Below are 144,179 nucleotides of genomic sequence, written 5' to 3'. Positions count from 1 at the left end.
GGAGATTTTTTTTTCCTAGAAGTTTTCATAGATCCACTTGAAGCTTTTCCAAGATCTCAATTCCTTATCATTTAGAGCAGTGTTTTTCAACCAGTGTGCCGCGGCACACTAGTGTGCCGCGACACATGGTCGGGTGTGCCGCGGGGAACGGGAGTCAGCTGTTCTCTGTGCCGACTGTCAAGCTGACAGCCGGCACAGAGAAGCTGCAGCGCGCCGGCTCGCGGAGATCAATTGTACTCGCAGACATCTACCAGCTGCGAGTACAATTGAGGCTCTGACCGCTGGGTCAGAGCATAGTAACATAGTAACATAGTTAGTAAGGCCGAAAAAAGACATTTGTCCATCCAGTTCAGCCTATATTCCATCATAATAAATCCCCAGATCTACGTCCTTCTACAGAACCTAATAATTGTATGATACAATATTGTTCTGCTCCAGGAAGACATCCAGGCCTCTCTTGAACCCCTCGACTGAGTTCGCCATCACCACCTCCTCAGGCAAGCAATTCCAGATTCTCACTGCCCTAACAGTAAAGAATCCTCTTCTATGTTGGTGGAAAAACCTTCTCTCCTCCAGACGCAAAGAATGCCCCCTTGTGCCCGTCACCTTCCTTGGTATAAACAGATCCTCAGCGAGATATTTGTATTGTCCCCTTATATACTTATACATGGTTATTAGATCGCCCCTCAGTCGTCTTTTTTCTAGACTAAATAATCCTAATTTCGCTAATCTATCTGGGTATTGTAGTTCTCCCATCCCCTTTATTAATTTTGTTGCCCTCCTTTGTACTCTCTCTAGTTCCATTATATCCTTCCTGAGCACCGGTGCCCAAAACTGGACACAGTACTCCATGTGCGGTCTAACTAGGGATTTGTACAGAGGCAGTATAATGCTCTCATCATGTGTATCCAGACCTCTTTTAATGCACCCCATGATCCTGTTTGCCTTGGCAGCTGCTGCCTGGCACTGGCTGCTCCAGGTAAGTTTATCATTAACTAGGATCCCCAAGTCCTTCTCCCTGTCAGATTTACCCAGTGGTTTCCCGTTCAGTGTGTAATGGTGATATTGATTCCCTCTTCCCATGTGTATAACCTTACATTTATCATTGTTAAACCTCATCTGCCACCTTTCAGCCCAAGTTTCCAACTTATCCAGATCCATCTGTAGCAGAATACTATCTTCTCTTGTATTAACTGCTTTACATAGTTTTGTATCATCTGCAAATATCGATATTTTACTGTGTAAACCTTCTACCAGATCATTAATGAATATGTTGAAGAGAACAGGTCCCAATACTGACCCCTGCGGTACCCCACTGGTCACAGCGACCCAGTTAGAGACTATACCATTTATAACCACCCTCTGCTTTCTATCACTAAGCCAGTTACTAACCCATTTACACACATTTTCCCCCAGACCAAGCATTCTCATTTTGTGTACCAACCTCTTGTGCGGCACGGTATCAAACGCTTTGGAAAAATCGAGATATACCACGTCCAATGACTCACCGTGGTCCAGTCTATAGCTTACCTCTTCATAAAAACTGATTAGATTGGTTTGACAGGAGCGATTTCTCATAAACCCATGCTGATATGGAGTTAAACAGTTATTCTCATTGAGATAATCCAGAATAACATCCCTCAGAAACCCTTCAAATATTTTACCAACAATAGAGGTTAGACTTACTGGCCTATAATTTCCAGGTTCACTTTTAGAGCCCTTTTTGAATATTGGCACCACATTTGCTATGCGCCAGTCCTGCGGAACAGACCCTGTCGCTATAGAGTCCCTAAAAATAAGAAATAATGGTTTATCTATTACATTACTTAGTTCTCTTAGTACTCGTGGGTGTATGCCATCCGGACCCGGAGATTTATCTATTTTAATCTTATTTAGCCGGTTTCGCACCTCTTCTTGGGTTAGATTGGTGACCCTTAATATAGGGTTTTCATTGTTTCTTGGGATTTCACCTAGCATTTCATTTTCCACCGTGAATACCGTGGAGAAGAAGGTGTTTAATATGTTAGCTTTTTCCTCGTCATCTACAACCATTCTTTCCTCACTATTTTTTAACGGGCCTACATTTTCAGTTTTTATTCTTTTACTATTGATATAGTTGAAGAACAGTTTGGGATTAGTTTTACTCTCCTTAGCAATGTGCTTCTCTGTTTCCTTTTTGGCAGCTTTAATTAGTTTTTTAGATAAAGTATTTTTCTCCCTATAGTTTTTTAGAGCTTCAATGGTGCCATCCTGCTTTAGTAGTGCAAATGCTTTCTTTTTACTGTTAATTGCCTGTCTTACTTCTTCGTTTAGCCACATTGGGTTTTTCCTATTTCTAGTCCTTTTATTCCCACAAGGTATAAACCGCTTACACTGCCTATTTAGGATGTTCTTAAACATTTCCCATTTATTATCTGTATTCTCATTTCTGAGGATATTGTCCCAGTCTACCAGATTAAGGGCATCTCTAAGCTGTTCAAACTTTGCCTTCCTAAAGTTCAATGTTTTTGTGACTCCCTGACAAGTCCCCCTAGTGAAAGACAGGTGAAACTGCACAATATTGTGGTCGCTATTTCCTAAATGCCCAACCACCTGCAGATTTGTTATTCTGTCAGGTCTATTAGATAGTATTAGGTCTAAAAGTGCTGCTCCTCTGGTTGGATTCTGCACCAATTGTGAAAGATAATTTTTCTTGGTTATTAGCAGAAACCTGTTGCCTTTATGGGTTTCACAGGTTTCTGTTTCCCAGTTAATATCTGGGTAGTTAAAGTCCCCCATAACCAGGACCTCATTATGGGTTGCAGCTTCATCTATCTGCTTTAGAAGTAGACTTTCCATGCTTTCTGTTATATTTGGGGGTTTGTAACAGACCCCAATGAGAATTTTGTTACCATTTTTCCCTCCATGAATTTCAACCCATATGGACTCGACATCCTCATTCCCTTCGCTAATATCCTCCCTTAAAGTGGACTTTAGACAAGACTTTACATAGAGACAAACCCCTCCTCCTCTCCGATTTTTACGATCCTTTCTAAACAGACTGTAACCCTGTAAGTTAACTGCCCAGTCATAGCTTTCATCTAACCATGTCTCGGTTATTCCCACTATGTCAAAGTTACCTGTAGATATTTCTGCTTCTAGTTCTTCCATCTTGTTTGTCAGGCTTCTGGCGTTTGCGAGCATGCAGTTTAGAGGATTTTTTTTTGTTCCAATCTCCTCACTGTGGATTGTTTTAGAAATGTTCTTACCTCCCTTCTGAGTATGTTTTCCTGGGTTGTCTTTGTTCGAGTCTAATGTTTTTCTTCCCGTCCCCTCTTCTTCTAGTTTAACGCCCTCCTGATGAGTGTAGCGAGTCTTCTGGCGAATGTGTGTTTCCCAGGTTTGTTGAGGTGTAGTCCGTCTCTGGCGAGGAGTCCATCATACCAGAGCGACGCCAGCAGCGTGATCAAGTCATGTGATCACGCTGCTGACGTCACCATCCGGCGCGCAGGAGACAGAAGACACTTGGTGGTAAGTGCTCCTGTACTGTGGAGCTGAAGACACCGAAGATTCAGCGTGGGGTGGGTTTATGGGGAGTATGTGGGGGGATTTATTAAGTGTGTGGGGGGATTTATTAAGTGTGTGGGGGGATTTATTAAGTGTGTGGGGGGATTTATTAAGGGTGTGGGGGGATTTATTAAGTGTGGGGGGATTTATTCAGTGTGTGGGGGGATTTATTCAGTGTGGGGGGGGATTTATTCAGTGTGTGGGGGGATTTATTCAGTGTGTGGGGGGGATTTATTCAGTGCGTGGGGGGATTTATTCAGTGAGTGGGGGGATTTATTCAGTGTGTGGGGGGGATTTATTCAGTGTGTGGGGGGATTTATTCAGTGTGTGGGGGGATTTATTCAGTGTGTGGGGGGATTTATTCAGTGTGTGGAGGGATTTATTCAGTGCGTGGGGGGATTTATTCAGTGAGTGGGGGGATTTATTCAGTGTGTGGGGGGATTTATTCAGTGTGTGGGGGGGATTTATTCAGTGTACGTGGGGGGGGGGCTGGAATTTATTTAGCATGTGTGGGGCAGGGTGCATTTATTCTGTGGAAGGGGATGGATTTATTCTATCGGAAGGGCAGTGGATATATTCTGTGGGGGTGAGTGGGAAGATGGGGGTGGACACAGTAGCGAGGGGAAAAATGTGTGCTGACAGTACTGGGAGCAACGGTGATGGGATGTGTGAGGACAGTATGGGGAGTCGGGGGAATGTGTGAGAGGGGAATGTGTGAGGAGGAAATATGGAGAGAGCAAAGGGGTATGTTAGCAGGGGGGATGTACAGGAAGAGGCTATTAGAAATGTGTGCAGACAGTATGGGGGGATGAAAGTGTGAGTGGACACATAATACAGTGGGGCAAAAAAGTATTTAGTCAGTCAGCAATAGTGCAAGTTCCACCACTTAAAAAGATGAGAGGCGTCTGTAATTTACATCATAGGTAGACCTCAAATATGGGAGACAAACTGAGTAAAAAAAATCCAGAAAATCACATTGTCTGTTTTTTTAACATTTTATTTGCATATTATGGTGGAAAATAAGTATTTGGTCAGAAACAAACAATCAAGATTTCTGGCTCTCACAGACCTGTAACTTCTTCTTTAAGAGTCTCCTCTTTCCTCCACTCATTACCTGTAGTAATGGCACCTGTTTAAACTTGTTATCAGTATAAAAAGACACCTGTGCACACCCTCAAACAGTCTGACTCCAAACTCCACTATGGTGAAGACCAAAGAGCTGTCAAAGGACACCAGAAACAAAATTGTAGCCCTGCACCAAGCTGGGAAGACTGAATCTGCAATAGCCAACCAGCTTGGAGTGAAGAAATCAACAGTGGGAGCAATAATTAGAAAATGGAAGACATACAAGACCACTGATAATCTCCCTCGATCTGGGGCTCCATGCAAAATCCCACCCCGTGGGGTCAGAATGATCACAAGAACGGTGAGCAAAAATCCCAGAACCACGCGGGGGGACCTAGTGAATGAACTGCAGAGAGCTGGGACCAATGTAACAAGGCCTACCATAAGTAACACACTACGCCACCATGGACTCAGATCCTGCAGTGCCAGACATGTCCCACTGCTTAAGCCAGTACATGTCCGGGCCCGTCTGAAGTGTGCTAGAGAGCATTTGGATGATCCAGATGAGTTTTGGGAGAATGTCCTATGGTCTGATGAAACCAAACTGGAACTGTTTGGTAGAAACACAACTTGTCGTGTTTGGAGGAAAAAGAATACTGAGTTGCATCCATCAAACACCATACCTACTGTAAAGCATGGTGGTGGAAACATCATGCTTTGGGGCTGTTTCTCTGCAAAGGGGCCAGGACGACTGATCTGGGTACATGAAAGAATGAATGGGGCCATGTATCGTGAGATTTTGAGTGCAAACCTCCTTCCATCAGCAAGGGCATTGAAGATGAAACGTGGCTGGGTCTTTCAACATGACAATGATCCAAAGCACACCGCCAGGGCAACGAAGGAGTGGCTAAGAAGCATTTCAAGGTCCTGGAGTGGCCTAGCCAGTCTCCAGATCTCAACCCTATAGAAAACCTTTGGAGGGAGTTGAAAGTCCGTGTTGCCAAGCGAAAAGCCAAAAACATCACTGCTCTAGAGGAGATCTGCATGGAGGAATGGGCCAACATACCAACAACAGTGTGTGGCAACCTTGTGAAGACTTACAGAAAACGTTTGACCTCTGTCATTGCCAACAAAGGATATATTACAAGTATTGAGATGAAATTTTGTTTCTGACCAAATACTTATTTTCCACCATAATATGCAAATAAAATGTTAAAAAAACAGACAATGTGATTTTCTGGATTTTTTTTTCTCAGTTTGTCTCCCATAGTTGAGGTCTACCTATGATGTAAATTACAGACGCCTCTCATCTTTTTAAGTGGTGGAACTTGCACTATTGCTGACTGACTAAATACTTTTTTGCCCCACTGTAGATACTGAGTAGTGTGAGGGTAACAGCCAGGAGGAGACAGTATGCCAAGTAGGAGGAGTGTAATGAAGGGGCACAGTAGAGAGACTGGGCTCTCTATGAGGGACACCGTATGAGAAGGCAGTGTGAAGTATGGAAAAGAGAGAGAGAGGGTAGTGTGGATGGCATGTACCATAAGAGGGACAGTGAGGGTCATATTATGTGCTGGGAATAAAGTGAGGGGCAATTATTTACTCAGGGGCTCAGCCTAGGGCAGATATTGTTATTCCGGAGCATTATAATAACACTGCTATCTTTAAGGGTGTTGTGTCGGGATGTGCTGCAGAAGACAGGAGAAGATGGAAGTCTGCAGAAACGAGCTCTGCCAGTGGATGAGAAGAGTCATCATGGCATCTGGACAAGGTGAAGATGAAAAGAAAGAGCTGACTCCACAAACAACGTCATCTATCAGGTACCTGGATGTAAATGTGTTTTTTTTTGTGATACTAATTCTCATTTTTATTTGTTAGGAACATTAAAGGGGATGTCCAAGGTTGTGATGAGTCTGCAGTCATACTATGTGACTGCAGACTTCTGAATTCTCACAGTGCGCACTGCTATCATAATTCTCTGATGTTGGTGATTTACATACATACGGTCACGTGCTGACTAGACATGTGTGGCCTCATTCAATGAAAATGAATTGACTGAGGCCGGACACGTCTAGTTAGAATGTGGCCAGAAGTAGCCAAATCACATACTTGTGCTGTCATGACCATCCACTCTGGCCACCGGCAAGGGAGAATCCTGAAAGTGTGCAGTGCTTGCGCTGTGAGAATTCAGAAGCCTGCAGTCACATAGAATGACTGCAGACTTTCATCTCAAACCTGGACGCACCATTTTGTGCCATTTTGGTTGGTGGTGTGCCTCGGGATTTTTTAAGTATAAAAAGTGTGCCGCGGCTCAAAAAAGGTTGAAAATCACTGATTTAGAGTTCCTTCAAACACATCATCTCTCGTAATCTCTCTGATCTGAGGATCAACAAATACCCCTTCCTTCAGTTTTGCTAGTGAAATGCTGGAGAATGTCTGTGAAATATACTGGAACCCTTGTGAATTTGTCTTTGCCATGGCTTTCACAAAGTTTTTAATCAATCTCATCTTTATATGTAGTGGAGGAAGAAATATTTTTGTTGGAGCAAATAAAGGATTATGCTGATCATTGTCTCTACCTGGAGCATAGATGTTTCTCTGTCCCCAATCACGGTGAACATAATGCTCTACTGTATTTGTAATGTCCCATAAACACAAGAAGCAACAATATTTTGTGAAACCTCCTTGCATTCCCACTAGCAGTCCAATCACTTTCACATCTCCACAGATATTCCATTGATGATGATTATATTGTAGCACCCAAAGCAACTGACAGATTTTCATAACTTTACTTTAGATGACATGAGTGAGCAATAGGGATTGATGGTTTCATATTTCCATTGTGAAGCAACACTGCTTTCAAACTTCTCTAGGATGAGTCAATAAACAATCGCCAATCTGCATCAAAATACTCGTGATTCAGTTCTTCAAAGAGGCCATTCACATTGTTACAGTACACCATTGGTCCATCAACTGTGAAAAATTGTGTTAAAGGGAACCTGTCACCTGAATTTGGCGGGACTGGTTTTGGGTCATATGGGCGGAGTTTTCGGTTGTTTGATTCACCCTTTCCTTACCCGCTGGCTGCATGCTGGCCGCAATATTAGATTGAAGTTCATTCTCTGTCCTCCATAGTACACGCCTGCGCAAGGCAAGACATAGTTGTTCAGGGGAAGGATACAAAAAGCTGTCTCAGAGATTTAACCTGTCAATTTCCATTGTGAGGAACATAGTAAGGAAATGGAAGAACACAGGTTCAGTTCTTGTTAAGGCCAGAAGTGGCAGGCCAAAAAAAACATCAGAAAGGCAGAGAAGAAGAATGGTGAGATCAGTCAAAGACAATCCTCAGACCACCTCCAGGGAGCTGCAGCATCAACTTGCTGCAGATGGTGTCACTGTGCATCGGTCAGCTATACAACGCACTTTGCACAAGGATAAGCTGTATGGGAGAGTGATGCGAAAGAAGCCGTTTCTGCAAGCACGCTACACACAGAGTCGGCTGAGGTATGCAAAAGCACATTTGGAGAAGCCAATTTCTTTTTGGAAGAAGGTCCTGTGGACTGATGAAACCAAGATTGAGCTGTTTGGTCATACAAAACGGCGTTATGCATGGCGGCCAAAAAACTCAGCATTCCAAGAAAAACAGTTGCTACCCACAGTAAAATTTGGAGGAGGTTCCTTCATGCTTTGGGGCTGTGTGGCCAATGCCGGCACCAGGAATCTTGTTAAAGTTGAGGGACGCATCGATTCCTCTCAGTATCAGCAGATTCTTGACAATAATGTTCATGAATCAGTGACAAAGTTGAAGTTACGTAGGAGATGGATCTTTCAGCAAGACAATGATCCAAACACCGCTCCAAATCTACTCAGGCATTCATGCAGAGGAACAATTACACTGTTCTGGAATGGCCATCCCAGTCCCCAGTCCTGAATATCATTGAACATCTGTGGGATCATTTGAAGAGGGCTGTCCATGCTCGGTGACCATCAAACTTAACTAAACTGGAATTGTTTTGCAAAGAGGAATGGTCACAAATACCTTCATCCAGGATCCAGGAACTCATTAAAAGCTACAGGAAGCGACTAGAGGCAGTTATTTTTGCAAAAGGAGGATTTACTAAATATTAATGTCACTTTTCTGGTGGGGTGCCCATACTTATGCACCTGTCAAATTTTGTTTGAATGCAGATTGCACATTTTCTGCTAGTACAATAAACCTCATTTCAAGGCAGAAACATTACTGTGTCCAACAGTTATTAGATATATGAAACTGAAATAGCTGTTGCAAAAAAAAACAATTTTTATAAAACATTAAGCTTAAGAATAATAGGGGTGACCAAACTTTTTCATATAACTGTTACTAGTGCTCCATCCTGCAATAGTCTCACCGTGTAGCTAAGCAGTACTGTATAGCCACATATGGGGTATTGCCATGTTCAGCAGAAATTGTGCAGCCAATTTTGGTGTCATTTTTACTCCAATCCCTGTGTGCCTGAGTAAAAATGTTAAATTTGGGGCTCAAACTAAGTTTTTGTGGTAAGAATGTAATTAGTAATAATAATAATAATTGCATTTCTATAGTGCCAACATATTCCGCAGCACTTTACATTTTAGAGGGGACTTGTACAGATAATAAAAGACATTACAGCATAACAATAATCTCATAAATCAACAGATACCAAGAGGAGTGAGGGCCCTGCTCGCAAGCTTTCAATCTATGAGGAAATAGGGGAAACACGAAAGGTGGATGGTAACAATTGCTTTTGTTGTTCTGACCAGCCATAGTGTAAGAAATCGGGGTGTTTATATAATACTGCATGAACCTGTTATCAGCCAGAATATGCTAAAGTACAGATACCCTTAATCTGGTAGACTGGGACAATATCCTCAGAAATAAGAATACAGATAATAAATGGAAAATGTTTAAGAACATCCTAAATAGGCACTGTAAGCAGTTTATACCTTGTGGGAATAAAAGGACTAGAAATAGGAAAAACCCAATGTGGCTAAACAAAGAAGTAAGACAGGCAATTAACAGTAAAAAGAAAGCATTTGCACTACTAAAGCAGGATGGCACCATTGAAGCTCTAAAAAACTATAGGGAGAAAAATACTTTATCTAAAAAACTAATTAAAGCTGCCAAAAAGGAAACAGAGAAGCACATTGCTAAGGAGAGTAAAACTAATCCCAAACTGTTCTTCAACTATATCAATAGTAAAAGAATAAAAACTGAAAATGTAGGCCCCTTAAAAAATAGTGAGGAAAGAATGGTTGTAGATGACGAGGAAAAAGCTAATATATTAAACACCTTCTTCTCCACGGTATTCACGGTGGAAAATGAAATGCTAGGTGAAATCCCAAGAAACAATGAAAACCCTATATTAAGGGTCACCAATCTAACCCAAGAAGAGGTGCGAAACCGGCTAAATAAGATTAAAATAGATAAATCTCCGGGTCCGGATGGCATACACCCACGAGTACTAAGAGAACTAAGTAATGTAATAGATAAACCATTATTTCTTATTTTTAGGGACTCTATAGCGACGGGGTCTGTTCCGCAGGACTGGCGCATAGCAAATGTGGTGCCAATATTCAAAAAGGGCTCTAAAAGTGAACCTGGAAATTATAGGCCAGTAAGTCTAACCTCTATTGTTGGTAAAATATTTGAAGGGTTTCTGAGGGATGTTATTCTGGATTATCTCAATGAGAATAACTGTTTAACTCCATATCAGTATGGGTTTATGAGAAATCGCTCCTGTCAAACCAATCTAATCAGTTTTTATGAAGAGGTAAGCTATAGGCTAGACCACGGTGAGTCATTGGACGTGGTATATCTCGATGTTTCCAAAGCGTTTGATACCGTGCCGCACAAGAGGTTGGTACACAAAATGAGAATGCTTGGTCTGGGGGAAAATGTGTGTAAATGGGTTAGTAACTGGCTTAGTGATAGAAAGCAGAGGGTGGTTATAAATGGTATAGTCTCTAACTGGGTCGCTGTGACCAGTGGGGTACCGCAGGGGTCAGTATTGGGACCTGTTCTCTTCAACATATTCATTAATGATCTGGTAGAAGGTTTACACAGTAATATATTGATATTTGCAGATGATACAAAACTATGTAAAGCAGTTAATACAAGAGAAGATAGTATTCTGCTACAGATGGATCTGGATAAGTTGGAAACTTGAGCTGAAAGGTGGCAGATGAGGTTTAACAATGATAAATGTAAGGTTATACACATGGGAAGAAGGAATCAATATCACCATTACACACTGAACGGGAAACCACTGGGTAAATCTCACAGGGAGAAGGACTTGGGGATCCTAGTTAATGATAAACTTACCTGGAGCAGCCCGTGCCAGGCAGCAGCTGCCAAGGCAAACAGGATCATGGGGTGCATTAAAAAAGGTCTGGATACACATGGTGAGAGCATTATACTGCCTCTGTTCAAATCCCTAGTTAGACCGCACATGGAGTACTGTGTCCAGTTTTGGGCACCGGTGCTCAGGAAGGATATAATGGAACTAGAGAGAGTACAAAGGAGGGCAACAAAATTAATAGAGGGGATGGGAGAACTACAATACCCAGATAGATTAGCGAAATTAGGATTATTTAGTCTAGAAAAAAGACGACTGAGGGGCGATCTAAAAACCATGTATAAGTATATAAGGGGACAATACAAATATCTCGCTGAGGATCTGTTTATACCAAGGAAGGTGACGGGCACAAGGGGGCATTCTTTGCGTCTGGAGGAGAGAAGGTTTTTCCACCAACATAGAAAAGGATTCTTTACTGTTAGGGCAGTGAGAATCTGGAATTGCTTGCCTGAGGAGGTGGTGATGGCGAACTCAGTCGAGGGGTTCAAGAGAGGCCTGGATGTCTTCCTGGAGCAAAACAATATTGTATCATACAATTATTAGGTTCTGTAGAAGGACGTAGATCTGGGGATTTATTATGATGGAATATAGGCTGAACTGGATGGACAAATGTCTTTTTTCGGCCTTACTAACTATGTTACTATGTTACTATGATACAGAGGGCTGTTAAATGCATAAAGCGTGTGAGAACATGATGAGGAACCTGGTTATGGTGAAAATTTTGAATGGGAAACACAGGGATCTATATATATAATTGTCTAAGGGTCACTTCTGTCTGTCTGTCCTTCTGTCACGGTTATTCATTCGCTGATTGGTCTCGCCAGCTGCCTGTCATGGCTGCCGCGACCAATCAGCGACGGGCACAGTCCGGAAGAAAATGGCCGCTCCTTACTCCCCGCAGTCAGTGCCTGTCGCCCGCATACTCCCCTCCGGTCACCGCTAGCACAGGGTTAATGCCGGCGGTAACGGACCGCTTTATGCCACGGGTAACGCACTCCGTTACCGCCGCTATTAACCCTGTGTGTTCCCAACTTTTTACTATTGACGCTGCCTATGCGGCATCAATAGTAAAAATGTAATGTTAAAAATAATAATAAAAAAAAAACCTGCTATACTCACCCTCTGTTGCAGCTCGCGCCGGCTGCCATCTTCCGTTGCAGGTTCCGGTTGCAGAAGAACCTGCCATGACGTCACGGTCATGTGACCGCGACGTCATCACAGGCCCTGCGCGCCAAGGACCTGCCATGACGTCACGGTCATGTGACCACGACGTCATCACAGGCCCTGCGCTACAAAGACCTGCCATGAAGTCACGGTCATGTGACCGCGACGTCATCACAGGAACTGCGCTAATACCAACCCTGGGACTGGAACCTGCCGTGGACTACAAGGGCTCCCTCGGAAAGGTGAGTATACGTTTATTTTTTATTTTTTCACCTGTGACAAACCTGGCTGGGCAATTTACTACGTAGCTGGGCAATATACTACGTGACTGGCCAATATACTACGTGGCTCTGTGCTGTATACTACGTCACTGGGCAATATGCTACGTAACTGGGCAATATACTACGTGGCTGGGCAATATACTACGTGGCTGGGCAATATACTACGTGGCTCTGTGCTGTATACTACTTCGCTGTGCAATATACTACGTGGCTGGGCAATATACTATGTCACTGGGCAATATACTACGTGGCTCTGTGCTGTATACTACGTCACTGGGTAATATACTCCGTCACTGGGCTATATACTATGTGGCTGCCCAATATACTACGTAACTGGGCAATATACTATGTGGCTGGGCAATATACTACGTGGCTGCGCAATATACTACGTCACTAGGCAATATACTACATAACTGGGCAATATACTACGCCACTGGGCAATATACTACGTGGCTGAGCAATATACTACGTGGCTGGGCAATATACTACGTGGCTGGGCAATATACTACGTGGCTGGGCAATATACTACGTGGGCTGTGCAATATACTACCTGGCTGGGCAATATACTACGTGGGCTGTGCAATATACTACGTGGACATGCATATTCTAGAATACCCGATGCGTTAGAATTGGGCCACCATCTAGTAGTTACATAAATGTGTTGAGGCAGTAGGCCAGTCTGAAGAAATGCATTTTTAGGGCAAGCATAAAACTGTGGGTATTTTTGATTAATCGGATTTATCCTGGGTAATGCACTTCAAGGAATTGGCTCAGCAAGTGAGAAGTCTTGAAGACGGGATGGGAGGTTCTGATTATTGATGATGTTAACCCCAGGTCATTAGCAGAATGGAGGGCACGGGTAGGGTGGTAGACTGAGATGAGGGAGGAGATGTAGGGTGGTGCTGATCCGTGGAGTGCTTTGTGGGTGAGAGTGATCAGTGTTTATTGAATTCTGGAGTGGATGGGGAACCAGTGCAATGACTGGCACAAAGTAGAGGCATCGGTGTAACAGTTGGTGAGGAATATGATCCTGGCTGCAGCAAGACAAATTAGAGAAGGGAGAGTTTGGTAAGAGGAAGACCGATTAATAGAGAGCTCCAATAGTCCAGATGTGAATGAAAAAGAGCAACAGTAAAAGTTTTTGCAGAGTCAAAAGTAAGCAAAGGTCGAATTCTAGAAATGTTTTTGAGGTGAAGATAACAACAGCAAGCCAGAGATCGGTTAGTAGAAGGAGGAAACACAAGGAATTCAGTTTTTGACAGGTTCAGTTTCAGATAAAGGGAGGACATGATGTTGGAGACAGCGGTAAGATAATTACTGGTGTTTTGTAATAATGCAGGCGTGATGTCAAGAGTAGAGATGTATAATTGCACCCATCAGCATAGAGATGTTACTGGAAATCAAATCTACTGATTGTTTGTTCAATAGGGGCAGTATACAAGAAGAGGAGGGGGCCTGGGACTGATCCTTGAGGAACCCCAACAGTAAGGGGAAGATGAGAGGAGGAGGAGCCAGCAAAAGATACAGTGAAGGAGCAGTCAGAGAGGAAGGATGAGAACCAGGAGAGAACGGTGTCCTAGAGGCCGATGAAGCGGAGCATAGTGAGGAGGAGCTGATGATCAACAGTGTTGAATGCCGCAGAGAGATCCAGGAGAATTAGCATGGAACAGTGACCATTAGATTTAGCTATTAGTAAATCATTAGAGACTTTAGTGAGGGCAGTTTCAGTAGAGTGTAAAGAATGGAAACCAGATTGAAGAGGGTCGAGAAGAGAGTTATCTAAGATACAGCGGATTAGACGGGAGTGGACAAAGCTTTCCAGGAGTTGAGATGAAGGGAAGTTTAGAGACAGGTCTATAGTTAGCAGCACAGTTTTGGTTGAGGGATGTTTTTTTAAGTAAAGAATGTATGATGGCATGCTTAAATGAGGAGGGAAAGATACCGGGAGAGTTTGAATATTTTTGTTAGGTGAGTGGTGACAGCAGGGGAAAGTCACTGGAGATGTGTCAGAATAGAGTCACTGGTGCAAGTAGTAGGGCAAGAAGATGCAAGGAACCTGATGACTTCTTCTTCTGTGACTGGTTGAAAGTCAGATAGTGAGCTAGATGCAGTGGGGGAGGGAGGACAGTGCATAGTATGAGGGGATTGGGAGATAATTTTCTGTCGGATATGGTCAATTTTTTCTTTGAAATAATTGGCCAGATCGTCAGCGCGGAGATCCGTGGTTGGGGCATGTACTCTTGGATTGAGTAGGGAATGAAAAGCGTCAAAGAGATGTTTAGGATTATTGGATAGTGAGGTGATGAGAGTGTTGAAATAGGTTTGTTTGGAAAGGTGAAGGGCAGAGTTGTATGATTTAAGCATAAACTTATAATGGATGGAATCTTTTGGCAAATTGGATATTCTCCCCAGACGCTCAGCGCACTCAGGAGCACTGCTGTAGGAAATGTCTTTACAGCTTATGCCAGAGTTGCTGCCGTCTGTGCCGAATTGTTCTATGTATAGGAGGTGAAGCTTCATCCAGGGCACTTTGCAGTGTTGCATTATCATGTTTCAGTGCAGAGTCAGGACATGAGAGGGAGGAGTTTGGGGCCAATGTTGACTTCAAATTCTTTATAAGTTTCTGAGTGTTAATGTATATTTTTCTGGGTGATAATGTATATTTCTATAAGTGTGGAAAATGGGGGTGTCCTGAGCGGGATGACAGTTCATGACAGAGAATGAAAGAAGTTTGAGGTCATAGAGCGACAGAGAGAGGAATTGGTAAAATCATACACTGAGCAAAGCCGGGAAAATACCAGGTCGGTGGAGTTTCCGTCTTCATGAGCAGGAGAGTTAGTAAGCTGTGAAAGGCCGAAGGAGGAGGTTACAGATAAAAGGTGAGTGACAGATGGGAGAGGGGAAAAGCAATGGGGATGTTAAAGTCTCCCATGATGAGGGTGGGGATGTCACAGGAGAGAAAATTTGGAAGCCAGGTGGCAAAGTGATCCAGTAACTGACGGAAGGGGCCTGGAGGATGATACACAACCATCACTCCCATGGAGAAGGGGATGTAGAGTCTAACAATGGATCTCAAAAGAAGGGAAGATAAGTGAGGGTACTTGAGGGATAACCTGATAGGTACATTTGGGTGATAGGAGCAGACCAACGCCTCCATCTGGTATATAAGAGAATTGTAGTCCACCATATGAAAGAGCAGTAGCAGTGGTATCTGCCTGCTGGATCCAAGTTTCAGTAAGAGCCAGAAGGTTAAAGGTACCGTCATATTAAGCGACGCTGCAGCGATCTAGACAACGATGCCGATCGCGCAGGGCCGCGCTTAGTAACCCGATGTTTACCCTGGTTACCATTGTAAAAGTAAAAAAAAAAAACAGTACATACTTACATTCCTGTCGCGTCCCCCAGCCTCAGCTTCCCTGCTCTGTGTAAGCGCGCTTGCCGGAAAGCAGAGCGGTGTCGTCACCGCTGTGCTTTGCTTTACGGTCACTGACACTGGGGGACGCAGGGAAGCTGACGCTGAGGAACGTGACAGGAATGTAAGTATGTAGTGGTTTTTTTTTTACTTTTACATTGGTAACCAGGGTAAACATCAGGTTACTAAGCGCGGCCCTGCGCTTAGTAACCCGATGTTTACCCTGGTTACCAGTGAAGACATCGCTGAATCGGCGTCACACACGCCGATTCAGTGATGTCTGCGGGAGATCCAGCGACGAAATAAAGTCCTGGACTTTCCCCAGCGACCAATGATCTCCCAGCAGGGGCCTGATCGTTGGTCGCTGTCACACATAACGATTTCGTTAACGATATCGTTGCTACGTCACAAAAAGCAACGATATCGTTGACGATATCGTTATGTGTGACGGTACCTTAAGTGTTATGATACGGTGGTCTAGGAGCAACATAGAATGAGCTCTGAAGGAAGTGGTAACTGTACTGACCGCAGTCCCTAAGCTCAACACAACACTAGAAGCAGCCGTGGAATGCTCCTAACTCTCCCTAGGCATATCGTCACAGCCTAAGAGCTAACTACCCCTAAAGATAGAAGCAGGAAAGCTATCTTGCCTCAGAGAAAATCCCCAAAGGATAGATTAGCCCCCCCACAAATAATGACTGTGAGTGGAGAGGGAAAAGACATACACAGAATGAAACCAGGATGAGCACAGGAGGCCAGTCTAGCCAAATAGATAGGACAGGATGGAATACTGTTCGGTCAGTATAAAACACTACAAAAATCCACGCAGAGTTTACAAAAAATCTCCACACCTGACTAAAGGTGTGGAGGGTAAATCTGCTTCGCAGAGCTTCCAGCAAGACAGAATTAATTCATACTGATAAGCTGGACAAACATAGAAAGCACAGAATGGATAAGTCCACAATCTATGGACAGAAAAGAGCAAGCAAAAACTTAGCTTTGCTGAACTGGTCAGGATAACAGGGAAATCCAAAGAGATGTGAATCCAACCAGGAACCATTTACAAGTGGCACTGGCTGAAGAAAAGAGCCAGGCCTGAATAGCCGAGAAGAAGAGACGATAAGTGGAGGCAGCTGATGACAGCTAACTCCAAGGAGCAGCCATACCACTTGAAACCACAAGAGGGAGCCCAAGAGCAGAACTCACAAAAGTGCCACTTACAACCACCGGAGGGAGCCCAAGAGCGAAATTCACAACAGTACTCCCCCTTGAGGAGGGGTCACCGAACCCTCACCAGAGCCCCCAGGCCGATCAGGACGAGCCAAGTGAAAAGCACGAACCAAATCGGTGGCATGGACATCGGAGGCAACAACCCAAGAATTATCCTCCTGGCCATAACCCTTTCACTTGACAAGATACTGAAGCCTCCGCCTCGAAAAACGAGAATCCAAAATCTTCTCAACCTCATATTCCAACTCTCCCTCAACCAACACCGGGGCAGGAGGGTCAACCGAGGGAACAACGGGCACCACATATCTCTGCAACAAAGATCTATGGAAAACATTATGAATGGCAAAAGAGGCTGGAAGAGCCAAACGAAAAGACACTGGATTAATAATTTCAGAAATTTTATAAGGACCAATAAACCGAGGCTTAAACTTAGGGGAAGAAACCTTCATAGGAACATGACGAGAGGAAAACCAAACCAAATCCCCCACACGAAGCCGGGGACCAACACACCGACGGCGGTTAGCAAAACGTTGAGCCCTTTCCTGAGACAACGTCAAATTGTCCACCACATGAGTCCAAATCTGATGCAGCCTGTCCACCACAGAATCAACACCAGGACAATCAGAAGGCTCAACCTGCCCAGAAGAAAAACGAGGATGAAAACCAAAATTACAAAAGAAAGGTGAAACCAAAGTAGCCGAACTAGCCCGATTATTAAGGGCAAACTCGGCCAACGGCAAGAAAGCCACCCAATCATCCCGATCAGCAGACACAAAGCATCTCAAATAGGTCTCCAAGGTCTGATTAGTTCGCTCAGTTTGGCCATTAGTCTGAGGATGAAACGCCGAAGAAAAAGACAAATCAATGCCCATCCTAGCACAAAAGGCCCGCCAAAATCTAGAGACAAACTGACAACCTCTGTCAGACACAATATTCTCCGGAATGCCATGCAAACGAACCACATGCTGAAAAAACAATGGAACCAGATCTGAGGAGGAAGGCAACTTAGGCAAAGGTACCAGATGGACCATTTTAGAGAACTGGTCACAAACAACCCAGATAACAGACATCTTCTGGGAAACAGGAAGATCTGAAATAAAATCCATGGAAATATGCGTCCAGGGCCAAGGCACCAGTCCCACAGGACTGCACAAAAGCACGCACATCGCGTGACAAGGAAGGCCACCAAAAGGACCTAGCAACCAAATCTCTGGTACCAAAAATCCCAGGATGACCAGCCAACACTGAACAATGAACCTCAGAAATTACCTTACTAGTCCATCTATCAGGAACAAACAGCTTCCCCACTGGACAGCGGTCAGGCCTATCAGCCTGAAATTCCTGAAGCACCCGCCACAAATCAGGGGAGATAGCAGAAAGAATCACCCCCTCCTTAAGAATGCCAACCGGCTCAAGGACTCCAGGAGGATCAGGCGAAAAACTCCTAGAGAGGGCATCAGCCTTAACATTCTTAGATCCCGGAAGATACGAGACCACAAAATCAAAACGGGAGAAAAACAGGGACCATCGAGCCTGTCTAGGATTCAGCCGCTTGGCCGACTCGAGGTAAATCAGATTCTTATGATCGGTCAGGACCACAACGCGGTGTTTAGCTCCCTCAAGCCAATGTCGCCACTCCTCAAACGCCCACTTCATAGCCAACAACTCCCGATTGCCGACATCATAATTGCGTTCCGCAGGCGAAAACTTTCTGGAAAAAAAAGCACACGGTTTCATCAAAGAACCATCAGACTCCCTCTGAGACAAAACGGCCCCTGCCCCAATCTCAGAAGCGTCGACCTCAACCTGAAAAGGAAGAGAAACATCCGGCTGACGCAACACAGGGGCAGAAGTAAATCGGCGTTTAAGCTCCTGAAAGGCCTCAACAGCCTCAGAGGACCAATTAGTCACATCAGCGCCTTTCTTCGTCAAATCAGTAAAGGGCTTAACCACACTGGAAAAGTTGGCAATGAAACGGCGATAGAAATTAGCAAAGCCCAAAAATTTTTGAAGGCCCTTCACAGATGTGGGTTGGATCCAGTCATTAATAGCTTGGACCTTAACAGGATCCATTTCTATAGACGAGGGAGAAAAAATAAAACCCAACAAAGAGACCTTCTGAACTCCGAATAGGCACTTAGACCCCTTCACAAACAAAGCATTATCACGAAGGATCTGGAACACCATCCTGACCTGCTTCACATGAGACTCCCAATCATCGGAAAAAATCAAAATATCATCCAAATATACGACCATGAATTTATCAAGATAATTGCGGAAAATATCATGCATGAAAGTCTGGAACACAGATGGAGCATTAGAGAGCCCAAATGGCATCACAAGGTATTCAAAATGGCCTTCGGGCGTATTAAATGCAGTTTTCCATCCGTCACCCTGTTTAATACGAACAAGATTATATGCCCCTCGGAGGTCAATCTTAGTAAACCAACTAGCCCCCTTAATCTGAGCAAACAAATCAGTAAGCAAAGGCAAGGGGTATTGGAATTTGACCGTGATCTTATTAAGAAGACGATAATCAATACAGGGTCTCAAGGAGCCATCCTTCTTAGCAACAAAAAAGAAACCCGCTCCCAATGGTGATGAAGAGGGCCGAATATGCCCCTTCTCCAAAGACTCCTTAACATAACTCCGCATGGCGGCATGCTCTGGCACAGACAGATTGAAAAGTCGGCCCTTAGGGAACTTGCAACCAGGAATCAAGTTAATAGCACAATCACAGTCCCTGTGTGGAGGAAGGGAACTGGACTTGGGCTCATCAAATACATCCTGGAAATCCGACAAAAACTCAGGGACCTAAGAAGAGGGGGAAGAGGAAATTGACATCAAAGGAACGTCACTATGTACCCCTCGACAACCCCAACTAGTCACCGACATAGTTTTCCAAGCTAAGTTTTGATTTTCTTGTTCCACGTTTTGCTTTATTTTTGTCTTGTCCAGCTTGCATATAATTGTCTCTTTGCTGCTGGTTGCTCTAGTGGGCTGTAATTGCTCCTCATGTTCCATGAGTTGGAACATGAGTTCAAGTAATTACAGGATGGTTTTTTGAAGGGTTTTTTGCTGACCGCGCAGTTTACTTTTGTATCCTCTGCTATCTAGTTTTAGCGGGCCTCATTTTGCTGAATCTGTTTTCATACTGTGTATGTGCCTTCCTCTCATTTCACCATCATTATATGTGGGGGGCTGCTATTTCTGTGGGGTATTTCTCTGGAGGCAAGAGAGGTCTGTGTTTCTTCTAATAGGGGAAGTTAGATCTTCGGCTGGTGCGAGACGTCTAGGATCAACGTAGGCACGTTCCCCGGCTATTGTTATTTGTGTGTTCAGGTTTAGGGTCGCGGTCAGCTCAGGTTCCATCACCCTAGAGCTCGTTGGTGCTTGTCCTTTTGTGATTCCCTGCCATTGGAATCATGACAGTATAGCCGGCCAAAATGTTTGGGCTGAAGTAGGAGGAAAAGTAGTCTGAGGAAGTTTTTTTTTTTTTTCTCTCCTCTGAGGTTGCTGCCTAGCCTTAATTGCAGCCAGGCTGATTTTTTTTTTTTTTTCCTCCTCTTAATCCTTGAATGGCTCTGACCTTAGCTGTTTATCATGGACGTCCAGAGTTTAGCTTCCAGCTTGAATAATCTTGCTGCTAAGGTTCAAAATATACAAGATTTTGTTGTACATGCTCCTATGTCTGAACCTAGAATTCCTATTCCAGAGTTCTTTGCTGGAGATAGATCTAGTTTTCTGAATTTTAGGAACAATTGCAAGCTGTTCCTTTCTTTGAAATCTCGCTCTTCTGGAGACCCTGCTCAGCAGGTTAAGATTATTATATCTTTCCTGCGGGGTGACCCTCAAAATTGGGCATTTGCATTGGCACCAGGGGATCCTGCGTTGCTTAATGTGGATGCGTTTCTTCTGGCATTGGGTTTGCTCTATGAGGAACCTAACCAGGAGATTCAGGCTGAAAAAGCTTTATTAGCTCTCTCTCAGGGGCAAGATAAAGCAGAAATATATTGTCAAAAATTTCGGAAATGGTCAGTGCTTACTCAGTGGAATGAGTGCGCCCTGGCTGCAAAGTTCAGAGATGGCCTTTCTGAGGCCATTAAAGATGTTATGGTGGGGTTCCCTGCGCCTACGGGTCTGAATGAGTCTATGACTATGGCTATTCAGATTGATCGGCGTTTACGGGAGCGCAAACCTGTGCACCATTTGGCGGTGTCTTCTGAACAGGCACTTGAGACAATGCAATGTGATAGAGTTCAGTCTAGAAGTGAACGGCAAAACTATAGGCGGAAAAATGGGTTGTGCTTTTATTGTGGTGATTCAGCTCATGTTACATCAGCATGCTCTAAACGCACAAAAAAGGTTGATAAGTCTGTTGCCATTAGTACGTTACAGTCTAAGTTCATTCTGTCTGTGACTCTGATTTGCTCATTATCATCCATTTCCGTCGATGCCTATGTGGATTCAGGCGCTGCCCTGAGTCTTATGGATTGGTCATTTGCCAAGCGATGTGGGTTTAGTCTTGAGCCTCTGGAAGTCCCTATTCCTTTGAAGGGAATTGACTCTACACCTTTAGCTATGAATAAACCTCAGTACTGGACACAAGTGACCATGCGTATGACTCCCGTTCATCAGGAGGTGATTCGCTTCCTGGTATTGTATTATTTACATGATGTTCTAGTACTTGGTCTGCCATGGTTACAAACTCATAATCCAGTCCTTGACTGGAAAACAATGTCTGTGTTAAGCTGGGGATGTCAGGGGGTTCATGATGATGCACCTCCGATTTCTATCGCTTCATCTACTCCTTCTGAGGTTCCTGTATTTTTGTCTGATTATCGGGATGTTTTTGAGGAGCCTAAGCTCAGTTCGCTTCCTCCTCACAGGGATTGCGATTGTGCTATAGATTTAATTCCTGGTAGTAAATTTCCTAAAGGTCGTTTGTTCAATCTGTCAGTGTCAGAGCATACTGCTATGCGGGATTATGTTAAGGAGTCCTTGGAAAAGGGACATATCCGTCCATCTTCGTCCCCTTTGGGAGCAGGTTTTTTTTTCGTGGCCAAAAAAGATGGGTCCTTGTATAGATTATCGTCTTTTGAATAAGATTACCGTAAAATATCAGTATACTTTGCCTTTGTTGACTGATTTGTTTGCTCGCATTAAGGGGGCTAAATGGTTCACTAAGATTGATCTTCGGGGTGCGTATAATCGTATACGAATAAAGCAAGGTGATGAGTGGAAAACCGCATTTAATACGCCTGAGGGCCATTTTGAGTATTTGGTAATGCCTTTCGGACTTTCTAATGCTCCTTCAGTCTTCCAGTCCTTTATGCACGATATTTTCCGTGAATATCTGGATAAATTTATGATTGTGTATTTGGATGATATTTTGTTTTTTTCTGATGACTGGGAGTCTCATGTTCAGCAGGTCAGGAAGGTGTTTCAGGTCCTGCGGGCTAATTCCTTGTTTGTAAAGGGCTCAAAGTGTCTCTTTGGAGTCCAGAAGATTTCTTTCTTGGGGTATATTTTTTCCCCTTCTACTATTGAGATGGATCCCGTCAAGGTTCGGGCTATTTGTGACTGGACGCAGCCTGCATCTCTTAAGAGTCTGCAGAAGTTCTTAGGCTTTGCTAATTTCTATCGTCGTTTTATAACTAATTTTTCTAGTGTTGTTAAGCCTTTGACGGATTTGACTAAGAAGGGTGCTGATGTTGCTGATTGGTCTCCTGCGGCTGTGGAGGCCTTTCGGGAACTTAAACGCCGGTTTTCTTCTGCTCCTGTGTTGCGTTAGCCTGATGTTACGCTTCCTTTCCAAGTTGAGGTTGATGCTTCCGAGATTGGAGCGGGGGCGGTTTTGTCACAGAGAAGCTCCGATTGCTCGGTGATGAAGCCATGTGCGTTCTTTTCTAGAAAATTTTCGCCCGCTGAGCGGAATTATGATGTGGGTAATCGGGAACTTTTGGCCATGAAGTGGGCATTTGAGGAGTGGCGTCATTGGCTGGAGGGTGCTAGACATCGTGTGGTGGTCTTGACTGATCACAAAAATCTGATTTACCTTGAGTCTGCCAGGCGTCTGAATCCTAGACAGGCTCGTTGGTCACTGTTTTTCTCTCGTTTCAATTTTGTGGTTTCATACCTGCCAGGTTCAAAGAATGTGAAGGCGGATGCTCTTTCTAGGAGTTTTGTGCCTGACTCCCCTGGAAATTCTGAGCCCACTGGTATCCTTAGGTATGGGGTGATTTTGTCGGCCGTCTTCCCAGACTTGCGACGTGCTTTGCAGGAGTTTCAGGCGGGTAAACCTGATCGTTGTCCGCCTGAGAGACTGTTTGTTCCGGATAGTTGGACCAGTAGAGTCATCTCCGAGGTCCATTCTTCTGCGTTGGCAGGTCATCCTGGAATATTTGGTACTAGAGACTTGGTGGCCAGGTCTTTTTGGTGGCCTTCCTTGTCGAGGGATGTGCGTTCTTTTGTGCAGTCTTGTGAGGTTTGTGCTCGGGCTAAGCCTTGCTGTTCTCGAGCCAGTGGATTGTTGTCACCTTTGCCTATCCCGAAGAGGCCTTGGACGCACATTTCCATGGACTTTATTTCGGATCTCCCTGTCTCTCAAAAAATGTCTGTCATCTGGGTTGTGTGTGACCGCTTTTCTAAAATGGTTCATCTTGTACCCTTGCCTAAGTTGCCTTCCTCCTCTGAGTTGGTCCCTCTGTTTTTCCAGAACGTGGTTCGTTTGCATGGGATTCCGGAGAACATCGTTTCTGACAGGGGATCCCAGTTTGTGTCTAGATTTTGGCGGACGTTCTGTGCTAAGATGGGCATTGATTTGTCCTTTTCGTCTGCATTCCATCCTCAGACGAATGGCCAGACGGAGCGAACTAATCAGACCTTGGAAACTTATTTGAGGTGTTTTGTTTCTGCTGATCAGGATGACTGGGTTACCTTTTTGCCGCTGGCCGAGTTTGCCCTTAATAATCGGGCTAGTTCTGCTACCTTGGTTTCTCCTTTCTTTTGTAATTCGGGGTTTCATCCTCGTTTTTCCTCTGGTCAGGTGGAGCCTTCTGATTATCCTGGAGTGGACATGGTGGTGGATGGGTTGCATCGGATTTGGAGTCATGTGGTGGACAATTTGAAGTTGTCCCAGGAGAAGGCTCAGCAGTTTGCTAATCGCCATCGCCGCGTGGGTCCTCGACTTCGTGTTGGGGACTTGGTGTGGTTGTCTTCTCGTTTTGTTCCTATGAAGGTCTCTTCTCCTAAGTTCAAGCCTCGGTTCATCGGTCCTTATAGGATCTTGGAAATTCTTAACCCTGTGTCGTTTCGTTTGGATCTCCCGGCATCGTTTGCTATTCATAATGTGTTCCATCGGTCGTTGTTGCGGAGGTATGAGGTACCTGTTGTTCCTTCGCTTGAGCCTCCTGCTCCGGTGCTGGTGGAGGGAGAATTGGAGTATGTTGTGGAGAAGATCTTGGATTCTCGTGTTTCCAGACGGAAACTCCAATATTTGGTCAAGTGGAAGGGTTATGGTCAGGAGGATAATTCTTGGGTGGTTGCCTCTGATGTTCATGCTGATGATTTGGTCCGCGCTTTTCATAGGGCTCATCCTGGTCGCCCTGGTGGTTCTCGTGAGGGTTCGGTGACCCCTCCTCAAGGGGGGGGGGTACTGTTGTGAGTTCTGTTTTTGGGCTCCCTCTGGTGGTTACTGATGGTACTGGGTGATTTGTGTTCTGCTGTCTCTGGTGTCCACCTGTTCTATTAGGATTTGGGAGTTTCCTATTTAACCGGGCTTTCTTGTCATTTCCCCGCCGGCTATCAAGGTTATCAGAGTGTTTTGTTACCTCAGCTTCTGGCTTCAGTAATCTTCAGGACAAGCTAAGTTTTGATTTTCTTGTTCCACATTTTGCTTTATTTTTGTCTTGTCCAGCTTGCATATAATTGTCTCTTTGCTGCTGGTTGCTCTAGTGGGCTGTAATTGCTCCTCATGTTCCATGAGTTGGAACATGAGTTCAAGTAATTACAGGATGGTTTTTTGAAGGGTTTTTTGCTGACCGCGCAGTTTACTTTTGTATCCTCTGCTATCTAGTTTTAGCGGGCCTCATTTTGCTGAATCTGTTTTCATACTGTGTATGTGCCTTCCTCTCATTTCACCGTCATTATATGTGGGGGGCTGCTATTTCTGTGGGGTATTTCTCTGGAGGCAAGAGAGGTCTGTGTTTCTTCTAATAGGGGAAGTTAGATCTTCGGCTGGTGCGAGACGTCTAGGATCAACGTAGGCACGTTCCCCGGCTATTGTTATTTGTGTGTTCAGGTTTAGGGTCGCGGTCAGCTCAGGTTCCATCACCCTAGAGCTCGTTGGTGCTTGTCCTTTTGTGATTCCCTGCCATTGGAATCATGACACTAATGGTAACAGAGTCTCTTAGTACGCTTAGGGCAATCAGAGATAACATGAGCCGAATTACCACAGTAAAAACACAGCCTATTCTGACGTCTGAATTCCTGCCGTTCTGTTCTAGTCAAAATCCTATCACATTGCATAGGTTCAGGACTCTGCTCAGAGGATACTGCCATATGGTGCACAGCTTTGCGCTCGCGCAGACGCCGATCAATCTGAATGGCTAGAGACATAGATTCGCTCAATCCGGCAGGTGTAGGAAAGCCCACCATAACATCTTTAAGGGCTTCAGAAAGACCTTTTCTGAAAATAGCAGCCAGAGCCTCTTCATTCCATTTAGTGAGCACAGACCATTTTCTAAATTTCTGGCAGTACAACTCTGCCGCTTCCTGACCTTGACACAAGGCCAACAGGGTTTTTTCTGCATGATCCACAGAATTAGGTTCGTCATACAATAATCCGAGCGCTTGAAAAAATGCATCTACATTCAATAATGCCGGATCCCCTGTTTCAAGAGAAAAAGCCCAGACTTGAGGGTCACAACGCAGCAAGGATATGATGATTTTTACCTGCTGAATGGGATCACCAGAAGAACGGGGTTTCAAAGCAAAAAACAATTTGCAGTTATTTTTAAAGTTCAAAAACTTGGATCTGTCTCCAAAAAACAAATCAGGAGTAGGAATTCTAGGCTCTAAAGCCGGAGTCTGGACAACATAGTTCTGGATACTCTGTACTCTTGCAGCAAGTTGATCCACACGAGAAAACAAACCCTGAACATCCATGCCAAAGCATATATCCTGAACCACCCAGATATCAAGAGAAAAAAAAAGACAAACAAGAGCACAGAAAAAAAAATGGTTCAGAACTTTCTTTTCCTTCTTTTGAGATGCATTTAATTCATTTTTGGCCACTTGTACTGTTATGATACGGTGGTCTAGGAGCAACATAGAACGAGCTCTGAAGGAAGTGGTAACTGTACTGACCGCAGTCCCTAAGCTCAGCACAACACTAGAAGCAGCCGTGGAATGCTCCTAACTCTCCCTAGGCATCTCGTCACAGCCTAAGAGCTAACTACCCCTAAAGATAGAAGCAGGAAAGCTATCTTGCCTCAGAGAAAATCCCCAAAGGATAGATTAGCCCCCCCACAAATAATGACTGTGAGTGGAGAGGGAAAAGACATACACAGAATGAAACCAGGATGAGCACAGGAGGCCAGTCTAGCTAAATAGATAGGACAGGATGGAATACTGTGCGGTCAGTATAAAACACTACAAAAATCCACGCAGAGTTTACAAAAAATCTCCACACCTGACTAAAGGTGTGGAGGGTAAATCTGCTTCGCAGAGCTTCCAGCAAGACAGAATTAATTCATACTGATAAGCTGGACAAACATAGAAAGCACAGAATGGATAAGTCCACAATCTATGGACAGAAAAGAGCAAGCAAAAACTTAGCTTTGCTGAACTGGTCAGGATAACAGGTTAATCCAAAGAGATGTGAATCCAACCAGGAACCATTTACAAGTGGCACTGGCTGAAGAAAAGAGCCAGGCCTAAATAGCCGAGAAGAAGAGACGATAAGTGAAGGCAGCTGATGACAGCTAACTCCAAGGAGCAGCCATACCACTTGAAACCACAAGAGGGAGCCCAAGAGCAGAACTCACAAAAGTGCCACTTACAACCACCGGAGGGAGCCCAAGAGCGGAATTCACAACACTTAAGAGAATCAGAAAGGAAGAAGTCATGGATAAAAAAGAGCGAGAATTCCAGAGGGTACAATTAAAAGAGACAAAAGGCATGCAAGGGATATTAATGAGATTAGAGGGATTTCTGAGTGTAGTAGTTGCGGGGTTCGACTTACTATAACATGAGGGGCCAGGGTTGGGAGAGATATCTCCTGCGACTAGAAGGAGGATGGAAAGAGTGAGCAGATGATTAATTGATTTGTGAGTGCATCTCTTGTGTTGGATGGTGGGACTGAATGGATCTGTGCAGTTTAGCACTGTGAAAAGAGCGTGAGTGCTATACATAGGAGAGGACTGAGGGGCTTATAAAGATGCAGTGTAAAAAGTTAGTTCAAGGACGGTGGATGTAACATAGTAACATAGTTAGTAAGGCCGAAAAAAGACATTTGTCCATCCAGTTCAGCCTATATTCCATCATAATAAATCCCCAGATCTACGTCCTTCTACAGAACCTAATAATTGTATGATACAATATTGTGAGTAAATGCAGCAGCCAGGATATACAGTGGGGCAAAAAAGTATTTAGTCAGTCAGCAATAGTGCAAGTTCCACCACTTAAAAAGATGAGAGGCGTCTGTAATTTACATCATAGGTAGACCTCAAATATGGGAGACAAACTGAGTAAAAAAAATCCAGAAAATCACATTGTCTGTTTTTTTAACATTTTATTTGCATATTATGGTGGAAAATAAGTATTTGGTCAGAAACAAACAATCAAGATTTCTGGCTCTCACAGACCTGTAACTTCTTCTTTAAGAGTCTCCTCTTTCCTCCACTCATTACCTGTAGTAATGGCACCTGTTTAAACTTGTTATCAGTATAAAAAGACACCTGTGCACACCCTCAAACAGTCTGACTCCAAACTCCACTATGGTGAAGACCAAAGAGCTGTCAAAGGACACCAGAAACAAAATTGTAGCCCTGCACCAAGCTGGGAAGACTGAATCTGCAATAGCCAACCAGCTTGGAGTGAAGAAATCAACAGTGGGAGCAATAATTAGAAAATGGAAGACATACAAGACCACTGATAATCTCCCTCGATCTGGGGCTCCATGCAAAATCCCACCCCGTGGGGTCAGAATGATCACAAGAACGGTGAGCAAAAATCCCAGAACCACGCGGGGGGACCTAGTGAATGAACTGCAGAGAGCTGGGACCAATGTAACAAGGCCTACCATAAGTAACACACTACGCCACCATGGACTCAGATCCTGCAGTGCCAGACATGTCCCACTGCTTAAGCCAGTACATGTCCGGGCCCGTCTGAAGTGTGCTAGAGAGCATTTGGATGATCCAGATGAGTTTTGGGAGAATGTCCTATGGTCTGATGAAACCAAACTGGAACTGTTTGGTAGAAACACAACTTGTCGTGTTTGGAGGAAAAAGAATACTGAGTTGCATCCATCAAACACCATACCTACTGTAAAGCATGGTGGTGGAAACATCATGCTTTGGGGCTGTTTCTCTGCAAAGGGGCCAGGACGACTGATCCGGGTACATGAAAGAATGAATGGGGCCATGTATCGTGAGATTTTGAGTGCAAACCTCCTTCCATCAGCAAGGGCATTGAAGATGAAACGTGGCTGGGTCTTTCAACATGACAATGATCCAAAGCACACCGCCAGGGCAACGAAGGAGTGGCTAAGAAGCATTTCAAGGTCCTGGAGTGGCCTAGCCAGTCTCCAGATCTCAACCCTATAGAAAACCTTTGGAGGGAGTTGAAAGTCCGTGTTGCCAAGCGAAAAGCCAAAAACATCACTGCTCTAGAGGAGATCTGCATGGAGGAATGGGCCAACATACCAACAACAGTGTGTGGCAACCTTGTGAAGACTTACAGAAAACGTTTGACCTCTGTCATTGCCAACAAAGGATATATTACAAGTATTGAGATGAAATTTTGTTTCTGACCAAATACTTATTTTCCACCATAATATGCAAATAAAATGTTAAAAAAACAGACAATGTGATTTTCTGGATTTTTTTTTCTCAGTTTGTCTCCCATAGTTGAGGTCTACCTATGATGTAAATTACAGACGCCTCTCATCTTTTTAAGTGGTGGAACTTGCACTATTGCTGACTGACTAAATACTTTTTTGCCCCACTGTAAATGATAAAAATGCACATGGTGAATAGTTATTGCAATCCACATGTACTGGGAATAGGTTTCTTTAACCCCTTCCCGACCTGTGACACAGCGTATGCGTCATGAAAGTCGGTGCCAATCCGACCTGTGACGCATATGCTGTGTCACAGAAAGATCGCGTCCCTGCAGATCGGGTGAAAGGGTTAACTCCCATTTCACCCGATCTGCAGGGACAGGGGGAGTGGTAGTTTAGCCCAGGGGGGGTGGCTTCACCCCCTCGTGGCTACGATCGCTCTGATTGGCTGTTGAAAGTGAAACTGCCAATCAGAGCGATTTGTAATATTTCACCTAAAAAAATGGTGAAATATTACAATCCAGCCATGGCCGATGCTGCAATATCATCGGCCATGGCTGGAAATACTAATGTGCCCCCACCCCACCCCTCCGATCGCCCCCCCAGCCCCCCGATCTGTGGCCCGCTCCCCTCCGTCCTGTGCTCCGCTCCCCCGTCCTCCTGTCCGCTCCCCCGTGCTCCAATCACACCCCCCCGTGCTCCAATCAAACCCCCCCGCACTCCGATCCCCCCCCGTGCTCCGAACCACCCCCCCTGCACACCGATCCCCCCCCCCTGCACACCGATCCACCCGCCCGCACACCGATCACTCTCCCCCATGCTCCGATCCCTCCCCCCCCGTGCTCCGACGCCCCCCCGTGCCCTGATCTCCCCCCCTTATACTTACCGATCCTGGCGGGGTCCGTCAGTCTTCTTCCCCGAGCGCCGCCATGTTCCAAAATGGCGGGCGCATGCGCAGTGCGCCCGCCGAATCTGCCGGCCGGCAGATTCGTTCCAATGTGAATTTTGATCACTGTGATATAATCTATCACAGTGGTCAAAATAAAAAAACAGTAAATGACCCCCCCCATTTGTCCCCCATAGATAGGGACAATAATAAAATAAAGAATTTTTTTTTTTTTTCACTAAGGTTGGAGTTAGAACTAGGGTTAGGGTTAGGGTTAGGGGTAGGGTTAGGGGTAGGGTTAGGGTTAGGGTTAGGGTTAGGGGTAGGGTTAGGGGTAGGGGTAGGGGTAGGGTTAGGGGTAGGGTTAGGGGTAGGGGTAGGGGTAGGGTTAGGGGTAGGGTTAGGGTTAGGGTTAGGGTTTCGGTATGTGCACACGTATTCTGGTCCTCTGCGGATTTTTCTGCAGCGGATTTGATAAATCCGCAGTGCTAAACCGCTGCGGATTTATGGCAGATTTACCGCGGTTTTTCTGCGCATTTCACTGCGGTTTTACAACTGCGATTTTCTATTGGAGCAGTTGTAAAACCGCTGTGGAATCCGCAGAAAGAAGTGACATGCTGCGGAATGTAAACCGCTGCGTTTCCGTGCAGTTTTTCCGCAGCATGTGTACAGCGATTTTTGTTTCCCATAGGTTTACATTGAAATGTAAACTCATGGGAAACTGCTGCGGATCCGCAGCGTTTTCCAAAGCGTGTGCACATACCTTTAGAATTAGGCTATGTGCACACGGTGCGGATTTGGCTGCGGATCCGCAGCGGATTGGCCGCTGCGGATCCGCAGCAGTGTTCCATCAGGTTTACAGTACCATGTAAACCTATGGAAAACCAAATCCGCTGTGCCCATGGTGCGGAAAATACCGCACGGAAACGCTGCGTTGTATTTTCCGCAGCATGTCAATTCTTTGTGCGGATTCCGCAGCGTTTTACACCTATTCCTCAATAGGAATCCGCAGGTGAAATCCGCAGGTAAAACGCAGTGCCTTTTACCCGCGGATTTTTCAAAAATGGTGCGGAAAAATCTCACACGAATCCGCAACGTGGGTACATAGCCTTAGGGTTAGGGTTGGAATTAGGGTTGTGGTTAGGGTTAGGGGTGTGTTGGGGTTAGGGTTGTGGTTAGGGGTGTGTTGCGGTTAGGGTTGTGGTTAGGGTTACGGCTACAGTTGGGATAAGGGTTAGGGGTGTGTTGGCGTAAGAATTGAGGGGTTTCCACTGTTTAGGCACATCAGGGGGTCTCCAAACGCAACATGGCGCCACCATTGATTCCAGCCAATCTTTTATTCAAAAAGTCAAATGGTGCTCCTTCCCTTCCGAGCCCCGACGTGTGCCCAAACAGTGGTTTACCCCCACATATGGGGTATCAGTGTACTCAGGACAAACTGGGCAACAATTACTGGGGTCCAATTTCTCCTGTTACCCTTGAGAAAATAAAAAATTGCTTGCTAAAACATCATTTTTGAGGAAAGTAAAATGATTTTTTATTTTCACGGCTCTGCGTTGTAAACGTCTGTGAAGCACTTGGGGGTTCAAAGTGCTCACCACATATCTAGATAAGTTCCTTGGGGGGTCTAGTTTCCAAAATGGGGTCACTTGTGGGGGGTTTCTACTGTTTAGGCACACCAGGGGCTCTGCAAACGCAACGTGACGCCCGCAGACCATTCCATCAAAGTCTGCATTTCAAAACGTCACTACTTGACTTCCGAGCCCCGACATGTGCCCAAACAGTGGTTTACCCCCACATATGGGGTATCAGCGTACTCAGGACAAACTGGGCAACAATTACTGGGGTCCAATTTCTCCTGTTACCCTTGAGAAAATAAAAAATTGCTTGCTAAAACATCATTTTTGAGGAAAGAAAAATGATTTTTTATTTTCACGGCTCTGCGTTGTAAACGTCTGTGAAGCACTTGGGGGTTCAAAGTGCTCACCACATATCTAGATAAGTTCCTTGGGGGGTCTAGTTTCCAAAATGGGGTCACTTGTGGGGGGTTTCTACTGTTTAGGCACACCAGGGGCTCTGCAAACGCAACGTGACGCCCGCAGACCATTCCATCAAAGTCTGCATTTCAAAAGTCACTACTTCCCTTCTGAGCCCCGACGTGTGCCCAAACAGTGGTTTACCCCCACATATGGGGTATCAGCGTACTCAGGAGAAACTGGACAACAACTTTTGGGGTCCAATTTCTCCTGTAACCCTTGGGAAAATAAAAAATTCTGGGCTAAAAAATTATTTTTGAGGAAAGAAAACGTATTTATTATTTTCACTGCTCTGTGTTATAAACTTCTGTGAAGCACTTGGGGGTTCAAAGTGCTCACCTCACATCTAGATAAGTTCCTTTCGGGGTCTAGTTTCTAAAATGGGGTCACTTGTGGGGGGTTTCTACTGTTTAGCCACATCAGGGGCTTTGCAAACGCAACGTAACGCCCGCAGAGCATTCCATCAAAGTCTGCATTTCAAAATGTCACTACTTGACTTTCGAGCCCCGACATGTGCCCAAACTGTGGTTTACCCCCACATATGGGGTATCAGCGTACTCAGGAGAAACTGTACAACAACTTTTGGGGTCAAATTTCTCCTGTTACCCTTGGGAAAATAATAAATTGCAGGCTAAAAGATCATTTTAGAGAAAATAAAATTTTTATTTTATTTTCATGGCTCTGCGTTATAAACTTCTGTGAAGCACTTGGAAGTTCAAAGTCCTCACCACACATCTAGATTAGTTCCTTTGGGGGTCTAGTTTCCAAAATGGGGTCATATGTGGGGGATCTCCAATGTTTAGGCACACAGGGGCTCTCCAAACGTGACATGGTGTCCGCTAATGATTGGAGCTAATTTTCCATTTAAAAAGCCAATTGGCGTGCCTTCCCTTCCGAGCCCTGCCGTGCGCCCAAACAGTGGTTTACCCCCACATATGGGGTATCAGCGTACTCAGGACAAACTGGACAACAACATTTGCGGTCCAATTTCTCCTATTACCCTTGGCAAAATAGGAAATTCCAGGCTAAAAATCATTTTTGAGGAAAGAAAAATTATTTTTTATTTTCATGGCTCTGCATTATAAACTTCTGTGAAGCACCTGGGGGTTTAAAGTGCTCAATATGCATCTAGATAAGTTCCTTGGGGGGTCTAGTTTCCAAAATGGGGTCACTTGTGGGGGAGCTCCAATGCATAGGCACACAGGGGCTCTCTAAACGCGACATGGTGTCCGCTAACAATTGGAGCTAATTTTCCATTCAAAAAGTCAAATGGCGCGCCTTCCCTTCCGAGCCCTGCCGTGTGCCCAAACAGTGGTTTACCCCCACATATGAGGTATCGGCGTACTCTGGAGAAATTGCCCAACAAATTTTAGGATTCATTTTATCCTATTGCCCATGTGAAAATGAAAAACTGAGGCGAAAAGAATTTTTTTGTGAAAAAAAAAAGTACTTTTTCATTTTTACAGATCAATTTGTGAAGCACCTGAGGGTTTAAAGTGCTCAATATGCATCTAGATAAGTTCCTTGGGGGGTCTAGTTTCCAAAATGGGGTCATTTGTGGGGGAGCTCCAATGTTTAGGCACACGGGGGCTCTCCAAACACGACATGGTGTCCGCTAACGATGGAGATAATTTTTCATTCAAAGAGTCAAATGGCGCTCCTTCCCTTCCGAACCTTACCATGTGCCCAAACAGTGGTTTACCTCCACATGTGAGGTATCGGTGTACTCATGAGAAATTGCCCAACAAATTTTAGGATCCATTTTATCCTGTTGCCCATGTGAAAATGAAAAAAATTGAGGCTAAAAGAATTTTTTTGTGAAAAAAAAGTACTTTTTCATTTTTACGGATCAATTTGTGAAGCCCCCGGGGGTTCAAAGTTCTCACTATGCATCTAGATAAGTTCCTTGGGGCGTCTAGTTTCCAAAATGGGGTCACGTGTGGGGGAGCTCCAATTTTTAGGCACACGGGGGCTCTCCAAACGTGACATGGTGTCCGCTAAAGAGTGGAGCCAATTTTTCATTCAAAAAGTCAAATGGCGCTCCTTCCCTTCCAAGCCCTGCCGTGCGCCCAAACATTGGTTTACCCCCACATATGAGGTATCAGCGTACTCAGGACAAATTGGACAACAACTTTCGTGGTTCAGTTTCTCCTTGTACCATTGGGAAAATAAAAAAAATGTTGCTAAAAGATAATTTTTGTGACTAAAAAGTTAAATGTTCATTTTTTCCTTCCATGTTGCTTCTGCTGCTGTGAAGCACCTGAAGGGTTAAAAAACTTCTGGAATGTGGGTTTGAGTACCTTGAGGGGTGCATTTTTTAGAATGGTGTCACTTTTGGGTATTTTCATCCATATAGACCCCTCAAACTGACTTCAAATGTGAGGTGGTCCCTAAAAAAAATGGTTTTGTAAATTTCGTTGTAAAAATGAGAAATCGCTGGTCAAATTTTAACTCTTATAACTTCCTAGCAAAAAAAAATGTTGTTTCCAAAATTGTGCTGGTGTAAAGTATACATGTGGGAAATGTTATTTATTAACTATTTTGTGTCACATAACTCTCTGGTTTAACAGAATAAAAATTCAAAATGTGAAAATTGCGAAATTTTCAAAATTTTCGCCAAATTTCCGTTTTTATCACAAATAAACGCAGAATTTATTGACCTAAATTTACCACTAACATGAAGCCCAATATGTCACGAAAAAACAATCTCAGAACCGCTAGGATCCGTTGAAGCGTTCCTGAGTTATTACCTCATAAAGGGACACTGGTCAGAATTGCAAAAAACGGCCAGGTCATTAAGGTCAAAATAGGCTGGGTCATGAAGGGGTTAAATGTCTTACCTGTCTCCTGCCCTGTCTAAGGCTGGTTTCACATTTGCGGTTGTGTCCGCAGCGTTTATGCCGCAATTTTCCGCATGCTTTGTGTATTCCTATCTTTAACCCCTTCATGACCTTGGGATTTTTCGTTTTTCCGTGTTCATTTTTCACTCCCCTCCTTCCCAGAGCCATAACTTTTTTATTTTTCCATCAATTTGGCCATGTGAGGGCTTATTTTTTGTGGGACGAGTTGTACTTTTGAACGACATCATTGGTTTTAGCATGTCGTGTACTAGAAAACAGGAAAAAAGTTCCAAGTGCGGTGAAATTGCAAAAAAAGTGCAATCCCACACTTGTTTTTTGTTTGGCTTTTTTGATAGGTTCCCTTAATTCTAAAAGTGACCTGCCATTATGATTCTCCAGGTCAGTACGAGTTCATAGACACCTAACATGACTGGGTTATTTTTTATCTAAGTGGTGAAAGAAAATTCCAAACTTTGCTAAAAAAAAAAAAAAAAATTGCGCCATTTTCCGATACTTGTAGCGTCTCCATTTTTTGTGATCTGGGGTCGGTTGAGGGCTTATTTTTTACGTGCCGAGATGACGTTTTTAATGATAGCATATTGGTGCAGATACGTTCTTTTGATCGCCCGTTATTGCATTTTAATGCAATGTCACGGCGACCTAAAAAAAGTAATTCTGGCGTTTCAAATTTTTTTCTCGCTACGCCGTTTAGCGATCAGGTTAATGCTTTTTTTTAATTGATAGATCAGGCGATTCTGAGTGCGGTGATACCAAATATGTGTAGATTTGATTTTTTTTTTATTGATTTATTTTGATTGGGGCGAATGGGGGGTGATTTAAACTTTTATATTTTTTTTATTTTTTTCACATTTTTTTAAAACTTTTTTTTTTTACTTTTGCCATGCTTCAATAGTCTCCATGGGTGGCTAGAAGCAGGCACAACTCGATCGCCTCTGCTACATAGCAGCGATCTGCTGATCGCTGCTATGTAGCAGAAATGGAGGTGTGCTGTGTGCGCCGACCACAGGGTGGCGCTCACAGCCACCAGTGATCATAGAGGACCTCAAGGACCTCTATGGTTACAATGGAGATGCATCGCCGACCCCCGATCATGTGATGGGGTCGGCGATGACATCATTTCCGGCCACCCGGCCGGAAGCGGTAGTTAAATGCTGCTGTCTGCGTTTGACAGCGGCATTTAACTAGTTAATAGGTGCGGGCAGATCGCGATTCTGCCCGCACCTGTTATGGGCACATGTCAGCTGTTCAAAACAGCTGACATGTCCCGGCTTTGATGCGGGCTCACCGCGGAGCCCTGCATTAAAGCAGGGGATCTGACCTCGGACGTACTATCCCATCCGAGGTCAGAAAGGGGTTAATATTAGGGACGCAGGTGCCTGCGATTGGATGCATTTTGCCACGTCTGACGACACATGCGTCATTTTGTTGTCTGCGGCTTGGCGCGGTAAACGCTACATGTTGTAAATTCAGGGGCGTGAATTTACCGCCTCGAAATGTATACGGTTGTTAGCGGAAGGAATGCGTCGAAAAAACACATTACAGTCTATGAGAGCGCATGCGTTCGCAAGCACATGAGTTTGTTTGCGTGTGTGAACGCATGCGTTTTACCACAAGAAAACATGTCTAGACACTGATTAGCCACCCCCCACATTCAAAATGATAAAAGGAGGGAGTAAGTATTTGCAGTCCACAACACTGCAGACTGGACGAAGCTCTGAGACTGGAAAGAACCTGTGAGGAATCTCTACTTTGAACAACGTGAGTATCAAAGCCAATGTCTGTATTTTATTTTTTTTCTCTCTATAGGTCCTAATAATTTCTGTCTCTTTTTTCTTGCTGCATGCATCAGAATGTAGTCGTCGACTTCTTCTGAGGAGCGTCTTGGGCCTGAACGAGGTGGAAATGACAGTGAAGTGAGTACTCACCTCTTCAGATTGGTAAGTATTCGCTGTCACTTCTCTGTTACATCTACACATGTGACAATTTTTTGTTTTCTTTTTCAGAACAGTTCTTCAACTGCGGCAGAGGCAGAGCAGGAGCAGCATGGTCACGGTCGTGTGGCAAGGAGGCGTGTAAGTATACCTGAGTGATTGTCCTCTGTTTAATGTATCTGTCATGCCGTTCTGTCTGTTTCTGGTTTTTGGCATGACAATGCATATGTTTGCTTTAACCCTTTACTCTTTTCCCCCTAATTTGAGTTAGGATACTGTTGGCTGTTACCTTAATGGAGCCTTCTCAGTTCTCTGCTCTGCTGCGCAGTCGTACATGGGTGTTTAGGTATTTGCCCTGCTGCATACCTTCCTCATGTGCGGTCCCTGGTTACTGCTTTGAAGCTGTCCGCGGGTTGTGAGGTTATTTGCAGATGGTGCATGACTTTCCACGTGGTTCAGTGCTTGCAGTCTCAGCCAGGTGCCCTGAGCCGCAGATCCTGCACTATGTGCTGTAATGGTTTCTGTGTGTGCTTAGAGCGTGTGCTGCCACACCTCCCCTGCTTTTATCAGGGTTAGGGTGTGTACTTCAAATCCTGTCCCCAGCCAATTGCTGAGGGGCAGCTCATATATAAAGCTTCCCTGCCCTATGGGCGGGGCCTGAGCTACCCTCACAAAGCTCCTGAACTTTGCTATGTGTGTTTCTGTTCCTGCACCTCTCCTGTCTATGTTTTATTACCAAAGTCCTTGCCTTGATTCCTGTTTTGTCCTGTTCTGGCGCCTGTCCTGGAGGCGGTAAATCCAAGCCCGAATCCTTGATCCTGTACCTGTCTGAACTGTGTCTGCTGTGATTATGTTCCTGGAATCCCCCTGCATCTGAAGCCTCACTCCCAGTGACTTTGAGTCTCTTGAAACCGGTGTTTCTGTTGAGCATCTACTACCCTGTGCTCTGACTACCACGTGGTGTTAACCCTGTCTGGCTCATGTCCAGTACGGCGGTGTCTGCACCATCACGCTTGAGTTCCTTCCTAGGTCCTATGCCCAGAGCCTGACGACCGCAGTCTGGAACCTGATAACCGCTGTCTGGAGCTTGGAGCCTGGTGTCTCTGGTGGTGTCTGTAGGTCATGTCGGATGTCCGGAACTGAACGACTCTTGTCTGATGTCTGCCGGTGACCCTGGGTCCAGATGTCCTGTCTGTGCCCTGATGTCCTGCCTGTGTCTTGATGACCTCATGGACCCTGATGTCCTGATATCCTGCCTGTTCCCTGATGTCCTGCCTGTGTCCTTATGTTCCGAGATGTCCTGATGCCCTGCCTGTGTCCTGATGTCTTTCCTGTGTCCAGATGTCCTGTCTGTATCCTGATTTCTTGCCTGTACCCTGATTTCCTCATGTACCCTGATGTCCTTCCTGGGTCCTGATGTCCCGCCTATCTGTGCCTCGGTGATCCGTTGGTGCCTTGGGGTCCACTGGGTGGTACCCATCTGAGGTGTGGAATCGGGAGCCTGACATTGTCATGGTTTGTTTATGTACTGTGTGACTTTACTTTAGTAAACTTTACTTTCTCTATACCTGAAGTATCGGTAATCATGTCCTACGTGTCTCTTCCTTGTCCACATGCTCAGCTGCCACAGAACCCCAGTCGCTGCCCTCCCATAGTTCGGGTAGGCCGGGTCCCCCTCTGCGGTTTAAAGGGTCCGTATTTCGTCCCCGGGGGACGCACCCTCCACGACTTCTGAGGTTGGTCGGCTTGGGGGCGTCTATGGGCTGGGCCGCATCTGCGGCCGCAGCTGATCGTGACAGTATCCTGACTTTACTATTCTTGACTGTTCATTTCTTTACTTTGCTCTTTCTTTACCTTTTTCCTCTTGACTCCTTTTTTTTCTTGACTTGACTTTGTTGTCTTTCTTTTACTTATATTAATGTCTCCAACATTAATGTATTTTTTTATGTTCTAGGTTCCAGAACGGGATGAGGACCTCATTGATAACGATATCCTCATCTCCCTGGTCCATGACCGAGTCCCGTTGTGGGACACCCGGGTTCCACAGCACTCAGACAACGTGACGATCTGGCAGCTATGGAATGAGGTGGCCCAAGCGATGTGGGATGGCTGGGGCAACGCCCGGCATTTCATAAGTATTTCAATGCGGTGTGATGCAGCAGTGACCTTGGCCGGGACCTTGACTGGGCCGGGATCACACAACTGTGTGTGATGAGAGAAACTCCTGAGAGTTTCTCTCATCACACACAGTTGTGTGATCCCGGCCAAAAATGCATTGTCTAACCATTATTTTTATTTTTCAACAGTGCTCAAAGTCAGAACACGTAGGCGTTCGATGAAGGATCGCTTCAACAAGGACCTTCGTCAAGAGAGCTGGGTTCCCAGTGGTTCTGGAGCAAGGATCAGAAAATATAAGCATCACCGCATGTTGGCATTTTTGTGACCAGTCCTTGCCCAGAGAAGGTAAGTATTTTTGTTTTGCACTGGATTGTGTTGTATTGCCTAATCTGTATTTTTCAATTCCACAGGAGTTGACGCTTTTACTACTATAAATGTTTTGTACTGTTTTTTTTTTGTTCACAGCACCTGGAGCAGCAGTCTTGACCCTGGTTCTAAAGCGGTCAGGGCAATAGCAGCAGCAGCCAGATCCTGGCATGGCCTTCCCCACCACCACCATGCAGCAGCACACGAACCTTGACAGGTCAGCCACCATGACCGGGCTGCAAGAAATGAGCCCACCGAAGCTCCCCAGAGTCCAGCACGATCCCAAAAAGGGAAAAAGAAAAAGATGTGGACTATCGCTATCCCTCCCCCCTCACCTCCCAATGTGTCTCTGATGTCAGGTTTGTCTCGCCCTTCCAGTGTGTCTCTTCCTTCCTGCCTCTAGAACCATCCCTGAACCCACTAGTTTAATTGCCCCTTCTCCTGCATCGTCTTCAGTCAGCCAGGACTCATAGCTACACACACCCCAGTTCCGTCACTCTACCCCAAGCCAGCGCAGATAATTTTTTTTTGGTTTAAATAAATGTTAATAGTTTTCTGCCCCCTAATACTGTTTGGTTATTTGTGTATTTTGGTGCCGGCAACACACACCGTGCGCCGAATAAACACACTGCGCCGTACGCTTTGTTTTTTTTGCCACCTCATAGCTCCAGGAGTTATTAAGTAGAACACTGCAGCTTTGTGTGTTTGGTATGGAGCTATGAGTTATCAAAAACTAATATTACTTGTATTTTCTCCATAATCTCTTCAGTCTGCTTAATCTATGTGACGCAGACTGAAGAGACAATGGCAGCAATACAAAGCAGATCTATACTCAACAGGTCATGTGTCATAAACAGTGAGTTCATAATGCACAAAACTCTGCATCTTGAATTCATTATTTATGATCCCTGACCTGGTGAGTAGAGAACTGCCTTGTATAACCTCCATTTTCTCTTCAGTCTACGTAATCTATTTCACACAAACTGACGAGATGATGGAGGTCATACAAGGCATATCTATACTCACCTGGACAGGTGTCAGAAATAGCGAATTCATGAGGCTGGGTTTTGTGCATCATGAAGTCATTATTTCTCACACATGAACTGGTGAGTATAGATCTGCTTTGCATTATACCTCCATTGTCTCTTCAGTCTGCGTCCAATAGATACTGCAGAAGAGATTCAGGATGTAATGACGTCAACTACCTTACCACTAACAACATAAGTGGTTTTTCGAGGAAAGACATAGGAGACTCAGTACAGGTATCAAAACAAGTTGTTTATTAACAAAAAATATTAGTAACATTTAAAACATAACTAGTACAGACCCACACCCAACAGCACATTTTACACAATATTATCTTGCCATGGCACACGTCTGATGTCAGAAACAAAATAGGCAGCAAATTGGTCCCGCATGTGGGCAACTTCAACAGTTGACTGCAGCGGGTGATGCTGGTAATCTGGCAATGGGTTTGCAACTGGTTAATCCAGTTCAATGTTGGGTCACTCCTTAGCCATTATGTAATTGTGGAGAACCACACAGGCTTTGACAACCTCATTGACTGTCTCCATTTTTAGAATAATGGCTACCCCAAGAATGTGCCATTTTGAGACAAGAGTCCCAAAGGTACACTCAACTGTTCTTCGGTCCCTTGTCAGTCTGTAGTTATAAATCCTTTTAGTGTGGTTCAAGTCCAGACTGGAATATGGCTTCAGTAGGTTTTCACACATCTGAAAGGCTTCATCCCCAACCATAACAAATGGCATCGGTGGGCCTTGAGTGTTGGGGAGAGGTCGTGGCAGGGGAAAATTAAAATTTTTGCCATACAAACGTCGGCCCATATCTGAGTTCTTGAAAGTCTGGGAGTCATTGCCATGGCCAAAAGCTCCAATGTCCACGGTGATAAATCGACAGTCTGCATCTGCCATTGCCATGAGCACTACAGAAAAATAGTTCTTGTAGTTAAAGTACTCGGATCCAGATCTGGCGGGTTTGGAAATCTGTATGTGCTTTCCATCCACCGCTTCCAAACAGTTGGGGAAATTACACACACTCCAGAATTTGTTGGCAATTTCCATCCACATATCTGCGGTGGGTAGGGGGATAAATTCATCCCGGAAAACATTCCACAAAGCCCGGCAGGTGTCCGCAACTATTCCAGAGAAGGTTGAAATTCCAAGCCGGTACTGAAAGTGGAGCTCTCTCCGGTAGCCAGGAATCTGAAAGAAAAAAGAAAAGAAAAAATTACGAACAGTTCTGTTTATGGTGGTGTTTAGCTAAACACATAAAGGAAAATACAAATAATACATGGCAGACCAATAATAATTATGACAGGCATTTGTTAGAATTATTACGTACCTTAGTGTGACCAAGCAGACGTTCCTCTGCAGGAATCGCTCTACAGAGCTGGGTGTCCTGTCTCCGGATGGCTCCTTGGACACGACCAAGCAAATCCTGAAAAGTCTCGAGACATCCTGGTATATTCCGGGAATTTGTCCGGGTTGACATTAAGCTCGCCATATAGCGTGTGGTAGGCTCCACGACTCTCCCAGAGTTCAATAATGGGGTGTCTCCAATAACGCAGACGCCGTGTCCTTCTCTTTCTCGATTTCTTTGTTGCTCCCAAGCAAACGCACAGGCAAGAAACAGCTTGATACTTAAATCCAGGCTGAAATAAAAGCTCTCCATGCAAAGATCCATCATGAAGCAGGATACAGTAGCAAACTATGAAGATTTCAGCAGTACAAGGGTCTATATAAAGATATCCCATAATACACGCCCTGTAGTCCCATTGGTGGTGTCTGTTTATCTTGATTTTTCTCCTGTTAAATTTTCCACCATGCGCATAGAAAATGCAACCGCATGCTAAACGCATGGAAAAAGCGTGTAAACGTTGCATTTTTTACCGCATGCATTACCTTATGTGTCTAAAAAACGCTGCGTTTGCATGCGGTTTATCGTGCATTTCAGGTTGCGGATTAAACGCTGCGGATTCTACCGCAAATGTGAAACTAGCCTCTCTGCCATGATTATCTGCAAGGCACTTTAAAAAAATGTACTTAGAATAAAATCTACATAAATGCACCCCCGCCCCCCCCACATAAATGCATCCCCAAAGCTATGTCTGAATATATAGAAGGTGTGCTCTTAGATCTATCACTAATTTGAATCATTAATGACAAAATAACTTAAAACACTTGATTTTAACAAATATTTAATATTCATGACAAACCGACAATGTTAAAAAGGGGTACCTTAAATCATAAAGAGGAGGACAGCTAGAGCATTGTACAACACTACACTGGTGAATATATGAATCCTGTCTATAATTTAGGCAGGTTTCCTAATTAGGCAAGTATTAGGTCAAAATGCACCAAAATGATAACACTGAGCATATAATTAGCAGCATGTGCTTCACAGAAAATATCTACATGATAGACAGTTTCCAAATCCCAGTACATATCAGTGAAGATGCTAATTTGCAATCCTCCTAGACAAAGTATATTCCTCTAAGGGTATGTGCACACGTCAGGATTTCTTGCAGAAATTTCCTGAAGAAATCCGGAAATTTTCTGCAAGAAATCCGCATTTTTTTTTTTGCGTTTTTTTTTGCGTTTTTTTTTAGCATTTTGCAAGCGTAATTAGCTTGCAGAATGCTAAAGTTTTCCAAGCGATCTGTAGCATCGCTTGGAAAACTGACTAACAGGTTGGTCACACTTGTCAAACATAGTGTTTGACAAGTGTGACCAACTTTTTACTATAGATGCTGCCTATGCCGCATCTATAGTAAAAGATAGAATGTTTAAAAATAATAAAAAAAATTTAAAAAATGGTTATACTCACCCTGCAGACAGCCGATCTCCTCAGCGGCATCCATTCCTATAGATGGTGTGTGTGTGCAGGACCTTCGATGACGTCGCGGTCACGTGAGCGGTCACGTGAGCGGTCGCGCAACCAATCACAGGACCGCGACGTCATCGCAGGTCCTTCACCCAGACCATCTATAGGAACAGAAGCGGCAGCATGCACCGCTGAGAGGCGTGAAGACACCGGGGCCATCATAGGGTAAGTATATGACTATTTTTTATTTTCTTTTTTTTTTTACTAATTATATGGTGCCCAGTCCGTGGAGGAGAGTCTCCTCTCCTCCACCCTGGGTACCAACCGCACATAATCTGCTTACTTCCCGCATGGTGTGTACAGCCCCATGCAGAAAGTAAGCAGATCAATGCACTCCTAGATGTGTGGAATCCCCGCAATTCCGCATTTTTAATGAACATGTTGCTTTTTTTTCGCGGAAAAAAAAGCAACATTTGCACTAGAAATGCGGAATACACTGTAAATAATAGGAGGCATATGTAAGCGTTTTTTTCGCGTTTTTATCACGTTTTTATAGAGAAAAAAACGCGAAAAAAACTGAACGTGTGCACATGGCCTAACAGTGTGAGCATGAGGATTGGGTATAGTAGCTAGAAAGTCCCTGCTATCTGAAGCTAGTGGATTTAGTGGACAGGGTGACAACCTGAATTGGTTAAAGTGCAGTGCAAATACAGATGAGTTCCTCTAGGGGGACAATATCCCTAAATGGGAGCTCAATAAAGGCAACCCGGTGTATGAATGCTGTTCACAAAAAAAGCATATCCGAGTTGCACCAGACTAAGTCATATACATATTACCTGTGTCCATACTGCTCAAGAGCGTGAACACCGAGTGGCACACCGTCCCTCTTAACCCCAATGCGCGTTTCGCTCGTGCTTCTTCCTGGGGGCGAAACACACAAAAACGAAATGTGCGTTGGGGTTAATAGGGACTGCGTGCCACTCAACGTTCACTCTCTTGAGCAGTACGGACACCCTTAATATGTATATGACTTAGTCTGGTGCAACTTGGATATGCATATTTGTGAACAGCATTCATACTCACACGGGTTGAGGTATTAGTGAATGTGAGAACAGGCTGTATTTTGCAGTATACAGAAGACATTTTTTTTACACCATCAAGAGCAAAACAGTAACGATGAGGTGACATGACAAAAATCTGCATAACTAAATGTCAGCGATCCCGGATATTTGTCAGGACTTTCTTAATCCCACAAATCCCTGATATCACAGGCCAGGAAGGTCACAAGTACCAACCGCTGTGATCTTTGGAGCAAACAGTTCTCTGCTGCTTCCTATTATTCGGACAATTACACGATTGGCCAACGATCAATGGAGAAGGCCGCAGCCTGTTTGCACCACTAGGCCGGCTGTCAGAAAATTACCCGTGAACATACGGCATATACACCTTCAGATTCCAACACATGGAATATGTGCACACACTCCGGTACGATCATGGCTACCTCTGACAATCCCAGACTATTTGCCGCCACCATTAATGTTTTGGTCGATTAGACACTGCTAACGGTAGCTATGGCTTCGGGGTGTACGTTACAGAACAGAACTATTACATTTTACCTTTAATCCAAAGGGAGACAGTGTTTATAAAAAATATACAAAAGATTTTACAAGGGGGAGAAAACAATATAGCATAAACAGTTACATAAAATAAAAGGGATTAACAGAAGAACTTACTATACCGATCGCAGAGACGATTCAGTTTAGCCGAAGGAGAGTGCTTCAATTTGGCCGTCAGGACGGGGTCCTTACATACGGTACATGAAAATGTAACTTTCTTGAACGAACACTGATCATATTCGGGATCGATCTTTTATCAGATCCTGAGTCCCTCCTACACTCCCCTCTACCATGTCCTCACAAGGTCCTGGTTGTGGGCCGGACTCAGTCCTCCATAATTTTAGGAAATCCAAATTTGTGTAATAACTCCTCATAAGATGACCGCAGAAGTTTGTGACCGATGTTATTTTTTCTATCGGTATTTTAGCTACGCTTAGAGCCCAAACATGGCCTAGCTGCTGGTGGTTATATGGCCCATATGGATTTGGGGCCTTTTGGTGGGGGTTATGATTTTGAGAAAATATGTGTATGATTATTAATTCTATTAATAATATATTAATTCCGGTGCCGACAATATACGCCTGATTAATATCGGATGGATAGAAATTCCGATATTCCACATTTTCTCCCGAAGATGTGCTGTCTGCGGTTTCTAGTTGCAAAGGGTGTGAGATCTTCTTTGGTCCACTTGGATCCTAATTACCTTTTCCTGTCTCTCTCTGTGGGCATAATAGACTTTCTTTGAAGTTACATGGACATAAAGAGAAGTCCTTGCATTTTAATCAATCTGCTTCACATAGCTGTATCACTGTCATTTTGCATAAAGACAGGTGTGATTGCTAGCTCACAGCTCCTCATGACCTTTTTTTGGTGTTTTCTCTAGAATAGTGGAGGTTTTTTCCTCCTTTTTTGTTTTTTGCTGTTAGAGTACGACTGGCAAGTGTGAGGACCCTTGACGTGGGTTGCCAGCTTACATATTGTGGCCATAATATTAACTAATACCTTACATATTTTGATATGTTCTTGTGCACTTTATTTACTTTTACTTTTTGAGGTGCAGTTGGGCCCAGATGGCTTTGTAAATTGTGGCCTCTGTTCGCAGCTAGCACTGGGCAGCCCACCACAGGGTGATTATTAATAGGCTGTGATCCAGTTGCTTTGCATTCTCTGTGTGAACACTGCCGCATGCAGATTATCTGTTTGTACTGGTGTGCCAAACGCCAATCCCTGATTGCAGGCTGGCTCTCATTTGGTATTACCGCACCTGTGTAGTCGCCATCTTTACTCGGGCCAGCTGCACCACGATAGTGCATTTGATTTGAAGCCTAGACAGGTAAGCAGCTTTGCCTGTTTTTTTTAATGTTTTCTCTATGATAATGTGTGTGTGCATGCGTGTGTCTGCTGCACTATACTGTGTGTGGGGGGCTACATTATACTCTGAAGGGGCTTCTTTATACTCTGTGGAGCTGCATTATACTTTGGGGGGCTGCTTTATACTCTGAGGGCACTGCATTATATTCTTAGGGGGCTGCATTATACTCTGAGGGCACTGCATTATATTCTTAGGGGGCTGCATTATACTCTGAAGGGGCTGCATTATACTGCATGTGTATGTGGGGGGCTGAATTATACTGTGTGTGGGGTACTGCATTATACTTTGAGGGGGCTGCGTTATACTGAGAGGGCTGCATTATACTCTATGACAGAGGCTGCAGTATACTCTGAGGGTGGCTGCAGCATACACTCTGAGGGGGGCTGCATTATACACTATGAGGGGGCCACATTATACTTTATCAAGGACCATGGAGAGTGCATTTTACTATATGGAACCTGCATTGTACTGTATCAAGGACTATCTGTACAAATCATTCTTCTTCAGTAAGGGTAGTGGCACGTGGTCAGTAAATAATGCGGGTTCGACACTGCATAGTTGTTCAGTGTCCAAATGTTACAGAATAGTGGATGGGATTTCAATAAATCTCATGCCAACTATGGGTGCACTACAGACGCCCACGGCTCACCTGCGGAGATGGACATGCGGCGCGTCTCTCCAGACCGCAGCATGTCTATTTATCTTATGGAGACGCGAGCCTCCACAAGTTAAATTTCACCCGTACAATGTATTGGACGCGATGATTCTGCACAGTTCAGTGAACACATGCGGATTCACCTGCGTTCAATAGCCAGCAGCGCTTTGGACACAGCGAATAAGTGCTGCGTCTAAATCGCTGCCAATTACTGAATGTGTGCACCTACCCTAAAGAGGCCGGGAAACAAGCGCTGAACGACTTTAGTATTGTCGATCGCGCTCGTTTAGCAGCCTGAACTTGGTGCTTGTAAATACACAAATGTCTCTGTGTAATGGTGCAATATGTGAGCATTTGGGGCCTCATTTTGTCTAAAACTGGCCCTGACCACATAAAGTGACACTGGTTAGAAAAAGTATACTAAAAGTATAATGCAGCTCCACAGAGTATAAAGAAGCCCCTTCAGAGTATAATGTAGCCCCCCCACACAGTATAGTGCAGCAGACACACGCATGCACACACACATTATCATAGAGAAAACATTAAAAAAAACAGGCAAAGCTGCTTACCTGTCTAGGCTTCAAATCAAATGCACTATCATGGTGCAGCTGGCCCGAGTAAAGATGGCGACTACACAGGTGCGGTAATACCAAATGAGAGCCAGCCTGCAATCAGGGATTGGCGTTTGGCACACCAGTACAAACAGATAATCTGCATGCGCACCCAGTCATGAAGGTGAAAACAGACTTGGTGGGTAAAGGAGTTGAATCTGTCAAGGAAACTGAGAAAAGCATAGCAGTACCACCGATTCTATAGCATCATGTAATGGTGCTTTCACTGTTTCTTTGTTTCCGTCAGATATTTGTTGACGAGGCTTTTCTGATGTATTCCACTGTATAGGGAATACAATGACATTTGCTCCCTCGTAAAAGAAAACATGAATACAGCGTGGCATATATTTTAATAGATGCCTCAGCATGGAATAGAGCAGCACATTTCATACTGCAAAAAAAAAAAAAAAAGTATACTGATCTATACAAGGCCGACGATGTGAAAAGAACACTCAGGATATATCTGGGGCTTATGGATACATCTGACACACACAATGGAAGCTTCACTAGCCAGATAACAAATGAGCACTAAACGCAGTATGAGTCCATATTACTACCCCGAGCTCTTGCAAAGCTTTATCTGAAGAGCAAATCAGAAGTTTTTAATAACAATGCTGAATACAGCAGAGATAAAACAATAACTTAGACATGTTATCATAGCAAAAGCATTTTAGTCATGCGGATACATGACTATTAGTAAACTCTTAGTAAACATGACCTCACACTTAGGAGGGGTCTGACGCTCCTATATTCCCAATGCCTGGTGTCACTGCCTATTCTTTACTCACTATTACAAAAGCACAAAGAAATAGGCAGATAACACAGCCCAGATGTGGCGAATGTCCCATAATAAATCCCTGTGCCAGAATAATTATTTATTGCATCCCTGAATCTTCACTATTCCATAGCACCATAGATAAACAACACATCTGGAAATTGGGCAAATAATTCCAGTGGAAACCAGCAGATAAACTGGAATCTCCCTTTATCTATATCTGTAACCTTCACAGCTGCCCAGAACTGTTTTACTACCGACTGGGACTTGCAGTGGCACAAAAGGGAGGCATATATGTTTCAATCTGGTCTAAAATATGATCTGTTTCTTCAAAGTTGGTGTCTGTGTAGCCATGATATCTCAGCTCTTGGAAGGTATGACATGCAGAGCAATTCTTTGTATATAGGATACGTGATGCCGCCTGCAGTAAAATCGCACACACGCGGCATGATGTCACATTATAATACTTGGTTTTCTTATACTACGCTGGTCTCCTGTACATAACATATACCACTATGAATAATTAATACGTATTATTTGATTACACATCACATTTGGCTACTCTGCTATATATTAGGCTGGGTTCACATTGCGTTATGGCGGTACTTTTAACGGACTACGTTACAACGAGGTGTAACGTAGTCTGTTAACGCCGCCATAGACTGTAATGTCGGACGCATCGCTAGCGCACGCCCACGATGGGCATGCGCTAGCGATGTGCCATCATTTAAGTGACGGACCCGAGACGCGGGCTGCGTTTCTGGGTCCGTCACTGCTAGCGCAGATGGAGCTAGCAGATGCTCTATCTGCGCTAGCGCTGTGCAAAGTCGGCACTTGCGTTAGCGCAGTCCGTTTAACGTATGCGTTGAACGGACTGCACTAACGCAATGTGAACCTAGACTTACAATAAAAACATTACAGAAAAAAGTCAGCTGTATTTACCATCACGGGGTCACAATACTAATGCCCTATATGATGTAGCAGCCCCCCTGATAAAGGTGAAGGCAGCACTAGAGTAAAACACAACATAACGAGGACCCTTGACGTTGGTTGGTTGCAAGCTTGCGCATGTTGGCCAAAATATCAAGCAATACCTTATGCTTTTTTTGTTGCTGTTGTGCTGTTAATAGAGCTGGGCAGCCAGGCTGATCTGATAGTACGGGCGTCACTAATAGGCTGTAGGCCAGACACTGTGCACTACACGTATCTGTGTGACTGGCGTCCTATACAAGCCTTATTATGCAAATTAGATTTAAGTTTATTTGTTTTTCAAATAAACCCATGGATGGTATTGTGTCTCAGGGCTCAATGGTTCACTGAAATCAATCTTAAACACATGTGATAATTAGTTTTCCAGGTGATTCTAATTAAAGGAAAACTACTTAAAAATGATGTTCCACATTAATAAGCAGGCTACAGTTTTCAAGTAACAAGGGAAGGAAAAAGGATCTCTCTGCTGCCGAAAACATCAAATAGTGCAATGTCTTGGTCAAGGGATGAAAACATTAGATATTTCCCGAAAACTTAAGCATGATCATCATACTGTTAAGAGATTTGTGGCTGAATCTGAGCACAGACGTGTTCGTGCTGATAAAGGCATAATGAGGAAGGTTTCTGCCAGGCAAGTTCATCGGATTAAAGGCCCCTTCACATTAAGCGACGCTGCAGCGATACCGACAACGATTCGGATCGCTGCAGCGTCGCTGTTTGGTCGCTGGAGAGCTGTCACACAGACCGCTCTCCAGCGACCAACGATGCCGGTAACCAGGGTAAACATCGGGTAACTAAGCGCAGGGCCGCGCTTAGTAACCCGATGTTTACCCTGGTTACCATGCTAAAAGTAAAAAAAAACAAACACTAGATACTTACCTACCGCTGTCTGTCCTCCAGCACTGCGCTCTGCTTCTCTGCTCTCCTCCTGTACTGTCTGGGAGCCGGAAAGCAGAGCGGTGACGTCACCGCTCTGCTTTCCGGCTCACAGACAGTACAGGAGGAGTGCAGAGCACAGCGCCGGGGACAGACAGCGGTAGGTAAGTATGTACTGTTTGTTTTTTTTTACTTTTAGCATGGTAACCAGGGTAAACATCGGGTTACTAAGCGCGGCCCTGCGCTTAGTTACCCGATGTTTACCCTGGTTACCAGTGAAGACATCGCTGGATCGGTGTCACACACGCCGATCCAGCGATGTCTCCAGGGAGTCCAGCGACGAAATAAAGTTCTGGACTTTGTTCAGCGACCAACGATCTCCCAGCAGGGGCCTGATCGTTGGTCGCTGTCACACAGAACGATTTCATTAACGATATCGTTGCTACGTCACAAATAGCAACGATATCGTTAACAATATCGTTATGTGTGAAGGTACCTTAAGAGAGCAGCTGCCAAAATACCATTACATAGCAGCAGTTATTTGAAGCTGCTGGTGCCTCTGGAGTCCCTCGAACCTCAAGGTGTAGGATCCTTCAAAGGCTTGCTGTGGTGCATAAACCTACTATTCAGCCACCCCTATACAGTGTTCACAAGCAGAAATGATTGCAGTGGGCCCAGACATACAAGAAGATGAATTTTCAGTCTTGTTTACTGATGAGTGTCGAGCAACCCTGGATGGTCCAGATGGATGGAGTAGTGCATGGTTGTTGGATGGCCACCATGTCCCAACAAGGCTGCGATGTCAGCAATGAGGTGGAGGAGTCATGTTTTGGGCCGGAATCATGAGGAAACAGCTGGTGGGGCCCTTTAAGGTCCCTGAAGATGTGAAAATGACCTCTGTAAATAGCGTTTCTGACTGACAACTTTCTTCCATGGTATAAAAAGCAGAAACGTGCCTTCAGGAGCAAAATCATCTTCATGCATGACAATGCACCATCTCATGCTGCAAAGAATACCTCCGAGTCATTGGCTGCTATGGGCATAAAAGGAGATAAACTCATGGTGTGGCCACCATCTTCCCCTGACCTCAACCCTATAGAGAACCTTTGGAGTATCATCAAGCAAAAGATCTATGAGGGTGGGAGGCAGTTTACATCAAAATAGCAGCTCTGGGAGGCTATTCTGAGTTCATGCAAAGAAATACAAGCAGAAACTCTCCAAAAACTCACAAGTTCAATGGATGCAAGAATTGTGAAGGGGTCATATGTTAACATGTAACTTGGCCTGTTAGGATGTTTTGGAGTTAAATAGCTTTTTTGTTTAGTGAATGTGACCTCCTAATGCTGCAAATTCCACAAATGAGCATTTTTAGTGCTTTAAAACATATCAAATGTTTAGAAATTCTACTGTGCCTAATAATTTGGAACAGTGCATTTTGAGTTTTTATTTATTTTGGAGATTACACTGTTATCATTGGGAGGTTTCTTCAATAAAATTTGATGTATACTCTAACGGGTGATGACTTTTATTAGACTGTCATTTGCACCGGCCATTTAGGAAAATCAGAGAAAAATATCATTTGAATAATAATTTGGAACATGGTGTATATTACTACCCGTCCATCAATGGTAGGCGTGTAGCTGTTTCATCAGTATTTTGGACCTGTGTTGCCCCTGCCTATGTGATGGGGCTCCTGCATCCTGCATTGCAGCAGCATTATGACCTGTTGTTGGTAAATATGGCAGTCCTTTTTGTTTTTTGTTAAATTTATTTCATGTAGTTTTTGGTGACTTGCTTTATATATTAAACCACTTTTCACCAGATTGTTATATATTACAATATTTTATGTGGACACATTACATATTACATTATATTCCATTGATTTGCTACATATATTACGAAAAATACTACTCTACATTACTATACATTTTACAGTATACTATGCTGTTTTATGATAGAATGTATATTACTCTGCCCTCATCTGGTGAATTATATAAACAAAATGCTGCACATCCATGATTAGTAGAAATATTAATTTATTGAAAGACATCCAAAACAATTAAAAATTGCCAAAAGGCAGGAGACTCTTCTTCTCAGACCCCCAAAATATGGGCTACAAACCTCCCCACTTATGAAAACAAGTTGAAATCGTATTGGTTGCAATCATAATACAGCGAAGGCAAATAGATCAGGCAGTAAAAACCATATGCACCTAAAATAAAGAAAATAGTAATATATAGCTAAAAATGCAGTAAAAATAAATGCCGTATTTTTCAAACTAAGACACATTTTTTCCTCCAAAATTGGGAAAACGGGGGGTGCGTCTTATAGTCCAGATGTACTGTATAGTCTGGCTGTGGGGAGGGAGCAGCAGCGGACGAGTGGGTCACAGGAGCGGCGGCTGCAGATAACACGTGTGCCCAGAAAATTAATATTTACTGCTCCCCACACCCATAGTCTCTCTCACCTCTATACACTGAAGCTATTAAGAAGAATGAATATTCACTGCTCCCCACGCCCATAGTCCCGCCTACCTCTCTGCATTGAAGCCAGCAATGAGAGGTGTGCCGGACTATGAGAGTGGAAAGCTGCTGCGGCTAACGTGTGCCCGCTATTAAAGGGAACCTGTCACCTGAATTTGGCAGGACCGGTTTTTGGTCATATGGGCGGGGTTTTCGGGTGTTTGATTCACCCTTTCCTTACCCGCTGGCTGCATGCTGGCCGCAATATTATATTGAAGTTCATTCTCTATCCTCCGTAGTACACGCCTGCGCAATGCAAGATTGACTTGCGCAGGCGTGTACTATGGAGGACAGAGAATGAACTTTAATACAATATTGCGGCCAGCGGGTAAGGAAAGGGTGAATCAAACACCTGAAAACTCCGCCCATATGACCAAAAACCGGTCCCACCAAATTCAGGTGACAGGTTCCCTTTAAAGAGAATGGATATTCACTGCTTTCTTCTCCCATAGTCCCGGGAATGGTGAGCAGTGAATATTCTGGCAGCTGACCTTGGCGTGTGGGGGGCACATGGCAGGACATCATGCACTGAAATCAGCTGCTGGCATCAGAACAGTATGCCACGCTGTGAGGAAGCAGAGGGAAGGTGAGAAAATCTTTTTCTGTTTGGTGTGTGTGGTGTGATGGGGGCCATGTATACCAGAATGGGTGGCTATGTACACCAGGATTGGAATGGGGGCACTGTATAACAGGATAGGGGCCATGTATACCAAGAAAGGGGGGCCGTGCATATCAGATTGGGGGCCATATATACCTGGATTGGTGGCCATATATATCAGAATGGGGGGCATACATGCCAGGATGGGGAATATTTGTACAGAATCAGGGGACATTATCCCTACAACAGTGTCAGCAGCAGATCCGTTCCCCCATAAGCGTGTCATGAACACATTATTTGCTTCAATTTTTTTCTCTATTTTCCTCCTCTAAAATGTAGGTACGCCTTAACCCCTTTACCTTCAAGGGTGGTTTGCACGTTAATGACCGGGCCAATTTTTACAATTCTGACCACTGCCCCTTTATGAGGTTAGAGCTCTGGAACGCTTCAATGGATCCCAGTGACATTGTTTTCTCGTGACATATTGTACTTCATGATAGTGGTAAAATTTCTTTGATATTACCTGCGTTTATTTGTGAAAAAAACAGAAATTTGGCGAAAATTTTGAAAATTTCGCAATTTTCCAACTTTGAATTTTTATGCAATTAAATCACAGAGATATGTCACACAAAATACTTAATAAGTAACATTTCCCACGTCTACCTTACATCATTTTTTGTTAGGGAGTTATAAGGGTTAAAAGTTGACCAGCAATTTCTCATTTTTACACCATTTTTTTTAGGGACCACATCTCATAAGTCATTTTGAGGGGTCTATATGATAGAAAATACTCAAGTGTGACACCATTCTAAAAACTGCACCCCTCAAGGTGCTCAATACCATATTCAAGAAGTTTATTAACCCTTCTGGTGCTTCACAGGAATTTTTGGAATGTTTAAATAAAAATGAACATTTAACTTTTTTTCACAAAAAATTTACTTCAGCTCCAATTTGTTTTATTTTACCAAGGGTAACAGGAGAAAATGGACCCCAAAAGTTGTTGTACAATTTGTCCTGAGTACGCTGATACCCCATATGTGGGGGTAAACCACTGTTTGGGCGCATGGGAGAGCTCGGAAGGGAAGGAGCGCCGTTTGACTTTTCAATGCAAAATTGACAGGAATTGAGATGGGACGCCATGTTGCGTTTGGAGAGCCACTGATGTGCCTAAACATTGAAACCCCCCACAAGTGACACCATTTTGGAAAGTAGACCCCCTAAGGAACTTATCTAGAGGTGTGGTGAGCATTTTGACCCACCAAGTGCTTCACAGAAGTATATAATGCAGAGCCGTAAAAATAAAAAAAAAACTTTCCCCCAAAAATTATCTTTTAGCCCCCAGTTTTGTATTTTCCCGAGGGTAAGAGGAGAAATTCGACCCCAAAAGTTGTTATCCAATTTGTCCTGAGTACGCTGATACCCCATATGTGGGGGGGAACCACCGTTTGGGCGCATGGGAGGGCTTGGAAGGGAAGGAGCGCCATTTGGAATGCAGACTTAGATGGAATGGTCTGCAGGCGTCACATTGCGTTTGCAGAGCCCCTAATGTACCTAAACAGTAGAAACCCCCCACAAGTGACCCCATATTGGAAACTAGACCCCCCAAGGAACTTATCTAGATGTGTTGAGAACTTTGAGCCCCCAAGTGTTTCACTACAGTTTATAACGCAGAGCCGTGAAAATAAAAAAAAAAATTTTTTCCCCACAAAAATTATTTTTTAGCCCCCAGTTTTGTATTTTCCCAAGGGTAACAGGAGAAATTGGACCCCAAAAGTTGCTGTCCTATTGGTCCTGAGTACGCTGATACCCCATATGTTGGGGTAAACCCCTGGTTGGGCACACGGGAGAGCTCGGAAGGGAAGGAGCACTGTTTTACTTTTTCAACGCAGAATTAGCTGGAATTGAGATCGGACGCCATGTCGCATATGGAGAGCCCCTGATGTGCCTAAACAGTGGAAACCCCCCAAATTATAACTGAAACCCTAATCCAAACACACCCCTAACCCTGATCCCAATGGTAAATGTAATCTAAACCCTAACCGTAACTTTAGCCCCAACCCTAACTTTAGCCCCAACCCTAACTGTAGCCTTAACCCTAGAATATATTTTTTTAATTTTTCCCTAACTAGGGGTGATGAAGGGGGGTTTGATTTACTTTTATAGCAGGTTTTTTAGCGGATTTTTATGATTGGCAGCCGTCACACACTGAAAGACGCTTTTTATTGCAAAAAATATTTTTTTGTGTTACCACATTTTGAGAGCTATAATTTTTCCATATTTTGGTCCACAGAGTCATGTGAGGTCTTGTTTTTTGCGGGACGAGTTTACGTTTTTATTGGTAACATTTTCGGGCACGTGACATTTTTTGATTGCTTTTAATTCCGATTTTTGTGAGGCAGAATGACCAAAAACCAGCTATTCATGATTTTCTTTTGGGGGAGGCGTTTATACCGTTCCACGTTTGGTAAAATTGATAAAGCAGTTTTATTCTTCGGGTCAGTACGATTACAGCGATACCTCATTTATATCATTTTTTTATGTTTTGGCGCTTTTATACGATAAAAACTATTTTATAGAACAAATAATTATTTTTGCATCGCTTTATTCTGAGGACTATAACTTTTTTATTTTTTTGCTGATGATGCTGTATGGCGGCTCGTTTTTTGCGGGACAAGATGACGCTTTCAGCGGTACCATGGTTATTTATATCCGTCTTTTTGATCGCGTGTTATTCCACTTTTTGTTGGGCGGTATGATAATAAAGCATTGTTTTTTGCCTCGTTTTTTTTTCTTACGGTGTTTACTGAAGGGGTTAACGAGTGGGCCAGTTTTATAGGTCGGGTCGTTACGGACGTGGCGATATTAAATATGTGTACTTTTATTGTTTTTTTTTTTTAAAGAAATGTATTTATGGGAATATTTTTTTTTTTTCTTCATTATTTAGGATTTTTTTCAAATTTTTTTTTAACATTTGGAAAAATTTTTTTTTACTCTGTCCCAGGAGGGACATCACAGATTGATGATCTGACAGTTTGCAGAGCACTACAGGCTTACCAAGCGCCTGCTCTGAGCAGGCACTTGGTAAGCCACCTCCCTCCCTGCAGGACGCGGATGCCGCGGCCATTTTGGATCCGGGCCTGCTACTGGGAGGGAGGTAGGGAGACCCTCGCAGCAACACGATCACATCGCGTTGCTGCGGGGGTCTCAGGGAAGCCCGCAGGGAGCCCCCTCCCTGCGGATGCTTCCTTATACCGCCGGCACATCGCAATCATGTTTGATCGCGGTGTGCCGGGGGTTAATGTTCCAGGGGCGGTCCGTGACCGCTCCTGGCACATAGTGCCAGGGGCGGTCCGTGACCGCTCCTGGCACATAGTGCCGGGTGTCAGCTGCGATAGGCAGCTGACACCCGGCCGCGCTCCCCCCGTGAGCGCTGCCGATCGCATGACGTACTATCCCGTCGGTGGTCATACGGGCCCACCCCACCTCGACGGGATAGTCCGTCTAATGTCAGAAAGGGGTTAAAGTCCGAAAAGTGCAGAAATAGTGGACAAAAGAAAGCTGTTATCATATTGTGAATATATTATGTCAATCTAAAGTTGGTTGCAATAAAGGGAATCAGATAAGCTATGCATCCCACTACCAGTATGGGGGGGAAGACCACCCCACGCAAAAAAAACTAAAATAATTAACTGGATGTTCATGTCCCATTTTCTTCTTTGTCCAGAAATGTACCTACCAGCGTTGAAGGATTCTCCAGGTCCAGGTTATTTGTGACTTTTTTAGGAACCACAGGTTGACGTTATACTCTATGAGAATGTGATTGGAACTCTTACAAACACCAACTGGATTATTTATTGACCTATATATACAACATATGTATGTGGACTTTGTCCATAACACTAATGTGGCTTCTATGAACTCTCGTTTGTTGGACTATTTGCACCATTTAAGGGGATTTTTGGATAGTCCCTCCTCAGATGCCATCTTTCGCATTCTTTGCTTAGGTTAAACACTTGTTTGTCCACATCTTATACATTATAACTATCTGTCATATGCCAAATGTCTACTTGATTTTTTTTTTTAAATAATTATTCAAATTATGGTATTTTTGGTTGTCTGTTCTGCTCTTGGTATCCTTACTATTTTACTACTTGACATACACACTGCTCAAAAAAATAAAGGGAACACTAAAATCCCACATCCTAGATATCACTGAATGAAATATTCCAGTTGTAAACCTTTATTCATTACATAGTGGAGTGTGTTGAGAATAAAACCTAAAAATTATCAACGTAAATCACAACTAATATCCCACGGAGGTCTGGAGTTGGAATGATGCTCAAAATCAAAGTGGAAAATAAAGTTACAGGCTGATCCAACTTCAGTGGAAATGCCTCAAGACAAGGAAATGATGCTCAGTAGTGTGTGTGGCCTGTATGACCTCCCTACGCCTGGGCATGCACCTGATGAGGCGGCAGATGGTCTCCTGAGGGATCTCCTCCCAGACCTGGACTAAAGCATCCGCCAACTCCTCTACAGTCTGTGGTGCAACGTGACGTTGGTGGATGGTGCAAGACATGATGTCCCAGATGTGTTCAATCGGATTCAGGTCTGGGGAACGGGCGGGCCAGTCCATAGCTTCAATGCCTTCATCTTGCAGGAACTGCTGACACACTCCAGCCACATGAGGTCTGGCATTGTCCTGCATTAGGAGGAACCCAGGGCCAACCACACCAGCATATGGTCTCACAAGGGGTCTGAGGATCTCATTTCGGTACCTAATGGAAGTCAGGCTATCTCTGGCGAGCACATGGAGGGCAGTGCGGCCCTCCAAAGAAATGCCGCCCCACACCATTACTGACCAACTGCCAAACCGGTCATGCTGAAGGAAGTTGCTCAGTGTGAACCTTTCATCTCTGAAGAGCACAGGGCGCCAGTGGCGAATTTGTCAATCCTGGTGTTCTGTGGCAAATGCCAAGCGTCCTGCATGGTGTTGGGCTGTGAGCACAACCCCCATCTGTGGAAGTCGGGCACTCAGACCATCCTCATGGAGTCAGTTTCTAACCGTTTGTGCGGACATATGCACATTTGTGGCCTTCTGGAGGTCATTTTGTAGGGCTCTGGCAGTGCTCCTCCTGTTCCTCCTTGCATAAAGGCTGAGGTAGCGGTCCTGCTGCTGGGTTGTTGCCCTCCTACGGCCCCCTTGTCTCCTGGTGTACTGTCCTGTCTCCTGGTAGCGCCTCCAGCCTCTGGACACTACGCTGACAAGCACAGCAAACCTTGCCACAGCTCACATTGATGTGCCATCCTGGATGAGCTGCACTACCTGAGCCACCGGTGTGGGTTGTAGAGTCCGTGTCATGCTACAACGAGTGTGAAAGCGGAACCAACATTCAAAAGTGATCAAAACATCAGCCAGAAAGCATTGGTACTGAGATGTGGTCCCTACCTGCAGAGCCATTCCTTTATTGAGGGTGTCTTGATAATTGCCAATAATTTCCATCTGTTGCCTATTCCATTTGCACAACAGCATGTGAAATTGATTGTCAATCAGTGTTGCTTCCTAAGTGAACAGTTTGCTTTCACAGAAGTTTGATTTTCTTGGATTTATGTTCTGTTGTTTAAGTGTTCCCTTTATTTTTTGAGCAGTGTATATTATTTATATACAAATCTTTTCCCTACACTATAAGCTTAAAGGGAACCTGTCACCCCGTTTTTTCAGTACGAGATAAAAATACTGTTAAATAGGGCCGGAGCTGTGTGTTACTATAGTATATTTTGTGTACCCTGATTCCCCACCTATGCTGCCGAAATAACTTACCAAAGTCGCCATTTTCGCCTGTCAATCAGGCTGGTCAGGTCATATGGGCGTGGTGACATCGCTGTTTCTTCCCCCAGATCTTGCATACATTTCCGTTGGTGGCGTAGTGGTTTGCGCATGCCCATCTTCTGAATCCACTGGGCAGGAGAAGAAAAAACGCGCGATCTGTGCTATTTCCCTGGTGATCTGTGGGGGCGGCCATCTTCCTGAGGCCGCGCGTACGCATATGGAGTCTTCTGCTGCCCGGCGCTTCAGGAAAATGGCCGCGGGATGCCGCGCGTGCGCAGATGGAGATTGCGGCGGCCATTTTCCTGAAGCCGAGATGCGATTTTTTTTACCACTTTTACACAGTTCCTTGCTTTATGTGATTTGCTCGTTTCACATATATTTAACCCCTTAGTAACAGCCAATTTGGTACTTAATTACCAAGCCAATTTTTACAATTCTGACCACTGTCACTTTATGAGGTTATAGCTCGGGAACACTTCAACGTATCCCACTGATTCTGAGACTGTTTTTTTCGTGACATATTGTTCTTCATGTTAGTGGTAACATTTCTTCGATATAACTTGCGTTTATTTATGAAAAAAGGGAAATTTGACAAATTTTGAAAATTTTGCAATTTTCAAACTTTTAATTTTTGTACCATTAAATCAGAGAGAGGTGTCACACAAAATAGTTAATAAAAAACATTTCCCACATGTCTACTTTATATCAGCACAATTTTGGAAACATTTTTTTTTGTTAAGGGTTTAAAGGGAACCTGTCACCCCCAAAGGTGAGCTAAGACTACCAGCATCAGGGGCTTATCTACAGCATTCTGGAATGGCTTAGAAAGCAGCAATGGCTTAGAAAGTGGATATCATATCATATCATATCCACTTTCTAAGCCATTGCTGCTATATCCCAATCTATCCCCTGATGAGCCCCTATACTGGGAAGGGGCGAAACGCGTAGGTATGGCGATATGGGACAAACTACGTCACATATTCAGATAAGTTTTTTCTTTTTCATTGTCACGGCAGACTGAGCATAGCACTTTTCTATATGAATGCCTAAATGTGTAGTCTGATAGCAATGAGGGATTGGCCTCAGCTGTTTTGGGCTCCTATATGCATTGGCTAAATCCAAGTGAGACATACTATATGTGCAGACACTTTTCATTTGTTTTTTCATTATTTTTTTCTTTTTTCTTTGAGTATTTTGTTTATTTTTTATCTCAGACACCTGAAGTTCTCTATATGTACCGATTTGTATGGCATTTAGGGTGAAAATAAATAAATCACCCATACAAGTGAGCTTTCATAAGAGATACATTGGATCAGGTATTGGATAATAACGAGGTATTGACCTCAGGTGTACCAGCTGCACTGATTAACCGTGTAGGAGACACACTACATGTGGTATCTCGATATAGCAGATATATCCATGTGAAATATAATGGTTAATAACTAGCATTGCTATATACATTTTTTTCAATTTTCTTTATATTTTCTTTGATCATTTTGCTAGTTTTTTATTTCATGCATCTGAAGGTCTGTATATATGACTTTAAGGGTATGTACAGATGACCACCTATTGAGTGAGCCCTTACATTCGCTTTTCTGGATTTGAGATACACTTGTATCAGTATCTATTTTATGACCTCTCAGTGTCCTTGGGCATAGGACATCTGTGCTCTATTGTACCCCTGGGTAATAATTTTTTTGACTATTACCCGTATTGGTTTTCTGAAAGCTACTATTTATGCTATAGAATATTTCTACCGATTAATATTTAGATCATCTAGATTTTTTTTTATATAGCCCATGGGGTACATGTAATTTAGTGGACATTTACGCAGCACTATTTTGCTGTGTTGTTTTTAGTAGTTTTTGTTACACTGTTTTTTTCACCTTTTTTTTTCTCACTTTTTACACGTTTTTTTTTTTTTGTTAGTGTGACCTTAGGTCAATTTGTGTGTATGTTGTTGGGGTCTGGATGTGGGTAGTTGGTAGGGCCCAGCAGGGCAAGAAGGGACAGTCGACGTGGAGCCGGGGCGCCACATCGAATTTTAGGGTGCCAACCTCCGCTGTTAGGTAGGCGTGAGCTACTATAGGGCCACTTAACAGGGACTGTGTCAGGAATACATTTGTTACTATCACTTCCTGAATTTTTCCTACCCCACTCGGACTCAGGTGGTTGATGTTGGTAGTCATACATTTAAGTACATTCAAGTATCTATGAGATTTTTAATATCATTAATAAAATATATTTTTTTAGGATATTGTTTTTTTTTTTTTTTTGTTCAAGTAATTATATCCTTACATTATCCTAGTTGGTTGTTTATAAAGAAGATTATTAACCCTTCATGAGAACTAAAGCAATGTGGAAGGAAAAAATTAACATTTTACTTTTTTTTACAAAAAAATTACTTTGAAACCAATTGTTTTTTTTATTTTCACAAGGGTATCAGGAGAAATTGGACCATAAAAATGTGTGCAATTTCTCCTGAGTACGCCCATATCTCGTATGTAGGGGAAAGACACTGCTTGGACGCATGGCAGAGCTCGGAAGGGAGAGAGCACCGTTTGACTTTTTAAACTCAAAATTGGCTGGAATCAATGATGGCACCATGTCGCGTTTGGAGACCCCCTGATGTACCTAAACATTGAAATCCCCCACAAGTGACACCATTTTGAAAAGTAGACCCCCTAAGGAACTTATCTAGATGTGTAGTGAGCACTTTGACCCACCAAAAAACAGTGGAATCACCCCATTTCTAACTCCAAACCTAACACCAACATACCCCTAACCCCAACACACACCCCTAACCCTAATCTCAACCATAACCACACCACTTTATTATATTTTTGATTTTGATCGCTGTGATAGGGTCTGTCACAGTGATCAAAATGAACCAATACGAAAAGTTTCCTATTGTTGGCGGCAGATCCCGGCTGGTGCACTGCGCATGCCATTTTCTGCGCGGAAGACGCCGGCGGCCCGGGGGACTTCACAGGTGTTGTAGGGACATCGGAGGTATCAGGGGCCCCCTTTCTCTCTCCTCTGATGTGCGATCACATCAGAGGTGAGAGAAATGAAATGGGAAATCAGATTTTTTTTTTGCGATCGTCGTTCGTTATTGTTAGTAACGGCGATTGCAACACTGGGGTTGGTAAAAACCGACCCAAATCATGTTCTCTGGGGTCTCAGCTACCCTCAGTAGCAGAGACCCTGGAGAAATTTCGACTTTGGGGGGCGCTATACAATTATTTCTCAGCACCATTAAAAAGCGGCACTGAGGCATAAGTATCCTTAATTGCTGCCGTTAAAAGGCGCATCGGCGGTCGTTAAGGTGGTCATCACATGTGCTTGATATGGTAAACTACCGTATATGTGATTAGATTATGATCTTATTGTCATTGCTTTCCTTTGTACATATGAAAACTTTCTAATGGCTGTTTTATTGTTGTATACATGCTTTACCTGACTTATCCAAAGGGCCTTTTATCCTAATATACCCTTTATGTTACCAATACTAAATATTTTTCCAAGCCTGTGCTGATATACTCATACTTGTGATATTTATGCAGCATGCATTGATGTATGGGCAACATCATGAAAAGGCTTTCATAAAAAAAAATCACACAGGTCCTACTATCAGGATTATTGAGACGGCATAATGTACAGTAGCCACACCTCTATAGCTATCATTATCTGTACACTAGCATCGCTTACAATGATTGGGTGGTTGAGCCAGCTCTACAAATTGTCCCAGGAACTATTTTACAACAGGGAGAGAGAATCAGCTGTGGAGGATATCCACTAATAAAACATAACTTTTAATATTAAATGCTAAAAACTGCACATCCAACAGGACACAAACGAAAAAAACATACAAAGTGCTCAGGTGAACCAGTGCTCAATAAAAAAGAATGGTTGGATCTCACCCAAGCTGCCGGACACTGTATACTTCCGTACGACACAGTAGAGATCCAATTAGATGAGGAGGGGCAGGGCTGAAGTAGTATGTCTACCCTGTAACCCCTCTGTAACTCCTGTCCTGACAAGGACAGGCCCCAAATGGACCTTGCTCTAAGGGACCAGCCCACCCAATATGTGTAAAGGCAGAGTCCCAAAACCTCTTGAAACGTAGAATCTTCCCCAGGAACTATTTTACAACATAACGCCAGGTCACATATTTCTCATGCTACAGTAAGCAACCTGCTTGGCCTAAACGTGCTACTATGGCCTGCAGTGTCTCCAGAATTGTCTCCCATCCAGCACAACCGGGGCATCAATTGTCTGCAATGGAAAAGAGCGCTACCAGCAGCGGATTTTGATGGTTTGCTGCCCATGTGCATTCAGCAAGGCAGAACATTCTCACACAATTATTAATGGTACATGCTCACAATCAGAAAATAGCAGCGCTCTGGCAGCAGCGCATATTCACTGCGTCCAAAGCGCTGCCCTCTATTGAACGAGGCAAATCCGCATGTGTTCAATGAACCGTGCAGATTTACCGCATTCAGTACACCACTTCTATTGATTACATTTCTGTAGTGGAGACTAGTGTCTCCGCTAGAGAAATTGACATGGTGCGGTCTTGAAAGATGCGCTGCATGTCAGTGTCCGTGAGTGATCTGCAGGCGACTATGCAGGCATAACGGACATGGGATTTCTAGAAATCTCATCCACAATGCTGTTCTGGCCACCGAGGGTTTGACGCCGCATAAATACACAGCGTCAAACCTGCAGCGGTTCCTGATCGTGAGGACAGACAATTTTTCATGATGTAATAGTGGCTGCAGAGCGTTATTAACCCCTTTACCCCAAAGGGTGGTTTGCACGTTAATGACAAGGCCAATTTTTACAATTCTGACCACTGTCCCTTTATGAGGTTATAACTCTGGAACGCTTCAACGGATCCTGGTGATTCTGACATTGTTTTCTCGTGACATATTGTACTTCATGATAGTGGTAAAATTTATTTGATATTACCTGCGTTTATTTGTGAAAAAAAACAAAAAAGTTGCAATTTTCCAACTTTGATTTTTTATGCAATTAAATCACAGAGATATGTCACACAAAATACTTAATAAGTAACATTTCCCACATGTCTACTTTACATCAGCACAATTTTGGAACCAAAATTTTTTTTGTTAGGGAGTTATAAGAATTAAAAGTTGACCAGCAATTTCGCATTTTTACAACACCATTTTTTTTAGGGACCACATCTCATTTGAAGTCATTTTGAGGGGTCTATATGATAGAAAATACCCAAGTGTGACACCATTCTAAAAACTGCACCCCTCAAGGTGCTCAAAACGACATTCAAGAAGTTTATTAACCCTTCAGGTGTTTCACAGGAATTTTTGGAATGTTTAAATAAAAATGAACATTTAACTTTTTTTCACAAAAAATTTACTTCAGCTCCAATTTGTTTTATTTTACCAAGGGTAACAGGAGAAATTGGACCCCAAAAGTTGTTGTACAATTTGTCTTGAGTACGCCAATACCCCATATGTGGGGGTAAACCACTGTTTGGGCGCATGACAGAGCTCGGAAGCGAAGGAGCGCCATTTGACTTTTCAATGCAAAATTGACTGGAATTGAGATGGGACGCCATGTTGCGTTTGGAGAGCCCCTGATGTGCCTAAACATTGAAACCCCCCAGAAGTGACACCATTTTAGAAAGTAGACCCCCTAAGGAACTTATCTAGAGGTGTGGTGAGCACTTTGACCCACCAAGTGCTTCACAGAAGTTTATAATGCAGAACCGTAAAAATAAAAAATCATATTTTTTCACAAAAATTGTATTTTTGCCTCCATTTTTTTATTTTCCCAAGGGAAAGAGAAGAAATTGGACCCCAAAAGTTGTTGTACAATTTGTCCTGAGTACGCTGATACCCCATATGTGGGGGTAAACCACTGTTTGGGCGCATGGGAGAGCTCGGAAGGGAAGGAGCGCCATTTGACTTTTCAATGCAAAATTGACAGGAATTGAGATGGGACGCCATGTTGCATTTGGAGAGCCACTGATGTGCCTAAACATTGAAGCTCCCCACAAGTGACACCATTTTGGAAAGTAGACCCCCTAAGGAACTTATCTAGATGTGTGGTGAGCACTTTGACCCACCAAGGGCTTCACAGAAGTTTATAATGCAGAGCTGTAAAAAGAAAACAAAATTTTTTTCCCACAAAAATTATTTTTTAGCCCCCAGTTTTGTATTTTCCCGAGGGTAACAGCAGAAATTGGACCCCAAAAGTTGTTGTCCAATTTTCCCGAGTACGCTGATACCCCATATGTGGGGGGAACCACCGTTTGGGCGCATGGGAGGGCTCGGAAGGGAAGGAGCGCCATTTGGAATGCAGACTTAGATGGAATGGTCTGCAGGCGTCACATTGCGTTTGCAGAGCTCCTAATGTACCTAAACAGTAGAAACCCCCCACAAGTGACCCCATATTGGAAACTAGACCCCCCAAGGAACTCATCTAGATGTGTTGTGAGAACTTTGAGCCCCCAAGTGTTTCACTACAGTTTATAACGCAGAGCCGTGAAAATAAAAAATCTTTTTTTTCCCACAAAAATTATTTTTTAGCCCCCAGTTTTGTATTTTCTCAAGGGTAACAGGAGAAATTGGACCCCAAAAGTTGTTGTCCAATTTGTCCTGAGTACGCTGATACCCCGTATGTTGGGGTAAACCCCTGTTTGGGCACATGGGAGAGCTCGGAAGGGAAGGAGCACTATTTTACTTTTTCAACACAGAATTGGCTGGAATTGAGATCGGACGCCATGTCGCGTTTGGAGAGCCCCTGATGTGCCTAAAGAGTGGAAACCCCCCAATTATAACTGAAACCCTAATCCAAACACACCCTTAACCCTAATCCCAACGGTAACCCTAACCACACCTCTAACCCAGACACTCCCCTAACCCTAATCCCAAACCTATTCCCAGCCGTAAATGTAGTCCAAATCCTAACCCTAACTTTAGCCCCAACCCTAACTGTAGCCTTAACCCTAGCTCCAACCCTAACCGCCCTAATCCTAGCCCTAACCCTAATGGGAAAATGGAAATAAATACTTTTATATTTTTTAATTTTTCCCTAACTAAGGGGGTGATGAAGGGAAGTTTGATTTACTTTTATAGCGGGGTTTTTTAGCGGATTTTTATGATTGGCAGCCGTCACACACTGAAAGACATTTTTTATTGCAAAAAATATTTTTGCGTTACCACATTTTGAGAGCTATAATTTTTCCATATTTGAGTCCACAGAGTCATCTGAGGTCTTGTTTTTTGCGGGACAAGTTGACGTTTTTATTGGTAACATTTTCGGGCACGTGACTTTTTTGATCGCTTTTTATTCCGATTTTTGTGGGGCAGAATGACCAAAAACCAGCTATTCATGAATTTTTGGGGGAGGCGTTTATACCATTCCGCGTTTGGTAAAATTGTTAAAGCAGTCTTATTGTTCGGGTCAGTACAATTACAGCGATACCTCATTTATATAATTTTTGTTATGTTTTGGCGCTTTTATACGATAAAAACTATTTTATAGAAAAAATAATTATTTTTGCATCGCTTTATTCTGAGGACTATAACTTTTTATTTTCTCGCTGATGATGCTGTATGGTGGCTCGTTTTTTGCGGGACAAGATGACGTTTTCAGAGGTACCATGGTTATTTATATCCGTCTTTTTGATCGCGTGTTATTCCACTTTTTGTTTGACGGTATGAGAATAAATCGTTTTTTGCATTTTTTTTTTTGTGTTCACTGAAGTGGTTAACTAGTGATAAAGTTTTATAGGTGGGGCCATTACGGACGCGGCGATACTAAATATGTGTACTTTTATTGCTTTTTTTTAATTTAGATAAAGAAATGTATTGATAGGAACAATATTTTTTTTGGGGGGGGGGGGGGAATTTTTTTTTTTACACATTGGAATATTTTTTTTCTGATCTGACACTTTGCTGTGCACTGTGTCAGATCAGCGATCTGACGTGCACTTTTCCTGTGCTTCCCAGCGCCTGCTCTGAGCAGGCGCAGTGAAGCCACCTCCCTGCAGGACCCGGATGCCGCGGCCATCTTGGATCCGGGCCTGCAAGGAGGAGGAGGTAAGAGACCCTCGCAGCAATGAGATCACATCGCGTTGCTGCGAGGGTCTCAGGGAAGCCCGTAGAGCCCCCTCCCTGCGCGATGCTTCCCTATACCGCCGGCACACCGCGATCATGTTTGATTGCGATATGCAGCTGACACGCGGCCGATCGCTATGACGTACTATTCCGTCCTTGGGAATTAGGGCCCACCCCACATGGACGGAATAGTACGTCCAATGTCAGAAAGGGGTTAAACACTTTTTTTATTTTGCCTGTTACTGGGAGATATTAGCAAAGTATTTGGATCCAATGAGTTAACTTTCACAATTCCTAGTGGGTGTTATCAGACAGTTTTCACTTAGGGGGGTGTACTTCTCCCTATATGATGCTGACCAATTATAAGTATGCAGCAACATGAAAAGGTAAAAGAACACGCCCCAAAATTGCTAGGTGCCAAAGATTCTGATTGCTAATATCTCTACACCAAAGAGGTGAAATTAATAATTTATTTTGTTCTGTAGCCACTATTACGTCACGTACGTATCCAGTTCAACATAAAACATTTGCTGAACAGTCCTCTTTAATAACCTCATTAAAAGCAACCAAGGCATTTAAGTGCAGGAATTTTTGCTCATAGTGCTTGTACTTGATACTAAACAAATTGAGATTTTTTTTTTAAATGTGTTTTTATTTTTTTATTATTTGCAGTTGATTAACATTTTTATCCTGTAATTTATATCATTCCACGTCTTTTGCTTCTTGTTGCTGCAATTTCAATGTTGAGGAGTATGGGGTAAGTTTTTCCTTATGGAGAGTGATGTGCCAGGTCTGGCATGCCAATATGAGGAGGCTTAAATGCCTTGCATGTTCCTCTGGGAAGTTAAAAATGCAAATTGTCTCCTCAGAGAGGAAGCAGACTTGAGCTCTAGCACCACCTATTGGAAGTAGGAGTTCTACAAGTCAATATTGACCCTTTAACCCCTTAATCCCACATGACGTACTATACTGTCGAGGTGACCTGGGACTTACTTCCCAGGGACGGGATAGTACGTCATATGCGATCAGCTGCACTCACGGGGGAAGCGTGGCCGATCGTCGCAGGGTGTCAGCTGATTATTACAGCTGACATCCAACAGTATGTGCCAGGAGTGGTCACGGACTGCTCCCAGCACATTAACCCCCGGAACACTGCATTCATTCAAACACGATCGCAGCGTTCCAGCGTCATAGGGAAGCATCGCGCAGGGAGGGGGCTCCCTGCGTGCTTCCCCGAGACCCTCGGAACAAAGCGATGTGATCGCGTTGTTCAGAGGGTCTCCTACGTCCTCCCTGCAGGCCCCAGATCCAAAATGGCCACGGGGCTCCTTCCGGGTCCTGCAGCGAGGTGGCTTGCAAGCACGGCAAGCCTCCTGCACTGCCTGTCAGATTGCTGATCTGACACAGTGCTTTGCAAAGTGTCAGATCAGTGATCTGACACTATAGCATGATGTCCCCCCTGGGACAAAGCAAAAAAAATATATATATATTTACATGTGTAAAAAAAAAAATTTCCTAAATGAAGAAAAAAAAAATATATTGTTTCAATAAATACATTTATCTAAATAAAAAAAACAATAAAAGTACACATTTAGTATAGCTGCGTCCGTAACAATTCGACCTATAAAACTGTCCCACTATTTAACCCCTTCATTGCACACCGTAAAAGAAATTGAAAAAAATAACAAGGCAAAAACAACACTTTATCATACCGCCAAACAAAAAGTGGAATAACACACGATCAAAAAGACGAATATAAACATGGTACCGCTGAAAACGTATCTTCCCGCAAAAAAACGAGCCACATCACCACAGGGACTCCTACAGCCCGGACCCACAGCCCTGACTGGGATCGCTTCCCTTTTTCTGACCTTCAAGCGTTCCACGCATCACTAAGTGCTCTTTCTTTTTGGAGCCTGCTCGCCATTATTGCTTGTCCCGTCTCTGTGGGTTCCTTTTTTCACCACTATCTTCTCTACAACAAGTGAGGTTTGACAAAGGCATGTTACGGGGCCGAAACGTTACCTCAACACACCTATATACTTCTGTGGTGAACATAATAAACTACTCTCCTTTTTGCATCAAAAAATCCAAGTATTTGTGTGCGGCTGTTATTCTATAAATTTACTGGTCAAATGGACAGCATCCAGGTTCAGCCTGCACCTATTCCCATTGAGCAAGAGTGCACGCCATTTTCTACTATTAAAACACAAAAAAAAGACACAAATGAGGTAATCGTACTGACCCGAAGAATAAAACTGCTTTAATAATTTTACCAAACACGAAACAGTATAAACGCCGCCACCCTCCCCCCCCCCCCCCCAAATTCATGGATTGCTGGTTTTTGGTCATTCTGCCTCACAAAAATCTGAATAAAAAGCGATCAAAAAATGTTACGTGCCTGGAAATGGTATCAATACAAACGTCAACTCGTCCCACAAAGAACAAGACCTCACATAACTTTGTGGACCAAAATATGCAATAATTATAGCTCTCAAAATGTGAAGACGCAAAAACTATTGTTTGCAATAGAAAGCGTCTTTTAGTGTGCGACAGCTGCCAATCATAAAAATCCTCTAAAAAAAACCCCGCTTTAAATGTAAATCAAACCCCCCTTCATCACCCCCTTAGTTAGGGAGAAATAATAAAATTTAAAAAATGTATTTATTTCCATTTTCCCTTTAGGGTTAGGGTTGGGGCTAAAGTTAGGGTTAGAGTTGGGGCTAAAGTTAGGGCTACAGTTGGGGCTTAAATTAGGGTTGGGAATAGGGGTGTGTCAGGGTTAGGGTTATGGTTGGGATTAGGGGTGTGTTGAACTTAGGGGTGTGGTTAGGGTTATGGTTGTGTTCGGGTTCGAGTTAGAATTGGGGGGGTTTCCACTGTTTAGGCACATCAGGGGCTCTCCAAACACGACATGGCGTCCGATCTCTATTCCAGCCAATTCTGCGTTGAAAAAGTAAAACAGTGCTCCTTCCCTTCCGAGCACTCCCGTGCGCCCAAACAGAGGTTTACTCCAACATATGGGGTATCAGTGTACTCAGAACAAATTGGGACGTTTGGGGTCCTATTTCTCTTATATTTATTTTGGTACCCTTAGGAAACTAAAAAATTGGGGGCTAAAAAATCATTTTTGTGGGAAAAAATGATTTTTCATTTTCATGGCTCTGCTTTATAAACTGTAGTTAAATACTTGGGGGTTCAAAGTTCTCACAACACATCTAGATAAGTTCCTTGGGGGGTCTAGTTTCCAATATGGGGTCACTTGTGGGGGGTTTCTACTGTTTAGGTACATCAGGGGCTCAGTAAATGCAACGTGACGCCTGCAGACCAATCCGTCTGCAGACCAATCCATCTAAGCTACCAAACGGCGCTCCTTCCCTTCCGAGCTCTGCCATGCGCCCAAAGGGTAGTTTCCCCCCACATATGGGGTATCAGCGTACTCAGGACAAATTGGACAACAACTTTTGTGGTCCAATTTCTCCTGTTACCCTTGGGAAAATACAAAACTGGGGGCTAAAAAATAATTTTTGTGGAAAAAAATTTTTTTTTATTTTCACGGCTCTGCGTTATAAAGTGTAGTGAAACACTTGTGTTGTGAGAACTTTGAACCTCCATCTAGATAAGTTCCTTAGGGGTTCTACTTTCCAAAATGGTGTCACTTGTGGGGGTTTCCACTGTTTAGGCACATCAGGGGCTCTCAAAACACAACATGGTGTCCTATCTCAATTCCAGTCAATTTTGCATTGAAAAGTCAAACGGCGCTCTTTCCCTTCCGAGCTCTGCCATGCGTCCAAACAGTAGTTTACCCCCCACATATGGGATATCAGTGTACTTAGGACAAATTGTACAACAACTTTTGGGTCCACTTTCTTCTGTTACACTTAGGAAAATAAAAAATTGGGGGCGAAAAGATAATTTTTGTGAAAAAATATGATTTATTTTTAGGCTCTACATTTAGGTTCTACTTTCCAAAATAGTGTCACTTGTTGGAGGTTTCAATGTTTAGGCACATCAGGGGCTCCCCAAACGAGACATGGCATCCTATCTCAATTTCAATTTTGCATTGAAAAGTCAGATGGCGCTCCTTCCCTTCCGAGCTCTACCATGCGCCCAAACAGTGCCCAAGCAGAGGCAGCATCAATAGTAAAAAGTTGGTCACACAGGGTTAATAGCAGCGTTAACGGAGTGTGTTACACCGCGGCATAACGCGGTCCGTTAACGCTGCCATTAACCCTTTGTGAGCGCCGACTGGAGGGGAGTATGGAGGAGGCACTGACTGCAGGGGAGCAAGGAGCGGCCATTTTGCCTCCGGACTGTGCCCGTCACTGATTGGTCGTGGCCGTTTTGCCGCAAGCAATCAGCGACTTGGGATTTCCGTGACAGACAGAAAGACGGAAGTGACTCTTAAGGTACCTTCACACTGAGCGACTTTAGAACGATAACGATCCGTGATGTTGCAGCGTCCTGGATAGTGATCTCGTTGTGTTTGACACGCAGCAGCGATCAGGATCCTGCTGTGAGATCGCTGGTCGGAGCTAGAAGGCTAGCACTTTATTTCGTCGCTGGATCACCCGCTGACATCGCTGAATCGGCGTGTGTGACGCCGATCCAGCGATGTCTTCACTTGCAACCAGGGTAAACATCAGGTTACTAAGCGCAGGGCCGCGCTTAGTTACCCGATATTTACCCTGGTTACCATTGTAAATGTAAAAAAAAAAAAAACCACTACATACTTACATTCCAGTGTCTGTTGCGTCCCCCGGCATCCGCTTCCCTGCACTCCTCCTGCATCCTGTGTCAGAGCCGGCCGGCCGTAAATAAAGCAGAGCACAGCGGTGACGTCACCGCTCTGCTTTACGGCCGGCGCTTACACAGGATGCAGGAGGAGTGCAGGGAAGAGGACGCCGGGGGACGTGACAGGCACCGGAATGTTTTTTTTTACATTTACAATTGCAACGAGGGTAAACATCGGGTTACTAAGCGCGGCCCTGCGCTTAGTAACCCGATGTTTACCCTGGTTACCCGGGGACTTCGGCATCGTTGGTCGCTGGAGAGCTGTCTGTGTGACAGCTCTCCAGCGACCAGCATCGTTGTCTATATCGCTGCAGCGTCGCTTAATGTGACGGTACCTTTAGACAATTATATAGTAGATGGTATACTATGTGGAAATGTAAAATGCTGTGGAATATGTTGGCGCTATAGAAATAAATATCATAGTATAGTGCACTTCCTGGTGTGCATGCTGTGTCTCGGCGACATATCTAGTGTGCACGATCTCGTTCTTAAAGGGGCACTGCACACACATTGTTACATGCTCTCAGCTGGGAGGCACTTGGGTAATGTGAACTCCTGCAAAGTGTCTCCAGCCAGTAGCTGGGAGGTGCTCCAGCAACCACTATAGTTTAGTGTTAGGGTTGTGCAACTGTATATGTCCCCCATCCTTAGTCTGTTTAACTTGTTCCTGTATCTCGTTAGTTCTGTAGTTAGTCCTTGTTCCTGTGACGGCTTCGGCTGTGTCCATACCCTGAAACTGCATTGGCGATACTTCACCCGTTTCCTGAGACCAGAGTCTCTAATCTGACCTTGTGGCCATTCTCTTGGTAGTCTTATGGCTGACCTGTCCTATCCCAGAGTCTATATTACCAGCTTAGACCTGAAGGGTCAGCTGCTACTGCTAGACATCGCCCTGGAATGACACCTGGCAGCTATCTGCCACACAAGTCTGACCTCACCACTGGAGGTTCCAGTGAACACCAAGGTAGCTGCTTAAGGTACCTTCACACTGAACAACTTTCCAACGAGAACGACAGCGATCCGTGACGTTGCAGCGTCCTGGATAACGATCTCGTTGTGTTTGACACACAGCAGTGATCAGGATCCTGCTGTGACATCGCTGGTCGTCGCTGAAAGTCCGGAACTTTATTTGGTCGTCAGGTCGGAGTGATTCGTCATGTTTGACAGCAAAAGCAACGATGCCAGCAATGGTTTTCAATGGAGTGAACAACCAGTGAGAATGATAAGTGTGTCACTGGATCGCTCCTGCATCGCTCAGCTTTTGCCGGTGTTTGACGTCTCCTAACGACCTAAACAGCGACGCTGCAGCGATCGGCTCGTTGTCTATAAGTCACACCCGGTCCGTGGCACAATGGGTCCACAGACCACCTGCGTATGTGACAATAATATGTTACAGGACACTACAACGGATTATTATATATTGCAGTATTTTATACTCGATTATTATTCTGTATTCTCCATTTGTCCATTCTGCCATTACCAACCTGGAGATCAATCTGGTATTTTATCTGCCACTCATAGTAAGCACTACCATCCCATGGGGCATTAGCCCACCATCGCCATATAATTACAGGGGCACTACTCAAACATGTAATTACAGGGGTGCTACTACTCCCATCCCCCACAATTACAGGAACACTTCTCCCATCAGCACCCACCCATGTAATTACAAGGGCACTACTACTCCCACACCACCCCCATGTACTTACATTGGGGATGGTGGTAGTGCCTCTGTAATTACAGGGGCACTAATCCCACCCACCCCATGTAATTACAGGGACACTACTCTTCCATCACCATGTGATTACGGGGGGCACTACTCCCACCCATATAATTATGGGACACTACTACCAAGTAATTACAGTTACACTACCACCACCCCCATGTAATTACGGGGACACCACCCCATTGTAGTTACATGGGCTCTACTCCCACCAGCACTCACATGTAATTACACGGGCACAACTCCTACCACCATGTAATTACAAAGGCACTACTCCCACCGTCCCCCGTGTAATTGCGGGGGCACTACTCCCACCGGCCCCCCGTGTAATTGCGGGGGCACTACTCTCACCGTCCCCCGTGTAATTTCAGGGACACTACTCCCACCGTCCCCCGTGTAATTCCGGGGGGCACTACTCCCACCGGCCCCCGGTGTAATTGCGGGGACACTACTCCCACCGGCACCCCGTGTAATTGCGGTGACACTACTCCCACCGTCCCCCGTGTAATTGCGGGGGCACTACTCTTACCGTCCCCCGTGTAATTTCGGGGACACTACTCCCACCGGCCCCCCCCCCCCCCGAGTAATTTCGGGGACACTACTCTCACCGTCCCCCGTGTAATTTCGGGGACACTACTCCCACCATCCCCCGTGTAATTTCGGGGACACTACTCCCACCGTCCCCCGTGTAATTTCAGGGACACTACTCCCACCGGCCCCCGTGTAATTTCAGGGACACTACTCTCACAGGCCCCCGTGTAATTTCAGGGACACTACTCCCACCGTCCCCCGAGTAATTCCGGGGGGCACTACTCCCACCGGCCCCCAGTGTAATTGCGGGGGCACTACTCTTACCGTCCCCCGTGTAATTGCGGGGACACTACTCCCACCGTCCCCCCGTGTAATTCCGGGGACACTACTCCCACCGGCCCCCCGTGTAATTCCAGGGACACTACTCCCACCGGCCCCCCGTGTAATTCCGGGGACACTACTCCCACCGGCCCCCGGTGTAATTTCGGGGACACTACTCCCACCGGCCCCCGTGTAATTCCGGGGACACTACTCCCACCGGACCCCGTGTAATTCCGGGGACACTACTTCCACCGTCCCCCGAGTAATGCCGGGGACACTACTCCCACCGTCCCCCCGTGTAATTGCGGGGACACTACTCCCACCGTCCCCCCGTGTAATTGCGGGGACACTACTCCCACCGTCCCCCCGTGTAATTGCGGGGACACTACTCCCACAGGCACCCCGTGTAATTGCGGGGACACTACTCCCACCGGCCCCCGTGTAATTGCGGGGACACTACTCCCACCGGCCCCCGTGTAATTCCGGGGACACTACTCCCACCGGCCCCCGTGTAATTGCGGGGACACTACTCCCACCGGCCCCCGTGTAATTGCGGGGACACTACTCCCACCGGCCCCCGTGTAATTGCGGGGACACTACTCCCACCGGCCCCCGTGTAATTGCGGGGACACTACTCCCACCGTCCCCCGTGTAATTTCGGGGACACTACTCTCACCGTCCCCCGTGTAATTGCGGGGACACTACTCTCACCGTCCCCCGAGTAATTAAGGGGACACTACTCCCACCGGCCCCCGTGTAATTGCGGGGACACTACTCCCACCGGCCCCCGTGTAATTGCGGGGACACTACTCCCACCGGCCCCCGTGTAATTGCGGGGACACTACTCCCACCGGCCCCCCTGTAATTGCGGGGACACTACTCCCACCGGCCCCCGTGTAATTCCGGGGACACTACTTCCACCGTCCCCCGAGTAATGCTGGGGACACTACTCCCACCGTCCCCCCGTGTAATTCCGGGGACACTACTCCCACCGGCCCCCCGTGTAATTTCGGGGACACTACTCTCACCGTCCCCCGTGTAATTGCGGGGACACTACTCTCACCGTCCCCCGAGTAATTAAGGGGACACTACTCCCACCGGCCCCCGTGTAATTGCGGGGACACTACTCCCACCGGCCCCCGTGTAATTGCGGGGACACTACTCCCACCGTCCCCCGTGTAATTTCGGGGACACTACTCTCACCGTCCCCCGTGTAATTGCGGGGACACTACTCTCACCGTCCCCCGAGTAATTAAGGGGACACTACTCCCACCGGCCCCCGTGTAATTGCGGGGACACTACTCCCACCGGCCCCCGTGTAATTGCGGGGACACTACTCCCACCGGCCCCCGTGTAATTGCGGGGACACTACTCCCACCGGCCCCCCTGTAATTGCGGGGACACTACTCCCACCGGCCCCCGTGTAATTCCGGGGACACTACTTCCACCGTCCCCCGAGTAATGCTGGGGACACTACTCCCACCGTCCCCCCGTGTAATTCCGGGGACACTACTCCCACCGGCCCCCCGTGTAATTTCGGGGACACTACTCTCACCGTCCCCCGTGTAATTGCGGGGACACTACTCTCACCGTCCCCCGAGTAATTAAGGGGACACTACTCCCACCGGCCCCCGTGTAATTGCGGGGACACTACTCCCACCGGCCCCCGTGTAATTGCGGGGACACTACTCCCACCGGCCCCCGTGTAATTGCGGGGACACTACTCCCACCGGCCCCCGTGTAATTGCGGGGACACTACTCCCACCGGCCCCCGTGTAATTGCGGGGACACTACTTCCACCGTCCCCCGAGTAATGCTGGGGACACTACTCCCACCGTCCCCCCGTGTAATTCCGGGGACACTACTCCCACCGGCCCCCCGTGTAATTCCGGGGACACTACTCCCACCGGCCCCCGTGTAATTGCGGGGACACTACTCCCACCGGCCCCCGTGTAATTGCGGGGACACTACTCCCACCGGCCCCCGTGTAATTCCGGGGACACTACTTCCACCGTCCCCCGAGTAATGCTGGGGACACTACTCCCACCGGCCCCCGTGTAATTCCGGGGACACTACTCCCACCGGCCCCCGTGTAATTGCGGGGACACTACTCTCACCGGCCCCCGTGTAATTGCGGGGACACTACTCCCACCGGCCCCCGTGTAATTCCGGGGACACTACTCCCACCGGCCCCCGTGTAATTCCGGGGACACTACTCCCACCGGCCCCCGTGTAATTCCGGGGACACTACTCCCACCGGCCCCCGTGTAATTGCGGGGACACTACTCTCACCGGCCCCCGTGTAATTGCGGGGACACTACTCCCACCGGCCCCCGTGTAATTCCGGGGACACTACTCCCACCGGCCCCCGTGTAATTGCGGGGACACTACTTCCACCGTCCCCCGAGTAATGCTGGGGACACTACTCCCACCGGCCCCCGTGTAATTCCGGGGACACTACTCCCACCGGCCCCCGTGTAATTGCGGGGACACTACTTCCACCGTCCCCCGAGTAATGCTGGGGACACTACTCCCACCGGCCCCCGTGTAATTGCGGGGACACTACTCCCACCGGCCCCCGTGTAATTGCGGGGACACTACTCCCACCGGCCCCCGTGTAATTCCGGGGACACTACTCTCACCGTCCCCCGAGTAATGCTGGGGACACTACTCCCACCGGCCCCCGTGTAATTCCGGGGACACTACTCCCACCGGCCCCCGTGTAATTGCGGGGACACTACTCTCACCGGCCCCCGTGTAATTGCGGGGACACTACTCCCACCGGCCCCCGAGTAATTCCGGGGACACTACTCCCACCGGCCCCCGTGTAATTGCGGGGACACTACTCCCACCGGCCCCCGTGTAATTCCGGGGACACTACTCCCACCGGCCCCCGTGTAATTCCGGGGACACTACTCCCACCGGCCCCCGTGTAATTGCGGGGACACTACTCCCACCGGCCCCCGTGTAATTCCGGGGACACTACTCCCACCGGCCCCCGTGTAATTCCGGGGACACTACTCCCACCGGCCCCCGTGTAATTCCGGGGACACTACTCCCACCGGCCCCCGTGTAATTCCGGGGACACTACTCCCACCGGCCCCCGTGTAATTTCGGGGACACTACTCCCACCGCCTCAGATTACCTCGCCTACACTATTATATAACCGTGGCGGGGGAAACACGGCAGCGAGCCTTTATGTAACAGCCTCCAGAGAGCGCGGCTGCGCACCGTCCGCCACCACCGCTCCTCTGCTGACGACTGAAGGAAAATCACTGACGACGACGCCCGTTATAGCCGCGCGCCCCAGCACGCGCGCCCCCGCGACCTCACATCTTCCCGCCCATCCAGGGCCGCGCATCTGGTTCCTTTCTCCGCCTCCCGCGAGCTCATTTAACACTTTCGGGCGCGATAGCTACTATCTTTGTACCTTGCGCAGACACGCATGCGTAGCAGCCGAAAGAGTTAACTGCAGAACTCGCTCCCGAAACGCTTATAAATATGTTAAGTAGGCGCAACCCGATCAACCAATAGGAGGGCCTGGTCCTTAATCACATGGCCAGTGACGTCTCCGCACTAGCCGCTCTAGAACCCCGCCTACTCGCCTTAAAAGCCGCGAGTGCGAAAGGAAGCGCTCAGTAGAGGGAGACAGAGGCTGCGAGCGGGGAAGTAGTGCCGAACTCATTCAAACTTCTGTCACATCCACGGGGGGAAGGGGCATAAACCCCCAGTGCGGCTCCACAAACACCAGTGTCACAGGCCACCGTTGTAATTAACCCTTCCTAGGCGGCCTCCCTGAGGAGCCCGGGGCCACAGGCTGTCACACAAAGAGGAGGACATGGGGCTGCGGCGAGGAGACGCGTAGTGTCAGGGAGGTTCCTCAGTGAGTGGCGCTGCCCATGTAGCCGCAGCACTATGCCCATCTTACTGTTCCTGCTAGACACGTCCGGCTCCATGAACCAGCGCAGCCACCTGGGCACCACATACCTGGACATAGCGAAGGGCGCTGTAGAGACTTTCATGAAGGTATAGTAAGTACCCCGCCAGTGAGCAGCGCCCCTGCAGGCAGGCAGGCGCCAGTGCAGCGCTGAGGCGGGGGTGCTGCTGCCGCTCTGCTCCCTGCTCACCCCCATCTCTCTGTCTCCCAGCTCAGATCCCGGGACCCCGCCAGCAGAGGAGACCGGTACATGCTGGTCACCCTGGAGGAGCCTCCGTACGGGATCAAGGTAAACAGCCGCGTCCTCACCCCGCACCGCCCGCCCGGTGTGTGCCCGGGTCACTGCCGGCCGCCTCACTGACAGGAACATGGCCGACAGCCCCCCGCTCTGTGCAAGGGATTGTGGGAGGCCAGCCAGCAGCGGGGGGAATATTGGTGCTCGGGAGGGCCCCGGAGGGCAGACACTTGTCACACACAACAGTGCTGCTGACACCAGTCATGTCCCACCTGTGGCCTCACACTTGTAGGAAACTACACTTCCCAGCATGTCCTGGCTTCTGCCCCTCCCCCCCCCCCCCCCGTTGCCACGGTCGCCCGCTGCCTCCCCCCCCCCCCCCCGTTGCCACGGTCGCCCGCTGCCTAACCCCCCCTTTGCCACGGTCACCCGCTGCCTCCCCCCCCCCGTTGCCACGGTCGCCCGCTGTCTCCCCCCCCCGTTGCCACGGTCGCCCTCTGCCTCCCCCCCCCCCGTTGCCACAGTCGCCCGCTGCCTCCCTCTCCTCCCCTGTTGCCACGGTCGCCTGCTGCCTCCCTCCCCCCCCCCCGTTGCCACGGTCGCCCGCTGCCTAACCCCCCCCCCCTTTGACACGGTCACCCGCTGCCTCCCCCCCCCCCGTTGCCACGGTCGCCCGCTGCCTAACCCCCCCCCCTTTGCCACGGTCACCCGCTGCCCCCCCCCCCCCCGTTGCCACGGTCGCCCGCTGTCTCCCCCCCCGTTGCCACGGTCGCCCTCTGCCTCCCCCCCCCCCCCCGTTGCCACGGTCGCCCGCTGCCTCCCTCTCCTCCCCTGTTGCCACGGTCGCCTGCTGCCTCCCTCCCCCCCCCCGTTGCCACGGTCAGCCGCTGCTTCCCTCTTCCCCCCCCCCCCCGTTGCCACGGTCGCCCGCTGCCTCCCTCCCCCCCGTTGCCACGGTCGCCCGCTGCCTCCCTCCCCCCCGTTGCCACGGTCGCCCGCTGCCTCCCTCCCCCCCGTTGCCACGGTCGCCCGCTGCCTCCCTCCCCCCCGTTGCCACGGTCGCCCGCTGCCTCCCTCCCCCCCGTTGCCACGGTCGCCCGCTGCCTCCCTCCCCCCCGTTGCCACGGTCGCCCGCTGCCTCCCTCCCCCCCGTTGCCACGGTCGCCCGCTGCCTCCCTCCCCCCCGTTGCCACGGTCGCCCGCTGCCTCCCTCCCCCCCGTTGCCACGGTCGCCCGCTGCCTCCCTCCCCCCCGTTGCCACGGTCGCCCGCTGCCTCCCTCCCCCCCGTTGCCACGGTCGCCCGCTGCCTCCCTCCCCCCCGTTGCCACGGTCGCCCGCTGCCTCCCTCCCCCCCGTTGCCACGGTCGCCCGCTGCCTCCCTCCCCCCCGTTGCCACGGTCGCCCGCTGCCTCCCTCCCCCCCGTTGCCACGGTCGCCCGCTGCCTCCCTCCCCCCCGTTGCCACGGTCGCCCGCTGCCTCCCTCCCCCCCGTTGCCACGGTCGCCCGCTGCCTCCCTCCCCCCCGTTGCCACGGTCGCCCGCTGCCTCCCTCCCCCCCGTTGCCACGGTCGCCCGCTGCCTCCCTCCCCCCCGTTGCCACGGTCGCCCGCTGCCTCCCTCCCCCCGTTGCCACGGTCGCCCGCTGCCTCCCTCCCCCCCGTTGCCACGGTCGCCCGCTGCCTCCCTCCCCCCCGTTGCCACGGTCGCCCGCTGCCTCCCTCCCCCCCGTTGCCACGGTCGCCCGCTGCCTCCCTCCCCCCCGTTGCCACGGTCGCCCGCTGCCTCCCTCCCCCCCGTTGCCACGGTCGCCCGCTGCCTCCCTCCCCCCCGTTGCCACGGTCGCCCGCTGCCTCCCTCCCCCCCGTTGCCACGGTCGCCCGCTGCCTCCCTCCCCCCCGTTGCCACGGTCGCCCGCTGCCTCCCTCCCCCCGTTGCCACGGTCGCCCGCTGCCTCCCTCCCCCCCGTTGCCACGGTCGCCCGCTGCCTCCCTCCCCCCCGTTGCCACGGTCGCCCGCTCCCTCCCCCCGTTGCCACGGTCGCCCGCTGCCTCCCCCCGTTGCCACGGTCGCCCGCTGCCTCCCCCTCCCCCCGTTGCCACGGTCGCCCGCTGCCTCCCCCTCCCCCCGTTGCCACGGTCGCCCGCTGCCTCCCCCTCCCCCCGTTGCCACGGTCGCCCGCTGCCTCCCCCTCCCCCCGTTGCCACGGTCGCCCGCTGCCTCCCCCTCCCCCCGTTGCCACGGTCGCCCGCTGCCTCTCCCCTCCCCCCCCGTTGCCACGGTCGCCCGCTGCCCCCCCCCCCCCCCTTGCCACTAGGGCTGTGGAGTCGGTAAGCCAAAACTCCCAACTCCTCAATTTCCGTGACACCGATTCCACAGCCCTGCCCGACACTGTCGCCTGCTGCCCCAATTTTGGAGCATCTTTGGCTCAGATGTTGGGTCACGTTGTCCCATGTAGGTAAATGTAACATTGGATATTGACACTTAAAGGGATCTTCTAGTTTTGTGAAAACCCCACATCCCTGGCTGTCATGTAAAAACAAAATAAAAATGCTCTTTCCTTGCCCTCCCGACGTCCAGTGACCAGTCTGCAGCACTGACAGTACTCGACATGATGGAAGGGCTGCAGACAATAAGACAGTGCTGCACCCAGCGAGAGTTAGTATTTTTTTTGTTAGGTTGATTTAAAACAAAAAACAAAAAAAAACTGCTGCTTGAACTGGACAACCCCCTTAAGGCAGACAGAATAACAATAATAATCTTTATATAGCGCCAACATATTCCGCAGCTCTTTACAGTTTAACAGTTTCAAACACAACAGTCAAAAGTAACAATGTTAACAATACAATAATTAAAGCAAAATAACTACAGATGTTCAACAAACCCTGCAAGTCCCTAATCTTTAAGGCTGGGTTCACATGTGTTAAACATGCCATCACGCTAGCGCAGATAGAGCTATCAGATGCTCTATCTGCGCTAGTGGTGACGGACCCGGAAACGCTGCAGCCCGCGTCCCAGGGTCCGTCACTCAATGACGGCACATCGCTAGCGATGCGCCAGAAATAGAGATTAATGGCAGTGTTAACGGACTGCTTGGACGTAATGTGAACCCAGCCTAAGTGGCGGCAGTGTTCTGTAGGGGAATGTGCCCACAATCAGGAATTGCTGCAGTTTTGACGCTGCGTATTTATGCAGCATCCAGATGTTACAGCATAATGGATGGGATGTTACCAGTGTGAGACATGTAATGACTGACAGCCGGCTCTCCTGATTACATGTCTCACACTGTTTACTCCTTTTAAAATATCCTCTGGAGGCAGGTTCTCGGGGAGATCTATATCCGGCCTGTAGGTGTTAACTGCTCATTTACATATTAAGAAAAACATGGATTTCTCTGTAATAAGAAATCTAATTGCAGATATCAAGGTGTTCTCTTCAACTGTCCATGCCATGCATGTCATATAGACGGCTTAGGGTTGATCTTACTATTTCCGTTAAGGAATAGTCTAGTCTCAAAAATCTTAAAATGTGTGTACGTGACAAAATATTAATCTTGCTCATATCTATGTACCGAGGTGCCCCAGTCTTCTGCAGCAGCTCCACTCCTGGCTTATCCTTGGCACAGAACAGCCTTTGTTATAGTGACGTCTTCAGTTCTGCGTGACACTAGCTGACGGGTCCACTTCAGTAACTAGGCCAGCCCCCTTCTGTTACCCCTGATGGACAGATAAGGGCCGGCATATTGAGATGTGAGGTCGGCCACAAGCCCTCTTCAGACATTGCACTGGTTATACTCTATGCAAACTGGTAATTCCGTTTCTGTGACCTCTGATATTGGGTGGTCTGCTCACTTCTGCTCAACAAGCCGTTATGGGTGTTATTGATTGACCGCATACACCATGCATAGGACTGGGTAGCTCTTGGTGAAAGTCCCAGTATTGTACATTGCACTTGATACAAACCTATTGCAATGACACAAGTTTGGGAAGTGAAGTTGGGGCTAATACATGAAATGTTTTTGACAAGCCTTTACCTTTAAGAAAATTATGCAGAAATAAATCCCTATGTTGCATAACAAGAAATGTGGATAAGCCATCAGTGTTAATCCATTGGTTATCAAAATGAATATGGTTTATGAAGTGGTGCTGATCTGGCATCATATTTAAAAGGCTTCTGACAGTAGGTTTTTGCTAGTTAAGCCGAGGGTCGCATGATATGGGGCAGAGACCCTGATTTCAGCGATGTGACTTACTGGGCTGCTTGTTCTAGTGTCAATAAAATCAGTGTTTTATCAGCAGAATATCACTACAGTAATAATAATAATCTTTATTTTTATATAGCGCTAACATTCCGCAGCGCTTTACCCAGGACTCCAGCGCTGCAAGGCTGCAGTGCTATCTATCCACTGAGCCACCGTGCTGTCCTGCCATTACTAGTTGTCTCATGCCAGTGCTCCAACACTGGCAACTTTCTGCCTATGCACAGTGTACACAGACAGCTGCCAATCAGTAGTGTGGGTGGGTTATACAGAGCTCAGTATTCAGAACTGCTAAATCTGCTGCATAGAAGGTGATTTTTAACAAAACTAGACTACATCAAGCAGTCCAGTAATTGACACATTTCTGGAATTAGGGGTCTTTGCCCCTACATCATGCTGATACCTTGTTGCATACTAACGACCTGGTGACAGTACTAGTTCATGTGACAAAATGGCAAATGATGGGCATGAAAGGGTGTAAACTTGCAATCTCCCGTCTACAATCTAATGTACATCCTGTTTACAATTCGTTCTTTAAGTCGAGAAATTCCCAGTCCAGTACTGTGTACATTTGTTTTTTTTACAATGGATGGAAGACCACATCAACTTATTCCGATCATCAAAAAGCTATGAAAAACTGCTGTAAAAGAGTGGAAGTGGATCCTTGTCACTTTCAGAAGTTTGACTAAAGACTCACATAAGTGGATTTATCATCCCTATTAGTACTGAGCGAATATACTCGTTACTCGAGATTTCCCGAGCATGCTCGGGGGTCCTCCGTGTATTTGTAAGTGCTCGAAGATTGTTTTCATCGCGGCAGCTGAATGATTTACAGCTACTACCCTGGCTGAGTACATGTGGGGGTTGCCTGGTTGCTAGGCAACCCCCACACGTACTCACGCTGGCTAGCAGATGTAAGTCATTCAGCTGCAGCGATGATAACTAAATCTCCGAGCACTAACAAATACTGGAAGGACCCCCGAGCATGCTCGGGAAATCTCGAGTAACGAGTATATTCGCTCATCACTAATCCCTGTATTGGATTGAAATGTGGTGCCAATGTAAACCAGTAGGGTGATTCACGTGGGCACCTTTTCTTTTTTTTTTTTTTTCTTAAAAACTGTTTTGATCTGTTTTATAGAAAAAAAAGTGGATGCTTCACTTTTTGATTAGCTTTTGCATTTATTGCAATATTCTAGTGAACAAAAGCTGTTTTTATTCAACAGATGACAATAGCAGTGAATGCAAACAGATACAAAACTGATAACATGCTGATCTATCCTGTTTCATTATAGGGTCCATATTTGATGTGTGAAAGCGTAGTTAGCAGGGCTGTGGAGTCAGTAAGTCTAAGTTCACATTTGCGTTGTGCGCCGCAGCGTCGCCATAACGCAAACAAAAACGCAGCAAAACGCATGCACATGCGGCGCCAATATTAAAGATAGGGTCGACACGACGCATGCGTTTTTTAAAAGGTCGGCGCCGCCCGAAAAATGCAACATGTTGCGTTTGCCGCGCCCAGACAGGTGCGCCCTAACGCCGCATGCGGCGTAAAACGCAACACAACGCATGCACATGCGGCCCCATACGGCGCCAATGTTAAAGATAGGGCCGCACGACGCATGCGTTTTGTTGCGGCAGCGACGCTGCGGCGCAAACCGCAAATGTGAACGTACCCTAAGCCAAACCTCTGACTCCCCAATTTCCCTGACTTCGCAGCCCTGCTTCACTACTGAGCATAAAGTGCAGCACAGATTCATCTCCTGTAACAGCCAAGATCAGGAACAGAACCCGCATTTATAGGACATTTCATAACTTTGCCAAATTTTGAATACCTTTACATCGCATCCTGCATTGTACTGAGCCCAATTTATTATATATTTTAGGAGTTGGTCCATTTGATATAGACCCCCGACTCTACAGCCCTGGTAGTTAGTCCAACTTTCTAATGGAATTCTTTTTTTTACAGAAATGTAACACCATGGCCTTCAGATATAACCAGTGTTGCATCAGAAAAACTAATTGTGCTAAAGGCAATTTTTTTTTAAGCCATGCTAGGAACCTTATCTTGGGGTCACTGTTATTTAAATGGCCTATTATACGGTGTGATGACACCAGCACCCAGATCTCTACCCATCATTGTGATGAAGAGGCAAATTGCTTCCCGGAGTGATTTCTTTATTTGTTTTTTAGTCTTTGGGTTTCTGAACATTGGTAAGTTGTAGCGAATGACGCTGTTGCATCACTTTGTGAAAGAAAAAAAATCATGAAAAATTCTATTGTAGATGAACTGTTGACTTCCACACGATAACTCCGATTCTGTCCAACTCTGGATTCACATCACATTTTCGTTTTAAGTCTAACTCTTAGATATGCCACCTGAAGCACCAAAAAAACGGATTCAGACCAAACTATGGTGAAGCCATTGAGAATATTGAGGCAAACGGAGTTCAGAATCTCCAACTTTGGACCCTGTTTTGCCTGTGTTTTCTTTGATTTGCACAACTACGCTATGTTGTAGGGATAAAGACACTATCGGGAAGGAAACTAAACGAGTTTCAAAGTTTCTGACTTTTCTCTCTTCGCCTCCTTGTTGTCAATGACTCTGGTGGACGTCTCTAAATTCTCAGATATTAACATCGTTCTGTGGTCAAGATATCCGTTGGATCCTTTTTTCTCTTTATGGGACTCATGACAAGGTGCATATGTTTTTAACAGCTCTGTAATTGATCTTTGTGCTTTTTTTTGTTTTCATCCATGTAATGGAGATGAGTTGACATAAAAAAAATTAAACTTCCATCAAATGCAGAGCTAAGAAAAACATACTGAAAAGAAATGCAAGTGTGAACCTGGTTGAGTTTGGAGGAAGTAGCACTTGGTTCCTTAGCTGAGTTTGAAGAGTATATGTCCTTTGCTTTCTTTGCAGGCCGGATGGAAGGAAAATCACGCTACTTTTATGGATGAGTTAAAAAATCTTCAAGCAGTTGGACTCACCAGTCTCGGTCAAGCCCTAAGGACGTCCTTTGATTTGTTAAATTTAAATAGATTAGTAACTGGCATAGACAACTATGGACAGGTAGGTCCGAACATGGGAAGGAAAATGCTTTCCTTCAGACATGATTTTTATATCTAATATTTTGACTCGCTCCTGTGGAAGCCTATTCAGGTTATTGTGACACAAGAAACAGACAAATGTTAACACTGGTAGAACCTTTAATATCTCGGTATCTCGAAACGTAATTAGTTTTTATTCCAGTTTTCACCAAAAAAACTCGCTCAAATTAAGTCCACAATAATTCACTTGTTAGAAACCATCAGTTTTTCCAGGGCTCTTTCTTCTGTGCCTGCTGATCTAATGGTTTATTCTATGTCTCAAGACATAAATTGAAGATGCTGGGCGCATGCGTGACTTCTAGCCGTTGTCCCTTGTCCAGAGAATGGGGAATCCAAGTGTGATCAGTGGTGGTCCTGGCAGTGGAACCTGCACTGATGTAACAATTACCACCTATACAGTGAATGAATAGACCATAGTTTTACGTACACAACAATATCACTTTGTTGTGGTTTCCAAAATTAAAAAGGGCTGGATGAAAGAAATATACCTTGTGTAAAAAAAAAAAATAAAAAAAAAAAAAATAACAGGTACACCATAAATCTACTCCAATAGCCCCATTGGTCTTGCAGAAATGACATTATGGCAGGCTTTCAAGCTTGTATGGCATGTTACCTCTAAAGCCAGTGATTGTCTGCAGTGGTCATACGACATCATCGCTGCAGGAAAAGTGACACTGGAGCTGTGTGGTTTTTATGCCATTTCCTGGTCAAATTTCAGAACAACTTAACCTTTTTTTTTTTTTAGATTTTCTTTAAAGGGAACCTGTCACCTGAATTTGTCGGGACTGGTTTTGGGTCATATGGGTGGAGTTTTCAGCTTTGATTCACCCTTTCCTTACCTGCTGGCTGAAATATTGGATTGAAGTTCATTCTGTGTCCTCTGTAGTACACGCCTGCGCAAGGCAAGATTGCCGGAGGACAGAGAATGAACTTCAATCCAATATTTCAGCAAGCGGGTAAGGAAAGGGTGAATCAAACAGCCGAAAACTCCGCCCATATGACCCAAAACCGGTGCCGCCAAATTCAGGTGACAGGTTCCCTTTAATATTAAGTAGTCTTATTTGTGAGTGCATTGTGATGGAGTGCTGTTCAGGGTTGTAAGCTGAATACGGTTAATGGTCTAAATCGGCAAGGTTTTTTGCCCATATGGAGACTTTGACCACTCATTTGACGTTTCACATCTAACATCAAGCATTGCTCTCCGGAAATGAAGCTACTCAGTAAGGTAAGCAAGTTCCCAAAAGTTTCCAAATGCTCACATCAAATCACAGAAGTCTGATAATCTGCACTTTTTTTTCCTGTTTGGTGACCTAGGATAAAGAGTTCAAGTCCAAACCATAATAAGTGTTCAACATCTTCAATAAAGACGAGGACTGGCACTGCTACCTCATTAGTACTACAAGTCCCATAATTGTCCTGCACTATAATCGCTAGGACTTTGTGATGCTCAGAAGAATAATCCAAAGTCAGATGTGCCATAGTATAGGATGTGATAACAGCAGTCACAATTAAGGGACACAAATCCTTTCTTCCAGGCCATGCAGGACCAGGATAGAGGCTCCGCACACACTGTCCCCATCCTGCGCCCCATGGGATACAGGATATGCTCCTGAATTTAGCATTGTAAAGTCATAATCACATATAATCATGTGGCTGCATGATCTCTGCCGATAGAAGTAATTAGCTGAATCCATTACAACGTATAGACAGCACATATGTAAATACCCAGTAAGGGCTCATTTACACGAGCAGATAATCATGTAAGCGATGCGATCAGAAGTCATGAGCAAACAGTCATAGACAGGCGTCTATATAGCATGAGAATCGTGAATAACAATCGCTACGTCCTGCACCGTTTTCAAAGACTGATATAACCTGAAGTGTAGGTGTTCAGCATTCACATCCCATAAGAGATGCTATTTATAAGTATTATACAAACATTTCCCATTAGTGCCTTAGAAAGAAAATGTAAACTATATAAAATGTCTGATAATCCAGGTCATGTAATTTTATGAACAGTAGCAATTGCAAAAAGAATGACATGAAAATATTTTTCACTCCAACCGCTACTAATCAATTTCCTTGGCACATGATCCACCAATCGCTGAAGAACTTGCATATTAAAGGGACACTGTCACCTGAATTTGGAGGGAACAATCTTCAGCCATGGAGGCGGGGTTTTGGGGCTTTTGATTCACCCTTTCCTTACCTGCTGGCTGCATGCTGGCTGCAATATTGGATTGAAGTTCATTCTCTGTCCTCTGTAGTACACGCCTGCGCAAGGTTTTCTTGCCTTGCGCAGGCATGTACTACGGAGGACAGAGAATGAACTTCAATCCAATATTGCAGCCAGCATGCAGCCAGCGGGTAAGGAAAGGGTGAATCAAAAGCTACAAAACCCCGCCTCCATGGCTGAAGATTGTTCCCTCCAAATTCAGGTGACAGTGTCCCTTTAAGGATTTGAAAGGGTTATCCACAACGGACACCCCCTCCTCCATCACTGCCCACCCACCCGGTACAATAAAACTCAATCATTTCCCTCCATTCTTTGCAAAATTGCCAATGTATCAAATACTTACTTTCCCCACTGTAACCAGAACTAGAATACTTGGGTCTTGCAGCAAGTGTAGCCCCGGCCTTATTCTAATCGCTGCCTCTGTTCTGTAGAAGCTGCTCTTTAATCAAAGATGCTGACTGTGGTGCACCGCTCGCCCGTTGGTGTGCACCGCTCGCCCGTTGGTGTGCACCGCTCGCCCGTTGGTGTGCACCGCTCGCCCGTTGGTGTGCACCGCTCGCCCGTTGGTGTGCACCGCTCGCCCGTTGGTGTGCACCGCTCGCCCGTTGGTGTGCACTAGCTTGCTGGAAGCCAGAAAGCGCCGTCTGCAAAGAATACCAAAGATGTAAATCGCCAGCGATAGACCGTGCACTAAACTACTTGACCTCACCAAGGGTGCACCGAGATCCTTATTAGCATATGATTAAACTTCAGTTTCTGCAGCACAGAGGCAGCAATTAATTAAATTGGATACGTTTATAGGGGCTGCAAGGCAATGTGCTTGGCTTACGCTGGCATGGTGGGCTGACATACTTTTTAGATCCAGCATTTGTCTTCAACATATATTGACTCATTAGGGTATTTCCATCGTTACAGGACAGATTTGTTGCCTAGTCCAGCAGTGGGTAACAATCCTTACAGCTTTTTGTTCATAAGATTACATAGCCATTCATGTTAGACAAGTCATCTGAACCCACTGAGGCCAATCATCTAATGTATATGGAGCCTCCGACCAGTCGACATCAGGGAGAAAAGGTTCCGATCTGTGGAATTTCAGTAGCCAGATCCTTAGACTGGTGGGCAGATTTGCCACCGACTGTAGTCTAGCAGAACTTCTCTCATGGAGAGCACTGGAGCGTTTGGCTACACAGAGGTCTCCTGCGTAGCGGTCACTTACAAGGCTGTGTGCTTTTGAATAGTTTTGCCGATTTGCCCTTTTAGACCGTTGGTGCATATGGATGGACTAATACATCCACGCTGCGGTCACAAGTGTGGAGAAGGCACAGGAGCTGTGTAGATGATGGTTGTTGCATACCCTCCATTAAAGTTGAGCAAATTTGATCAGGTCCCTGCTTATTTGGCAATCTATAGCGCTTACCGAATAAGCGGCAGAGGGAATCTGGATACATGGAGAGCGCCGGCTGATGTATCACAGCTCTCACAGCACATGCATGGAGAGCCCAACACACAGGTTCTCCATGCATGTGCTGTGACCGTGACACATGCAGCTGTGGTGCCGGACAGCAGATCAGCCGGCGCGCTCCATGTATCTGGGTTCCCTCTGCTGCTTATTCGGCAAGCGCTATAGCTTGCCGAATAAGCATGGACCCGATCAAATTCGCTCAACTCTACCCTCCATCAGCAATGGCTGGAGCAGCGCTCTGGTTCTCTGCTATTAACCTTTTAGATGCCATTGTCAATCTGACAGTGCTGTCTGAACCGACCACACTGGTACTTGACCACCACTTCATATTTGCCCCGTGACACACGCAGGGTTACACATGAGTTCACATGGCAACTGGGAGCCTGCTGAGCGCTCCTAGGCCTACCATCTTGGTACTCCTGAGAAGCTCTGCCACACGTTCCTCTCCATACTGCAGTATTGCAATGTATAAAACAAGGGATCACAGCATCAAGTCCCCTAAGGCAGGGGTCCCCAACTCCAGTCCTCAAGGCCCACCAACATGTCATGTTTTCAGGATTTCCTTAGTCTTGCCCAGGTAATAATTGCATCACCTGTGCAATGCAAAGGAAATCCTGAAAACATGACCTGTTGGTGGGCCTTGAGGACTGGAGTTGGGGACCCCTGCCCTAAGGGGACTAAAGAACATCTTTTAAATACAAAAATTCAAATCGCCCCCCACTCTTCTCCATTTTAAATATAAATAAAATATATTTGATACCACCATCATTGTATGTTCCCCAAAAATGGTATCAATCCCCCCCCCCCTTCTATAATTTTTCTTGTCTTTCAGTACATTGTATAGTGATGGTGCTCAAACCTACAGCTCGCCCTGTGAGAAACAAAGCCGTACAACGTCTAGCACCTGACCAGGTTCCTTGACACTGCGGTATTGTCACGTTTAGGGAGTTTGTGACTCGGTGGCGATCTGTCATATTCCCACAGATGTAGCTCAGCCAAGTGTCTGAACCTGGGGCTCCTCATCCTAAGCAGGGTCATTATTGTGGCAACATATCAGTAGGGTAAAACCTGTCTCATTACTGTCTACACCCACAAAAAGTAGGATAGAGAGAACTGGAGCACAAAACTGAGAGAAATAGGCCATGTTCTTCAGACTATGTATTAGATGATTCACACATAAGAGACTGCGCTCATCCCATCACCACAGAATAATCGGCCTCCTCCCTGGAAATATATCTAAGATAAAGTTTTCTACATTAGATCGTTCTGTCTATGGTTTACCACCCACACAAGATACTGGGTCCCAAAGATAATGGCACTTCATGTAGTTGTTGTTTTTAGGGGTTAAATATTTGCCCTCATCCAAGATGGCCGCTGTGTAATTTCCTGTTAGACACATGGTGACTCATGGATAATTTGCACAGCTGCAGCTCCTAACCACGTGTCTCTGAAAGCGTGACAAGCAGCGTCTTATTTCTTGTCCTCCAGGACAAGCTGTGTTTACTGTGTTCGGGGAACATGAGCCTGGTGCCTGATGTGTAATACAATTTTCCTATTTTTTTGTCATCAGATCTTGCACATCACTCCTTATTCTGAGAAAAATAGATTAGAACAGATCAGCTTGTAGTTATGAAAGTGGATTCATCTATTCAACCCGGTCAGTAGATTGTGGGGAACCAATGCAGGATCTAGGGCTTACTGCTCACATCTGGTGCCCTAGGCAGAACATTTGTCAATGCACCTCCTATAATGAAGAGGCAACTTTCTGCCCATGCGAGACCCCTGACACAATGAAGGGTCACTGGTCAGCACATGCAGACCACAATGCTGCCATATATAGTCCTTTGTACTGAAGGTTTCAGGAAACACTTGTAGTAGAGCTGCCAGATAAAGATGATCTATTTAGTGTCCACGTAGTCTCTATGCTGCGTGTACATGGCACCGAGTGTGTAGTCTATTCTGCGTGTACATGGCACCGAGTGCGTAGTCTCCATTCCCCGTGTACATGGCGCCGTGTGCGTAGTCTCCATTCCCCGTGTACATGGCGCCGAGTGCATAGTCTCCATTCCCCATGTACATGGCACCGAGTGCGTAGTCTCCATTCCCCGTGTACATGGCGCCGAATGCGTAGTCTCCATTACCCGTGTACATGGCGCCGAGTGCATATTTCTATTCTGCGTGTACATGGCGCCAAGTGCATAGTCTCCATTCCCCGTGTACATGGCACCGAGTGCGTATCTCCATTCCCCGTGTACATGGCGCCGAGTGCGTAGTCTCCATTCCCCGTGTACATGGCACCGAGTGCGTATCTCTATTCTGCGTGTACATGGCGCCGTGTGCGTAGTCTCCATTCCCCGTGTACATGGCACCGAGTGCGTATCTCTATTCTGCGTGTACATGGCGCCGTGTGCGTAGTCTCCATTCCCCGTGTACATGGCGCCGAATGCGTAGTCTCCATTCCCCGTGTACATGGCGCCGAGTGCATATCTCTATTCTGCGTGTACATGGCGCCAAGTGCGTAGTCTCCATTCCCCGTGTACATGGCACCGAGTGCGTATCTCTATTCTGCGTGTACATGATGCCGAGTGCGTATCTCTATTCTGCGTGTACATGGCACCGAGTGCGTATCTCCATTCCCCGTGTACATGGTGCCGAGTGCGTAGTCTCCATTCCCCGTGTACATGGCACCGAGTGCGTATCTGTATTCTGCGTGTACATGGTGCCGAGTGCGTATCTCTATTCTGCGTGTACATGGCGCCGTGTGCGTAGTCTCCATTCCCCGTGTACATGGCGCCGAATGCGTAGTCTCCATTCCCCGTGTACATGGCGCCGAGTGCATATCTCTGTTCTGCGTGTACATGGCGCCAAGTGCGTAGTCTCCATTCCCCGTGTACATGGCACCGAGTGCGTATCTCTATTCTGCGTGTACATGGTGCCGAGTGCGTATCTCTATTCTGCGTGTACATGGCACCGAGTGCGTATCTCCATTCCCCGTGTACATGGTGCCGAGTGCGTAGTCTCCATTCCCCGTGTACATGGCACCGAGTGCGTATCTCTATTCTGCGTGTACATGGCGCCGAGTGCGTAGTCTCTATTCCTCGTGCACATGGCGCTGGTGCGTAGTCTCTATTCCTCGTGTACATGGCGCTGGGTGCGTAGTCTCCATTCCCAGTGTGCATGGCGCTGGGTGCGTAGTCTCTATTCCTCGTGTACATGGCATTGGGTGCGTAGTCTATTCCCCGTGTACATGGCACAGAGTGCGTAGTCTCTATTCCTCGTGTACATGGCGCTGAGTGCGTAGTCTCTATTCTGCGTGTACGTGGCACCGAGTGCATAATCTATTCCCCGTGTACATTGTGCCGAGTGCGTAGTCTCCATTCCCCGTGTACATGGCGCCGAGTGCATATCTCTATTCTGCGTGTACATGGCGCCAAGTGCGTAGTCTCCATTCCCCGTGTACATGGCACCGAGTGCGTATCTCTATTCTGCGTGTACATGGCGCCGAGTGCGTAGTCTCTATTCCTCGTGTACATGGCGCTGAGTGCGTAGTCTCTATTCTGCGTGTACATGGCACCGAGTGCGTATCTCCATTCCCCGTGTACATGGTGCCGAGTGCGTAGTCTCCATTCCCCGTGTACATGGCACCGAGTGCGTATCTCTATTCTGCGTGTACATGGCGCCGAGTGCGTAGTCTCTATTCCTCGTGCACATGGCGCTGGTGCGTAGTCTCTATTCCTCGTGTACATGGCGCTGGGTGCGTAGTCTCCATTCCCAGTGTGCATGGCGCTGGGTGCGTAGTCTCTATTCCTCGTGTACATGGCATTGGGTGCGTAGTCTATTCCCCGTGTACATGGCACAGAGTGCGTAGTCTCTATTCCTCGTGTACATGGCGCTGAGTGCGTAGTCTCTATTCTGCGTGTACGTGGCACCGAGTGCATAATCTATTCCCCGTGTACATTGTGCCGAGTGCGTAGTCTCCATTCCCCGTGTACATGGCGCCGAGTGCATATCTCTATTCTGCGTGTACATGGCGCCAAGTGCGTAGTCTCCATTCCCCGTGTACATGGCACCGAGTGCGTATCTCTATTCTGCGTGTACATGGCGCCGAGTGCGTAGTCTCTATTCCTCGTGTACATGGCGCTGAGTGCGTAGTCTCTATTCTGCGTGTACGTGGCACCGAGTGCATAATCTATTCCCCGTGTACATTGTGCCGAGTGCGTAGTCTCCATTCCCCGTGTACATGGCGCCGAGTGCATATCTCTATTCTGCGTGTACATGGCGCCAAGTGCGTAGTCTCCATTCCCCGTGTACATGGCACCGAGTGCGTATCTCTATTCTGCGTGTACATGGCGCCGAGTGCGTATCTCTATTCTGCGTGTACATGGCGCCGAGTGCGTAGTCTCTATTCCTCGTGCACATGGCGTTGGTGCGTAGTCTCTATTCCTCGTGTACATGGCGCTGGGTGCGTAGACTCTATTCCCCATGTACATGGCGCTGGGTGCGTAGTCTCCATTCCCAGTGTGCATGGCGCTGGGTGCATAGTCTCTATTCCTCGTGTACATGGCGTTGGGTGCGTAGTCTATTCCCCGTGTACATGGCACAGAGTGCGTAGTCTCCATTCCTCGTGTACATGGCGCTGAGTGCGTAGTCTCTATTCTGCGTGTACGTGGCACCGAGTGCATAATCTATTCCACGTGTACATGGCACCGAGTGCGTAGTCTCCATTCCCTGTGTACATGGCGCCGAGTGCGTAGTCTCCATTTCCAGTGTACATGGCGCTGGGTGCGTAGTCTATTCCCCGTGTACATGGCACAGAGTGCGTAGTCTCTATTCTGCTTGCACGTGGCACACAGGACGTAGTCTCTATTCTGCGTGTACGTGGCACCGAGTGCATAATCTATTCCACGTGTACATGGCGCCGGGTGTGTAGTCTCCATTCCCCGTGTACATGGCGCTGAGTGCTGCTGTTAGTTTGGATACAACTTCAGTCTCTGCAGCTGAACTAGGATTTAATTTTGCTGCTGGTCCGTTATATTATTGACTCTGTAAATCTACCTGATGGAAGGGATTTTGAGTCCATTTCATACATTATCCCTGGTCCAGGCTCTGTTCTTTGATCTTACTGGTTGCAGCTTTGATAACAGCCCTGTCTGTATCACTGTTACTGATGTCAAAAATCCCAGGAACCTGACAGAACCGTGGAGTGTCGGGCAGTCCGGGGACCCTTATTTAGCTGTGCATTCTATGATCCTACAAGGATCTGTACTGTGTTCTTAGCTTGTTTTATTTGGCTCTGTTCCCATTGTATTTATGAGAACATTATATTTCCGGCACTTTTTATTAATGTCCACTAGGTGGCTTATACCGGGGTTGGTGGCCATTGTCCTCGCGGTTCTCTGCTGTCAGCTTATCCGGATCTGCTGATGGCAGAATATTATACACCATAGTGCTGCTGTGAGTCTCACTGCTGCACCGCCAACGTGTGGCATGAAATGGCTTTAGTCAGGAGTGCAGATCGGCAGCACGTCCGTTTATGCTGCAGACATTACAGCAAATGTCAACAACCTAAATGGCGTGGTTAAGCCAGGCAATGTGCACACGTCACGTTTTTGTTTGCAAATGTTACTTATTTCTGACTTGCAGATTTGGTGCAGAAAAAAATAGGATGGACATGTTGCATTTCAGCGTTTTATAACCCCAAAATGCTAGAAAACGTATGGAAAATACATCAATACCCTTTTTTGCAGCTGCATTTTCTACGATGCGGTTAGGTCTGATTGGGTGGTCTCGAAATGCGGCCAGGAACGGTGTTAAAATGTCTCTGCATTATGACCGTCTGAGGCCTTGCATGGTCTGCCAGTGATCAGAGAAACAAGGAGCGCTCACTTGCCTGGTGCTCCGCCATATACTGTGGCTGTCTGGACTTGCCTGGAGTTGTTTGCAGATTGGAAAGTACAGTAAAGCGGCATAATGGATGTTCATATCCCGGAGCACTGTCCGCCTTTAATCATATTTCAATACTTGTAGGAAGCTTATTTTTTATTTTTTTTTGTCCCCTTCTACTTTTATTGCCTAAGTGAAGAAGCACAGGAGTAAGAACAGGAAGAGGTTTTATAGTTATGCAGTCCCAGTGGCTGCAGTATGGGCCTATAGCTGACGGTGGTTGCAGCCTGTTTTGCCCAATTCCAGTATAAAGAGCAGCTCTGGAGCACACACTACTGCTGGAAGAAGTGCAGTTCCATGCCGACTAACTGGAACATTCATGATCTTTATTTAACCGCACACTATACACTTGTTTTTCTTCTCCATTCTGCACCTTCATAGAATTTATTGTTCATCTTTTTCCCTATGCAGCAGAGTTGGAAGTGACTTTGCAACTATTGCACTTTCCCTGTACGGAATAATAGTTGCATCACATTAAAAATAAAAGCAGATTGTCTTACAGGGCGTCTGGAGAATTCAAGAGCAAATGCTGCCATTACTGTAATGTTCCTGTAGGGGGAAGCAGTGTCCAGCACAAGTTACTGTCTGCGGATTATACCCAGTCATTGCTGTGCTGTATGCCGTATACCTATACAGCACAGTGACAGCTCTATGTAGGCCTTGTGCATATCCTGTCAATCCAAGGGTCAGATAGTGGGTGAATTTCACAGGCTTCTGATGTTGTAGAAGGTTCTGCAACTGTTGCGTTCACCTGAAACGCCCCCATTCTTTCATCAATAGATTTTTATTAAATAATAATTCAAATGAGTTACATTGCAGTAATAAAAAATAAAACTAACATTTACTAATGTTGGGTGGGGTACAAGGAGAGGGGCTAATGTAACTGACGGGAAGGAGTAGAGGGTAAAAAGGGGCAAGGAGCCCATGGGGAGGGGCTAACGTAACTGATGGGAAGGAGTAGAGGGTAATAGTGGGCGGAAAAGGAGCCCAAGGGGAGGGGCTAATGTAACTGATGGGAAGGAGTAGAGGGTAATAGTGGGCGGAAAAGGAGCCCAAGGGGAGGGGCTAATGTAACTGACGGGAAGGAGTAGAGGGTAAAAGGGGGGCAAGGGGAGGGGCTAATGTAACTGACGGGAAGGAGTAGAGGGTAAAAGGGGGGCAAGGAACCCAAGGGGAGGGGCTAACGTAACTGACGGGAAGGAGTAGCGGGTAATAGTGGGGGGGAATGGAATCCAAGGGGAGGGGCTAACGTAACGGGAAGGAGTAGAGGGTAATAGTGGGGGAAAAGGAGCCCAAGGAGGAAGGGGTTAGTAGATTCTAAATTTAACATAAATAGGACGAATCAGTCAGGATCATGTAAACAAAGTGAAGGTGTGGCAAAGGGAGTGTTTGGCGTAATCCGCCCAGGATGCCAAATTTTCTCAAATTTACGGACTTTATCCAGAAGAATGGCAGATAATTTTTCATTGATCATACTCCAAGAAAGGCATCTCTTGACTTCTGACAAATCTAGACCTGAGGTTTTTTTTTTCCAGGCCAATGCTATAGTTTGCTTTGCTGCTAGGAATATAAATGAGATTAGAATTTGGGTGTGTTTAGGGATGGTAGGGGTATGTTTGTATGGCTTCCCAAGGTTTTTTTTTTTTAAAGGTAACGGTTTGCGACTGAGAGAATAAGGTGATATACCCTAGTCCAAAATCTGCGCACCACGGGGCACAACCACCAAATATGGTACATATCCCTGCCAGAATCACAACCTCTAAAACACTTGGGAGAGTAGCTAAGAGCTTGGCAACTCTAGCTGAGGTTATTTACCATCTAGTTAACACCTTATAGTCTCGCATCTCGGCTTTGGGAAAATGGCCGCCGCGATCTCTAATGCGCACGCGCGGCATCCCGCGGCCATTTTCCTGAAGCCCCGTGCAGCAGAGCACTCCATCTGCGCACGCGCGGCCCCAAGAAGATGGCCGCCCCCACCGATGCAAGGGATTACAGCGCAGATCGCGCGCTGTGTCTTCACGTGGGCGCAGGGAAGTCGGAACTCTGGACATGCGCACACCACTACGCCACCAACGGAAAGCTGGGGAAGAAAAGAGCGCTGTGAACACGCCCACCTGACCAGACCAGCCTGATTGACAGGCGAAAAAGGCGACTTTGGTAATGTATTTCTCAGCATACATGGGGAATCAGGGTACACTACATACACTATAGTAACGCACAGCGCAGGCCCTATTTAACAGTATTTATAGCTCAATCTCAAAAAACGGGGTGACAGGTTCCCTTTAAGGTATTTAGAATTGAAGTGGACCAAATCTGAGGCAATTCTGAGTCAGTAAGGGCAGAGGAACGTCCCCATTCTGATGAATAGGACAGGTTTTCCTAGGAATTTCTGCAGCAAAATCAGTTTGCGAATTCACTAAGGGTATGTGCTCCGGTATTTCGACTAAGTCAGCACCACAAAAAAAGAATCTGAAGTCGCTTGACTCTTCCAATTTGTTACGTTTTTTTTTTTTTTCTTCTTCTGCTCCAGGTTTTGAAAAACCTACCTATAGATGAATTCATGTCCCTTTCTTTTAACCAGTTCTTGATGGAATCTTCTCAAAAACTAGGCGCATTTCCTGGATCGGGCTCCACTGGAAAATTTGCAGTCTCCAAAAAACAAAAACCTCAAAAAACTGTTCACCAATCCTACAGGAAAGTGCACACGTGTTTCTCAGGCGAGTCCGTTATAAGGCCTGAAAAATCGCCAGCTAAACTCTTAAAAGAATGAACATACCGGTATGCATATCTATTGAAAAACGACTTGCTGTTCACATGTTCAGTTTTTTGAGCGTCTTTTTTTCGGCTTCTGGCGTCGGTTGACCATTCTTCAGGCATTTTCTGTCAAGACACTCTGTACTTTACAATACAAGGATTGTTACCCTACAAATCACCATTGGTTTCTTGATTTGTATAATAATAATAATCTTTATTTTTATATAGCGCTAACATATTACGCAGCGCTTTACAGTTTTTCACACATTATCATCACTGTCCCCGGTGGGGCTCACAATCTAGAATCCCTATCAGTATGTCTTTGGAATGTGGGAGGAAACCGGAGTGCCCGGAGGAAACCCACGCAAACACGGAGAGAACATACACTTTGCAGATGTTGTCCTTGGTGGGATTAGAACCCAGGACTCCAGCGCTGCAAGGCTGCAGTGCTAACCACTGCGCCACCGTGCTTGTATGGAATAAAAAAATAAATACAAAAATACTGCTAGTAAAAGACATTTGAAGCACACTGGAAAAAATGCTAAAAACACAAAGTAAACCCACCGGCAGTCACGTGTCACAAAAGCGCTATGTAAATGACTCAAAACAAGCTAAAAAAAATAAAAAACACGCTTGAACAGCAGTTTTTCCTGAAGTGTCTTGTAGAAAACTTGGCACTTAGGTAAATGTTGTAAGCAGATTATATTGTGTGCAGGAAATCCAAAAATGAAGACGTTTCGGTCTTAGTGACCTTCATCAGTCAGATTGCAGTGTGCACAGGGTTACAGGCAGAAACGAATGCTCAGGATCAGCAGCACATGCTGACTTCAAAAGTCGTCTTGAAAAACTCATCTGGTTTGCCTACCTTGAAAAAAATAAGATAAAATTGCATGCCGAAGAGTTCAGTCCACTAGATGCATCTTGGCTCATAGCCCTTGATCTTTGGTGCTTGTATTGATAGATACTGTAATCCAGACTAACTAGTGACATCCTAAGGCTACTTTTACATTTCCGTCGGTACAGGCCCGTCGCTATGCGTCGGGCCGACGTTCCGACGGACGTTGTGAAATTTGTGCCCGACGTGGGCAGCGGATGCAGTTTTTCAACGCATCCGCTGCCCGTTCTGCAGTCCGGAGAGGGGGCGGAGTTTCGGCCGCGCATGCGCTGTCAAAAATAGCGGACACGTCGCACAAAAAAAGTTACATTGAACTTTTTTTGTGCGTCGCATCCGCCAAAACACGACGGATCCGTCGCACGATGGATGCGACGTGTGCCCATCCGCCGTGATCCGTCGCTAATACAAGTGTATGTGCAAAAAACGCATCCTGCAAGCACATTTGCAGGATCCGTTTTTTTGCCCATAACGGATTGCGACAGAGGACAAAAGACGGAAGTGTGAAAGTAGCCCAAGTTAACACCGTATGGTTTGTTTTTCTTTTATGCACATTGCTTGTCTTCTCTCTCAGCCTCCTGATCTGCACTGTTAATTGTCAAACGTCTTCATTCACCCACAGGGAAGGAATCCATTTTTTTTGGAGCCCGCCATCATTATAGCAATAACCGATGGAAGCAAATTGACATCGGCGAGTGGTGTGCAGGAAGAAGTAAGTGTCACGAATGGAGCGTGGACGTAGTCCCTGTGGTGTAGTCTGACTATAAGAGGGAAATATTGCTGTAATTCACTGCAACGAAACCTACTTTGTGGAGGTTGGAGGGGGGTGTCAAAACCAAATGGAGTGACATTATGCCCCCATGCTCAGAGCATCACATCTTAGTCAGATTGCTGTGTGCTCGAGTATCAGCCATGATCTTCCACTTTCGGGCTCGGCAGCCTGCAGTTCTCTAGCGGTTGTGGATCCACCTTTCAATGCAGACTGGGAGTTGTAGTCACTGTAGGTGGAATGCCGTGGGTTACTGACACTTTTCCTATATTGTTCATTAGTGGATTAGTTAATTGGTGAGGAGTAGTGGTGAGCGAATGTACTCGTTACTTGAGATTTCCTGAGCACGCTCGAGTGTCCAAGTATTTTTTTTAGTGCTCGGAGTTTGTTTTCATCGCCGCAGGTGAATGATTTACATCTGTTAGCCAGCATAAGTACATGTGGGGGTTGCCTGGGAATCCCCACATGTAATCAAGAGCTGGCTAAGAGATGTAAATCATTCAGCTGTGGAGAGGAAAACTAAATCTCCGAGCACAAAAAAATACTTGGAGGTTACCCGAGCGTGATCGAGAAATCTCGAGTAACGAGTATAGTCCCTCATCACTAGTGAGGAGCAAAAGAGCTTGGATAATAATCTTTAATAATCTTTATTTTTATATAGCGCTAACATATTCCGCAGCGCTTTACAAGTTGCACACATTATCATCACTGTCCCCGTTAGGGCTCACATTCTAAACTCCCTATCAGTATGTCTTTGGAATGTGGGAGGAAACCGGAGTACCCGGAGGAAACCCACGCAAACACGGAGAGAACATACAAACTCTTTGCAGATGTTGTCCTTGGTGAGGCTTGAACCCAGGACTCCAGCGCTGCAAGGCTGCTGTGCTAACCACTGCGCCACCGTGCTGCCCTAAGATGTTATCTGAGCATGCTTGGGTGCTAACAAAGTCTACAGCGTGCTAGAACAATATGTTAGAGTCCCTGCGGCTGCATGTCTCGCTGTTAGACAGCCACAACACATGCTGGGTTTGTTAGGGAATCCCTGTATCACCTTTTGGAAACCTGATTAATGAAGACAAGCATTTCTTTATCGTCTCTCATTGCGGGACACAGGAACCATGGGTGTATGCTGCTGCCACTAGGAGGCTGACACTATGCAAATAAAAAAGTTAGCTCCTCCTCTGCAGTGTACACCCCACCGACTGGCATTATACTCTTCAGTTTAGCTTAGTGTCAGTAGGAGGTGGACACGGGTCTTTCATTAGACCCTTATCTACCTCAATGTGCGTCGTTTCTTTTCAGGTTTTTCCGGAGGGATACAGGGTGAGCAGTCACACCTGTATTCCCACAAGCGGACTATGAGTACGGCGTGTACTGCCACCCCGTATCCTCATAGATCCCTCTCCAGGACCAAGATCCTAGCACACAAGCGTGCTCAGAAGTCCGGTCCTGGCTCCGTCCCCCACCCACTCGCCCACCAGAGCCTGTCGGTTTGGAGGAGACGAGGACGTCCATCAGCTCCCTGGACGTCTCATACCCTTCCTGTCCGGTTAGTATCGGCGTGGGATGTTTTAGGTGAGTATTTCCCCCATTCCCATCCCACATCCTTTATAGGGGGGGGGTCTTGTTGGGGGCTCCCAGCCTCCTTTCATACCTGTCATCTCCTGCATCCATACAGTGACGCGGCCGGGATTGTTGTCGCGCTGCGACATCCGTAGGTGCGCTTTCTTCCACCACAGCACCTCTTCCCCCTATTCAGATACGGGGGCCCTCTGTCTTCTTTCCGGCGCGGGGCCCTTACAGGCTGCTGCGCCGTTCTTCTGTAGGCCTGCCCGTCGGGCTGCCATTTGTTCCCCCCTGCGGCGCACCACTCGGTGCTGCGGCTTTTCATGGGGCACCATCCACAGAGCGGCAGCCCTGCAGGCTGTCGCGCCGCTTCTCCCTGCGGCGCTCTGCTCTGGCGCCGCAGGAGGTCTTTCTCTGGGCGCCCCTTAGCGGCGCAACCTGGTGGGCGCCCGCACCGCTAGCTCTCTTAGGGCGCTCTATTCCGGCGCCGTGGCTCCTTTTCTCGGCCGCCGGCCCCTAATTTAGGCCCCGGCTTCAGTCGGGGCCTACTTCCGGTTTTCGGCTCCCTCACTTCCGGTTCTGCGGGCGGGCTTTTTCCCGCCCGACTTACTGTGCCCTGCCTACCGGCGCCCCTGCGTCTGGCTCCGCCCCCTTCCTCCTGGGACACTCGTCTGGTGTGCGCACCGCTTTGTACCGGCAGCAGCACCAGCTCTCGCAAGCGCACCCGCACCTTCGCACGCATCTTCTGTGGGCCAGCTCTATCTGCGCTGAATACAGCTCCTCAGGGCACTCCATCGACAAGTGGGACATCTTCCAGGACCGGGTCCGTGAGTAGCTGCACTGCAGACTGACACCCCCCTCTGCCCACTGGCATCTTCAGGGTCCCTCAAAATGTCTACCTCTAAAGGGGGCCGCTCTCGCCCCCCTACTTCTTCTTCATCTACTGCCTTAGTCACCTACTTGTTCGTCCTGTAACAGCAATCTTCCCTCAGGTCAGTCCTCCCCGCTGTGTCAGTCCTGCAGCAACCCGATTGTTCCCACCGCCCAGGATCCCCCAGCTGTTCCGCCCGAGAGTGATCCCCCCATCCCAGCCTGGGCCGCCTCTCTGTCACAATCGGTGGCCGATTTAACACGGGTATCTCAAACCCTGGTGTCCGCGCTGGATCGGTTACCCCTGCAGACCCCGGCAGTGGCCAGCGGGTCGCAGGAACCGCCGCCCGAGCCCTCCTTGATAAGCCACAAAAGGTCCAGACAGGAACGTCGGTCTGAGTCCTCTTCTCGTTCCATCTCGCCGCTCGGCCCTCCCCCGCGGTTGGTTTCCCACCGATCCTCCTCCCCTGAGTCAGGCGAGGCATTATCGGATGCACCCTCGGAGGATATTTCGGAGCTGGATCCTAACCAAATCGCCACCATGCGTAAGACAGTCCAGAACCTCATTGGGGCAATAAACCAAACCTGTGGCATCAAGGATCCCTCTACGGAACCCGCAGATCAGGCGGTTTCGTTTAGACGGGCCAAACCACCTTCAAAATTTTTCGCTCCTCATCCTGAATTCAAGGAAATCTTGTCCAGAGAGAGAGAACCCCACTAGGCGTTTTCAGAGGGGAAAACGCCTGGGTGTGCTATATCCTTTTTCTCCAGAAATTACCGCCAATTGGACGGTCTCTCCCTCGGTGGATCCACCTGTGTCCAGGCTGTCCACCAACACTGTGCTTCCTCTGTTCGGCGGAGCATCTCTGAAGGATTCTAACGATAGTTATAGAATCCTTCGCGAAATCTGCTTTTAAAGCGGCTTCAGCGGCTCTATGTCCAGCCTTTGCTTCCACTTGGGCTTCAAAATCCATCTCAAAATAGGCCAAGGATCTTCGGCGAGGTAACCTGGACGGGGCGCCTCCCGCGCAATTAGCGGAACTTGCCAACCAGATTTCCCACGCTGGTGAATACCTGGTTTCCGCCTCCCAGGATGTCGCGTCTTGTGCGGCTCAAGCTTCCAGCAATGCCGTTGCCATCCGCCGGACCGTTTGGCTCAAGGCCTGGCAGGCGGACTTGTCCTCCAAAAAGTCCCTCACTAGTCTGCCATTCCAGGGCTCTCGTCTCTTTGGTTCCCAGCTGGACCAAATAATTAAGGACGCCATCGGGGGTACAAGTTCTCTTCCCCAGGCTAAGCCTCGTCGGCATGACTCTCGGCAAGACTCCAGCCCAACTCCCAGATTGGGCGGCCGTCTTCTCCTTTTCAGGGACGTCTGGATTTCCGCAGTAGAGGATGCATGGGTCAGGGAAGTTGTATCCTCGGGATACAAAATAGAGTTCGCTTCCCGACCTCGGGATCGTTTCTTCCAATCCCGTCCTCCAAGAGATCCCGCTCTAGTTCCGGGCTTCTTCACAGCCATCGCTTCTCTGCTCAAATCCGGGGTAATCGTTCCCGTCCCAGAAAAAGAACGCTTCACGGGTTTCTACTCGAATCTTTTTGTGGTACCGAAAAAAGACGGCAAGGTTCGCCCCATTCTGGACCTCAAATTGCTGAACAGGAGAGTTCGCCTGAGACACTTCAGGATGGAATCCCTTCATTCACTAATTGCTTCCATGGAGGCTCAGGAGTTTCTATGCTCAGTAGATATCCAGGACGCCTACCTCCATGTCCCGATATTTCCCGGACATCACCGTTTCCTGCGCTTCGCAGTGCAACGAGATAATTTTCAGTTCATCGCCCTGCCGTTCGGTCTCGCAACCACGCCAAGGGTGTTCACGAAGATCATGGCGGCGCTGATGGCCATCTTGAGAGTCAGGGGCTTGGTCCTATTTCCATATCTCGACGACATCCTCATCAAGGCTCCGTCCTTTGCTCAGGCCCACGAAAGCTTGTCCATTGTTCTCGACACCTTAGCCCGTTTCGGGTGGCTGATCAACCGGAAGAAGTCCTGCCTTATTCCTTCTCAGCGCATGCTTTTCTGGGCATGCTTTTCGACACTCGTCAGAGCAGAGTCTTCCTTCCCAAAGACAAGAGATCCACTCTTTGTCGGGACATACGCTTGTTCCAGGGTCCTCGGCCTCCCTCCCTCCGTTCGGCCATGAAGGTTCTGGGGAGGATGGTAGCTACATTGGAAGCGATTCCCTTCGCCCAATTCCATTCGCGACCCCTTCAGCTAGCCATTCTGTCTCAGTGGGACAGGTCTGTATTCTCCCTGGATCGGCCGATCAGACTCTCTTCTCGGGTCAAGCGGTCCCTCAACTGGTGGCTGACGTCACCTCTCATTTCCCAGGGCAGGTCCTTCCTTCCAGTTCACTGGCAGGTGGTGACAACGGACGCCAGCCTGATCGGCTGGGGTGCGGTTTTTCGCCACCTGACGGTTCAGGGCCGTTGGTCGTCGCAGGAGTCATCTCTGCCAATCAACGTCCTCGAAATTCGGGCCATCTTTCTGTCCCTCCGCCACTGGGAAAGGATCCTCAGGGGCCTTCCAGTCCTCCAGTCCGGATCCAGACGGACAACGCCACGGCTGTGGCATATGTCAACCATCAGGGGGGGACCCGGAGCTCCTTGGCCCTTGCCGAGGTATCCAAGATCCTCCTTTGGGCAGAGGCAACGGTTCCGGTGATATCCGCGGTGCATATCCCCAGCGTGGACAACTGGGCCGCCGACTTCCTCAGCCGCGAGGGCCTCGCGGCAGGGGAATGGTCCTTGCATCCGGAGGTCTTCCATCAGATTTGTCTTCGATGGGGAACTCCGGATGTGGATCTCACGGCGTCTCGAATCAACAGGAAGGTTCCGCAGTTCGTCTCCAGGTCCCGCGATCCTCTCGCAGTGGGCGTCGATGCTCTGGCCATTCCTTGGTCACAGTTCGAGCTGCCCTACCTGTTCCCACCCCTTCCATTACTTCCCAAACTGTTGAAGATCAAAGCGGAAGGGGTGCCGGTCATCCTGATCGCCCTGGATTGGCCCAGGAGAGCTTGGTTCGCGGAGCTCGTCAACCTTCTCGCGGATGCTCCCTGGCGCCTTCCAGACAGGCCCGATCTGCTGTCCCAGGGTCCGATCTGCCACCCGAATTCTCGGTCGCTCAGTTTAACGGCGTGGCTGTTGAGACCGCGGTTCTAAGAGCGTCCGGCCTTTCGGACCGGGTGATTCACACCATGATTCAGGCTCGGAAGCCTTCGTCTTCCAGGATCTACTACCGCACCTGGAAGGCCTACTTCCGTTGGTGCGAGTTGAACCGCGTTCCGCCTATGGTTTTTTCCCTGCCTTCTCTTTTGGCCTTCCTTCACGCAGGACTGGATTCGGGCCTGGCTCTTAGTTCCCTGAAGGGTCAGGTCTCTGCGCTTTCCATCCTCTTTCAGAAGACCTTGACCTCTCGGCCACAGGTTAAGACCTTCTTTCAAGGGGTAGCCCACGCTGTCCCGCCGTACAGGGCCCCTGTGGAGGCATGGGACTTAAACCTGGTACTGGACGTTCTGAAGGTTTCTCCCTTTGAACCTCTTAGGGAGATTCCTCTATCAGTTTTATCGTGGAAGGTGGCCTTTCTTGTGGCCATCACGTCCATTCGCCGCGTTTCCGAGTTGGCGGCCTTGTCTTGCTGCCCTCCGTTTTTGGTCATTCACCAGGACAAGGTGGTCTTCCGGCCCCCACCTTCTTTTCTTCCTAAGGTGGTTTCCACCTTCCACCTCAACGAGGACATCGTTCTACCTTCCTTTTGTCCAGCTCCGACTCATCCTCTGGAGCGATCTTTGAACAAGCTAGACCTCGTCAGGGCAGTGAGGATCTATCTGGATAGAACATCCTCTTTCCGGAAGACGGATTCTTTTTTCGTTATTCCTGATGGCACGCGCAGAGGCCAGCCGGCTTCCAAAGCGACTATTGCTCGATGGATCAGAATGGCAATTTTGGAGGCTTACCGGGTCAAGAACAGAGTGCCCCCTCCTGGGATTAAGGCTCACTCTACCCGGGCAGTCGGTGCCTCCTGGGCGGTGCACCACAGGGCTTCCGCCCTACAGCTTTGCAAAGCGGCAACTTGGTCTTCCATCCACACGTTCGCCAAATTTTACAAGGTCCATACCTACGCATCGGCGGACGCCAGCCTAGGCAGAAGGATCTTGCAGGCGGCAGTGGTGAGTCCTCTGACCTGATGGAAGTCTGTTTTCCCGTTCCTGTGTCCCCCAATGAGAGGCGATAAAGAAAACAGGATTTTTGGTTGCTTACCGTAAAATCTGTTTCTTGAAGCCTCCAATGGGGGAAACACCTCTCTCCCAATGTTTCTGTTATCTGTTTTATGACTGTTCTCACGTTTACAGTTCTCAAGTTTGTGGTTATGGTTTTTCAACCTTGTTCTTTTCTCCTACTGCTTTCTCACTAACTGAAGAGTATAATGCCAGGCGGTGGGGTGTACACTGCAGAGGAGGAGCTAACTTTTTTATTTGCATATTGTCAGCCTCCTAGTGGCAGCAGCATACACCCATGGTTCCTGTGTCCCCCAATGGAGGCTTCAAGAAACAGATTTTACGGTAAGCAACCAAAAATCCTGTTTTCTCCTGCCGGCCCTGGTGAAGGAACGCTGTAGTAAGATGTGCCTCAATCATTGATGTCATTGATTGAATCACGGTTAATGAGTTGTGTGCGTTTTACACCTGCCGTGAGCCTCCACCAGAAATGTCTCTTATCAGTGTCTGCAGTACTTTTCTGTTGTCATTTACACCACCAGAGTGGTGCAAGATTTAATTAATTTGCCAGGCAAGTGTTTTCACCCCTTGTCCCAGCTCTGCCCACTTTGGCCACACTGGTTAGGACTTGAGTAAAAAACATCAAGTCACAAAATTTTTGCACAACAGATTTGCACTAAGAGTATGCAGAATATCAGAGTTTTATGCTTGTATTTTGGTGTAAATGCCTTAATGAAGCTGGCACATAAAATTCCTATAATATATCGTTTTGACTTGTAAAATATTGAAGAAAAATGAAGGAGAAAGTGGGAGGAAGTGAATATAGAGCAGTAGCCCTTCGCAGCTGTAGCTTTGTTGCATCTGATTTTTTTTTTTTTCCTTTCTAGCTACACTTGCCTCTAAATTCTCCATTGCCCGGAAGTGAGTTAACCAAGGAGCCTTTTCGTTGGGATCAGAGGCTTTTCGCTTTAGTTCTCCGGCTTCCTGGCGCGACATCTGTGGAGCAGGATCAGGGGAATACGGTCCTAGTCGATGAGTCCCCCATCACACCAATGTGTGATGTCACAGGAGGTGCGTATGTGTATATACAGAACACATGAAGACCAAGACCCCGATCCATCAAAGCTTAATATCAGAAAACTGCCAACGGCTTAGAGTTGAGACATTTTTGCCAAATATGGCACTAAGAATTTTGCTTCACTTGGTGACAACATGGAGTCATGACAAAGTGTGGCGCCGGTCATATTCATGAGGAGAGGTGGCGTATCTGACGTCTCCCTCATCATGAAAAATGCCAGTATTGGGATATTTGGGCCTAAGATATCTGGGACCCTCATCTATCATGAAGATTGGGGTCAACTTTCTGGTCTCCTTCTGTAATTCCACTAAACTTAAATGCAGAGCCAGCGAAGTGCAACCCATTCTCCAATAAAATTTACGGAAAATGCAGACTATGGAAATTAATAAATGGGACGGGGTCATTTTCGGATCCCGTATTCCTGGTGATGGAAGCTTTGCTTATACGGAATTTTTTGTAATATCCTATGGCATACCCTCTAACTCCCGACCATCGTTAAATGTGTGATCTTGGCAACGTAACTGGTCACATTTGGCTTTTGTGTTCCTTTCTAAATTTTACCTTCATTTCACTTAACGTTTCACTTTTCGTTATCTGTCAGGTCGTTCATATTGTGTTTTCTCTCAGCGAATGTTAAACCAGTGCCTGGAATCATTGGTGCAAAAGATTCAAAGTGGGGTTGTCGTCAATTTTGAAAAATCTGGTCCTGATCCTCCATTTTCTGAAGGTTAGCAAATTTTTTTTTTTTTATCAATTGATCTATTTTTATTTTTTAATATAAAGGGGTTGTCCAGATTTATAACAAGTTTACAGTAAAGGTACCGTTACACTAAACGACTTACCAACGATCACGACCAGCGATACGACCTGACCGTGATCGTTGGTAAGTCGTTGTGTGGTCGCTGGGGAGCTGTCACACAGGCAGCTCTCTCCAGCGACCAACGATCCGGGGAAAGACTTCGGCATCGTTGAAACTGTCTTCAACGATGCCGAAGTCCCCGGGTAACCAGGGTAATTATCGGGTTACTAAGCGCAGGGCCACGCTTAGTAACCCGATATTTACCCTGGTTACCATTGTAAAAGTTAAAAAAAACAAACAGTACATACTCAGCCGGCGTCAGCTTCCCGCACTGATTGTCAGCGCCGGCCAGCCGTAAAGCAGAGCTGTGACGTCAGCGCTGTGCTCTGCTTTACGGCCGGCGCTGACAGTCAGTGCGGGAAGGTGACACCGGGGGATGTGACAGACATCAGAATGTGAGTATGTACTGTTTTTTTTTTTTTAACTTTTGCAATGGTAACCAGGGTAAACATCGGGTTACTAAGCGTGGCCCTGTGCTTAGTAACCCGATATTTACCCTGGTTACCAGTGAACACATCGCTGGGTCGGCGTCACACACGCCGATTCAGCGATGACAGCGGGTGATCAGCGACCAAAAAAAGGTCCTGATCATTCCCCAGCGACAAATGATCTCCCAGCAGGGGCCTGATCGTTGGTCGCTGTCACGCATAACGATTTAGTTAACGATATCGTTGCTACGTCACAAAAAGCAACTATATCGTTAACGAAATCATTATTTGTGAAGGTACCTTAACTCTGTGATTGCAGTCTTGAGCTGTCACGTTAGCCTAGCACCCACTGTGAGGATTCTCTGGTGCCTGTGATATTCATAACCCCGTCACATTCCAACTAGACGTGTGCGACCCTGTTTAATTCCAGCACTGGAGAAGCCTCACAACATTTTTCGTGATAAACCTGAATAATCCCTTTAAAGGGAACCTGTCAGCAGGATTGTGCACAGTAACCTACACAGGTCAGCGCCGTTATACTGATTACAATGATACCTGGTGATGAAATCAGTCTTGTGGTTGTTGTTTAATCCGTATTTTCAGTTTTGAGGTAATGAGATGCTCGTGATTCGGGGCGGCCTGTGGGGGTCTTCATGTGGTGCTCTGATTGGGTATTCATGTGTATGGCTTCTGACCGGTCACTGATCCCTCACTGACTTGCCCCATGGTTTATCTAATGAATATTATATATACATATTGGGAAAAAAAACAACCTCCTGCAGGCAGGGGCCAGCCATGGCTCCTGCTCTGCAGAATAATCGCATATATATTATACAGTACATATGCGATTATTCTGCATGGATTGTTTAAAATGACCTGTGCTTCCAGCGCAGACAGCTACACAGGTCTTATCTGGAAGTGGAGCCTAGAGTCTTCGGAAGTTACAGCACCGCCTGTGAGTGGCTGCAGCGGTCCGGTGACTAGAGGAACATCCGATGATGCGTTCCTCTACTCATCTGCTGCAACTTCAAAATAAAGCAAACACCGCTTGTGGGGTTCGTGCGGACCACCATGGCAGCCTGCACTGGATCTGCGGGGGCTCTGGAAGGCTCCAGTTTGCCTACATTTATCTTTAAACAATGACATATTTTAATATCTTGACCACTGTATGCTTGTATTACATGTTCATATAATGCAAAGTTTCATTCTGTAAATATAGTTTTGCGTTCTTGTGTTTTTTTTTTTTTTTTTTTTGTTTTTTTTTAGCCAAACCAGTGTCCTCTTTTGAGCTAAATGAGTTCCCTTTTGCTGAAGCCTGCACTGTAGTAATACCCAGCAGCTCGAGCAGATTGCGTTCTGTTATGGGTCTTGTGTTGTACACGGCCAAATTATCAGGCTCCCTCTGCTACTATTCAGATCCTGTTACTCCTCTTGCCTTGTACGGCTGCACCCAGTGCGGTGCCGCTGCTCTGCCAGTAAGACACCATGGAGATGGCGCGCTCCTCATGAGCCTCAAGGAATACTCCCCGAACCTGTAATCACCCATTTACATTAGCAAGAGAGTACGTGTTGTAAACAGTGGTTATTCCCACGCTGCGTCTTGTCGGGCCAGCTGGCATGGGCTAGGAAACATGCTATACTTGATTGGAGGGATGCTCAGTCTTTTCTATGGGGAGGGGGCTGGCCTTGTCCTTGGTATTTTTGGATCTTTTCACTTCCTACGGCTGCTCCATAATGTAGGTCTGCCATAGACCTGCCAGTAATCCTGCCTGTAATTTACCGTTCATTGCATTGCAGATGTCCTCTGCTCTGTGGATTCAGTGCTTTCTGATGCTGTTGTATTTTTTTTTTTTTTTTTTAGCGCTAGAAAATAATTTAGAGAGTGCAATTTTGCAAATATTTAATCAGTATACTAAATCTCATTATCTTGTGTGACCTATGTATTTAAAGGGGTTGTTCAGTCTTTCGCTATTGACATAGCTGATATTTTGGTGTGGAAATGTGTTGTTTGGCATCAGACAAAGCAAACTCCTAAATAACCAATACGGATAGGACATGTGAACAATACCTGCCAAGGGTTACACTGCTCTACAATGTCCAGACCCATCGTTGAGGGGCGTCTCTCCAGGCCCGATAATTTGGGTGGTAGAGGTGCTCCACAACCCCGTATGCCCATTTAGTGTGTGACCTTGGCATATTGTTGGCTGTCTGATAAGTTTTTGTACTGTTATTTGCTTTGTGTTGTCTACTTAAGTTTTTTATCCTAATATGTCGAATTTCAGATGGAATTGCAGAATCTCAGCCATGGCACAGCTGTCGAAAGTTAATCTACGTTAGACCAAATCCTAAAACTGGAGTACCGCTGGGCCACTGGCCGGTACCTGAATCTTTTTGGCCAGATCAGAATTCTCCGACCTTGGTAAGTTCAGAAGAAACTAAGGGAATCTGACAGAGCAACACATACTCATACAAATGGTTGGGGGTATAAAATTCTGCTGACAAAGTAAAGTCCAGCAATATTTTTACATGGTCAGCCCTCCGCTAATGAGAAATCGGGGGAAAAAAAGCCAAATGTGGTTTATCCGCGCTGCTGTATCTATGTAGATATACAGTTTGTGTCCCATGGGTGAAGTCTGGAATGACTTTGAAACGCGTTGACTAAAAAAACATGAAATAAAAAATCCTTTATTATACTTTTATTTTGATCTTCATTGCCAGCAGCAGCACAGGTAAACCACATTTGGCTTTTTTCCCCCCCTCTTTCCTGGTTGGAAGACCCAATGGATCTGTAGCAGCTGTTTTTGTGCGCATTCATGGTTTTGTGTCGCAACCTTATCAGGTTAGCATATCTTTCATTTGCATAATTGTTGTTCTCAGATAAGACCCCATTTGCCTTTTTTTTTTTTTTTGCTCCTAGTTTGTTAATGAAAATTCTGTGTTTGAATTGATATGCAAATAAAGCTGAAGAGCTATGGTAGATCTGAAGCCTATGACACTCCAGCTCTTCTCTGTTCAGTGTTGTCTCCTCCTTCCCGTCTGACTTCTTTGCTTGAAGTCACAGGATAGAGACTGTTCGTCAAGCAGGAGGCGGATGGGTAATAGAGCTGGAGTGACAGAAGCTTCAGATCTACCATAGCTCTTCAGCCTCATTTGCATATCAATTTAAACTCTTGATTTCTCTAACAGACCGACCATGTAACGGTATTGTTGGACTTGTTTTGAAAAGGCTACAAGAGCATATAAATGATTTGGGGTGTGGAATCCTGTTGACCAACATTTAAAGCAGATTTATCAACACTGTCTTAAAGGGAACCTGTCACCCACAAAATCGAAGGTGAGCTAAGCCCACCAGCATCAGGGGCTTATCTACAGCATTCTGTAATGCTGTAGATAAGCCCCCGATGTATCCTAAAAGATGAGAAAGAGGTTAGATTATACTCACCTAGGGGAGGTCCCGGTGCGATCCGGTCCGATGGGTGTCGCGGTCTGGGGCCCCCCATCTTCTTACGATGACGACCTTTTCTTGTAGTCACGCTGCAGCTCCAGCGCAGGCGTACTTTGTCTGCCCTGTTGAGGGCAGGGCCAAGTACTGCAGTGCACAGGTGCCTGGGAAAGGTCAGAGAGGCCCAGCACCTGCACACTGCAGTACTTCGATAAGCCCCTGATGCTGGTGGGCTTAGCTCACCTTCGATTTTGGGGGTGACAGGTTCCCTTTAAGTTTGCACTGTCAAAGTAGTAGACTGGACAGTCTGAAAATGACGGCAGATGTATCAAAATCATGGGCGGACATACCGCCTGTTCATCCTGTGCAACCGCACAGGGGTCCAGAGCGGGAGGGGGCCCCCGACGAGCATACAAAGCAATGAATGTTAATGACAGCCGGCGGCAGTATTACTGCTATCAGGAGGAGCAGGGGGGCCCGCTCTTCTGCACGCATGTGATATGACAGTTAAACGGGCCCCCCTCCTCACCTGCTAGCATATGTTATGCTGCTGTCCAGCCGTCTGTCACTGCTGTGGTCTGCGGTGAGGTGACGGGTAGGAGACGCTGGACCAGGAAGAGAGGAGGGAGGGGGAGGGCCTCTCAGTCAGTGAGTCACTGAAGCTTGCTCAGGACCTGTGATGAGGGCACAGGAGGGGATGAGTCAGGAGTCACATGATCAGGGGCCTCCGTGTATTGCAGGACTCTGCTGTGCTGTCATGGTGCTAGACAGTAAGCTTGTGTGGCATCAGGAGTTTTTTAGTGTGGATGTAGCAGAGCCGTGTGTGTCTGAGGTGTACAGAGCTGAGCAGTGTGTGTCTGAGGTGTACAGAGCTGAGCCGTGTGTGTCTGAGGTGTACGGAGCGGAGCCGTGTGTATGAGGTGTATGGAGCGGAGCTGTGTGTGTATGAGGTGTGCGGAGCAGTGTGTGAGGTGTATGGAGCGGAGCGGTGTGTGTATGAGGTGTACGGAGCGGAGTGTGTAGAAGTAACTGTGGCAATTATACAGTATGTAGCATCATGTGTGGCCATTATACAGTATGGAGCATCATGTGTGGCCATTATACAGTATGGAGCATCATGTGTGGCCATTATACGGTATGGAGCATCATGTGTGGCCATTATACGGTATGGAGCATCATGTGTGGCCATTATACGGTATGGAGCATCATGTGCGGTCATACGGTATGGAGCATCATGTGTGGCCATTATACAGTATGGAGCATAGTGTGGCCATTATACAGTATGGAGCATCATGTGCGGTCATACAGTATGGAGCATAATGTGCGGTCATACAGTATGGAGCATAGAGTGTGGCCATTATACGGTATGGAGCATAGAGTGTGGCCATTATACGGTATGGAGCATAGAGTGTGGCCATTATACGGTATGGAGCATAGAGTGTGGCCATTATACGGTGTGGAGCATAGTGTGGCCATTATACGGTGTGGAGCATAGAGCGTGGCCATTATACGGTGTGGAGCATAGAGCGTGGCCATTATACGGTGTGGAGCATAGAGCCTGGCCATTATACGGTGTGGAGCATAGAGCCTGGCCATTATACGGTGTGGAGCATAGAGCCTGGCCATTATACGGTGTGGAGCATAGAGCCTGGCCATTATACGGTGTGGAGCATAGAGCCTGGCCATTATACGGTGTGGAGCATAGAGCCTGGCCATTATACGGTGTGGAGCATAGAGCCTGGCCATTATACGGTGTGGAGCATAGAGCCTGGCCATTATACGGTGTGGTTTCTTGCACAGGGGCCCTCTGCAGTCTGTGTCTGCCCCAAACGATCTGTCTGGTGCTTTTGTGAGGCTTCAGTCTACCAACTTAGTTGGCTGCCATAGTACTAGATCTTTGCACCTGTTTGGGGGTATTTTTTTTGTCAAACTGGCTCAGTGTGGGCTGTTAATCTGTAGTCCCCATCCCTGAATAGTACATAAACCACAGGATGGTGCAGCTCATGAAGCCGTTTTTTGGGCATTTTGCTCCCAAATCTTGATGCAGTTATGTCAAGTTTGTGATGTTGCATCATATTGATCACATCAGGAATGGAGCCGAACATTCAGCCCCTGACACTAAAATGTGCACAACTTGGCAGTTCTGTATTTTTCTGATAGCCCTCTGAAAGCTACATATTTGTAACAGCCCTTTTCTCACTTACTCTGGATCAAGCCGTACATGGTTCAGTGAGGGGGTGATTGTCTGCCACTGCCAGAACTGTTTGTGAGAACTAACTGGCTTTTATTTTTGACTTTTTTTTTCCTGTTTCCTCCCAAACAGCCCCCTCGAACTGCTCATCCCATTGTGAAATTTTCATGCACCAACTCTGAGCCAATGGTTATTGAGAAGCTGCCATTTGACAAGTATGAACTGGAGCCATCGCCTCTGACGCAGTATATTCTGGAGAGGAAATCCCCTCATACTTGCTGGCCTGTAAGTTCATATTAAGATGTGGTTTCAGTTTTCAAACCTCCCTTTCGTATCATTTAGTTATGGCTCTCTTCACATTCATGGCGCGTGTTTAAAGGGGTAGTCGAGTGACACTATCCATAGGATAGGTGGTAACTGATAAATGAATTAATGAATTAATGGAGGTCTGACCACCGGGACCGATCATAAGAACCAGTTACTTAAAGGAAGCCGCTTCTGGCCATGTATGATTCAGCGCAGATAGCTTGCCTTGTTGTGCTGATCACTATGGAGAGAATGTCAGTAGACCACCTCCTTGACACCTTCATGATCTTTTACATAAACTTACATCATGGCGATCATGCAGGTACAGGAGCAGTGCCTGTGCAATCACTGCCGGGAGCTCGGCGTAACTGATAGCCCAGCTCAGGCTGTCAGGGCCAGGAGCAGCACATGCACCACCCTGGGCCATTTAACCCCCTAAATCTAGATCGATTACAACATTTAGGGGGCAGGGGGAACTCCTCTCCTCCATTTGGCGCCCAGGGAAGTCATTGTGAGGGCCGGTTTTTGCCATGGCTGCCTGAGGTCATCATGACAACTTCAGGGTCAGACAGCCACAGATCCTGTTAGCCCATACCCAGAACATGGTCTAAGAGGCTTTCTGTCAGATCGCCACTGACTGATGTAATGCTTGATACCAGCTATCAGACTAATGAATGTTGGTCTCATATAGAGAATAAATGTAAGTGTCAAAAAAGTTTAAAAAAAAATTTGTGCACTTTTAAATCAGAAAATAAAAAATGGAAAAAATATTTATGTAAAAATAAAAAGTACACATTTGTTTTTGCAGCATCTAGAACCTGAACTATGCAACTAACTAATTTTTTAAGTGCTGTGGAATATGTTGGTGCTATATGAATAAAATTATTAGCTCCTTCAGTGAACACTAAAATAAAAACTGCTTCATCTTACCACTAAACAAAAAGTAGAATAAAGGGCACTAAAACTGGAATGTAAACAAGTAGCAGAAAGGCTCTGGAAAAGCAAAATGGCTGCTTGCTCCCCCCCCCCCCCCCCCAAAAGAAAAAAAAATCCAGCTAAGGGCGGCCTCACACTACCGTGTTTTACGGACGTAAGAGAGGTGCTGAAAATACGGATTGCATACGGTACAATGATTCTTTATGCCCCAGCTCCTATCAGCCGTATTTTACTGATCCGTATTATACTGTCTTCTACGGCCGTAGAAAATCGCAGCATGCTGCGTTTGTCACCGTATTGCACAAAAAATACGCCAATGAAAGTCTATGGAAGCCAGAAAAATACGGATTACACACAGACCAGCAGTGTGACTTGCGAGAAATACACAGTGGAGTTCTATAGAAAAGCCGGCAATTCAGTGCGGTGTACAGTAAAATCACACTGACAGCTTACAATAGATTATATATATATATATATATATATATATATATATATATATATATATATATATATGTGTATATATGTGTATATATGTGTATATATGTGTATATATGTGTATATATGTGTATATATGTGTATATATGTGTATATATGTATATATATGTATATATATATATATATATATAATTTAATTCAGCGCTAGATAGCTTTAAAGCCGGTAATTCAATTGCCGGCTTTTGCTATCTCCTTCCTAAACCTGACATGATATGAGACATGGTTTACATATAGTAAACCATCTCATATCCCCATTTTTTTTGCATATTCCACACTACTAATGTTAGTATTGTGTATGTGCAAAATTTGGGCGCTCTAGCTAGTAAAATAAAAGGTTAAATGGCGGAAAAAATTTGCGTGGGCTCCCGCGCAATTTTCTCCGCCAGAGTAGTAAAGCCAGTGACTGAGGGCAGATATTAATAGCCTGGAGAGGGTCCATGGTTATTGCCCCCCCCCCTTCCCCCTGGCTGAAAACATCTGCCCCCAGCCACCCCAGAAAAGGCACATCTGGAAGATGCGCCTACTCTGGCACTTGGCCACTCTCTTCCCATTCCCGTGTAGCAGTGGGATATGGAGTAATGAAGGGTTAATGTCCCCTTGCTATTGTAAGGTGACATTAAGCCAGATTAATAATTGGAGAGGCGTCCATTCTGACACCTATCCATTATTAATCCAATTGTATGAAAGGGTTAAAAAACACACACATTATTAAGAAGTATTTTAATGAAATAAACACACAGGTTGTTGTAATATTTTATTGCTCGCTCAATCCACCTGAAGACCCTCGCTCTGTAACAAAGGAAAATATCATGTATCATATGAACTCGAGCATGGGAACTTTTCAGAATATTTTCCCAGCCTCGAGGTCATATGAGGACAACCAGCAGAGGGCGCATCACCGCAACTGAAGGTAACTACAGGTCATTGACCTACTTTCCATTAATTTGGGGTTTTACAGGCAGGAGCACAGCTGCATTATAGCAGAGCTCCTGCCTGTAAAAAATTTAACCCCTTCAGATGGATTTACATCGTGGGACGTTGCAGATCAACAGAAAATATGTATATTGTTTTTTTATTTTTCCTTTGTTAGAGCGAGGGTCTTCAGGTGGATTGAGCGAGCAATAAAATTTCTCCTTCGCAACATTGGGGGACACAATAAAATATTACAACAACCTGTGTTTATTTCATTAAAATACTTTTTAATAATGTGTGTTTTTTAACCCTTTCATACAATTGGATTAATAATGGATAGGTGTCATAATTGACGCCTCTCCATTATTAATCTGGCTTAATGTCACCTTACAATAGCAAGGTGACATTAACCCTTCATTACCCCATTTCCCACCGCTACACGGGAATGGGAAGAGAGTGGCCATGTGCCAGAATAGGCGCATCTTCCAGATGTGCCTTTTCTGGGGTGGCTGGGGGCAGATGTTTTTAGCCGGGGGGGGCCAATAACCATGGACCCTCTCCAAGCTATTAATATCTGCCCTCAGTCACTGGCTTTACTACTCTGGCGGAGAAAATTGCGCGGAAGCCCACGCCAATTTTTTCCGCCACTTAACCCTTTATTTTAATAGCTAGAGCGCCCAAATTTTGCACAATCACACTACTAACATTAGTAGTGTGGAATATGCAAAAAAAAATGGGGATATGAGATGGTTTACTGTATGTAAACCATGTCTCATATCATGTCGGGTTTAGGAAGGAGATGGCAAAAGCCAGCAATTGAATTACCGGCTTTAAAGCTATCTAGCGCTGTATGAAATATTAATATATACATATAGAGAGAGAGATATAGAGATGTGTTTTTATGATTTTTTGATAACATGGATCCATTGTATGTCGGTTTTGCAAGCCTGCGATAAAATCTCGCAGTACGGATGCCATACGGATTACATACGGAGGATGCCATGCGCAAAATACGCTGACACACCCTGCCTACGGAGGTGATACATACCACTATTTTGGGGACTTTTCTGCGTATTACGGCCGTAAATTACGGACTGTATTTTTATACGCTGAGTGACGCCGGCCTAAGTCCGTGCTCCGAAATCCAAATGCCCCTCCTCCCTTCTGAGCCCCAGTGTGCCTAAACCACATATAGGGCCCACGTGTTTGGCATTTTTGTAGTGGTGAGAGCCCGCCTAATTTACAGGTGTCTCCAGCAGCATGAGCTGGACACTGCAATGACAGATTTGCAAATTTCACTCGGTAAAATCCAGTGCTGCCTGTTTCTGGAAAACACCCATGTGGTCAGTCATTGCTACACCCATAGATACATTCCCAGAGAGGTGTAGTTTTCAAAATGGGGTCACATGATTGGAGGTTATGGCACGTATGGGATCTGTTTAGAGTCCGTAAACTATTCTTCCAAAATTTGTTCTTACATAGTCAAATAGCGCTCCTTCTCTTTTGAGCGTTGCACTGGTTCTGAAAAGTAGTTCCCGCTTACATGTAGGATACCGGTGCACTCAGAAGAAGTTGTACAACGAACTGAGGTTTTGTTTGTTTTATTAGCCCTTGTAAAAATTAAAAAACATGGTGCTAAAACATTTTAGTGGTAAAAATCTGATCCACCCACAGCTGTTACAGGCACGTGGCGGCTCCGCACGACCGCACGTCTGACTATTGTCACATTCCCGCTGCACTGTCTCCTGGAAATACTCTGCGTACCACAAGCTGTAGCTTTCAGATGAAGGTATGGAATCTGGGAACAAAGCATCAAATATGTAGTGCAGTTGAACCGTCCAAATAAAATTTTCACTGTTCCACTGCTCGACCTCTGAGTGCAGAGTTTATGGACAGGATCCCTGCTCGGCACCACTACTCTAATGGAGTGACGTATGGTACCATATAATGGCACATAAGTCTGCAGCAGGAAAGGGTTAAGACAAATAGACAAGCTACAGGGGTATATGATATTATTTTCTTTTTACTGCAAGGTGTTCGTGGTAAACAGTGCGAAGTACAGTGAACTCGGTCATCCTTTTGGTTACCTGAAAGCCAGCACTGCCCTTAACTGTGTAAATCTGTTTGTGATGCCTTACAACTACCCTGTACTCCTCCCGCTACTAGGTAAGTCTTCACAGATGCTGTTCTGTTTGGGTTTAAAGGGCATCTGTCACCCCATTTTTGGCCTATAAGCTGCGGCCACCGCCATCAGGGGCTTATCTACAGTAATGCTGTAGATAAGCCCCCGATATAACCTGAGAGATAAGAAAAACGAGTTATATTATACTCACCCAGGGGCGGTCCCGCTGCGGTCCGGTCCGATGGGTGTCCGGGTCCGGCGCCTCCCATCTTCATACGATGACGTCATCTTCTTTGCTTCCTGTCGCGGCTCCTGCGCAGGCGTACTTTATCTGCCCTGTTGAGGGCAGCTCAAAGTACTGCAGTGCGCAGGCGCCGGGAAAGGTCGGAGAGGCCCGGCGTATCTGTTTAACTTGAAAATTCTTGTAATTGAAGAAAAAAAATAAATTCTTAAGTTGCCATATATTCAATTTTAGTTTTTTGGAACCATGTTTACCCTCAAATAAAGACAATCTTTCATCTTTTCTTTGCAGATGACCTGTTTAAAATCCACAAGGCTAAACCTTCTCTGAAATGGAGGCAACTTTTTGAGAGCTATTTGAAAACCATGCCCCCGTACTACATTGGAGTAGGTGTCATGTCTGTCGTTGGCATTTTACGTGTCGCCAGGCCTCGGCATGCTGGTAACTTGCTCTTGTGTTTTGTTTTTTCAGCCTTTAAAAAAAGCGTTAAGGATGATGGGGGCTCCAAACCTCATACCAGAAAATCTGGAGTATGGACTGAGTTATAGTGTGGTCTCCTACCTCAAAAAACTTAGCCAGCAGGTAACGTGCCAGATTTTGCTTTGTAACTGCTGATCTGGGGTAGTATGGCTCCCAGTGCCATGTTTCTTCAGGAACGCCATTCTATGACCTAGTTCTGGTAGATGGCTAGAAATCTGATCTGGTGCCTAGCGAAACCCTGGTTCTAATTTTACCCATCATTTTCAAATACGCTTAGAACATTTAAAATTTCTACTAAACTTTTTTTTCTACTTCAGGCTAAAATGGAATCTGATCGAGTGATCACTTCCATCGGGAAAAAGTATCCACAGGAAGCTGGTATCAAAGTCCAAAATGGCACAAGTATCCCATCGCTGGCCGTCAGGAAGGACTTCAAGCTGTTATTGCAGGAAATTACAGGAGAAATGCCACAGAGAATGCTAGAACTGAACGTGAAGGAGTTTGCTGGCTTCCAGATAGCCCTGCTGAATAAGGTAGCGCTCGGTGACACATCTGATGTGGCATAGACCTATACTATTCCTATTCCTGCATTATTTTTTTTTTCTGCAGGACCTGAAACCACAGACATTTAGAAATGCTTATGACATCTCAAGAACCAATCTTTTGGATCACCTAACACGAATGAGGACAAATCTCCTTAAGTCATCCCGCAGGTGGTTCAGTGGACAAGATGAAGGTAAGATGGTGCAGCGTGGTAAAAGGATTATGTGGCCATACTTTCCCACAGGGCTGTGGAGTCGGTAAGCCAATCCTCCGACTCTGACTCCGACCCTTTAATTTCCCACGACTCCGACCTCACAGCACTGGTCACTACTGAGCATGTACATAGTGCAGCACAGATTCATCTCCACTAACAGCTGAGATCAGGAACAGAACAGACATTTATAGGACATTTCATAACTTTCCCAAATTCCTATGAAAACATTTACAGCACATCCTGCATTATACTACTGTACCCAATGTATTCTATATTTTAGGAGTCTGTATAAAATGGACAGACTCCACCACAATGGACTCCGACTCCACAACCCTGCTTTCCCACCCTATCAGATGGGGAGAGTTATTACTGCAATTTGTCCGGTTCAATTAATAAGGCAGCAATAGTGTCCGCTGAGTAGCGCATTAGTCTTCCAAAAAAAAAAAATGGGACTAGTACACAATAAGGTTTCCTGTATTCTAGATTGGTTTATAGATTTGCTATTGATCTTTGAAGCAGTTTGTAAGTGCAGCAAAGAAAGCGGAGTCACTCGCAATGTACTTATAGGCATTATATACATGCATCTTTCTTTCCACAGACCAGATACACAGTATCCCTATCGTTCAGATGGGAAATTATCAAGAATACCTAAGGAATATCCCATCACCACTACGAGAGCTGGACGCTGATCAGCCCAAGAGACTACATACGTTTGGAAATCCCTTTAAACTGGACAAAAAGGTAAAGTTTTGCCCATTTCAGGGTCTCGTCTCCTGGTGTTAGTCAACAAAGCGCTGCTACAAAACTCATTGTAATGATGCCTGGAATTTGGTTCAGATACCGACCTATAGTTTCATTATTAAAGACTTGCCATGTAGAAGTAGCTGGGAATGACATTCATTTTATTAATGGATTCCAATGCATCTTCACATTCTGATATATTGTTTTTCATTCGTATACAATGTACGCTCTCCACCTCAGATCTTATAGATGTCCGTATTTTACATTGCTGGGACCCGTACCCAGTATAATCTATGGGGATGTTTGAAAGAGAGAATAAAATGTAATTATACTGTTACATCAACCTCAAAAAAACAAACTTGTAACTTAAAAGAAACAAGAGAACAGGGAAAGATTCGGAGGGGACGGAGGAATGGGAAAAAAGAAAAAGTGGATAAAGGCAAATAAAAGATTGTCCATATTATAATAAGTTCTAACTTCACAGGTTTTCGATTTATATGTATTGAAATAAACTAATATCTATGTATTTTATGGATAAAAATATTCATGTATGGGTTATTCCTGCTTGGGGAGAAGTATTTATTCCAGGAAGACCATCTAGAATCATTTGTAAGAAGATGGATGTTTCTTAACCCCTTAATGACAGCCAATACGTCTTTTAACTGACCTGAGATATAAGAGAATAGCCTCCCCATACAGGTGACAATCCAGCATCTGTCGGCTGTACACTATAGCTGACAACTTGCTGTATCAGCCACGATCAGTGTTTGCACCATCCAAATCTGTTTAACCCCTTAGATGCTGCTGTCAATAGTGACTACATCATTATAAATGGTTAACAGAGTGTGGGGGCTTCCTCTTTATCCAAATTGGTGCCCTCAGATCATGATTTTGTGGTCCTGGCAATTCATGACCAAATAGCGGCCTTAGAGTCTGACGGCTGTAGTAATCTGTTCAGAAGTTAGAGGCATTTAGGTGATAAAAATACACATTTTCATTTCTGTCATACCACTTTGCATTAATTCCTGTAAAGCACCTGAAAAGTTAATAAACTACCTGACTGCAGTTTTTAATATGTCAGGGGGTGCTGTTTTTAAAATGGTATCACGTTTGGGGGTTTCCAATATGAGACCCCTAAAGTCACTTCAAACATGGATAAGTCCCTAAAAAAAAATTTCTCCTTCGCCTCATTGGGGGACACAGGACAGTGGGTGTATGCTTCTGCCGCCAGGAGGCTGACACTAAGTAAACTTGAAAAAAAAAGTTAGCTCCTCCTCCATCGTATACACCCTGACACTGGCTACCAGAGACCCCAGTTTATGCTTAGTGTCTCAAGGAGGCACATCTCTGGGTCCTGGATCGTTGGACCCGATTTTTCAACATCTTTGGATTGAAGGGGCGACGGACCTTTTTGAGGGTCCGATCTCCCCAAACCATCAACGGGCAAGTACGTGCGATGTTTCTCCACAAATCCTTCCCCGCTACGTGGGATTCTTCACCGGACTTAGCCCTGACCACCCTGAGGTAGCTAGACTCCAGGCTGTACAGGTGCCCGTAAGATGTCCGTGTGTTTCCCCCTGATTTCTACACCCCTGCGGGTGTTAGCTGGGGTGGTGGACGGTCCCTCTCCTTATCCTGGGGATAATGGAGATAGGGTGCCTGCACCGTCATTTGTTCTACCCCTCGCTGAGTGCGGTATAAGGGGGGCTCCTGGCATTACCTGCTGCTGCTGCGTCCTCCGGGAGTGCGGTGTCTTTTTTAGCGTTGCTGAGGCGTCTTGGTGAGCGGCGCTGCAGCGTTAGGACAGCGGCGCTGCAGCGTGATCCGGCGCTGTGGCGCTAGGACAGTGGCGCTGCAGCGCAGCTACGCTGCAGCATTGTCCGGGCAGCGCCGCGGTGTTAGGAGCGACGCTGCGGGTATGATCGGCGCCGCTGTCCCCCCAGAGGCTTCGGCCCTGCCTGGCTGCTACGGACGTGGGGCAGCTTCCTGGAGCCCGGGACTTCCGGCCGTCAGGCTGCGCTGTGAGGCTCCGCCCCCTCCGGCGCGTCACTTCCGGCTCTCCTCTCTCTAAGGGGGGAAAAATTGAGGCCCCGGCTTCGGGCCTGCTCCAGGCCGCAGCATCGTTTGGCGGTCCCTCCCCCCTAAGGCCTGCTGTGCATATAAGACAGTGCTTTTGGGCTCCGCATCGTGCTTTCAGGATCCATCACGGTACTCGAGGGGACACAGGACTGGGGTAAGTGCTTCTCCCTCCATCTGGCTGAAGCATTCTTTTTGTCCCAGTCTCTGGCCCTGGGTATAGCTTTACGGATCGTTATGTCTAGAAGGGTTAAGACTCACACGGTTCTTTTTACCGGTTGTGTATCTTGTCGTGCCCCCTTTCCGCACGCCCAAAGTAATCGCCTCTGCGAGGCCTGTGACTCTGAACGCGCCCAGGAGCCCCCCCCCTGCCAGTTCTCCAGTAGTCTCTCCGGCTCCGGTTCCTCAAGCAGATACTGGGGCAGCTCCGCCAGAATGGGTCACGTCCTTGTCGCAATCCATGGCGTCCCTTACTGAAGCGATCAAATCTCTGCAGACCCCGGCAGTCAGGGACGGTAGTCCACCTGTCTCGGAGATGGCCTCGGGGTCTCAGGAGCCTTCGGCCTGCAGGGGCTGCACTCGCTCTAGACAGACGCATGGAAAGCGGATTCGCAAAGCGTCATCCAGGCACTCAGGTGCTTCCGCATCCTGGAGTTCCGTATCTCGTTCTCCTTCCCCTGCAGAAAGCGGGGAAGTTGAGACTGATTACGAGTCAGAAGGGTCTCTTAATTTTGAGAAACCTGGTTTTCAGGAGTCGGTAGATAGCCTGATCGAGGCTGTCAATCAGTCTTTAGGGATAGAGGACGAGCTCGCCTCATCCTCTGATCATAAGGTCTCTTTTAAACGGGCCCATACGGTTTTTTCCTCTCACCCTGAGTTTGAGCATCTCATTCAACGCAACCGGGAGCACCCGGACAAGCGTTTTTCAGGGCAAAGAGCTCTGAAGGCCAGGTATCCCTTTGCTTCAGAACTTTGTAGTAACTGGGCAGGAAGCCCTTCGGTAGATCCTCCAGTGTCCCGTTTAGCCTCTAACACGTTGCTATCTCTCCCTAATGGCTCATCGATTAAGGATCCTACGGATCGTCTTATAGAGAGCTTGGCTCGTTCCGTCTTTGAGGCTTCAAGTTCAGCACTTTTTCCTTCCTTTGCAGCAACTTGGGTTGCCAGGGCTATGATTTCTTGGTCAGTCGTTATCTAAGGCTCTCTAAGAAGGTAATTTGTCAGCAGAATTGGCAGAAATGTCATCTCAGGTAGCAATGGCTGGTAGTTATCTGATTAACGCATCCCTAGATGCGGCAGATTGTGCTTCTTCGGCGGCATCTGATGCTATTGCCATCAGAAGGGCCCTTTGGTTAAGGTCCTGGCGGGCTGATTCTACCTCTAAAAAATCTCTTACATTCCTACCGTATCAGAGTGGTCGTTTGTTCGGAGAGAAGCTGGATCAGCTTATTTCTGACTCCACAGGAGGAAAGAGTAAGTTTCTTCCTCAGCAGAGGTCTAGACAGCCTTTTCGTCGCCAATTTCAGGCCCGTTTTAGAACCTTTCGCAACGTTAGATGGGCCCCAGCATCAGGCTCTCCTGCGCAGGGTCGACCCAATCAGGACCGAGACGGTCGGACCCCTTATACGGCCAGCCAGGGGGGGAAGAATGCGTCCCCAATCTACTAGATCCAGAGGATCTAGGACTCAAAGATTTTCGGCTAAGTGACTGGAGGCCTCCTCTGGGTGTCTCCAACAGAGTAGGCGGACGTCTACTTTTATTTCGCCAGGTCTGGCTTCAGGTAATCCACGACGTTGGAGAGCTCGTATCTTCAGGGTACAAAATAGAGCTGGTTCAGCTGCCTCCTCCCCGGTTCTTTCCATCCCGTCTTCCCAGGTCCGAGTCTCTTCGTCAAAGCCTGTTCAATTCCGTAGAGTCCCTTCGTATCAGCGGTGTCATTTCTCCTGTTCCAAGGGAGGAAAGGTTTCAGGGCTTTTATTCCAATCTTTTTGTAGTGCCCAAAAAGGACGGAGCAGTGAGGCCTATCCTAGATCTCAAACTCTTAAACAGGTTTGTCCGCGTTCGTTACTTTCGGATGGAGTCTCTCCGGTCAGTCATCGCCTCTTTGGAAAAGGGAGAGTTTTTGGCCTCAGTAGACATTCAGGATGCTTATCTACATATTCCCATCTTTCCACCTCATCAAAGATTTCTCCGGTTTGCCGTGAACAATCTACACTTTCAATTCACGGCATTACCCTTCGGGCTGGCCTCCGCTCCCAGGGTGTTCACAAAAGTCATGTCTACTGTGGTTTCCATTCTGCACTCCCGAGGTATAGTTGTCTTGCCATACCTGGACGATCTGCTGATCAAGGGACCGACTTTTCAATCTTGCAGGGCAAATGTCGGCTTCACTCTGGACACCCTTTCTCGTCTAGGTTGGCTGGTGAATTTAAGGAAGTCATCCCTACAGCCGGCCCGGAAGATCTCATTTTTAGGCATGATCTTCGACACCTCTCAAGCCCTATCAATCCTTCCCCAGGACAAGGTCCTAGCCCTTCGGCGGGAAGTGAGGAATCTTCAACAACCAGGCCCTCAAATGATTCGGTCTGGCATGAGGGTGTTAGGGAAGATGGTTGCGACTATAGAGGCGGTTCCGTTTGCGCAGCTTCATCTTCGACCCCTCCAACAAGCAATCCTATCAGTGTGGAACAGAAATCCTCTCTCTCTCTCTCTCTCTCTCTCTCTCTCTCTCAACCGCAGATTTCGGTTGTCTCTCCAGGCCAGGATGGCCCTCTCTTGGTGGCTAAACAGCTCATCTCTACTCAGGGGGAAGCCCTTCCCCCCCCCCCAACCAATTGGCTAGTGGTCACAACAGATGCCAGTCTCCTGGGTTGGGGAGCAGTATTCTTTCATCACACTGCTCAGGGGCTCTGGTATCCTCTGGAATCAGCCCTCCCCATCAATATCTTAGAGATTCGAGCAGTTCGACTAGCCTTGTTACATTTCCACCATCTTCTGGCAGGTCGCCCTGTCCGAATTCAATCGGAAAACGCCACAGCGGTAGCCTACATAAATCACCAGGGGGGCACCCGCAGCAAGGCAGCCATGCGGGAGGTAAAGCAAATCCTACTCTGGGCAGAGAGGAATCACTCTGTAATCTCAGCGGTCCACATTCCGGGTGAAGAAAACTGGGCGGCAGATTTCCTAAGCCGTCAGGGTCTGGCCTTCGGGGAGTGGTCTCTCCATCCCGAGGTATTTTTGCAGATTTGCCATCTTTGGGCGTCCAAGATGAATGCCAAGGTGCCCAGTTTTGTCTCTCGGTACCGAGACCCCCGTGCGTTCGCCGTGGATGCGCTGGTATTGTCTTGGAACCAGTTTCATCTCTCTTATCTGTTCCCTCCTCTGGCACTGCTCCCGAGGGTAATCAAGAAAATCAAATCAGAGAGAGCACCGGCCATCCTGATCGCCCCGGATTGGCCACGACGGACCTGGTATGCAGACCTGGTACAACTTCTCGCCGGGGTTCCTTGGCGGCTCCCCGATCGGCCGGATCTTCTATCTCAAGGGCCGATCTACCACCAGAACTCAGAGGTCCTACGTTTGACGGCCTGGCCGTTGAATCTTGGGTTTTAACCCAGGCAGGGTTTTCTCAAGAAGTGGCAGATACCATGATCAGTGCACGTAAGCCTGTCTCGGCCAAGATTTATTATCACACTTGGAAGGTGTTCCTTTCCTGGTGTAGAGAGCGTGGGCTGCCTCCTCTGCGTTTTTCCATTCCGAACATTCTAGCCTTCCTTCAAGCAGGCCTGGATTCTGGGCTTGCTCCAAGTACTCTTAAAAGGCAGATTTCGGCTTTATCAGTCCTTTTTCAGCGCAAGATTGCTATGAATCGTCAGGTCAGGACTTTTTTCCAGGGAGTCGCTCATAAGGTCCCTCCTTATAGGACTCCTTTGGAAGCTTGGGACCTTAATCTGGTTTTAAGGGCTTTACAGAACGCTCCTTTTGAGCCTCTTCAAGATATTTCTTTGTTTCTTTCTTGGAAAGTCGTGTTTTTAGTGGCCATAACGTCCATAAGACGGGTATCGGAGCTGGCAGCCCTTTCTTGTCGTTCCCCTTTTTTGCGGTTTCATCAGGACAAGGTAGTTCTCAGACCAGCACCGTCTTTTTTGCCGAAGGTTGTTTCGTCATTCAACATCAATGAAGATATTATTCTGCCCTCTTTTTGTCCAGCACCTACGCACCGTGTAGAAAAAGCTCTCCATACGTTGGATCTGGTAAGGGCTCTGAGGAGATGCGTTTCCCGAACGGCTCCTTTTCGCCAGACAGATGCTCTGTTTGTCCTTCCGCAGGGTCGCAGGAAGGGATGCGCTGCTTCAAAATCTACCCTGGCCAGGTGGATAAGGGCAACCATTCAGGAGGCTTATCGCACCATGGGCATGACTGTTCCGGCCGGAATCAAGGCTCATTCAACAAGAGCGGTGGGGGCTTCCTGGGCCGTTCGGCACCAGGCCTCAGCAGAACAGGTTTGCAAAGCTGCGACCTGGTCTAGTCTGCATACGTTTGTCAAACATTATAATGTCCACTCCCAGACCTCTGCAGATGCAAGTCTGGGTAGAAGGATTCTTCAAGCGGCAGTGGCGCATTTATAGACAACCATCATCTGGATGTCTTTGACTGGTGAGTTATTTTTCCCACCCAGGGACTGCTTTAGGACATCCCACTGTCCTGTGTCCCCCAATGAGGCGAAGGAGAAATGGGGATTTTTGTGTTACTCACCGTAAAATCCTTTTCTCTGAGACGCTCATTGGGGGACACAGCTCCTTCCCTGGTAGCCTTATGGCTGCTTTGGTTATATCTGATTACATTAGTCAGTAGGATCTTTTCTAGACATAAAGTTTCTGTATTTATGCTGTTATATTATTTTTTGTGTTTTGTTCTCCTACTGCTTTTTGCACCAAACTGGAGTCTCTGGTAGCCAGTGTCAGGGTGTATACGATGAAGGAGGAGCTAACTTTTTTTTTTTCAAGTTTACTTAGTGTCAGCCTCCTGGCGGCAGAAGCATACACCCACTGTCCTGTGTCCCCCAATGAGCGTCTCGGAGAAAAGGATTTTACGGTGAGTAACACAAAAATCCCTATTTTTGTAAATTTCCTTGAAAAAATGAAAAATTGGTGCTACATTTTTAAACCTCCTAAAATGCTAACAAAATAAAATAACATTTTACAAATGGTGCTGATGTAAAGCCGACATGTGGGAAATTTTATTAACCCCTTCATGACCCAGCTTATTTTGACCTTAAAGGGAACCTGTCACCCCGAAAATCGCGGGTGAGGTAAGCCCACCGGCATCAGGGGCTTATCTGCAGCATTCTGTAATGCTGTAGATAAGCCCCCGATGTTACCTGAAAAAGGAGAAAGACGTTATATTATACTCACCCAGGGGCGGTCCTGCTGCTGGTCAGGTCGGATGGGCGTCTCTGGTCCGCTGCGGCGCCTCCCATCTTCATTCCAAGACGTCCTCTTCTGATCTTCAGCCACGGCTCCGGCGCAGGCGTACTTTGCTCTGCCCTCTTGAGGGCAGAGGATAGTACTGCAGTGCGCAGGCGCCGGAAAGGTCAGAGGCCCGGCGCCTGCGCACTGCAGTACTTTGTCTGCCCTCAACAGGGCAGAGCAAAGTACGCCTGCGCCGGAGCCGTGGCTGAAGATCAGAAGAGGACGTCTTGTAATGAAGATGGGAGGCGCCGGAGCAGACCAGAGACACCCATCCGACCTGACCAGCAGCGGGACCGCCCCTGGGTGAGAATAATATAATGTCTTTTTCTCCTTTTTCAGGCAACATCGGGGGCTTATCTACAGCATTACAGAATGCTGCAGATAAGCCCCTGATGCCGGTGGGCTTACCTCACCCGCGATTTTCGGGGTGACAGGTTCCCTTTAAAGACCTGGCCGTTTTTTGCAATTCTGACCAGTGTCCCTTTATGAGGTAATAACTCAGGAACGCTTCAATGGATCCCAGCGGTTCTGAGATTGTTTTTTCGTGACATATTGGGCTTCATGTTAGTGGTAAATTTAGGTCAATAAATTCTGTTTATTTGTGATAAAAACGGAAATTTGGCGAAAATTTTGAAAATTTCGCATTTTTCACATTTTGAATTTTTATTCTGTTAAACCAGAGAGTTATGTGACACAAAATAGTTAATAAATAACATTTCCCACATGTGTACTTTACATCAGCACAATTTTGGAAACAAAATTTTGTTTTGCTAGGAAGTTATAAGGGTTAAAATTTGACCAGCGATTTCATTTTTACAACGAAATTTACAAAACCATTTTTTTTTAGGGACCACCTCACATTTGAAGTCAGTTTGAGGGGTCTATATGGCTGAAAATACCCAAAAGTGACACCATTATAAAAACTGCACCCCTCAAGGTGCACAAAACCAAGTTTATTAACCCTTCAGGTGTTTCACAGCAGCAGAAGCAACATGGAAGGAAAAAATGAACATTTAACTTTTTAGTCACAAAAATGATCTTTTAGCAACAATTTTTTTATTTTCCCAATGGTAAAAGGAGAAACTGAACCACGAAAAGTTGTTGTCCAATTTGTCCTGAGTACGCTGATCCCTCATATGTGGGGGTAAACCACTATTTGGGCGCACGGCAGGGCTTGGAAGGGAAGGAGCGCCATTTGACTTTTTGAATGAAAAATTGGCTGCACTCTTTAGCGGACACCATGTCGTGTTTGGAGAGCCCCCGTGTGCCTAAAAATTGGAGCTCCCCCATAAGTGACCCCATTTTGGAAACTAGACACCCCAAGGAACTTATCTAGATGCATAGTGAGCACTTCAAACCCCCAGGTGCTTCACAAATTGATCCGTAAAAATGAAAATGTACTTTATTTCTCACAAAAAAAATTCTTTTAGCCTCAATTTTTTCATTTTCACATGGGCAGTAGGATAAAATGGATCCTAAAATTTGTTGGGCAATTTCTTCAGAGTACGTCGATACCTCACATGTGGGGGTAAACCACTGTTTGGGCACATGGTAAGGCTCGGAAGGGAAGGAGCGCCATTTGACTTTTTGAATGGAAAATTATCTCCATCGTTAGCGGACACCATGTCGCGTTTGGAGAGCCCCTGTGTGCCTAACCATTGGAGCTCCCCCACAAGTGACCCCATTTTGGAAACTAGACCTCCCAATGAACTTATCTAGATGCATACTGAGCACTTTAAACCCCCAGGTGCTTCACAGAAGTTTATAACGCAGAGCCATGAAAATAAAAAATAATTTTTCTTTCCTCAAAAATGATTTTTAGCCTGGAATTTCCTATTTTGCCAAGGGTAATAGGAGAAATTGGACCCCAAATGTTGTTGTCCAGTTTGTCCTGAGTACGCAGATACCCCATATGTGGGGGTAAACAACTGTTTGGGCGCACGGCAGGGCTCGGAAGGGAAGGCACGCCATTTGGCTTTTTAAATGGAAAATTAGCTCCAATCATTAGCGGACACCATGTCTCGTTTGGAGAGCCCCTGTGTGCCTAAACATTGGAGATCCCCCACAATGACCCCATTTTGGAAACTAGACTCCCAAAGGAACTAATCTAGATGTGTGGTGAGGACTTTGAACCCCCAAGTGCGTCACAGACGTTTACAACGCAGAGCCGTGAAAATAAAAAATCATTTTTCTTTCCTCAAAAATGATGTTTTAGCAAGCAATTTTTTATTTTCACAAGGGTAACAGGAGAAATTGGACCCCAGTTATTGTTGCGCAGTTTGTCCTGAGTATGCTGGTACCCCATATGTGGGGGTAAACCACTGTTTGGGCACACGTCGGGGCTTGGAAGTGAGGGAGCACCATTTGACTTTTTGAATACAAGATTGGCTGGAATCAATGGTGGCGCCATGTTGCGTTTGGAGACCCCTGATGTGCCTAAACAGTGGAAACCCCTCAATTCTACCTTCAACACTATCCCCAACACACCCCTAACCCTAATCCCAACTGTAGCCATAACCCTAATTACAACCCTAACCCCAACACACCCCTAACCACAACCCTAACCTCAACACACCCCTAACCCTAACCACAACCCTAATTCCAACCCTAACCTTACGGCTATGTGCCCACGTTGCGGATTCGTGTGAGATGCACCATTTTTGAAAAATCCGCAGGTAAAAGGCACTGCGTTTTACCTGCGGATTTACCGCGGATAGCCAGTGTTTTTTGTGCGGATTTCACCTGCGGATTCCTATTGAGGAACAGGTGTAAAACGCTGCGGAATCCGCACAAAGAATTAACATGCTGCGAAAAATACAACGCAGCGTTTCCGCACGGTATTTTCCGCACCATGGTCACAGCGGATTAGGTTTTCCATATGTTTACATGGTACTGTAAACCTGATGGAACACTGCTGCGAATCCGCAGCCAAATCCGCACCGTGTGCACATAGCCTAATTCTATGTGCACACGCTGCGGATCCGCAGCAGTTTCCCATGAGTTTACAGTTCAATGTAAACCTATGGGAAACAAAAATCGCTGTACACATGCTGCAGAAAAACTGCACGGAAACGCAGCGGTTTACATTCCGCAGCATGTCACTTTCTGCGGATTCCGCAGCGGTTTTACAACTGCTCCAATAGAAAATCGCAGTTGTAAAACCGCAGTGAAATGCGCAGAAAAACCGCGGTAAATCCGCGATAAATCCACAGCGGTTTAGCACTGCGGATTTATCAAAATCCGCTGCGGAAAAATCCGCAGAGGACCAGAATACGTGTGCACATACCTAACCCTAACCCTAGTTCTAACTCCAACCTTAGTGGGGAAAAAAAAAAAATCTTTTATTATTGTCCCTACCTATGGGGGTGACAAAGGGGGGGGGTCATTTACTGTTTTTTTTATTTTGATCACTGTGAGGTTTTATCACAGTGATCAAAATTCACATTGGAACGAATCTGCTGGCCGGCAGATTCGGTGGGCGCACTGCGCATGCGCCCATCATTTTGGAAGATGGCGGCGCCCAGGAAAGAAGACGGACGGACCCCGGGAGGCTCGGTAAGTATGATGGCGTGGGGGGGGGGGGAAGCACGGGGAGGTGGATCGGAGCATGGGGGGGGGGGTGGATCAGAGCACGGGGGGGGGGGTGGATCGGAGCACGGGGGGGTGGATTGCAATGCGGGGGGGTGGATCTGAGTGCAGGGGGGTGGATCGGAGTGCAGGGGGTTGGATTGGAGCACGGGGGGAGCGGACAGGAGGACGGGGGAGCGGAGCACAGGACGGAGGGGAGCGGACCACAGATCGGTGGGGTGGGGGCACATCAGTGTTTCCAGCCATGGCTGATGATATTGCAGCATCGGCCATGGCTGGATTGTAATATGTCACCAGTTTTTTTTAGGTGAAATATTACAAATTGCTCTGATTGGCTGTTGAAAGTGAAACTGCCAATCAGAGCGATCGTAGCCATGGGGGGGGGTGAAGCTAAAGTACAACTCCTCCTGTCCCTGCAGGCCGGGTGAAATTAGTTAACCCTTTCACCCGGCCTGCAGGAGCCCAATCCGGCCATGACGCATATGCTGCGTCACAGGTCGGAATGGCACAGGTTTTCATGACGCATACGGTGCGTCAAAGGTCGGGAAGGGGTTAATGGTTTGCTATGGTATGATTATCTGGATTAAAGGGATAATCATTAAAATTTTGAAAATTGCTAATTTTTTAACATTTGTTGAAGCGTTGCAGAGTTATTACCACATAAAGTGACACTGGTCAGATTTTAAAAATTTGGCTCCGTCACTAAGGGGTTAAAGCAATAGTATTCAAAAGAATTGAGTGGACATATTTTCTATAATATGTGGAATAGTAGGAACATCAGTAGACTTCCTTTTATATGCAATAAGTAGTTTCAATATAGCAAATGTGAATTGAGATATATTTTATCTTCGGGGAGCAAGTTTGAAATAAGAAAAAAATGGTTGAGGGATTTTGGCTTTAGAGGTATTGACTTTATTTAGTAATTTAGAGATTTTTTTCCCACATTGTTATAATTTTAGGACATGTCCAGATGATATGTATCTATGGGGCATTCTTCCTGCAATGACATCAGTGTATCTGCTAATATATATATATAGAGAGAGAAATGTAAGATTTTAATACAAACCATGGCTCAAAATTGCACATTCAAGTCCATGGGTCCATGAAGCTCAAAAAGCACATTGTTGGCATCTTAGTTTATTTTTCCCTTGACTGCTGGATCGGAGAAGCTGGGAAAGCAGCCCACCATTAGGGTTATGGGTTTTTGTGTATAAAAGAAAACTGATATTAAGGGTAAAAAAAATTTGACACTGCTTAAAATCGTAAATGAAATCGGTTTGTTTTTAATCATCCGAAAAACTGAGGTCTAAGTTCTATTAACTTTGATTTTTCTACCTCTCTAGGGGATGATGATTGATGAAGCTGATGAGTTTGTGACAGGTCATCAAAACAAGCACAAGCGACCAGGAGAACCAAATATGCAGGGGGTCCCAAAAAGGAGGCGATGTATGTCTCCGCTGTTACGTAATAGACCGCCGTCTCCAGTGGTGAACAACCACGTAGGAGGAAAGGGATCACCAGCCCCCGCAATCCAGAGTCCAGCAGACATGCCGAAACCAGCAGCAATAAATAAACGTACGTTTGGCCTACATGCATTTGTATAGCAAATATTTAAGTTTCTCATTCAAGCATATTACTTTAAAAATGTGCTAGTGGCACAGAGTACAACAATTACACTGCTAGATCTATAATTTATTAAAGGGAATCTTCATCTTTACCATACAGATTTGGAAATGGTTAGCGACATTAATGCACTTCTGAAGGCTGTATCTAGGGCAGAACTGTAGATCGTCCAGCTCCATACGTAGCTTCTCGCTTTCATTGTACTACACTGCTTCCTGGGGCATCTGCTTTAGTTTGTCACTTCCCTGTCCATTATTCTTACACATTGCAGCTGCCATAAAGTGCACAACACCCTGCAGCACTGTCACTGTGACATATGGGTAGGAAGAGCTTCTCTAATATGGCAGCTCTCAAGACCTTTTGAAGGATGTTTATAATATTAAATACATTATTGTTTCACTTATATGGACTTGTGCATTTTAGAGCCATAAGATACAGGCTTCATCAAACCTCCTGCCATGCTGCAGTAACCAAAGCTGCATGCTATACGGCTCCTTGAGCAGTTTCCACGTTGTCTTTAAATTTCGCACGTTTATAACAGAGTATGGACTGATTTTACAGACCAACTGCGTGTCTCCTGACCTGAACAGCCACGTATATGCCTTTGAGCCGGAGTTTGGGTCAGAGGACCTATGGCCTGTTTTTGCTGGCTTCATCATGGTCTATGGGGGTTAATGTTCTGGATGATGACTCTATAGATATTACTGCATATATTGGGGTAGAGGTTTACTGTTGAGCAGTTATAATATGGGCAGAAGTCTATATGCATTATTTTTTTTTCTCTGACTCTGCTCCAAATTTCCTGCATAAACATTTAATTCAGAGGACCTGTCCGGATTTTTTAATTTAAAACAATACTTCCATTACTGCTACGTCGCTGATTCTTCATTCTTGAAATTCTCGGTTCTTAAGTGAAATCCACAAAAAAAACATTTGCATTTTTTTTCCCTCTTCAACCAACTGGGCCTATTCCACAAAATTTCTGTGGGAGTTTCCTTTTTCCCATCTGACAGACGTGTTTTGATTGGCCAGCAACATAGAGGAGAAAAGTCACATGGCCACAGAACTTCCAGTATATGACCAGTTTAAAGAAAAAAATTGCATATTTACTACTCGGTGGCATCACTTTAGAAAGAAAAGCCACAGAAAAGTATAACTGCATTATGGGGAGAAGTGTAGTGGTGAGGTGCTCAGATTAAATAAAAAAATCCATTGAAAGGTTTTCTTTATATAAGTTGTTCTGCCTTAAACTCACCCCCCTCTCGTGAGAGCACACGGTTATACCGTGGTATGAGGTCTCCCTACAGTATGTAATTTGTGAGCTGGTCCTTAGAGTTTGGGGCTCTGTATCAGTAACATGTAGGTGGCTGTTCTCCACATTATAAGGCCTACTATGATTAATGGGAGAATTCCTGGTAACATCCAGATAGTTGACACTTGCTAATGTTGTTTTACTGTGAGAACTGTTCTGATTCCAGACCCCTGCACACATCACTTGCACGTCCGGTCCTTCAGCTCCTTTCTCTTTGCAGTCCTCACACTTCTGGGAGAGAAGTTTTTCTCTGAAGTAACATAGAAGTGATCTAAAGGGATCTTGGGGGTCTGAAATCAGGACATTAATGCCAATTTAGAGAACCACTCCCAATAAAATTTGTATTGCCTATACCTGTGTGTAGTGCAAGTGTATTAATGAACTCAGCGATCGCAGATTTCCCCAGCTCCGGTCCTCTTCTCAAACTATTCCACCTTGCTAGTTCACTGGGCTCTGAGAGCTGAGAGTACAGTGTAAATGTACAAAGCATCAGAACAAGGCCCCGTGTATATACATTGTAATGGCTGCTTCTTGGAAGTCAGGATAGCTGTCGTGATTCGGAAGAGGACTGGAAATTGGGAAAGATGGCGATCGGTGAGAATATTAACACATTTGCACAGATAAAGCAATAAAATATTGTCAGTGCTTCTTTATAGAACCAGAAACACATGGGCATAAAGCAATAAAATATTGTCAGTGCTTCTTTATAGAACCAGAAACACATGGGCTACTTGCACATTGAACAAGTCTGTAGGAACATGTTCACACACCACCAAGAAACTTAAAGACCCAAAAGAGCACAGTGAATCCAAAAATACTGTTGTAAAAAAAAAATCAGAGTAATAAGCAAGTGCTAGTCAAAAGATGGAAAAAACAGGGTATTTAGTTGATGTTTTTTTGCAAAAAAATGTATACTAAGCTGCTCCACCAATCGTCAAGGTATACCCATATAGAGCAGTCCTAACTGATGTATATAATCCCTATCTGATGTATTTAAAAACCTGATCATCTGTATAGTACCTGTTCTATACTAATAAGCTGCTCCACTAATCGTCAAGGTATAGTATATGAAGTTCTGGTTCCTGTTTGGAGAAATGGCTATAAACTTTTGCCGTCGGCCCCATTAATATTTCAATGTATTTAACTAATTTTTTGCTTTTTCAGATCCCAGCTTGCATAATATATTGCCAACAGAAAATGCAGAGAACTATGATGATGATGATGATGAAGAACATCTCTGCACAGAGGAGTTCCTGTCTGATTCAGACGATTTTGAGTCTTTGTCCCAGGATTCTTTAAATTCCCTACTAAGTACCGCCAACTCCACAGAAAACGGAGACCCTGACTGCTTTGATTCCAATAACTCTAATCTATTTATTGGAAGATCAAAGCCACCTGGAGATTTGGGAAATTGCTTTAACAATGGCACCGCTGCATTTTCACACAAGATGAGGAGGTTGCGGCCTTGTCGGAGCTATGAGGAGGTCAATGTAGAGCTTAAAAGAAGAATAATGAAAGAGATCAGGAAGCCTGGAAGAAGTATGTTTGTCATCCTAATGCCCGAGTCAGCCTGACATGGTTACACCGTTTATGGAAGCCTGAAAAAGATGCAAAGTTATTCTGCTCTCATAGTAGTTGCTATTCGGGTAGAATATGGGGGATGGCAGAGTCAGCGGTCGATGGTTTGATTTGGGAAATGTTTGTGCCATAAGCGCTCAGTTCTCCATATAGCCTTCATTCGTTTTCATGCACCTTTCCACCTGTTTGTTTTCCCCTCTATCTCCAGCCTTTTGTGGCTCCATGAAGCCAGAGCTGTCAGTGAGGGGAGATGAAGGGAAAACCAAGCAAGGTGGGAAGCTGTAGTTACAGGATTGGCCCTGCCGTGAAGCACAAAGGGACAGCACTTGGTTTGAACAGTCATTCTGTGCAGACAGTCCCTTTATGCCCTTCACCTTTGGACAATTTTCTGTTTTTTTTATTTTGTTTGTTTTTCCTCCGCTTCTTCTAAGAGCCATAAGTTTTTCTGTCAATGTGGCCAAATGTGGGCTTGTTTTTTTGCATGTCAAGTTGTACTTTCGAATGACACCATCAATTTTTATCTTCGTGTACTGGAAAATAGGGGGGAGGAATGAAGTGTGGTAAAATTGCAAAAAAGTGCAATTCCACAAATGTTTTTTTTCTTTATTTACCATGTTCAGAAAGTGACTCCCCAGGTCAGTACGAGTACTCAATTACCAAAAAATATAGTTTAAGTTGTGAAAAAATTTTTTTATTCTTGCGTTTGTCGCCATTTTCTAAGAACCATAACTTTTCTCATTTTTTGTGATCTCGTGCTGTGTGAGGGCTGTTTTTGTTTTCTAGCCTTAGCTGATGCTTTTATTGATGCCATTTTGAAGTATTTGACCTTGTTATTGCAATGTTGCAGCCATCAAAAAAATAATTCTGACTTTTTGATTTTTTTTTTTCCCCTTTATGCCGTTTACCAATTTGTTTTAATAATTGATAGGACACTTCAGAACTCAGTGGTACCAAATACTTGTGGGTTTTTTTTTTTTATGGGCAAAAAAAATGATTTGAACTTTATTTTTTAAAATATTTAACTTTTTTTTTTTTTTCTCCACACTTTATTTACCGTAATGGTTCCCTTAGGAGACTTGAAGCTTCGATCGTCCAGTCACTTGTGCTATACATAGCAACACTTCAGCCCTACTATGTATAGCAAAAATCACGATCTCCTATGAATGCTGGCCACGTGCCATCGTTCACAGGGAATTCACAATGACGGGCACGAGGTCTTCTGCAGACCCCCGACTGTCATGACAACCCATATGCACCCCGCCATCACGTGACAAAGGCACAGATGGGTGGAACTTGTGACACTTTCAGCTATTGCGTGTTAAATGCCGCTGTCAGTGATTGACAGCGGCATTTTAACAGCTGCAGGTAGATTGGAGATCCACCTGCGGCTGTTAAAGGCACTTAATGGCTTATAAAATCAGCCATCAAGTGCAAGGAAAGATGCAGGCTCAGAGCAATTAGCAGTCAGCGACACAAACGATGTATAGATACATGAGCCGTAAAGATTAAGATTGATGCATAAATTGTACGTGCAGTCATTGTATTTTATCTTTGTTTACATGTCTGTTTCTCTTATAGAGTATGAGACAATTTTTTCATTGTTAAAAGATGTACAAGGAAATCTGCAAGCGCGTCTTCACTTCCTGCAGAATGTTATCAAGGAGGCGGCAAGGTGAGTAAAAAAATCTGAATGCAGCTGTGATAAATGTTGCAGTAATGACACCTGGACACCGATTCATCATTGCAAGTCTAGCAGTTCCAGATGGTTTTAGCCTGATTTATTTGGGGACATTTCTCAACAGTCCCTCTCCTGTTGTATTTGAGTATTGCAAAATTTTGGTGAAATTTGTTTGACTTTAACGCTAACATACAACTTATGCATGCAACAGTTCAAGACAACAAGAGAGCTCATTTTTATCTCTGCACCGAATTCATGAATCGCAGGGATGTGGAGTCGGTAAGCCAAACATGACCCCACAGCACTGGTCACTACTGAGCATGTGCATAAAGTGCAGCACAGATTCATCTCCACTAACAGCCGAGATCTTGCATCAGGAACAGAACAGACATTTATAGGACATTTCACAACTTTCCCAAATTCTTATGAAAAAAATTCCAGCACCTCCTGCATTGTACTACTGTACCCAATGTATTCTCTATTTTAGGAGTCCGTCCATTTTATACCGACTCAACAAAAATGGACTGATTCCACAGCCCAGATAACTCGCGCTTGTAGTTTTGGTTGCTAAATTCTTCAAAATTACAACTAATGCCACAAGACAGAAAGGAAAGTGACTTAAAAAAAGCAACAAATTAACGAAGGCGTTTAATTATGTATGTATGTATGTGGAGTATATACTATAGAAGGTCTCTCTGCTTATTTTATCTGAGCCTTACATATCTCGGAAACTGGATGACGTTATGGAAGAGATGGGTCGTCTTTATGTATATAAAACCTCTGTGAGCCAGCATTTAAATGTGGATGTAATGAGAACCTGTCATATTGAATGTTGTCTTATCTGTGGGCAGGATGTGATAGAGCAGGACGAGCTGAACAGATTTACGTATTTGTAGGAAAAGCCTCAGTAAAACTAATACTCCCTGGTGTCTGTGTGCACAGGAGTCCAGTTGGCAGCCCTACTGGTGATTGATGGTCATCCCTGTATGGCAATTATCTTCATACACAATCGCAAGTTGGACCGAAATCTTATAGAACAAACCAATGCTTCATTGTGCTCGGCTCCTCCTCTATTCCATAGTGTCCACAGATTGGACTGAATGTACTCGGTAGCTTCCTGTTTAAAGGGATTTACCAGGACTTTGATATTGACACCGGGTCCTTAGAATAGGCCATTAATATTGGGTCAGTGGAGCTGACACCCAGCCTCCCCACAACAAGTGATCATTCATTGTTTACTAGTGGCAACCTCATACATTTAGTAGCGACCCTGCCTGCACCTTAGTCCTATCCATATTAATGGGACCTGACCACCAGAAACTGCCTCTACAAAGCTTGCAAATCTGAGCACCAACACCTTCCCTCAATCGACTGGTCAGATACCAGAAATCAAAACGCCTATCAGTTTATTGATGACCTCTATTTCATTGTCCTGGTGAAATAATAAGATCCGTTCAGGTCTCTCCAATTTGTGGCTTTACACCCTCACATTTGGCTTCTCAAAATTTGTATGACCTACAAACCTTCATGGAAAAGACCTTTCCAAATCTGGCAGCTGATGCACATGGCGGCTCAGTGGTTAGCACTATATTGCCTTAGGCTCATGGGTTTAAAGCCAACAAGATGCAACATCTTCCCTGGTTTCTCAGTCAGGATAATGTTCTCGATTAGTTATATTTTATCCTCTTAACTTTTCAGGTTTAAAAAGCGAATGCTGATCGAACAACTAGAAGAATTTTTAGAAGAAATTCACAAAGCAAATCAAGTCAACCACGTCAACAGCAGTTAACTAACTGGACCTCATGGTGACCCTTCTGTCTGCACATGGATATAGTCGTGGCTGAATAGTCTGAACACTGATACTTTCATATGCTTCCATTTTTATGTACATGGATAGTATCAGCAGGATGCCTTTAATGGAATAAGGGGGAAGTTTTTAAAAAGATCCCGGTGATCACTGACTAGCTATGCTGATTTCTCTCAGGTTTCACAGCATACCCGCCAGCTCACATGTAGGTGCATCACTGGCTGCAATCAAGGTGTTTGCCAAAATCTTAACCGGCTCATTTATAGAGGTTGTTCAAAAACTGATTTTATAGCATTGGAAAACTGAACTCCTTGCGTCGGACGTGCACGCTTTTCACAAAGACTTTTTAAATGCAACTTGTCATTAATACCTAGCTAGACAGAAGCACACGCGTTGAACAAGGTAATATTTTGTACATTATTTTGAATATATTGTAAGTTGTACAGGTGAATTTTGAAAAACTATTTAAAAAGAAGCACTTTTGTTATTCCATTAATAAAAAGCTCTATTTTAAGATTTGCTCTATTGATATTTATTTAAAGGGGTTTTCGGAGTTTGACAACGGTCAGAAATGTCTGAACAGATCTTTACTGATTTTAATTGGAAAAACATGTAGATCTCTCAAATTTTCTAAGTACATATATTATTAAAATTGTTATTGACATGAAATTGTCACAGGTAACATCCCATCCAATCCACACAAAGAAATTAATGTCCATAAATTAAGTTTTGTGTTATAATGAGAAATGACACAGGGAAAACATATTGAACACTTGGTGAAATGTTTTTAAAGGGAACCTGTCACCAGTATTTTCGCTGATAAACCCTGACCATCAACTTCTAAAATCTTTGAGTGATGATCCTGCAACCCCTCTATCTTCAGACTTGCACCTGCATACTTCAGAAAGTTTTATTATTGTTCCGTGCTGCATATAAATTGTCCAGTCCGATGGGTTATTCCAGATTGTGATTAGCTCTGCCTCCATCCCTGCAAACACCGCCTCTAACTGCATGGAAGTGGAAGTGTCTCTATCATCTACGCAGTGGCTGAAGTCTCGCACCTTGTCCAGTGGGCAGGCGTACCTCATCATGCACTATTGCATGACAGATGCATCTTCCACTTGCATGCAGTTAAGAGGCGGTGTTTGAAGGGACGAGAGGCAGCGCTGGTCACAATCTGGAAACGCCCACAGGACTGGACCGCGCATGTTGCATGAAGCACGAGACAAGTATAAAACACTTTTTCTGAGGTATGCAGGGGCACATCTGAGGATATAAAGGGGTTGCAGGATCCTCACTCTTATGATCTTAAAAATAATGGACATAGTTTGTGACAAAGCTGGTGTTATATTATCTTCCATCATCCTGGTAAATGGCAGCAGATTTTTATCAAAAATATCTCTTTGCAATTCAAGCAAGGATGAATGACAAGTGTAGAGTGTTTGCCAGTGCCGTATCCTGAAAAACAGCCCCACACCATGATGGGTCCTAGCTCCAAACTTCACTGATAGTATAGTGTTTTTGTGGTGACATGCAGTGCTTTTTGGCCTCCAAACGTGTTATGGCATCCAAAGAATTCAGTTTTGGTCTCATCTGACCACACTACATTATCCCAGTATTTCACAGATTTATCTTATCTTTTTGTTCAGCAATGGAGTCTTGCGTGGTGAGGGTGCATTCAAGCCATGGAGACTAAGTGCATTACTTAGTTTTCTTTAAAACCATTGTACCTCCCCATTCTAGGTCTTTCTGTAGATCTCCACAGGTGGTACTTGGCTCTTTAACAACTCTTATGATTCTTTCACTCCTCTATCTGAAATATTGCATGGAGCACCAGGTCGTGGCTGATTTTTCATGGAATGAGTTCCACTTCCGGACAGGGCTGTGGAGTCGTTAAGCCATACCTCTGACTCTTCAATTTCTCTGACTTATGACTCCCCAACCCTGCCTCACTACTGAGCATGTACATAAAGTGCAGCACAGATTCATCTCCACTAACAGCAGAGTTCCTTAGATCGAAAATACATTTATAGGACATTCTATAACTTTCCCAAATTATGAAAACCTTTACAGCACATGCTGCACAGAACTGAACCCAATATATTTATTTATTTTGGCATCAGCCCATTTTCTCTATCACCTCTCATTGGGGGACACAGGAACCATGGGTGTATGCTGCTGCCACTAGGAGGCTGACACTATGCACAAAAAAAAAGTTAGCTCCTCCTCTGCAGTGTACACCCCACCGACTGGCATTATACACTTCAGTTTAGCTTAGTGTCAGTAGGAGGTGGACACGGGTCTTTCATTAGACCCTTATTTACCTCAATGTGCGACGTTTTCTTTCAGGTTTTCCAGAGGGATGCAGGGTGAACAGTCACACCTGTAGTCCCACAATACGGACTATGAGTACGGCGTGTACTGCCACCCCGTATCCTCATAGATCCCTCAGCAGGACCATGATCCTAGCACACAAGCCTGCTCAGAGGTTCGGTCCTGGCTCCCTCCCCCACCCACTCGCCCACCAGAGCCTGTCGGTTGCAGAGATGAGGACGTCCATCAGCTCCCTGGACGTCTCATTTCTCTTCAGGTTAGTATCGGCGTGGGAGGTTTGAGGTATTTTCCCATCCCAGTTCTTTCAAGGGGGGGTCTTGCTAAGGAGCTCCCAGCATACCTGGTCGTCGCTTACACAGCAGGAGCTCAACTTCTCCAGATTGCAGCAGCACAGCCCGGGATTGCTGTATTGCGCGGCGGCCTTTGCAGGCAGCCGCGTTTCTTCCTTCCTATGCGGCAGCTCTGCCTTCTATTCCAGCACGGGGCCTTTACAGGCTGCTGCACCGCTTCCTACCCCGGCGGTCGCACTGCCCCGGCGCATCTTCTCCAGTGAGACAGCCCTGGCAGGCTGTCGTGCCGCTTCTTCATGCGGCGCACCGCGGTTTTAATGGGGCCGCTCTACCTTCCCCAGCGCGAAAGCCCTGACAGGCTGCCGCGCCGCTTCTCCCTGCGGCGCTCCGCTCTGGCGCCGCGGGTTTCACGGCGGCCGCTCTGTCCTCTCTAGCATGACAGCCTTGGCAGGCTGCCGCGCCGTTTTTCTAACTGTGGCGCACTGCTCCGGCGCCGTGGCTCTTCCGGCGGTCGCCGGCCTTTAATTTTGGCCCCGGCTTCTGCCCGGGCCTACTTCCGGTGCTGCGCTCCGCCCACTTCCGCTTCATCGGGCGGGCTTTATATGATCCAGGCTAGAAAGCCT

At 46.2% G+C, this 144,179-nt stretch overlaps 1 protein-coding gene across 1 annotated transcript; it reads left to right on the top strand.

Moving 5' to 3' along the window:
* The first annotated feature begins 78,139 nt into the window (after positions 1-78,139).
* Positions 78,140-141,446, top strand: INTS6 (integrator complex subunit 6). The gene is made up of 18 exons (XM_069758883.1): positions 78,140-78,528; positions 78,651-78,728; positions 85,857-86,006; positions 99,954-100,043; positions 107,699-107,882; positions 108,491-108,616; positions 111,459-111,595; positions 114,942-115,094; positions 119,492-119,624; positions 120,113-120,207; positions 120,293-120,403; positions 120,619-120,834; positions 120,911-121,037; positions 121,657-121,799; positions 134,278-134,509; positions 137,034-137,408; positions 139,026-139,119; positions 140,824-141,446. Exons 1-18 carry the CDS (start codon positions 78,418-78,420, stop codon positions 140,912-140,914), a joined length of 2,646 nt encoding a protein of 881 aa, XP_069614984.1. The 5' UTR covers positions 78,140-78,417; the 3' UTR covers positions 140,915-141,446.
* The last annotated feature ends 2,733 nt before the right edge of the window (positions 141,447-144,179 follow it).

This window comes from Ranitomeya imitator, chromosome 3 (genome assembly GCF_032444005.1).
Source record: "Ranitomeya imitator isolate aRanImi1 chromosome 3, aRanImi1.pri, whole genome shotgun sequence".
Lineage (NCBI taxonomy): Eukaryota > Metazoa > Chordata > Amphibia > Anura > Dendrobatidae > Ranitomeya > Ranitomeya imitator.
Note: the sequence above shows the minus strand (reverse complement) of the source record. Positions and strands in the feature narration are given on the sequence as shown.

Coding starts and splice junctions, on each gene's coding strand:
- INTS6 (XM_069758883.1), top strand. CDS start 78,418: ATGCCCATCTTACTGTTCCTGCTAGACACGTCCGGCTCCATGAACCAG. Junction 108,617..111,458: donor TGATCCTCCATTTTCTGAAG/GTTAGCAAATTT, acceptor GTCGAATTTCAG/ATGGAATTGCAGAATCTCAG. Junction 111,596..114,941: donor ATCAGAATTCTCCGACCTTG/GTAAGTTCAGAA, acceptor CCTCCCAAACAG/CCCCCTCGAACTGCTCATCC.